The following is a 110000-nucleotide window of genomic DNA, read 5'->3' as shown; positions in this document are numbered from 1 at the left end:
GAACCTACAGTAACCTACAGAGTGAGTCTATTGTGTTAGCTCCGCCCACCCTGTGAACCTACAGTAACCTACAGAGTGAGTCTGTTGTGTTAGCTCCGCCCACCCTGTGAACCTACAGTAACCTACAGAGTGAGTCTGTTGTGTTAGCTCCGCCCACCCTGTGAACCTACAGTAACCTACAGAGTGAGTCTGTTGTGTTAGCTCCGCCCACCCTGTGAACCTACAGTAACCTACAGAGTGAGTCTGTTGTGTTAGCTCCGCCCACCCTGTGAACCTACAGTAACCTACAGAGTGAGTCTATTGTGTTAGCTCCGCCCACCCTGTGAACCTACAGTAACCTGCAGAGTGAGTCTATTGTGTTAGCTCCGCCCACCCTGTGAACCTACAGTAACCTGCAGAGTGTGAGTCTATTGTGTTAGCTCCGCCCATCCTGTGTCACCACAGTAACCTACAGAGTGAGTCTGTTGTGTTAGCTCCGCCCACCCTGTGAGCCTACAGTAACCTACAGAGTGAGTCTGTTGTGTTAGCTCCACCCACCCTGTGAACCTACAGTAACCTACAGAGTGAGTCTGTTGTGTTAGCTCCGCCCACCCTGTGAGCCTACAGTAACCTACAGAGTGAGTCTGTTGTGTTAGCTCCGCCCACCCTGTGAACCTACAGTAACCTACAGAGTGAGTCTATTGTGTTAGCTCCGCCCACCCTGTGAACCTACAGTAACCTACAGAGTGAGTCTGTTGTGTTAGCTCCGCCCACCCTGTGAACCTACAGTAACCTACAGAGTGAGTCTATTGTGTTAGCTCCGCCCACCCTGTGAACCTACAGTAACCTACAGAGTGAGTCTATTGTGTTAGCTCCGCCCACCCCGTGTCACCACAGACACCAAGTTCATAAATGTTGCAATACTGAAAATGCAAAGCCTTTCATCAATGGGCCATATAGGCTTACAATGGTAACTCAGACTGCGATAGATAGTGACTAACAGACATTTACATTTTTACATGAAAACCTTTGAGATGATCACTTTAATATAGGTATAAACATCTTATGCAAAATGAATAGGGCCTATTAGAAAATAAAAATATATATTGATCAATTACTGTAACAAGTCCGAAGTCCTCATCTTCAACTCCCGAGTTCAAATGCATGAATCCTGAGAATGAGTACTCGACACGAGTACTGTTGTGCAGTACAGTACTGTTGTACAGTACACTACTGTTGTGTAAGTCACTGATAGTGAGCCCATTGACACTGTTTGGATCTCACATGCAATTAGCACTCATGGCCATAGGTGTCACCCAAGAGAACAAAACTGAAATCTTAAGCTTGTTTTATGGTCGCCGACTATAATGAGACCTTTAGAGATTATCATTTTCACTTTAAACTCAGAACGGGAAAAAACGAGAGAGAGAAAAAACTAAACGCAAGTGACCCTAATCATCTTTGCTAGTTTTAAAATGTGTGTGGTGTAATTAACCCTATTTGAATTTCAGGCCACCCCACTTAGGGTCGCGACCTTAAGGTTGGGAACCAGTGCCACTGATGTAGGGCGTTGTATGTGATAAGTAAATAGTTCCTTGAAATCTATTCTCTAATATGGGATATGAAGGGATGTGGTGTGATGTGGGAGTACGGTTGGTTTTAGTTATCAGCCTCAGCGTTTTGCACGAGCTGCTTTGCTGAGACAGAAGACACGACTTGCAGGTCTGCTTCACTGAGACAGAAGACATGACTTGCAGGTCTGCTTCGCTGAGACAGAAGACACGACTTGCAGGTCTGCACGTCTAAAGTATGCACATGACATGTGCACCTATGTGCAGTGAATATGCCACTGTCTCTGACTTGTCTTATCACTCTACTGCCTTATTGCTTGTTGTGTCTCTTGTTGTTTTTGCACTCATATGCCCTGTTATATTTGTACTATGTTGTAAACGGAGTCCACAGCACAAGAATTTCACACGTGATACTTGTACCACGGAGTGACAATAAAAATCTTGAATCTTGAATCTTGAATCTTGCTTGGCTGAGACAGAAGACATGACTTGCAGGTCTGCTTCGCTGAGACAGAAGACACGACTTGCAGGTCTGCTTGGCTGAGACAGAAGACACGACTTGCAGGTCTGCTTGGCTGAGACAGAAGACACGACTTGCAGGTCTGCTTGGCTGAGACAGAAGACACGACTTGCAGGTCTGCTTGGCTGAGACAGAAGACATGAGCTGCAGGTCTGCTTTGCTGAGACAGAAGACACGACTTGCAGGTCTGCTTGGCTGAGACAGAAGACATGACTTGCAGGTTTGCTTGGCTGAGACAGAAGACACGACTTGCAGGTCTGCTTTGCTGAGAGAGAAGACACAACTTGCAGGTCTGCTTGGCTGAGACAGAAGACACGACTTGCAGGTCTGCTTGGCTGAGACAGAAGACACGAGCATTGCAGTCGTATAAGCGTGACAACAGGGCATGGATTAGTAATTCTAGATCTGGTTGATAGTATTTGATTTTAGTGATATTCCGGAGTTGGAAAAAGCAGGTTTACACCATTGTGTGTGTGTGTGTGTGTGTGTGTGTGTGTGTGTGTGTGTGTGTGTGTGTGTGTGTGTGTGTGTGTGTGTGTGTGTGCGTGTGCGTGCGTGTGTGTGTGTGGGCGTGTGTGTGTGTGTGTGTCTGTGTGTGTGTGTGTGTGTGGGCGTGTGTGTGTGTGTGTGTGTGTGTGTGTGTGTGTTTGCCTGCATATGTGTGCTGAAGGAGCCACTTTCCACACCCCAAGCCCCGCCCACCGCAGGGCAAACATGTCAGTCAAACTCTCAGCACTGCAAGACTATTGGTTCCTGTCAAGGCTTCAGCTACACCCTGTGTGTAGCTGAAGCTAAGCTCTGTGTAAGAGCTTAGCTCGTCATCCATGTCCCAGTAGTAGGAGACACTGTGCTATGATTAGACCTGCACAAACATCAGCCACCTCATTCCACAGATATATTAGCTGCTTAATCCAACCGCAGGTCAAAGGTCACACACAACCTGCTGTGTATAGACGCGACGCGACACGCACACACACACACACACACACACACACACACAATAATGTGTGTATACGTGAACGCACGCTATCTACTTCAAATCTACACAGCACTTTGTAACTTTGTGAACTGAACGGGCGACGAAAATAGTCAAATTTCTAACGGCCCATGCAGTCGCGAATTTCCGAAATGCAGGGTGGCATGACCCTACTCGATTGGCTTAACGTCATATTGCAGCATGTTTGTTGCAAAAAGATGGCGCCCACTGCCTTAACGTCACCTATTCTGTAGCAACGTTTGTCACGCTATTTCTTTGGGTAGCCTATAAAGAAAAGCCCAAATATCAGGCCGATTGGGCCAGTGCCCAGGTGCACTGACCTCTAGGGGGCTCCAAAACCCCACCAACTGTGGTCTCGTCCTGTTTTGATGTCTTTTTTTTTTTTTTTGCTGTAGCGGGCTATATTTAACCACGTGCTAGCTTGTCAGGAAGTGGCTAAATAAGGCTCAAAATTTGGGCTAAATTTTTGCGAGGGCATGGCCATTTTCAAAGGGTATAGAGTAAGATATCTGAATGAGAACAGGTTATATCGGTACCCACGAGTCTCCCCTTTATATTACAGACATGCCAGTTTATGCTAATTCCATGCAGTTTTTGGCAAAAACCTACGAGTATAAATGTTATTTCCCCCTATTCTATTTGAATATTTCTGCATACTGGGGTTCGCTAAACACTCTGGCAATTGCATGAATTGCGTACGACTGGAAAGCTGAGACTTTTGTGGATTCAATGAGCCCAATTGTACCTACTGATGTTAGACTCCATAGTAGCCATGTATTTGGAGCAAGACTATTTTCCCAAACTTGACCTCACTGAATAAAATGAGCTATTGATGACCTCTAGGATCATCACAGCCTCATGAAACTTTACAGCCACAAACTAGAGACCTGGGGCATTCAGGGGCTGTAAGGCTTTAGGTATATCGACAATAAGGGGGTTTCTGAGCAATTTCTAGAACAGAGCTGCTCACTATACCCAATCATCGAAAAATGCAATTCTTACAGAAATCTCCAACTTTCAAAAGTTATTGATACCAAAACACAGCACACATTTTTCTATGGCATTCCTTTTGAGGGGGGATTTTTTTTTTTTTTTTTTTTTTTTTTTTATACTTTATTGCAAGATTTCAGTTTGTTTTTCACATAGATTTACCTTAACTGTTTATACTTATACGTAACATTCATACAATATTTTATGTATTTTTTTATGTGAGAAAAGAAAAAGGACAGTAATATACAACATCCATGATAATTGTATTCAAGAAAAACAACAACAATACTTTAAATAAAAGAAAGAGAGAAAAAATGGGGGGGATTTTTGAACTTTTTTAATCGATTCTCTTTGAATTAAGTTAAATCTTGCACCAAGTTTATGCACAAATTGTTTCAACCCAAAAATTGCTGCAACAATTTATGAGTAGAGCGGCCTCCAAGTGTTTGTGACCGGGGGCCTCTGATTTTAGTTTTATTTGTTTGTTCTTTTTGGAGCATTTTTTGCCTTTATTTGAGAGGACAATATGCAGACAAGGTGGGATAGACAGAGGATGACATGCAGCAAAGGACCACGGGTCGGATTCTAACCCCTTCCAAATTTACTTGTAATGTCATCAAAGTCACTCTGGTATGGGCAGTGGCGGACTACATAATCGGGCACGCCGGGCAAATGCCCGGTGGCCTGGCCTGGCCTGGCCTGCAAAAAAAAAAAAAAAAAAAAATTGGCAGGCCAGGCCAGGCCACTCACTGAACAGCAGGCCAGGCGCCGCCTACTGGTTTACTAGTGGTTTTATTACTTTATTCAGGTTTAAAGTGGGTGCATCTCATTGTAAAATTGGACTTGGCCCAAATTGGGCTTCAAACGGCCCAAATTGGGCTTCAAACGGCCCAAATCGGGCTTCAAACAGCCCAAATCTGGCTTTAAACGACCCAAATCTGGCTTCAAACGGCCCAAATTGAGCTTCAAACGCCCCAAATTTTTCGCCGGCGCCCTTCGGACGCCGGCACGCACGTCGGCCCGTATCGGCCTGGCCTGCTTGGTATCTAATGCCCGGCCTGAATTATGATCCCAGTCCGCCCCTGGGTATGGGTATGAGAGAGAGAGTAGTGGAGTGGAGCAGCCAGCCTTGATCAATCAATCAATCAATCAATCAATCAATCAATCAATCAATCAATCAGTTTAATACATGTCCCAGAAGGGCACTTTGGTTCAGATCAGGCAGTAGTGGTTATTACAACCCTGATTGATGCATCGTAGGGCCACTTTTAATAATAAATAATAATGATTGGATTTATATAGCGCCTTTCCAAGTGCTCAAAGCGCTTCACAGAATCATTATTCGTTCACACCATTCGTACCGGTGGTTCGAAGGCGTGGCAGCCACACATCGGCGCTCAACGGCCCCTCCGACCACCATCATTCATGTCTACATTCATACCAATCATACGAGGCAGGGAGGGTTAAGTGTCTTGCCCAAGCACACAGCGCCGCCAACCCTTGCGTCATTGGCCGACCCGCTCTACCTCCTGAGCTAAAGCCGCCCCTTTTAAAGCAAGAAAGTTGGGACCGATGGAAGCTCCACCAACCAGACTGGTTATAGTTGAGGGGAGGCCTTGTTGGATTTGCAGAGGGGTACAAAAAAATCGTGACACCGCCCACGCCCCTTGCGGCCCTGTTTGGTGCCCCCTAAGTATAAAATTCAAAATCCGCCCATGGTGCCTATTCGTGGTGAGAGACACACACACACACAGTGGGCATGATACACACAAACACACACACACACACACACACACACACACACACACACACACACACACACACACACACACACACTAATGGATTGGCAGATGGAGGGCTGCCAGTATCATTACATGTCTCTGATGACTAATTACATGGCCACAACACGCTCATTAGCACTGGGCTAGCTGGATTAGCTGGACTGAGTTACAGCATCAGGTTCAGCTCAGAGGAAACTCAAGCCCACAACACTTGACACTACAGGTACTGTCACGCACACGCACACATACACGCGCGCGCACCCATGCACCGTGTGCGCGCGCACAAACACATACACACACACACACACACGCACAGTGCACATCTAAACTTGAACAAGCACACGCATGCACCCATACGCATGCGCGCACACATGCACACCCACACACACATGCACCCATACACACGTACATCTACACTTGAACAAGCACACACTGAACACTGTCTCACACAGACACACACAGACAGACACACACACACACACACACACACACACACACAATGTACACACACACACAAGTGCACATCTAAACTTGAACAAGCGCACACAGGCACCCATACGCATGCGCGCACACACGCACACCCACACACACATACACACACACACAAGTGCACATCTAAACTTGAACAAGCACACACAGGCACCCATACGCATGCGCGCGCACACACACACACACACACACACACACACACACACACACACATACACACATGCATCTACACTTGAACAAGCACACACTGAACACAGTCTCACACAGACACACAGACACACACACACACACACACACAAGGTACACACACAGGCACAGAGCGGTGCGTTCAGATCAAGTGGAACTTGTCTGTCGACACAAGAGTCTTTTCATGTCGACTGAGAGGAAACTGAAGATCCATGAGCTCCTTTTCTCCCTGTGAAAAACATCTGAAGGGTTTCAAGCCTGAACACCAGGTCCAAGTTAGCCTAGTTTACAGTAACTCAACACCAAACACAAAAGAGATGTAGACGAGCTTTCTCCAGATATCCCTCATTTGAAAAAAACGGATAGCTCTTCTTATAAAGTGAATAGAAACATTTTAAATTTGGGTTATTTTTTTTGTATCGTTTCAGGATAGAACACCTTTTACACTTGATCCTCTATATTTTAACATTAATGATGAACTTAGGCAATTATTTGTTTCTCTAAAATTATATCATTTTGAAATATAAGTCTCGTATTATCGCTTTCCCCCCAAAAGTGGTTTTATTTTGAAATAAAAAGAAGAGGCAAATATCCAAAGATGGGTTATATGTCTTGGACTAGTCACACATTTGATGAGCTAGTCGGATATGATCTAAATTAAATCCCCCGGAAATCATATAGTCATATGGGTGTATATATATATATATATATATATATATATATATATATATATATATATATATATATATATATATATATATATATACTGTATATATATATATGTGTGTGTGTGTGTGTGTGTGTGTGTGTGTGTGTGTGTGTGTGTGTGTGTGTGTGTGTGTGTGTGTACTTTTCATGTTCATTTTTAAAGGTCTACTCTTTATAAGCCAGTAATCTAGGCTACTTTTTGCTTCACATCCTCTGGCCTGTGACATTTGCACTGTCCTGCACATACTAAAATATTGAAATGGAAAGTAGGCTAACTTGTACTTTGAGTAATTAACTTATTATTATTTTTTATTTTACTTTTACTTGAGTATAGGCCTATTTGTTCAGCCTCCACCACTGCGGGAGTAACTGCATGGACTTCGCCATGGGGTTTTGGTAAACTGAGGCCCCGAATGGTCAGACGACCCTCTGAGATTGAAAGTGAAAGCTATTGGCACGAACCTTCCCTGGGCTGCCTGGGACGCGTGGTAATAAACAACCTCCCACCACCGGCCTGCCCTGCTGTCATCCCGGGGGCGTAAGGATGACAAACTCCGTTGGGGGAGCAGCAGCGGTGCAGGGGGCCCTTGACCCGCCTGGTCCGGAGCTTCCCCAGCTGCAGTGAGCCCCTGCCCGGCCCCGGGGCCCCGGTGGTCGGGCGTGATGTATTACCGGTGTGTCCGTCCGGCCAAAGGCGGCCGCGTCCCGCCTCGGCTCAGCGCGGCGCTCCGGAGGCCCGTGTTTAGCTGGCTACAGGAAACAGGCCCTTCCTCCGCCTAAACACGAAGAGCCGCTCGGGGACCTGCAGCACCACGCCACGGGCAGCAATGGGCTCTCCATCTTCCATCGGGGCTGGGGGGTAAATGGCAGGTCATCGCGGACGCGCACGCCACGAAGCACGCCTGCGCGTATCCAACACTGGCTGTGCGTAAAAGCGCACAAAGTGAGCCAAATTGAATAGTTAAGTGAATTGTGCCTTCGCCGAAAACATTGGCTATCAGTTCATCAATAGCCTGTCTTTTGTATGTAAAGGCATTTCATATATTGGATTTCACTTAGACACAGACCACCTCACCCTAATTAATTTCATACAAAACAGGAATCCAGTGCCAAGGTGTGAATTATTTCTCTTTCGAATTTAAATTTCGCTTGTTATTGTTGTCGAGAACAGCTGATAGGCCTGTTATATACGTCAAGCCAGGACGGATGTTGCAGATACAGAAAGCGCTGTGGAGAAGCCGCGGGAAAGCGGCCTGTCGCTGCGCTCTCTGCCTGTTTCAATCAGACTGAATTCATCACGGCTGACAGAGGTCGTGTGAGTGGGAACTTTCTCTGCATCTCCTGAACAAGTGAGTTCCTGGGGGCCGGGGGGGGGGGGGGGGGGGGGGCGCTTGCCTTAATGGATTGGTTTTAAAGGAGATGTCTGATGAGGAAATCTCTATCTATCGACACAACTAGCTGTGGGAAGGTTATGTGTAACGAGCAGAGAGGAGGATGTCTTGGAGAGATGCATGGGATATACTGAACATATAGCATGAATAAAAGGGAAAAGCCATGAGGCATATCCCGGAAGAAGTTTAAAAGCCTTTATTTAATGTCTGATGTAAAGATTAAAAGGACAAACGCATTATAGCAGCCTGTGTTTTTTGCTTTTTACAAGGGAGTGTTCCCTGACCTTTTTTTATAAAGGTAATAATAATAATAATAATAATAATAATAATAATAATAATAATAATAATTATTATTATTATTATTATTATTATTATTATTATTATTATTATTATTATTATTATTATTATTATTATTGGTATTAATGTTAGTATTGGTATTAATATTAGTATTTGTATTAGTATTGTTATTATTATTATTATTGATGTTGTTGTTGTTGTTGTTATTAGTAGTAGTATTAGTATTATATAAGTAAACACTCAGATCCTCTTGAATATTATTTATTTCGGATAAAATGCATTCAAATTTATTTCTGTGATCTGTAACCTAAAATATTGATGATGACGACGACGACGACGACAACAACAACAATTGCACTTAGGAAATAGTTACACAGTGATTTTCCAAAGAAACGACTACAAATACACCAAATACAACACAGAATAGCACAAAACGCATACAACAAAAATGTGGATGTCAAAGTTAGTTATAGGCCTCCCTATATTCAAGTACAAGTTCAAGTTTTCATGGTGGGGTGGGTGGGGTGAGGGGCGAGGGCCCTCTCGGATCTTCCCTGGCACCCATGGAGACACCCGCGGGCCGCGGGACCCAGAGAGGAGAGAGACCCCGGCCCGGCAGCCGGACTGCTTGCGAGCTCGGAGTGATTGATGGTTGAAAACCATCGGCAGGTTGTGAAGCAGCCAGGCTGGACGCTGTTTGGGAGATAGAGAGCTGATAAAGGAGACGCTCGCTGAAAAAAGGCCACTGGGCGCTAATGGTGCAGGAGGGGAATCCGGCTGTCTGCGCTGTGATGGAGTGGTCTGCCTCAGGCACTAATGTCCTCCAGTTTATACACACACAGAGAGAGAGAGAGAGAGAGAGAGAGAGAGAGAGAGAGAGAGAGAGAGAGAGAGAGAGAGAGAGAGAACAGAGCACAGACTCCAGAGAAATGTCACAGGAGAGATGGGAGGAACCATCACATGCATGCCCCAGAGTTTATCTGGAGAAATTATTCATCATAAAAACACCCTCCTTCCACTCGTCGAAAAGCGCTGAGAAAATTAACCCTTGGCGTGATCAGATTGGAAGATAAGGCGCGCTGGATGGGGGCGTGGCCATCTCCAGCTCATCTATCCATGTTTTTCTCGCGCTGAACGGACAGGTCAGGTGAGGCGGCCGCTAGCTTTTCTCCTCAAATGAACAAACCCGCTCTGCACATTTCTACGTATCCAACAACATGGTCATTAATCAGAGGTGAGGTGTAACGACTTGTTTCCTCCGCAGTAATAACAATGGAAGTGGAGGCTTATAGGCTATAGTGGGTGGCAGGCCTCCCAGTGCAGTGCAGCCAGTTAAAGTTGATATAGGACGAATCAGCCTGACGTCACTTGCCACCCAGAAATGCGGAACCCCGCGGCAGTTATTTGTATGCGAGTTGTGCCAAACAAACGTTAATATCTCAAAAACTATACATCACATCGCTTATATTTTGACATTCTGAGTGAGAGCAGAAGTAGCTCAAGAGTTTGATGTATAATATATGCATGTCGTGTTAAACTTGTGTGAACTGTGCAGTTTTTTTTTTATGTAAACAGAGTTGGCCGGCTAGAGTCTGACACTCAAGCCTCTCGCCACTCCGCCTCCATAGGGTTCCATTGCCGTTGCCACCCAGTGATGCGGTTTGTTTACCAAAATGCTTCTCGGCTGATCCCTAGTATAGCTATAGGCTACAACAAAATTAGGGGGAAAAAGAAAAAATATATATCAATTTGGATTTGGATTTGGAAGACATTGCCTCCTGTTTGTCGCGTACGTGCGTAACGTACGTGCGTAACGTGCGTAATGGTTTCTGGGTGGAGAGATAATTAACTTTATTTGTGTCGTAAAAAAAAAATCATTTCCCACATAAATCAGGAATTCCTCTGCCGGTAAAAGTTGGTCGTTTGTCAGCGCGCTCTGGCGTGCCGGGTGACAGAAAACGAGAAACAGAAGTCCCATTAGGTAAACCATTCAACGCCGCAATTTATACAGCAGGCTGCCCCGGCCGGGCGGGTTCATAAACAGAGGCGGTTGCGTCATGCTGCAGTGTATTTGGGGTTGTGTGAGAGATATAGAGCCTTGTCCAGAACTTTAACGACTCACAACTCAGAATGAGAGGTGAATAAATATATCAGCCGCCGCGGAGCCCGGGGAAATCTGACAGTGTCGGTGAAATTAAGTCACAATAGCCATGATGTTCAAATTATTTTGCCCCATTTGGCGATAAAAGGGCATGTTTTCTTAAAAATGTATTCATGCTCCAGACGTGATTTCAGCTATTAATCCGCCAGGAGAGTGGAAGTTATTTTCGTTGCTGGTTCAGGCCAGCTCTGTTTCGGACAGTGCAGAAATGGAAGCCTTTTGGAGAGGCGGGTCAGGGCGTGTGGTCGGCCGGGCGGAGATAGACGTTACGGATCACTGAGATAGCCGTCTTCCCACTCTGCTTAATGGAGCTATTACTGGCTGTAGGCCTCTGCTATCTAAACACACACACACACACACACACACACACACACACACACACACACACACACACACACACACACACACACACACACACACACACACACACACACACACACACACACGTGCACGAATGCAGCACCCAGGCGCGCAAACTTTTACGCGCGTCTGTTGGACATAGTCACAAGAGGCTCGAATTAAATATTTATGCAATGTTTAAAAAAAATTCTCATGGTTTACAGTCCTGCTGCCGGTTAAAATAGCCTACTTTATTCATACCTTATTCATACTTTATTTATCATTTATTCACTTTATTAGTTTTGTATAGGCTTAATGAGGTTTTAGTTTCCATATTAATGTTTTGTATTAATCGGTTGAGATTTTGTGCTTTGGTCCGGTTTGATCCACAAGTCAGTCCGACGAGTGATTTCCTATCATATAAAATATCACAACATGGAGGCAATGAGCAATTTGTTTTCTCTATAACGTTTTCCATGAAATGTGAATTTTCAGAAATTGTTATATTTCATGTCAGAACGCAGAGGAATAAGCTAAACAGTTATAATAAAAGCAGTGTAAAAAAAAGTGAACGGGCCAAAAGACGAATGATACAAACTGCACTGTGGTAGGCCTACTATTATTGTAGCCTGAATTAGATTGGTATAGGATTTTGGCTAAATTAGACAATTCATGTTTATCTCGTTGCAACGCTCGAATGATGCCGAATAAATGTTTATTCGTGGTGACAAAAGTAAAGAAATGTGATTATGACATTTAAGAGGAAAACTAAATCTAACTGACAAATCCATTATCTTCTTATACTGTCAGTTTATAGAACGAGAGTGGACACGCAGCGGAAAACTGCTGCACAAATATCATCATGCATAAATGTTCAAGAATAGAATAGAATAGAATAGAATAGAATAGAATAGAATAGAATAGAATAGAATAGAATAGAAAGCCTAATCGGCTTATAGCTTAATGACCGCTGTAGACTTGTTTCTGTAAACATGAAGCAGCACATCCTGTTTATGCATGTACATTTTTTTGTTTTCTTCATTTCCTAAACTGATATTTCATGATGTTTCACGGTCACCGCATTCAGACAAGGCTAACTCATATTTTCGGTGTATCCTCATGCTATCCTCCTCTTATAAATAGCTAAATATAATTATTATATATTTATGTATGCATAATAACATTTAGAGTATAGCCTACTGATAGACGTATTCTGCATTGTCATGCTGTCTTTTCCCGGACTTTTCATTCGTTCGTTATTACTAAAATGTCTAATTAAACCCTATTTTGTCAATATGTCATTTTCTGCTTACAAAACATATAACATTAAACCCATCCCCCCCACCCCAATTTGTATAGGGCCTACAACCTAGCCTACAACCTTCACAAAGTGATTCAGAGTGCAGGTCCAACACAACATCACATCTTACCTGATCATCGCGCCCTCAGTCCACACACACACACACACACACACACACACACACACACACACACACACACACACACACACACACACACACACACACACACACACACACACACACTGTTGATCTCTCCCCCCCCCCCCCTCTCTCTCCATCCGAGCCGCCTGGCGCCTCTGCAGGGCCGCGAATGACAGCAGACAAGAGGTGTAGCATTTCCTATTGTTAGCCCCATCTAAAACACACACACACACACACACACACACACACACACACACACACACGCACACGCACACGCACACGCGCGGCGCACACACACACACACACACACACACACACACACACACACACACACACACACACACGCACGCACACACACGCACAAATGTGGGTAAATGCCAGCATCCATATGGGAATAATGCATGCGTTCTTTATAGTAATCCTATAATAGGCTACTATGACATAGGCTATCCTATAATGGCTTAGATTTTAAAATAGAAGAGGAACTATAGCCTACAGCAAAACTGCAAAAAGAAAAAAAGTCCCTATGGAAATGCTATACTGATGTGCAGGAATATTCACTGGGAATATTCATATGTCCTGTGTAGCCCCATGGTCCGTATACACTCCTCGTAGCATCACACCGACTTCCATAAGGCAATATGGGGGGAACGGCTGTTCACAACGCTCTCCTTACCCGTCTCCAACGTCTGATTGCAGATCCGAAGATAATATTAGTCCTCGAGTGACATCACTCATGACATGACTGATGACATCACCTCTGTCACAAATTGTGACACCACACCATCCATCCATCAGGACAGACAGACAGACAGACACCACTTAAGCAATTTTAATTAAGAAGAAGACAATTGCTCGAGTAACATCACTGAAGACATCACAACCAGGCTGGCGCCACTCTCTGATCATAACTGCCTGATGACATCACAGTCGAGCAATTGCCTGACATTACTTCCAGTTGGGTGACATCACTTCACACACACACACACACACACACACACACACACACACACACACACACACACACACACACACACACACACACACATACATACATACATACATACATACATATTTGTGTGGGTTTTCTCCGGGTGCTCCGGTTTCCTCCCACCATCAAAGACATGTATGTTAGGGTTAATACTCCTGTCAGTGCCCCTGACCAAGGCAATGGCAAAAGAACTGGAGTTGGTCCCCGGGCGCTGCACTGTGGCTGCCCACTGCTCCTAGTTCTACGAAGGTTCCTAGGATCGGTCAAATGCAGAGGATGAATTTCCCAAAGGATAACTTAAACTTAAACTTAAACTTAAACTATACACACACACACACACACACACACACACACACACACACACACACCCTCTTCCTTGTTGCCTCGATCCATACCCTAATCCAGACACAAAGGTTGGGGAGTAACACACAGGTGACTACACACGGGTAGTAACACACAGGTGTGTACACATGGGTAGTAACACACAGGTGACTACACACGGTATAGTAACACACAGGTGTGTGGACATGGGTAGTAACACACACGGGTAGTTACACACGGGTAGTAACACAGAGGACTACACATAGGTAGTAACACACAGGTGACTACACATGGTAACACACAGGTGATGACTACACACGGTAGGTAGTAACACACAGGTGACTACACACGGGTAGTAAGACACAGGTGACTACACACGGTATAAGGTGACTACACACGGTAGTAACACACAGGTGACTACACACGGGTAGTAACACACAGGTGACTGACTACACACGGGTAGTAACACACAGGTGACTACACACTGGTAGTAACACACAGGTGTCTACACACTGGTAGTAACACACAGGTGACACAGGTAGTAACACACAGGTGTCTACACACGGGTAAAGACACAGGTGACTACACACGGGTAGTAAGACACAGGTGACTACACACTGGTAGTAAGACACAGGTGACTACACATGGGTAGTAAGACACAGGTGACTACACACTGGTAGTAAGACACAGGTGACTACACACTGGTAGTAACACACAGGAGACTACACACGGGTAGTAACACACAGATGACTACACACAAAGGCTGGGTTTCCCAAAAGCTTCTTAGCGCTAAGAAGCTTCTTAGACCCTTCTTAAGGCTCTCCCATAAGAAGCAAACACGTTTCCCGATTGCTTTTTAGCCTAAGATGATCTTTCGTTAAGAAGGTTTTGTAAGAAGGTTCTGGGGTGTTCTTAACACCTTCTTAACAACGAAACACTCACAGATCCAGCCGCGTCAGGCAAAAGGAGATATTAATACAGTGTCCACTGTTCCTCTTATTGTGTTTTTCCCTTTTTCCTTTCTTTCATGCACCCTTTAGTGTTTAAAATTGGGGAACACTTGAAATCTCTCCTCTATGTAATATGGTTACTTGTGTTTTAAATGTTTTGCCATAGGCTATATTCCTCTAATCAGAATGGATTCCTTTTATAATAAGAATGTTATGGATATATATAGCACCTATAGCATATAGGGGCTATATATAGCATATATAGCACCTTTCACAGAACCCAAGTTCGCTTAAATTTTCATTTTAATTGAGATGCTGCTCTGTAGTGTTTTTCGGAATTTTTCTCGCTCCTACTTACCCTTTGTTGTATGCTGTGTATATAAAGCAATTTGAACTGCAGTTCATGTCTGAAATAAATAACATTTAACAAAGTTTAACATGACCACGATTAGGTTATTCTACAACCATCCCACATCTGCATGCACAGACAGTATGAGATGCAGTACACAAACAATGCCGCGGGGCGCATCAACAAATATAGCCACTCTCCAACTCAGGGACACTTTTATCCAGGTCATTGGTCATTATTTGCGTCAGTTAGTCAGTCAGATATTCTTCTGCGTGTGTATGCTACTTTTGTGGGGGAACCTGGTGTTTCATATTTGTAATGGGCAATGCGAGCAAGGCTATTTAATTTGTTTAGCACATTACATACACATTGCAAATTAATGGTAGCCTACATAACGTTATCCTACTTGGAATAGGTATAGGCAGAACAGCAGGGAAATGGGATTCAGCCCGCAGTTAGTATTATAATCGCGTTCAGGCACCTCGTTTCTCTTGTTCATTTTTAGCGTTATTTATTGATGGGGGTGAGTAGGACGCCACTTGTTACATCAAAACATATAATAATTATGTGGAACAATTGATTACTCTGGCATCGATTGATTTATTTTCAGCACCGAGATGGCGGACAGCTCCAGTTAAGATGCTTCTTAAGAGCCTTCTTTAGCGATGTGTTAAGAAGGCCGATAAGAACGCGTTTGGGAAACACTCTTTTCTTAAGGCTCCGTCTTATGACCTCTTCTTTGGTGTCTTCTCCTTAAGAAGGTTCTTATTTGGGCAAGTCAAGTCCCGCGAGACTTTCCTGACGAGAGTTGTGTCTCACTGACCCACGACAGGCGAAAATGGGATGCCTGTAACTACCGGTGAAGCGAGCACGGGGGAGAATTGCAGTCTGATCGTTCCTTAGGGAACAGTTTATGACGATATGCGTCAAAAACGGGAATAAAACTGTCTATTTAGATGGAGGAAAAGCACGCTGCCACTTGGCCCCCACGGAGCTCCGTTCTAGGACTCGCTTGGACACTATTGAGCTCAAAACAACGCATAGGACGGACAAAAACGCTGCGGAGAACACTGGGTGAGTCGTCAGATCATAATTAATGTGAGGAGAAGGCTGCAGGTAAAAAAAAAAAACGAAATTCTCCTTTAAGGAGTTAAGAAGGCTCCAAAGAAGTGTTTCCCAAACGCCTTCTTAACAGCCTTCTTAACACATCGCCAAAGAAGGCTCTTAAGAAGCATCTTAACTGGAGCTGTCCGCCATCTCGGTGCTGAAAATAAATAAATCGATGCCAGAGTAATGGATTGTTCCACATAATGACATGCTCCCAAATTAAGTTTTGATGTAACAAGTGGCGTCCTCCTCACCCCCATCAATAAATAACACTAAAAATGAACAAGCAGGGAAACGAGGCGCCTGAACACGATTATAATACTAACTGGGGGCTGAATTCCCCTGCTGTTCTGCCTACCTATTCCAAGTAGGATAACGTTATGTAGGCTACCATTCATTTGCAATGTGTATGTAATGTGCTAAACAAATTAAATAGCCTTGCTCGCATTGCCCATTACAAATATTAAACACCAGGTTCCCCCACAAAAGTAGCATTACACACGCAGAAGAATATCTGAAAAGGTCAACTAACTGACGCAAATAATGACCAATGACCTGGATAAAAGAATCCCTGCGTTGGAGAGTGGCTATATTTGTTGATGTGCCCCGCGGCATTGTTTGTGTGTGTGCATTTGATGGGGATGAACTACTGTATCTCATAGTGTTTGTGCATGCAAATGTGGGATGGTTGTAGAACAGGAGATCTGAACCTTTTTTTAATTCAAGGCTGATTGTTAAAACATTTCTGAGGACCACCTTCCCAAATAAATGATAGGTTATCATTGCGATATCTCGATGTGAGACGTCCTCTGCGGCCCACTAGATGGCACTCTGAGGCCCACCAGTGGGCCACGACCCAGTGGTTGAGAAACACTGTTGTAGAATAACCTAATGGTGGTCAGGTTAAACTTTATTAAACATTATTTATTTCAGACATGGACTGCAGTTCAAATTGCTTTATATACACAGCATACAACAAAGGGTAAAGTAGGAGCGAGAAAAATTGCGAGAAACACCACAGAGCAGCATCACAATTAAAATTAAAATTTAAGCGACCTTGGGTTCTGTGAAAGGTGCTATATAAATCCACAACATTCTTATTATGAAAGGAATCCATTCTGATTAGAGGAATATAGCCTACGGTAAAACATTTAAAACACAAGTAACCATATTACATAGAGGGGAGATTTTCAAGTGTTCCCCAATTTTAAACACTAAAGGGTGCATGAAAGAAAGGAAAAAGGGAAAAACACAAGAGGAACAGTGGACACAAGTATCTCCTTTTTCCTGACGCGGCCGGATCTGCCAGTGTTTCGTCATAAAGAAGGTGTTAAGAATGCCCCAGATCCTTCTTACAAAACCTTCTTAACGAAAGATCATCTTAGCGCTAAGAAGCTTTTGGGAAACGCAGCCTTCTTAACGAAAGATCATTTTAGGCTAAGAAGCAATCGGGAAACGCATTGGCTTCTTACGGGAGCCTTAAGAAGGGCCAAAGAAGCTTCTTAACGCTAAGAAGCTTTTGGGAAACGCATGCCTTCTTAACGAAAGATCATCTTAGGCTTAAGAAGCAATTGGGAAACGCATTTGCTTCTTAAGGGGGTCTTAAGAAGGGTTAAAGAAGCTTCTTAGCCCTAAGAAGCTTTTGGGAAACGCAGCCAAAAGTAATTTATGGAAGCAGCTGCACCGCTTAAAAACAAAAGCAGATAGCAACTGTCTTATCACTTATCAACGGCGTTACCAAAGATATATGATCAAGCAGAAACTCATATCTTCCCTTTAGCTGCTCTGTCAACACCATGTTTAACTAGAGTCAAACAGTTTCTCCTTCCTCACTCATCTTGATGGAAATAAATGTGGAGGCCACTGTGAGTTTGATAGAACTCACACAGTTCTCCACGAACCTTCCTGCATAGCTCCATGCAGAACAACACTGCTACTCACATAACCACAAAACCAAACAAGTCCCCAGACAGGATCCCTGAGGTTTATCTTTCTCTCTCTCTCTCTCTCTCTCTCTCTGTTTGTCTCTCTCTCTCTCTCTCTCCCCAAGGACAAGCGTATAGTGTTGGAACTGAAGACGCAACACTCATGTCTCACACCGTAACATCCTAAAGTGGGCAATTAGAAATCTAATTTGCAATCTAATTCAATATTAGTGCTGGGCCAAACATATTCATGAATGATGCATTATCTTAATTAAATGATGAAATGATGTGTAAGTGCAGTGCCCACATTCACTCACACAACTGTGTCAGACTTTCACTCAGCGAGTGTGAAACTACCGGTCGTACTTATATAGCCTCTGTAGGCAAAGGGTTTATGACATCACTGATGATGTAAAAAAAAAAAAAAAATAATAATAGAAAAAAGGAGCTTCTTAGATAGAGTATTAGGATCACGTTTTAATATATAAGTAATGTACAGGTGTACTACCTTTTACACAAGTTTACTGAACAATGTACATCCTCACTGATGATGTCACATCGTCACAATGTCTATGACAGAAGTCCTGTAGTGTTCTGAACATGCTCAGTTGGGATGGTTTTGACTTTAGGCGCAAACCCATGTTCTGAGCATGCTCAGTTGTCAATCAGTTGTCAGTTGTCAGTCAATCGTCGATTGTAAGGGTCGCAAGGTATCATGGGATATCCTAATCAAACAAAGGTACCATGGAATGGTTCCTCGAAAATGATCCATAACCACGTACCTATGAAAGGTTGCAAATTCAGTGAACTTATGTATCAAACTGGTTTCAGACAGCCTAATTACAACTTCTTACTTAGAAATGCCACCTATAATTGCTCGTTCACTCGAGAATCAGACAGGCCCATAATGTTCCCACTATGCGGTCAGTTTATCAAAATGATGCCTGAGCGGTGCCTCTCTGTGGCTAGCAAGGCTGTCTACAGGGTTAGTTTTTCTCTTCTGTTACAGAAGAGAAAAACTGTTGTTGTAACGATAAATACAGAAGTTCTGTAGCTTATCGTGCATTCCTTTATAACTGGGGACTGGTAATCTTACGACTTCAAAGGTCATGAGCTGGTATTTCCCATTCCAAACTCGTAGGAGCCTCAGCAGCCCCGACCTAAAAAAATCCAAGATGGCTGCGCCGCGCAACAACAGTAATCGTAGTAATGTTGTTTAGCACTTCTGTTTTGTTTGTGTCTCATTAAATCAGCTGTACACACAGCACTGCCTAACTTCTATCTGTGTGGACATGAGGCTGCAGTGTTTGTATGCGCAAAATGCCACGAAATGCCATGTTGTCAATTGTTATTGCTAACAATGGCCAGCCTGGCTAGCGACTGGATCTGACCAATGAACAGTGAACTTCCCAGCTCAAGTTTTCTGCAAATGGAATCCTAACAAAACGGATGTGATGTAATTTAGCCTCCACATCCCAGTTATTTTGCGATAAAGGAACGCACGATAACTTGGGCCATGTGTGCCCCATCTACATTATGAAACACATCTCCTGACATATAGGCAGGCAGTTGGACTACCTGCTAAGTTCTGAAAATATGTCTCCATTATGTTATTCCAGTTAGCATTAACGTTATCAGTTGTTCGTAATATTATGCCGACCGAGAAAGGCTTAGCGCTTGTGCAAGCTAACAGCCTGTTCACAGCATTATTACTTTGAACAGGCTGTGTTAGCTTGCACAAGCGCTATCCTTACAACCTTACAGCCATCACAACCGAGAATGCGGAAGTAAAACATATTTTTCTGAACTACCATTTCAGTCGTAACGTTACTTCCTTGCACACTTTTCTCCAAGCCCTCTCCTTGTTATTGCGGTCTCGATCACACCGCAAATTGTAGCAGAAACTGTAGTAAAAGTAACGTTAGCTTGACCGTCCTAACCATACGGTGTACACGTATACAGTGGTCCTGACATTCTGCAACTTTACTTTACTTTATTTTATTTGTTTATTTGTTTGGGACAGTACACATTAATGAACAGTTACCTATACAGAGTCATCTGATAACAGTAAATATGTCGGATTTAGCTAAAAGCTCATTTGCATCCGTAATTGTTGCTACTCCTCAACACAAGTGTGCAGGGCTGTCATGAGAGGAACTGCCAGTGATGACTTGAGACTGGCTGACGGCTGTCACATCTGTCAATCACCCCTTTTTATATTGTCAATTAACTACTTAAAAACAAATGTATCAGAAAAATAAACAGTTGAACATACATTAGCATGATAACTACCTAAAATAATATCAACCATCTTGGGGGGGGGGGGGGGGGGGGGGGGCATTTTACCTGTATTGTTTAATTTGGCTCATGTGCCATCCACTAACATGATGGAGGCGGGACTTGTGACCTACTGGCACCGGCCACCAGGGCGGCGATCTAGATGTTTTGGCTTCACTTTTAGAGAGCTGATATCATGTCCATATACAATCAATGAGGTGCGCTGCTGGGAACGTGACAGAGTGGCAACACAAGAAATGGTGTATCTCCACAACCATTCGTCCAATTGACTTCACACTTTGCAAGCGAGTGTGTTAAGGGAACCCGAAGTGCACTGTCGAATTTGGTGAAATGTGGACATGCGCATATTTATAGTGCCACTTACTGGCACTATATGGACGTTACACTTGTTAAATGTGTTGTTGGGAACCAGAGGAACTGCTAAACTTTGAAAAGGCTAAACTAATTGAACAACGCTCTGTGCAGCATGCAGGTGGGGCAAAAACAGCACTCTGCGCCGCAATGGGCCGAATGGGTACTGCACTCTTTGATGAAGGCACCTTCACTTTCAGATATCTTTCACTTGCCAAAATTGCCAAATAGAGTTTGCAAAAGATTCCCAAATGTGAGTGTTCATTATGAAAACCCAACATAATAGGCTACTAGATGCACGCGCCCCATTTGATTCTGATCAAGTTCTGTCCTTTGTATAGCAGCCTATCTATCCACTTTTTCCTGTGGGACCCCGAACCCTTCAGGAATCCCCTGTCTTTTAACCAAACCAAACGTCTGCACTTCACTTGTATTTCCTTTCCAATATTGCCACCTCCCCCATTTGAGAGAGAGAGAGAGAGAGAGAGAGAGAGAGAGAGAGAGAGAGAGAGAGAGAGAGAGAGAGAGAGAGAGAGAGAGAGAGAGAGAGAGAGAGAGAGAGAGAGAACGCACTGCTTAAGCTGGCGTCGTTGGATTTAATGCTTATTTAAAGGCGGCCTGAGTGCCGCGTGCCAGTCTAAACACTGTCCCGCCTTGTTTAGCGCGTGTTTGGCACATTTTACGACCGGGAGGACGCGCGCAGCGGTGATGATGGCACGATGGGAGCGGTTTGCGCCTCTCTCTTTTTTTGACCGAATTCGCTTTGTGATATGGAAACTCCATGAAGGCCTATGGCCTGGTATAGCCATACTATCATGATGGAACTAAACCGACTTTATAGCGGAGTAGATTTTGATATAGGCCTCTATTATATTTGTGAGCTGCTTCACCATTGTCAGCGCAGACACAGATCAGGATATGAAATGCCAGATTTTATACCGATGCCATCGGTATCAAATCTGGCATTGGAGTCTAAAAGTCCAAACGCAGTTTACCCTATAGGCCTACTCGTCTTTTTATGCGTGACATGCGAGTGATAATATTGACAGCAACTGTTGATTTAGTTTTAGGCTTTTGACAAAAATGCCATTTAGTTTTAGTCGTATTTCAGTCATCTGAATTAAATGTTTTAGTTTTAGTTACTTTTCACATTAACATTTTGCAATGTAAAATAAAGGCATTCTTTTCACAAATCCTATAGTGAGTGTGCCTGGATCGTTTTTGAAGGAGACATGCATTTTATGTTTGATTGGGACACTCCACTCATGCAAGATGGAATAATTAAGCACAAAACACTGGAAGAATGCATTATGACCCATATGACCCAGCGCTTCCACACTGTAGGCTATCAGTTGTTTTATAGTTCTTTTATCAAGTGTCAGATATTCCCACCGTATATTTTATTGTCAATAATGGGGGTTCCTTCCTGACCACATTGGCTAAAACAGTCTGAATAAGTTACATGAAGACGGGCATGGGAAATTGCATAATGTTTTTTTGTTTTATTTATTTATTTATTTGTTTATTTATTTATTTATTTATTTATTTATTTATTTATTTATTTATTTATTTATTTGGTGGTTGTGGATGTCTTATCACGGAATGCAAATCAAAGTTTAGCCGTTTTACTCGCCTCTTATGGAAACGCAACGTTTCCAATCGGCTAACCAGGAACACTCACGCTTTCTGTGCACTCACAGAGTCATGCAATTGATCAGATCAAATATTGTACCGTATATATTACAGTAGGCTATAGGCTATTTTTTTATTATATTATTACATTTTCTGACCTACTTTTTATCAAACAAAATTAGCAAACAGGAAGATAATGTGGGCTGTGGCGCCATGTATTATCCAAACAGATCATGTATCTCTATAAACGAATTATGTAATGTAAGTTAAATAATAGGGCAGGCATTTAAAAAAATTGGTTTTAAAGCATTGTTGTCATTTTTGAAAATGATTAAATGCCTGTGAAAATTAGATGTACATATTATTATTTATTTATTTATTTATTTATTTATTTATTTATTTATTTATTTATTATTATTATTATTATTATTATTATTATTATTATTATTATTATTATTATTATTATTATTATTATTATTATTATTATTTCCATCCTCTGCCCCGGAGCCAGCAGCAACGGTCCTGCATCTGCCTTGTGTCCGGAGAGGAAAAACCCGCATGGAGCAGAGGGAGCGGGCGGAGGTGCAGAGAGAGAGGCAGGGGTCCCTCTGAAACGGAAAGGGGAGCTGATAGGAGCAGATTAGGCCCGGCTAAAAACGTCAGTTAGTTTTCCTGGAGGAATTTTAATTACCCCGGGGGGCCCCGCTTATCGGCCCGGTGCGGTTATTAATACAACACCCCAGATAAAGAGGAGAGACACCGACCGCAGAGCCATGGGCGGGCAGAGCGAATATGCTGCTGCCAGGCGAGGGGGTTAATGTGGAGGTAAACCTGAAGTCATTGTATTTGTAGAATACAGACGCATAGGGTGAGAGAAATCCCACCCACCCCCACCCACCATCATGCGGGGGCTTGGTGGAAAACAAGTTAGCATGCTGCTCTATCTGGTGCTGTGGTTTCATCAACATGGACTTTGGAGGTGCTTACACTTTGATAATAACAGGCTAAATACTAATACTTTGATATGCATATAAAGCTTCTATAATGTTCAAAATTGTGTGCTAATAGCCTATTGAAGTTTCTCCTTGAACCCTTTTGTTGAAATCGCATGCAGGGTTCGCCATTTTCATGCAATAATAATAATGAAATGAAATTAAATTAAAAAAAAGTCCAGTTATGGTTCCCCCTAATGGTCAGCTTGTCAGGGTGGAAAAGTCCATGAGATTTATCATTTGAGATTCATCATCATCATTTATCGGGTGATTTATCAGCTGCAGGCAGAGTGAGGCAGGTTTTACGCAGGAGTCTGATATCGAGTGACTGAAGGCTGACTGGTCAATATCCGATCCGATGTTTAGGTCTAAGCGAGGTCATAACGTTGTATTTAGTTTGAGCTTCCAGTCCCTTGCCCCGAAGCTTGACCCCTTGGCAACGCGGTTGTGCACTTTCCAGTGACGTTTACGCACGAGGCAGAGAGATCCCAATGCACCGACACATTTTGACAACTTGATAAAAATCTACATTTAAACGTATATAGAGGTATAGCCTATTTCACAAAGTATAGGGCTACAAAGCGCCAATGCAGGCCTTTGATTTCTGCAGTAGCGCTGTGCGTAAACCTCGTATCCAAGGAGCATCAGTAGGCTAAACCTCGTATCCAAGGAGCGTCAGTAAACCAAGCAAAAGGAAAGAGTGCAGGAGACTGCTGTACAAATAAGACATAAAGGATTAACAATCAGTGCCATAGTAATCAGTACACGCCCTGTCCACTCACAGACGGGACATCAAACTCACCCCGCCCACCTTCTCTCTCTCTCTCTCCCTCTCTCTCTCTCCCTCTCTGCGTGGTCCATCCCAGACCAACACCGACTTTCCATTTCACACACACCCCTCCCCCTGACATCAGAGCAGGCACAGGCGCTCCCTTCGCCCCGGCGCAAACTCCACTCCACAAAGCCTATAGAGACATAGCTGCCAGAGAGGAGACCTGCATGGACAAACGCGGGACTACCCATGTTTTCGTGCGTCTTATGGCGATGAGGGATTTCAGAGGCTTAACGCACCTCCGAGCACCAAACAAGGAGCTATTAGGGTCAATTATTTGTTAGAGAGAAGGGGGAACAGAGGAGGAGTAGTGCATGTTACTCGGCGGCCTTCATTTCCTCGATGCTGCAGAGTTGGACGGCATGATGCTGCAGAGCCCGCTCACCTCCACGCCGTTCTCCGTGAAGGACATCTTGAAGCTGGAGCAGCAGCAGCAGCGCTCCCTGGAGCTCCAGCAGCACCGGGCCCACAGCCAGGCCCAGGCCCAGCAGCAGCACTTACACTCCGGCTCCCCATCTTTCCAAACTCCGCCGTCCTGCATGCTCGCCCGGGACAGCCCCTCCTTCTCGGACGGCGAGGACAACTTGGTCTACCTCAGCGCGCTGGCGGTGCGGGAGGAGGACCGCGGGGAGACCAGCTTGTCCCCGGACCTGTACGGCGGCCACACGGGCCTGCACGGAGCCAAGCTGGAGGCCGGGGAGCTTGTCGAGCAGGAGAGCAGTAAGTCGAGCCAAGCTTTTAGCTTACTGCTTTCATGTCAGACAAAGACCAAGATAGGAGAGGAAGGATAATAATAATTCTAATAATGCCAATAATAATAATAATAACAACAACAACATCAACAACAACAACAACAACAACAACAATAATTATTATTATTAATAATAATAATAATAATAATAATAATAATAACAACAACAATAACTTTTATAGAGAAAGCAGAGTGATGAAGTGATTTACAAGATTAATTAATAAAATAAATGTAAGCCGTTGTTTTGAACGTCAAATCTCCCATTGGCCCATTGTCAATGGCTAAAATAATTTGCATATACAGGTATAGCCAACCGAGAAATAACTGTAGGCTAACAACATGGATAGGCTATATTGACATAATCAACTGGGCCATTGAGCATACTCCAAACAAGGCTGTTGTGATTACGATGGCCTAGTTTACTTTGAAATGATAATTATTTATATTAGCGAACAGGCATTATTATGTAGGCTATAACATTAAACATTTTGAAACGATGTGAGTCAACTATGTAAAACAAAATGTTTGTTTAGCCTTTTCAAATTAATCCTTTAGCTCCGTTGTGGCCTCATTTTTCCAGGATCCTTTCCAAAAGTTTGAATTCCTCTCTCCAAACACAAAGGCGCGTTGAGATCAAAACGCATCATCATCATCCTCTTTTAATAAACTGGAAACAGAAGCAAGTTGCAAAAATAATGTCTCCTGAACAAGACGTAGGCTAGGCTAGAGGCCTCTTCTCGGCCGCCACAGTAATACAGACAGCAGACATATTATCCCAATAAAGAGCTATCAAATGGAGGAAGTCAGTATCATGGCGGCGAGCTGAGACGAATCTAGTAAAGTCTGGACATGTCAAACACTTTCTAGTGGCTCGGGCAGCTGTGCGTCTGCAGAGCCATGTTATGATGTGTGGACCATAAACCAGCAATTAGTTTAAAGAGCCTTGTAAAAGAAATGACACCGTAAAGTAGCTAATAAACACAATCACATCAGGGCGGCCCGCATGCGCTGGGAGAGACGCAGATTCTTCACAGGCTCAATTCGTATACAACAAACAGAATTATGTTTTCCAGCTGCGTCATTTTAAAAGTTGGGGAGGTCACGGTTCGGTAAATTGCTGCTGGACCAAAATGGCTGTATAGTATAGGCCTGTATATTATTTTGTGGATCAGTCTCCCATACCCTGTTTGCTATATCTTAGGTTCTCTCTCTCTCTCTCTCTCTCTCTCTCTCTCTCTCTCTCTCTCTCTCTCTCTCTCTCATTTTTAATGCTATTTTCACGTCTTCTCTTTTGTTATGGAATACATTCACACATGGCATAATGTTGATGTATTATTATTATTATTATTATTATTATTATTATTATTATTATTATTATTATTATTATTATTATTATTATTATTATTGTTATCATCATCATCATCATCTATCTTTTTTACACATAGGGCCTAGTGAGAAATCTGAATCCCTCTTCCTTTCTTCCCCACCCCGCCCAGAGAGCTGCAGCGTGGCCCGGGATGAGGCGGTGGAGGGCGGGCAGACCTCCTCGGAGCGGCCGGTGCAGAAGCAGCGCTCCCGGCGGAGACCCCGCGTGCTGTTCTCGCAGGCGCAGGTGTTCGAGCTCGAGCGGCGCTTCAAACAGCAGCGCTACCTGTCCGCCCCGGAGCGCGAACACCTGGCCAGCACGCTCAAGCTCACCTCCACCCAGGTGAAGATCTGGTTCCAGAACCGGCGCTACAAGTGCAAGCGGCAGCGGCAGGACAAGTCTCTGGAGGCGGCGGGACAGGGGCAGCATCACCCTCCGCCGCCTCGGCGCGTCGCGGTGCCGGTGCTGGTCCGGGATGGGAAACCGTGTCTGGGCGGCGCACAGCCCTACGCCGCTGCCGCGCCCTACGGATCCAACCCCTACAGTTATAACGGATACCCATCGGCCTACTCCTACAGCAGCCCGGCGTATAACACAAACTACAGCTGCACCTACACCAGCCTCCCCGCCCTGCCTCCGTCCAGCACCCCCAACGCCTTCATGAACATGAACTTGGGCACCGTCAGCGGCCTGGGTGGCTCTCCACAGACCCAAACGCACCAAGGGACAGCGGTCACTGCCTGCCAGGGCTCCCTGCAGGGGATCCGCGCCTGGTAGCCTCCCCACAAGAGGGGCCTCGATCTCTTTTATGGAGCTCTTTCATTTTGGTCAACTCACAACCTTTTAAGTGCGTGTTATTTGGTCGAAACGCCACAGAAAACAGTATTGCATAGGAATGGACGTGAATTGAAATGTCAGGTGCTCGTAGGCTAATGTTTCGGACTACTCCAGGAGGTCGTGTTTGATGCTTAAATGATATAGCGGGATTGTTGTAAAGGTTTGACTGGACATCACAGCGTAAAACGGCGGCATTGAACATGCAGATGGAGTTTGGTATCAAGTTCATCCAATAATATTGGTGCTCTGGTAGTGAAGCACACATGGAGGGACATTTACGCATTATGTTTGCGCAACTCTCCCTATTTCAGCTGAAAAGACAAGTGATTTTTTTTAACGTTTGTTTTTAACATGTTCTATTTTTTGCCTATGGAGAGAATTGATTGCTTTTAAAGTGCTTTTGGTCCAACAGAGAATTGTTTTAGTCTATTTCACATCTATTCAAATAAATCCAAGAAACGGGACAAGGTGCACTTGATTCTGTTGAAAAAAAACCTCATCATTGGGATACAAATCTCCTGTCAGTCTCTTTTCATTTAGGCAATTTGTGTGCTGTTGAGAGAGAGAGAGAGAGAGAGAGAGAGAGAGAGATAGGGAGGGGGGGAGAGAGGGAGAGAGAGAGAGAGAGAGAGAGAGAGAGATAGGGAGGGGGGGAGAGAGGGAGAGAGAGAGAGGGGTTGAAATATTATTCGAATTTGAATGGCAAAGCACAGTCATTCAGTCCATATCACCAACAGAGAACCGCAACAGTGATTTGATTTTTGAATAATTAACTATATAGCGCAAAGCAAGTAATAACCTGCACCTTATTTCTGAATCAGATGCATGCATAGTGGCAAATTCTCCTCATGTGGCGGGCGGCTGGAGGAGGCCAGGCCACAGGAACTCATTGTCCCGGTGCCAGGCGACGTGAAAGGAGGAAGTTATTCTCCAATTGGGGGCCTTTAAAGGACGTGATTAAGCACCTAAAATACCCCGAGAAGCGAGCATGGAGCAGGGCTGGGGACTGCGAATAATGGCTCTTATTGGATTCTCGGACAAAAGGTGTGTGGTAGGCAGGGCCGGCCACTCAGCAAAGACAAAGGCGCACAGGGGCGTGAGATTGACGTCCTAATATTCCCATTTGAGGGCCAGGCAGCGGGTTATTCTGCACAGGAGAAGGGACACGGAGGAAAAATGTGCTCACTTTTGTTCGCTTTTGGGGTCTGTTTTTTGTTCCCGGAGAATGGCGCTCCAAGGTGCCCAGCCGCGAGGCTTCAGGGGCCGTCGGGCTGGAGGTGATGGCAGCGGGGAGGCATTCGTGTGAAAGACGAGGGTATTATTGCTACAAGTTTCACCATTTATCCTGATACAGAAAATGGAAGGGGAAATTTGAGGGTGAGACTGGGGAGGTGGGGGGTGGGTGTGTGTGTGTGTGTGTGGGGGGGGGGGGGTAGTGCGGTGTCGGTTAGGCTATTATTGGGATGTTATTTTTGCACAAACCTGTGTTATAGCCAACAGCGGTGTTGCAGCATGTGTCTCGACGTTTTTTATGTAGCCTAATCCTTTATGGAAAGCAGCCATAAATCTAAACTTTACATAGGCAGGGGGGGGGGGGGGACTATATAGAATAATAGCACATGATCACTAGCGGTGTAAGAATATGCTACTGTGCATATTATGCAGAAAATCAGGTGCAGCCCTAAGATGATATATGAGCAAATAAATAAATAAAACAGTGTATCCGGCAGGATAGCAAGGTTGTGATGCTATAAGTCGTCAGATTGTCGTCATCCTTCGAAAGTAAAGCACAAAGTGTTTCAGGAGTGGACCAGCAGCTATATAAGGTGTCGTTAGGGACAGGGAGGGACCTGATACTGGGGCAGAGGACATATTAGTATAGCTACTGTCCCAAATACGATCCATTAGGCTATGGGAATGGGCTTTTTAATGGGGTGATGATTGCTGGAGACATATAGGATTTAAAATGCTTATTAGGCTATTCTGTATTTTTCTGTAGCCTCTTTTTTTTTTTAGGTCGAGCAAACTAATTGGCGACCCGCCAGGGCACCTGACACGTGATGGTATAGCAGCCTATACCTGGCGGGTCTATTACACATTGGCGTGATATCGGGTTGAAATGTTGAAGTAGCATTGTAAAGGGTTGACTTCAACACTGGACTGGAGGCTATACAAACATCAAAATCTGTTTTTAATTCATTTGTATAATCGATATTATACAAACTATCTATTAGTTTGCCCAGCTTTAAATCAATTCGTGTTTCACGCTAATATAATATGTATTGTCTCTTTGAAGCAAAGCAAACCATGCATGCTTATAATTGATCTTTGTTTATTGGTGATCGGGTGTCAGTTGTATGGAGACTTATTTATTGATCATTAGTAGCTAGGAGCGTCAATTCCGATCACTAAACAACAAATAGGCTATAAGCTGTCAAATTCTCTATCATTTTCCACCAAAACTTCCAAACCTCATGCAGCAGCATGCACGGCATGCACGGTGTAATTCGATACATTATTATAAATCATCACCAGCCATCACGGATGGGGCGGGGGGGGGGGGACATGGGCCCCGAAATGTTTCCTATGTAAAAGAAATTCTCCCTGATGTAATTAAAAACATTTTTTTTAACACATACAGGCAGGATATCTCTCTGAGAACGTGTTAAAAAGTATAGGCCCCTACACGTTGTCCCATGAGCTGATGCAGCACACGTGTCAAATTAAAAAAGATAATGTAACACATTTACATGTGTTGTTTTAACACATACTTGCCAATATTAAAACAGATGTGTTAAAAAACATAATGTGTCAATTTAAACACGTCATCAGCTCAGGGACAAGCGCAGCAGTTAATGACTTGTGCCAAACAAACAAACATTTATCTCAAAAACTATACAATGACATCGCTTATATTTTTGACATTCTGAGTGAGAGCAATAGCTCAAGAGTTTGATGTATAATATAGGCATGTCGTGTTAAAGTTGTGTGAACTGTCGCAGATTTTAAAATGTAGCCACACACAGCGCACAGCTAGTGCGCACTCAAGGATGGCTCATAGGGTCCCATGCATTGTCGTTTCCCCCCGGAAATACGAGTTGTTTACCAAAATGCTGCTCGGCTGAATCCCTCCTATAATCATGAACAGATCCAATAAAATCCATAATAGCCTTCTATCAGTGGAATTATCGGCAGTCCCTAATCCGTCTGTCTCTTGTTGGCAGACTGTCTGTCGGGCGGGCTGGGTGTGAGATAGAGATCTGACAGTCTGCATTAACCTGTTGATCTCCTGTTTGGGACCAAACAACAGGTCGGCCTAATGCCGTCTCCTTACTAATGGGGATTAATTGAGATGTAAACAGCAGGCTCAGGCTGATGAGCCCTGCAGGCTGCAGGACACCGCGTGATGGATGGAAGTGAAGCCGGAGACAGAGCGGCGTCTGCCGGGAAAGCATCACAGCTACCTGGGCGAACAGGCCCTGCAGCGGCAGTTGAATGAAGTGATAACAATAACGTTATGGCCAACTAATCAACAGCAATAATAATAGGCGAATATACGAAGCAGTCATCAGCATAGCAGACCTGCATTATAGGCCGCCATTAATATTTAATTAGCTAATAATAATAATAATAATAATAATAATAATAATAATAATAATAATAATAATAATAATAATATATAATATATAATAATAATAATAATAATAATAATAATAATAATAAGTATAATAATAATAAGTATAAGTATAATTACAACAACAGCAAATAATAATAATAGTAGTAGTAATAATAATAGTTAGTAATTGTAATAATAATCATCAATAGGGTACTTTATGCTATAGCTACTATTACCAATGCTAATACACTAATAGTCTAATAATAAGATGAATAAGCCTGCGTGTCAATTTAATGGGACAGATCACTAAAAGCAATGCTGGTTTATTATGGACATGCACATCCCCAAACTGAACATGCACAGATGCAGGAGAAAATTATGATTATTTTGTGGATGTGTTATCACATATACATCTCATCAATGCTGTCCTTATGTGAAATAAAGCAGAGTGAAGCTAGTGTCCTTCATTAAAGTCTTCAGTCAATATTTAGAAAAATACAGATGATCATCGAAAACAAACATGTTGTAAGCAAAGGCCCCCCTCAGGCCTGATTGATTCACTAGCTAATGGCCTCTAATCATTAGTTAATCATTAATTAATGATTAGTTAATGTCAGTTCTGAGTTAATCATTAAAGTCACTTATATAGCCTAGTAGTTAGTCATTAGTTAATGATTAGTTGTCAGTTCCTTAGTAGAGTAATTACTCATTAGTTAAGGTTAGTTAATGGTCAGTTTGTGAGTATAGTAGTTAATCGTTAGTTAATCATTACTTGATTATTACCTGCCCATTAGTTACTCTTTTTGTTGACCCTATTGTAAAGTGATGCGTTATACTGAGTTGATGAGTACTGATTCAGTACTACTGAATCATTACTTAATTATTAACTGTGCATTAGTTACTCTTTTCGTGTACCCTAATGTAAAGTGTTGCATCATACTCAGTAGCTCATGAGTACTGAATCATTTACCGCTGTAAAGTGAAACATCATACAAATAAATTCAAGACTTGTTCCGGGTGAGATTTGAACCCACTGAGCTAGACTGTTGAATCAGGTCAGTCGGTAGAGCCATACTATGGATCTGTATGCCGGAGACCAAGTTTGAATATATTCCACCCAAATACTACCTTCTGTCCAAGTACTTACAAGTAGGCCTACACAAGTACTTCGACAGAAGTAGTATTTGGCAGAAACATACCTAGTACTTGGACATGAAGTAATATTTGGATGGAATATACCTTTAAAACTATAAGTATTTTGAGGGAAGGTAGTATTTGGGTGGAATATATCTTCAAAACTCTAAGTACTTGAACAGAAAGTAGTATGTGGGTAGAACATACCAAACAATAAGTAGACAGAATTGTATTTGGCTGAAACATACCTAAGTACTTGGACATGAAGTAGTATTTGGATCATGGAATATTTAAAACTATAATTATTTGGAGAGAAAGTAATATTTGGGTGGCCTATATCTTCAAACATATTAAAACTATAATCCCCAGCTCTACAGGATATAGGCTCTACCGACTGAACTATTCAGTCTATTAGCTCAGTTGGTAGAGAACCTGACTAACAACCATGGGCTGTGGGTTGGAATCTCACCTGCAACAAGTATTGGATTTATTTGTTAGGATGTTTCACTTTACATAAGGCTACACAAAAAGTTAAGTTAGTTAAGTAATGATTCAGTACTCATGAACTATACTGAATATGATGCATCACTTTACAAAAGGGTACAAAAAAAAGAGTAACCAATGAACAGATAATAATTAAGTAATGATTCAGTACTCATCAACCCAGTATAATGCATCACTTTACAATAGGGTACACAAAAAGAGTAACTAATGGACAGGTATGATTAACTAACGATTAACTACTACGGTAGTCTACTATACTCACAAACTGACCATTGACTAACCATTAACTAATGAGTATATACTCTACTAAGGAACTGACAACAAATCGTTAACTAATCATTAACTAATGATTAACTCACAAAGTGACTTTAACTAATGATTAACTAATGATTAACTACTAATACTCAGAACTGATTTGAACTAATCATTCATTAATGATGAACTATAATGATTAAAGGCCATTAGCTAATAATTAACTATTCATTAAATAATAGTTTCTCCTTACTTTACTAGTAACTATTATACAATTGGTGTACCTTATTGTGAAGTGTTACCGGAAGGCATTTCATTAAGGCCAAGTTTTCTGTGGAGAGCAAACTGACAGCAGTGTGTGTGTGTGTGTGTGTGTGTGTGTGTGTGTGTGTGTGTGTGTGTGTGTGTGTGTGTGTGTGTGTGTGTGTGTGTGTGTGTGTGTGAGTGTGGCATGCACGCATGGTGCCACCTCGTGTGTGTGCCACCTGTTGGATGCTGTGGGTAGTGCTGCCATGAATTGCTGATACCCGCTTGGAGCATGCATCACTGTCTGCCTGTGTGTACCCTGTTGGTTGCTGTGGGTAGTGCTATCCCGTGTTAGTGTGTGTGTGTGTGTGTGTGTGTGTGTGTGTGTGTGTGTGCGCGTGTGTGTGTGTGTGTGTGTGTGTGTGTGTGCGTGCGTGTGTGTGTGTGTGTGTGTGTGTGTGTGTGTGTGTGTGTGTGTGCATGTGTGTGTGTGTGTGTGTGTGTGTGTGTGTGTGTGTGTGTGTGTGTGTGTGTGTGTGTGTGTGTGTGTGGCATGCACGCATGGTGCCACCTCGTGTGTGTGCCACCTGTTGGATGCTGTGGGTAGAGCTGTCACAAACTGCTGATACCCGCTTGGAGCATGCGATCACTGTCTGTGTGTACCCTGTTGGTTGCTGTGGTGCTATCACTTATTAGTGTGTGCCAGGAGTGAGTGTGTGTGTGTGTGCGTGCGTGCGTGTGTGTGTGTGTGTGTGTGTGTGTGGGGCATGCACGCATGGTGCCACCTCGTGTGTGTGCCACCTGTTGGATGCTGTGGGTAGTGCTCTCATGAATTGCTGATACCCGCTTGGAGCATGCGATCACTGTCTGCCTGTGTGTACCCTGTTGGTTGCTGTGGGTAGTGCTATCACGTGTTAGTGAGTGTGTGTGTGTGTGTGTGTGTGTGCGTGCGTGCGTGCGTGTGTGTGTGTGTGTGTGTGTGTGTGTGTGTGTGTGTGTGTGTGTGTGTGTGTGTTAAAAACAATCTGGCTCGTCTCTGTAGGCTACCCCTTGCCAAATATGAATGCTATCAGGCCCATGGTGTCTGAGGAGAATGCAACAGAAAGACAAACATGATATAGGTTTGCACTTTTATGTGTTCAATGCGCTGCCTAATGGTTTTTCCAACATTTAAAAACTGCAACTAATTACCGGTATATCTTCTCAAATGTGACTATTTGTATTAAGGCTCCAGATAGCCATATGCCATCCCATTTAGGAATGGTAAATGGTAAATGGCCTGCATTTATATAGCGCTTTTATCCAAAGCGCTTTACAGTCAGTAGTTACATTCACCCATTCACACACCGATGGCGGCAGCTACCACACAGGGTGCTTGCACACCAACGGGAGCAATTTGGGGTTCAGTGTCTTGCCCAAGGACACTTCGACATGCAGACTGGAGGAGCCGGGAATCGAACCACCGACCTCTTTTATCCAAAGCGATTAGTGGACGACCCGCTCTACCTCCTGAGCTACAGCCGCCCCAAGGAATCACGCCCCCAGGAATCACGCCCCCAGGAATCATGAATATGAAATAGCGTTGTAGGCAGAAGGGGACATATACAGTCAATGGTGGCATGTGACCTTACAATTGGTGACCAATTTTCAGTAAACTCTTCAGTGATTGCCCCTGCAGTGTTCTGAGTAACAAACAACACACGCAATCAGTTCCCCCAGAGGCCTCAGGGATTCTCTCCCCTGCCCCACTGTCTCCACTATCCGACCCGTCTCCACTGTCCCACAATCTTAGTCAAATAGAGGTAGCCTACTGCTACTTCATTTGACTGTAATTGTACTAAGAGTATTTGCCTTGAAAATTACTCAGAGATGGGAAGTAACTAAGTACAAATACTTTGTTAATGTACTTAAAGCAGCTACGAGCAAGATTTTGGATTGTTATTAAACAGTCTAAATGTAATATTGATGCGTCACATCTTACCTATAATAGTAGCTGAGACCAAAGCCGTGTGAATCGGAGATTGCTCTCTTGATGATTATAGAGTCTGTGTCTGTCTTCCGGCGGGCCGGATAGACCAGGAAGTGAAACTAAACGGTTTACGGCAGCTGGCTGCCTTCGACCGTTTCGCTCTGCCTAGCAACATACCATAAACAAGGAGAATGCCATGCTCGCTATACATCCAGGGGCTTGCTACTCTCGCGAACATCTCTCGTTATATTCTAACAGTTTGTTTGGAAGTAATTTTGTTATTTTGGGGTTATGGCCGAAGTGGCTGCCGCAAACCGTTTCATTTCACTTCCTGATCTGCCCAGCCGCAGACAGACTAATCATCAAGACAACACTGGTCGATTCACTCGGGGTTCAAGCGACACTACTCGGCGTTGGTCTCGTCTACTATTAGAGGTAAGATGTGATGCATCGATATTAAATTTAGACTGTTTAATAACAATCGAAAATCTTGCTCGTAGCTGCTTTAAGTAGCATTTCAGGTATGTGTACTTTTTCTGAGGTTGTACTTTTACTCCCTACATTTTAACACAAATATAGCCTACTTTCTACTCCTCACATTTTCAAAACAGGCTAGTTTTTCTTTTCTAAGTATATATCACTCTGAGCATATAGTTGAGCATTGTGCATCGATGATGTCACAATGTCAAGACTGATGACATCATCCCCAATGGTATCTCCACAGATTACCTCACATTGCTCGAGCGACATCACTGATGACATTATTACTGATATCATCACCAAGGACATCACAATGATGACATCACTCGGCCTGAGCATGCTCAGTTGAGCAATTGGTTGCTCCACAAAATCAATGTCAATGGAGTGGACGACATCACAACGGGGTGGATATATATTATATTAGTGAGGGCCAACATTTTTTGGTGGACCGACCAACCAACCAACAGAGTGACTTATAGAGCGCTATCTGCTGCCCAGCTAAGTGAATCTTGTGTGACATCATCCACTCCATTGTGACATCATCCACCCCATTGTGATGTCGTCCACTCCATTGACATTGATTTTGTGGACCAACCAATTGCTCAACTGAGCATGCTCAGGCCGAGTTATGTCATCATAGTGATGTATAAACTATAGCACCAGTGGTTCTGTAACATTTAAGGAACAAGAGCACAAAGAATAGAAGGCTGTCATCATATATATATATATATATATATATATATGCATTATATATACTATATATATATATATTGATTGATTGATTGATTGATTGATTGATTGATTGAAATGATTTATTTCAACAGTTAAAACAATACATAAAGTGAAAAAAACAGTAAACATAAGTCTAATAGACTTCATCAAAAGGAAAATACGTAAACTCAAACATAAAAAAGGCGAACTGTTTGAAAAGGGGCAGGAAGAAGCCTAGGCTTATCGAGTCCTGCCCCCAAATCATTCATAAACAAATTCATACATCTCTATATATGCATATCCCAACTCTCCCGCTCCTCCACACACGCTCATGTATACATGTATACACATAGATACATACATATATATGTATGTATATACACAAACGTACACAAACGTACCCATACACACACAATGTCATAAATTCACCCACATATATATATATATATATATATATATATATATATATATATATATATATATATATATATATATATATATATATTTATTATTATTATTATTATTATTATTTTTTGATGACAGCCTTCTATTCTTTGTGCTCTTGTTCTTTAAATGTTACAGAACCACTGGTGCTTTATACCCCTAGAGGGAAGCTGGATTATTGTTATTGATCAAACTGAGCACCGTGTCTGATCTTGTGTAAAACAAGATGTCCATGCTTCTTTGCTTCTAAAGGTCTTGGGCGTGCTATCTAAAAATCAAGGAAGCCTCAAAACACATGGTAAAGCCACACCAGCCATGTAAGGAAAAAGTGCCCTCGAAAAAACGAGCCGTTTGGACTTGTGTGATTTTGTGACATCACAAAGTAACACTCATTTAATTTGCTCGCCTACAGCGCCGCCCTGCTGACTGAACGTGGAAGAGCAAACCTTGTTGTCAGTAGCATAGCTGTGTAGAATGGAAGCAATTACAGAAAACAATCAACTGCTCCAAATATGGATCTATCCCAACAGATCATCTTATCATCTTATCTTATCAAAACAGCGCATAGTCACCGCCCGGGTGGGGTCGTCAAAAGGGCCTTTCTGTGTGGAGTTTGCATGTTCTCCCCGTGCCTCCCGGGGGTTTCCTTCATATAGGAACCCCCTTCACAAAAACATGCAATATCCTGGTTGCTAGTGTGGTTCCTCCTCTGGTCGTTAAGGGCGCCTGTTCAGAGGGAGGGGAACTGGTTGGAATAGCGTGAACCTCCCACGTGCTATGTCCTACCAGTGAAGCTTCCCCTGTCAGGTGAAAAGAAGCGGCTGACTGACTGCCCATGTCTCGGAGGAAGCATGGAGCCAGTCTCGGCTCTCCCCAGATCGGCAGAGGATGGAGTAGCAACCAGGATTGAGAAATCAAATGAGCACTAATGGGGGATAAAATGGGATAAAAAAATCGGGGGGAAAAAAAACAAAAAACAGCGCATAGTTAAATGAGGGGGGAGAGAGAGAGCACATAGAGAAGTCCCACAGAGGCTGGATTTGAGGTTGTTTTGTTTTGTTTCTGAAACAGAATTCATAACCTTCTTTTAAAGACCCATGAGACATGTGTTAAAAATAACATGATGTGGGACCTTTAAACACTCCTATCTCACATGAAAATTCTTAAAGTACTGAGTTACTTTTTGAAGAGAAATCTCTCCTAAGCTCCCATGCACGTGTTGAAGTGTCTCCCCTGTCTAAGCCGCCACATGTTGCTGCAGGATCGCGGGGTCATGCTTTCCAGCACTCACACAGCTCTCCTGATTGGTCATTAAGGAGCAGCACTCCACCCATCAGCAGTGAGGCTCCGTTTGCCTGACAGGTCCAGACAGAGCCAAGCAGGAGGAGAGATCAGCCAATGCATTGCACACTGTCATCTTTTCCTTAGATGCAACTACACTATAACTACTGCTGCTGCTACTACTACTACTACTACTACTACTGCTACTACTGCGACTAGGAGAGTGGGCTGAGTTCAGCCAGTTTTTACTCAAGGTGTCTTTAAAGTGAGGGCATGACAGTAATGTCTCCAACTAAAGTATGTGCATCTATTTCAGGACTTGGTGAATCTGTGGGAATCAAAATATGAATTTCTAAAGAGCGGTGGACAGTTGGCTCAACCTGCCTCGGATGAGGGGTAAGTTGAGCCTATATAGGGAGAGGCGTGTCATGGCGGTTTTTGGCCTATAAATGTCACATCATTTTGGTGATAAAATGTATTAATGCAATTTACAGTAAAATAATAGTTAAGTGGGGACAAGGCTTTTTGGCTAAAATTCCCCACCCGCCCCCCATCATCCAGCAGTTTGGAGCTAACATAATGACAACATAGCCTCATATTGTAATAACTTCCTAAAGTAGCCTATACTAACACCTGATGTGTGAGAGCCCCTAGTGGCCACACGATATAAATAGTGCGCCCGTCTAACTGGAGTAGTCACCCACTGTGATAACTGGCCAGTCATCGAGTGCTCTCTGAGATGCTCATGTGAGCCGTACAGGGCTCTGAGCGCTGTCTAGGGTGCTGAAGACAGCAGCGTTGCCGGACAAGTGGACAAGTTGCCCCCAAAATAGTATTTCCAACGGGTGGAAATCATCGTGGCCATGCATCTTGGAAAAATCTTGTTTTTTTTGCGTGGCTAAAGGGTTTTATCAAAAGAACAATCCCTAAGGAGTATTACTGTGGACATTTTGGTATACTGATTTCAACTTTTGAACGATTTTACATTAAAAGTGTATTTAATCTGCTCTACCAAGAATCCGCGCCAAGATTTCCCAAGCGCCCTGGCGGATTTCAAGGCGGGTCGCTGGTTTGCCGGCAGCGGGAGGTGGCGGCCTATGAGAGGATGGTAGCTATCAGCCTGTAAAAGCCCCCCCAGAAAAAAAAAAGTACATGGTCCATCGTCTCCAGAGTCCTAGAAATGAGCACATGACATTTCTACTTGATCTCTCCTCTTTTGATGTGATTTACTGAAGTAAAAGCGAAGTACTTGGCTAAGTGGGTGACGATTTGTGTCACAAAAGTGACGGAAGCAGACGCGGACTGCAGCAAGGGGCGCTTCGGGCCGATGGCCCGGTGGCCCTGGTCTGGCCTGGCATGGCATGGCCTACAAAAGAAGAAAGAAAAAAATGGTGCAGGCCAGGCCAAGGCCACTCACTGAACAGCAAGCAGGCCAGGCAGGCCAGTATAAGTGTTCCTAGTTGCGCAGCTACTGTAGCAGGCAGGCAGGCAGGCAGGCTGCAGGCAGCCAGGCAGGGAGGAATGAGTTAACTTTTCAGTCAGAAGCTGCTGAGACCCCAGCGCGGGTGGGCGGGGCTTGCTGTTCAATGGTGCCAAAATGGAGAAGAAAAGAGGTGCAGAGAGGTGGAAAGCGAGGAGCCATGTTGTGTCTTGGCCTAAAAAAATCAGTGGTAGACAATTGTCTATTGAAAAGAAAAAAGTCTGCACTCTGGAGCATACTTAAGACTTGGAGTCTTAAGTATGCTCCAGAGTGCAGACTTTTTTCTTTTCAACGTATAGCTTTGTTAGTCTAGCACCTGGTTTGCATAGTGGATGTGCAGACGCTTCTCTCTACTATAGACAATTGTCTATTGCCTCTAGAATATTCGAAAGAAATTAAATTAATAACACTAATTTGTATTTATTTATTGAATTATTGAATTATTGAATTATTGAATTATTTATTTATATTAGGCTATATAAAAAATCCCATTGGTCAAATGTAAACAGTAGTGGCTAAAGTGAAAGTATGGGTTGGATTGTTTTTGGGGTTTTCTTCACAAAAGTGGAGAAGGAGGCAGAAGCAGCACTAGCACTGCAGCAGGTGCTCCTGCAGAGCTGGAGGCTGTGTTGAACATATCAGAATCAGGAACCTTCAGGTAGGCTACAATTTCAGAGCATAAAGTGAAACATGTAGGCTATACGCTTATTGCTTTCACATTAATGTGCTTTATGAGATTATCAGTAGGACTGCACAATACAGTTTAAAGTGAAGATGAAGCAGTTTGATTTTATTATTTTTGTATTTGCATTTAACCTCAGACAAGACAAGACAGGTCACTGCCTTAAATACATGAGTAATATAAATCCACTATTTATTTTACAGAAAAGAGCAGTAAGAATTATTCATAATGTGGACTCAAGAGAACACACCAACAGACTGTTTATCAAATCCGGAATAATCAAACTTAGAGATTTAGTTGAATCACAAACATTATTCGTTTTGTTTAGAGCAAAGAATCGAGCTTTGCCAGTTAACTTGCAGAAATTGTTTGTTTTTGTTTCTCTAGAGGAGGACCACAGAAGGAAATATAATTTTAGACATAAATTTGCACGGACCACCTTAAAACAGATGTGTGTTTCAGTTACAGGTATTAAACTTTGGAACTCTCTACCGAATGATTTAAAGAGTTGTAGGGGTATTCTCCAGTTTAAAAAAATGTATAGGAAAAGAATAATTAACCAGTATAGTATCTGGATGATTTTCTTATTTTGTTTGTTCTCATGTGACATGATTGTGTCATAGTCACAAGATTGCTAATTATTAATTAGAATTTTGTTTCTCCGAGGCCATGATGTAGCGTCTATTTCAAATGACTGCTATCAAATTAGGCAGACCATCTATGTTTGTTTTTTTACAATTTTTTTGAGAAAGGGGCAGGTATAATAAGTTTTCTTCATCCTGCTCCTTTCTGGCCAAACCTGTAACCTGTTAAAGATATATTGTATGTATGTTTCTTGTATTGTGTTTGGTCAGAACAAATAAAAATGAAATGAAATTAAATGAAATGAAATGAAGTTTGCTGTGAAGCTTTTGTACAGAGGCATGTTTTTGTTTTTACATCCTCATATTATACTTGCAGTTATCTAGGCAACGTTGAATTCTATTAGTGAACAAATAGGTAACTCAACTGTGATGTCACTCAGGCTGGCAGTTGTGATGTCATCATCAGTGATGTCACTCGAGCAACTGTGATGTAGTATGAGCCGATGGCTCACAGTTGCACGATGGCACACAGTTGCACGGGGACACAGTTGGCCAACTGTGACCCTGTTTACAATTTAAAAACTGCGACAGTTCACACAGCTTTAACACGACATGCATATATTACACATCAAACTCTTGAGCTGCTTCTGCCCTCGCTCAGAATGTCAAAATATAAGCGATGTGATGTATAGTTTTTGAGATATTAACGTTTGTTTGGAACGGCGTTAACTGCTGCGGGGTCCCGCCTTTCTGGGTGGCTGTGACGTCACGCTGATTCGTCCTATAATTGGAGAGCCGATGGCACACAGTCGCATGATGGTGGATAGGCGCACAGTTGCCCAACTGTGATGTCACTCGAGCGGTTATGATGTCATCGGTGATGTCACTTGAGCACAGTTGTGATGTCATTAGTGATGTCACTAATAAAAAGCGGCTTACATCAATGTCAGTAAAAGTAATAAATCAGTAGCCCACTTCCAGGCTGGATCACGCCTAACTTCCACTGTGTTGACCTATGTGAGAGCCGCCTTTCCACAGGAGCATCATCTGAAGAGTCTGGCTCTAAAAGGAAATATCCGCCAATTTGCAAAAGTGACACCGACAACACTAAGTGTATAAAGTGCACACTTTTAGCACTACATGTATTGATTGTCTTCAGATAACACGTTAAAGGTTATTGGTTTCAGGGTGATGGATTTTGCAACAGGCGTGGATGTTTGGAAATGTCTTTTTAACGGTTTTCCCGAGTCGCGGGGGTTGGAGATTGGGAGGAAGGCGAGCCAAGAGAGCGGCCCTGGCTCGTCCATCAGCCACGCATATCTAAATATTTATTCTGCGATCCACATTTATCCGTCCACTGGCGCGGCTTTCTGGGTCCAAAACATGCTGTTTGTGGGAAGCTAGCAAGGGGTGTACACCGTTTGTCCAGGGCTAACCCAAAACCATTTATCCCAAACTGTCAGGCTTTACAATAACAAGCATAAATCGCGGTGTGTGTCTCACTTAAAAATCATTAGAGTTTCATTTGAATCCCAGACCGGCTGGGAAAATCTGTGCAGGGAATGTGGATGAGTAACGTTTTCTCCTCGTATTTGCAACTGCCACCCAGGAGCCCTTGAGCAAGGCACGGAAGCCCCGGCCCAAATAAGGCCTATACTGCAGTGCCTGCAGAAAACTGTGGCTGAACTGGGCAGCTGCCACTGCCAGTGTGAAGCAGGCAGGGAGTTTCTGAAAAACAGCCTGGCGTGTTTCCGGTACGTAAGTAACACATAAAAACAGCCTGGCGTGTTCCGGTAACACGTAACACGTACGTTTTAGCTAATTTTATTTTTTAAATAACCAAAACCCAACCACTGGGCCATGGCCCACTGGTGGGCCTCAGAGCATTGTGTAGTGGGCAGTGGTATTGCCAAATAGATTAATACAAAATCAAATAAAAACATGTGATTACAGCTATTACATTTATTTTTATATCTAAATGTGCTCAAGAATTAAATAGATCAAAAACCTCCAATTAAAATGCATAATTTCAATGACTTATTTTCTCTCTCTCTCTCTCATTTATCTGGGAAGGTGGTCCTTGGAACTGTTTTAACAATCGGGAGTGGGCCTTAAGTTACAAAAGTTTGAGAACCCCTGCGCTACACTATTCCAACACAAAACTGTTTATAAACTAAAGATCCTGGTCATCTATCCACAATGGTGCACCTTTAAAGTCGAACTGAACCCGTTCGTCACGTGCATATGAGTTCGTTTCAGACTGAAAACATAGTTTGTCTAAGATGACAGGTTGAGAGGCGGGTCATAGTATCATGTCGATGATTTTATTTGATCATTCTGGGGACTGGATTGGGCTTTGGCCAATCCTTGCGCGTTCCGCCTCCAAATCGAGTGGGATTCAGTGTGTTGTGGCGCTCCCCTCGGGAAGAGCCTTTTGACGGGAGGTTAGTGGCTGAGTGGAGCTCAGCGAGCCGCAGGCAGCCAGCTGCCTTCGTGTTGCCGAGCGGAGAGTGCAGCACGTCGGCCTGGAATCGCCGAAGTGCGACCCCTGACAACCAAGCTCTCGGATGCGCGCGCCATTATCGCTGCTGTAAATACGATATCCCTGGAATGCGGGTTTTAACGAGCCAGTTACATTTCTTTGCATTCTTAGAGATTATAGTTTTTGTTTTTTGTTCATGTTTCTAACAATTGGCCAAGTTAGTAGTTAGTTTATGGGATAGGAATTCTGCCAGATGACAAGCGCTAGGCGCCATTTTCTACTTAATTTGGAAGAGAAAATTATCCTGAAATGAAGATTTGATTGACAGCTGCATGTTGATATGATATGATTGGTTGAAATGGGGTAGAAATTTGATAGTACTAGGTGACGTCAGCAAACTGTACATTACTGTTATCAATGAAATCTTGAAAAATCAACTTTTGATGTGAAAAAGTGTGAAAAACTAAAGAAATTAGACTTTTGTGATTTTTTTGCATACATTATTAAATAGGTGCACTGCATACCCAGGTATTTGAACTAAAAGAAAAGAAAAGTCATTTTTGGGTTCAGCTCGACTAAGAATGCAGACATATTTAGCTTATAGCTGTTAGTGCTCACATACAGATGCAACACCTGATCCCACATCAACTGCCATGTGTTTATCTACTGAACACTGCTGTATACATGCTTTATTAGCAGCCTCCTAACTGCTTTACCACCGCACCACATGTTCTCTGCAGCTGCTCAGTATACAGGATACAGCTTTTACAATGAAAAAAGACTGTAATGCATACTTATAGTTACTTCGAGTGATGTAATGTAACAAAGTAATAATACTTTGTTACTGTACTTAAATTACTTTTCTGTTCTATTTGAGATCACATCCCTGGTTATAGATCGAGCAGTCTCTGTGGGAATGTCACGCCACTTGAAGCCATGGGGGGAGAACGGCAGAAAGAGGTGGTGACAGGTGGTCCCCCCCCCCCCCCCCATTCTATGACGAGACATCACCTGAATGTATACAGTGCACCTAGCTATTTAACAATGTATGCAAAAAAAATCCAATTGGGGGGCACGGTGGCGCAGTGGTAGCGCTTATAATGGTACATCAAGAAGGTCGTGGGTTCGATCCCCACCTGGGACGCTGTGGGCGCTGAGGTGCTGTGTATCCCCGCCTCCCCATTCCCATATTTCCCAGGTGGGCTATCTTTGCATATTCTCCCTGTGCTCCCCTGGGGTTTCCTCCATGCAGATAAGAACTAGCCTGGGTAAACCCATCCCCCACGTGACCTGCTCTCAGACCTGTTCTCAGTCACTAGTGACTGGGAACTGAGAGAGCAGGTCACGTGGGGGCTGGGTTTACCTAGGCTAGATAAGAACCCCCCACTAACAAAACATGCAAAAAAAAACAAATTTCTTTCGTTTTTCACTTTTTTTACATCAAAACTGCGTTCATCAAGAGTCCATTCATAACAGTCATCTACAGTTTGCTGACTTCAGGTAGGACTATCAAATTCATTGTATGGACTGTTATTGAAAGCGACTGGTATGTTTCAGATTTGTCCCGTAAAATACATTATTTTGCGGTGCGGAGCGGGCTTGTTCTGCCCCAAATCAAGCAAATCAAGTGGGATCCATCCCACTGGATTTGGGGGCAGAACAAGCCCCATACAGCATTCAAGCGCCAGAATTGGCCAACGTCAACTCCAGTCCATAACCCCAGTGTCGGCCACTTTCCAATGGTCAAATCAAACTCCTCCGGCATGCTATGTCCCGCCTCTCTACCCTGTTTCAGTCGGAATACGTCACATAGACCCTCTCAGACCCATTTCAGCTTGACTTGAGGTATTTTTTGAGAGTATCTACTTTACTTGAGTATTTATTTCCGTCAAGTTTTACTCCACTACACGTAAACCTACTACTACTACTACTATTAGGTCTACTACATACTACTGTACTAACTACTACACCTGTACTACTAGCCTACGACTACTTGTGTAAAAAAATGCAAACAACAAAAGGCCTGCGCATGTAGAGAGAGGATGGGCTTATACTGGAAAATCACATAGTACTGAGTGATATACCTTCTTAGTTTGTCGTGTCACTTTAAATTTGAAGCGGGAGAAAGCTCCGCCCCTTAATGTGAGGCAAACCAGGAAACAGTGGCTGGTATTTTTCCCATTCCTCTCTCTCTCTCCCTCTCTCTCTCTCTCACACACACACACACACACACACACACTCCGAGACCGTCACTTTCAGACCAAACCCACGACTTCCCCTGAGTGAGGGCAGCTACGAGGAGATACTGGAAATCTTCAACTTGCTGCCGACTGCAACAAACTGAGCAAACCGAGTTTTTAGAGGAACCGAGACGACTCCACGTGAAAGTAACTTCCTGTGAGATTTCTAGAGGTGGTGGTGGGAGCGCTGCCACAACCGGCTGACTCACATCCTGTTTGAGCCGTCTGGTGGAGTTTTCATCTTCACTGAGAGAGAAAAGGATGTCCTCCACCACGCCAGAGGAGGATCTCTCCTGTCCCGTCTGCCACCACGCCATCTGTAAAGATCCTGTCCTCCTGGCATGCGGTCACAGCTTCTGCAGAGCCTGTCTGCAGAGCTGTTGGACAGAGAAACAAACACACGACGACTGTCCACTTTGTGAGAGAGGACCGCCGAGGAGCGAACCGTCTGCTAGTTTGGCGTTGAAGAACCCGTCTGACGCTTTCTTACTGGAGAGAGATCAGAGAGCTTCGGCGGGATCTGAGCCTCTCTGCGGTCTGCACTCTGAGGAGCTCAAGCTCTTCTGTCTGGACCACCAGCAGCCAGTGTGCGTCATCTGTCGAGGTTCAGAAACACACGCCGACCACAGATTCAGACCCATCGACGAAGCTGCACTGGATCACAAAAGAAGACTTCAGAAATCAATGAAGCCCTTGAGGGAGAAACTGAGGCACTTGAGTCGAGTTAAAAGAAAATGTGATGAAACGGCGGAACACATTCATGTCCGGGCCAGACACGCCGAGAGGCAGATTAAGGCGGAGTTTAAGAAGCTTCGCCAGTTTCTCCACGAGGAAGAGGAGGCCAGGATCGCTGCACTGAGGGAGGACGAGGGGCAGAAGAGGCAGACGATGAAGGAGAAGATTGAAGGTCTGAGGAGAGAGATGGCAGCTCTCGCCGACACAATCGGAGCTATGGATTATGAGCTGAGAGCGGAAGATGTCTCCTTCCTGCTGAACTACAAGGCTACAGTGGAAAGAGTGCAGCGCCCGCTGCCGGAGGATCCACAGCTGGGGTCAGGAGCTCTGATAGACGAGGCCAAACACCTGGGCAACCTGAGCTTCACGGTCTGGGACAAGATGAAGGAGGTGGTCTCCTACACTCCTGTGATTCTGGACCCCAACACTGCCCATCCCCTACTCATCCTGTCTGAAGATCTGACCGGAGTGAGGTGGGGAGAAGAGCAGCGGCTTCCTGAAAACCCAGAGAGGATGTACTGTCCCTCGGTGCTGGGCTCTGAGGGCTTTCACTCAGGAACCCACACCTGGGATGTTGAGGTCGGAGACAGTACAGACGGGGGACTGGGTGTGTTAGCAGAGTCTGTCCACCAGAGGCAGGGAGACATGTGGTCTGGATCATGGGGAATAACTTTATACAATGGTAAATACAGAGCACACTCCCCATCGTCCCTGGCACTCACTGATCTCCCAGTGAAGAAGAAGCTGCAGAGGGTCAGACTGCATCTGGACTGGGACCGAGGAAAGCTGTCCTTGTCTGATCCTGATACGAACACGCGCATACACACCTTCACACACACCTTCACCGATAGGCTGTTCCCATACGTTTCCACTGCAGATGAACTCCCTCTGAAGATCTCACCAGTGAAGATCTCTGTAACAGTGGAACAGCACAGTTAGAGATGAAGATGATGGTTTTGGATTAGTAAAGATTCTTATCTATCTATCTATCTATCTATCTATCTATCTATCTATCTATCTATCTATCTATCTATCTATCTATCTATCTATCTATCTATCTATCTATCCATCTATCTATCTATATATATCTATCTATCTATCTCTCTCTCTCTCTCTCTCTCTCTCTCTATCTCTCTCTCCCCCTCTCTCTATCTATCTATCTATCTGTCTATCTATCTATCATTTTATTAATTTGCCGAGTTGATTGTACAAAAAAATGCTGAAAACTGCATGGGATTAGTATAAAGCGGGTATGTCTGAAAATAAAGTGAAGACTCGTGGGCACCCATTAGAACCCATTCTCATTCAGATATCTTGAGGTGAGAGGTCATGGGACCCCTTTGAAAATGATTAGTGCGCTAACGCTAATTCTGCTAGCTTTGCCATTTTCCCATGGGATTTCCCATTGCATGTTTACATTAACATAATTCAGTATTCAAATTTAGCTCCATGTAAAGTGAACAAACATGATGTTTCCCAATGAATGCTCATCTGCCTTTAACGACGTCGTTTACACATTTTGCTGCTTCAGCAACATTCTTGTTATGATTTTGTATTAGAAAATGTCTGTGCTTTCAGTTTTGTTCTTTGTATTCTGAAAAACACTGAAAAAAAAAATATATATTGGAAATAGAATAAAAGGACTGCTGCTGCTGTGACGCGTTGTGACGCTGACATCGAGGCGGGCCTTTTTCTAAGAGTGAGTCATTAACACGTTTGTCATGTATTTTTGTGTTGAAGTTTGGGTTGTTAAGCATCATAATAAGGTGTTTTTGTGTTGACGTTTGGGTTGTTAAGCATCATAATGAGGGCTTCTCTTGCCTATTTGACATTTTTACACTGTCAAAGTAAAACCCACCCGAAGAGGAGAGTGTCTCTGTCTCAGTTCATAGCATCAGATATTCATTCATCACGCTGGCGGTTTCAGGGTGTCTTCCTCTGGAGTAGTGTCACTGTAAAACAGACCACCTCACAGGGCGGCGGGCGCGCGGGCCGCCGATTGGACGGCATGCCATGCTGCCAAACTCAATTATGATAAATGCTGTTTATATAGAGGTCTTTCCACCTGTGTGCAGGGTGCTATCTGCTGTCCCTGTGTGCAGGGTGCTATCTGCTGTCTCTGTGTGTGTGCAGGGTGCTATCTGCTGTCTCTGTGTGTGCAGGGTGCTATCTGCTGTCTGTGTGTGTGCAGGGTGCTATCTGCTGTCTGTGTGTGTGCAGGGTGCTATCTGCTGTCTCTGTGTGTGTGCAGGGTGCTATCTGCTGTCTGTGTGTGTGCAGGGTGCTATCTGCTGTCTGTGTGTGTGTGCAGGGTGCTATCTGCTGTCTGTGTGTGCAGGGTGCTATCTGCTGTCTGTGTGTGTGTGCAGGGTGCTATCTGCTGTCTCTGTGTGTGCAGGGTGCTATCTGCTGTCTCTGTGTGCAGGGTGCTATCTGCTGTCTGTGTGTGTGCAGGGTGCTATCTGCTGTCTGTGTGTGTGTGTGTGCAGGGTGCTATCTGCTGTCTGTGTGTGTGCAGGGTGCTATCTGCTGTCTGTGTGTGTGCAGGGTGCTATCTGCTGTCTGTGTGTGTGCAGGGTGCTATCTGCTGTCTGTGTGTGTGCAGGGTGCTATCTGCTGTCTGTGTGTGCAGGGTGCTATCTGCTGTCTGTGTGTGCAGGGTGATATCTGCTGTCTGTGTGCAGGGTGCTATCTGCTGTCTCTGTGTGTGCAGGGTGCTATCTGCTGTCTATGTGTGTGCAGGGTGCTATCTGCTGTCTGTGTGTGCAGGGTGCTATCTGCTGTCTATGTGTGCAGGGTGCTATCTGCTGTCTATGTGTGCAGGGTGCTATCTGCTGTCTATGTGTGCAGGGTGCTATCTGCTGTCTCTGTGTGTGCAGGGTGCTATCTGCTGTCTGTGTGTGCAGGGTGCTATCTGCTGTGTCTGTGTGCAGGGTGCTATCTGCTGTCTGTGTGTGCAGGGTGCTATCTGCTGTCTGTGTGTGTGTGTGTGTGTGTGTGTGTGTGTGCAGGGTGCTATCTGCTGTCTGTGTGTGCAGGGTGCTATCTGTTGTCTGTGTGTGTGTGCAGGGTGCTATCTGCTGTCTGTGTGTGCAGGGTGCTATCTGCTGTCTGTGTGTGTGCAGGGTGCTATCTGCTGTCTGTGTGTGCAGGGTGCTATCTGCTGTCTGTGTGTGTGCAGGGTGCTATCTGCTGTCTGTGTGTGTGCAGGGTGCTATCTGCTGTCTGTGTGTGTGCAGGGTGCTATCTACTGTCTCTGTGTGCAGGGTGCTATCTGCTGTCTGTCTGTGTGTGTGTGTGTGTGCAGGGTGCTATCTGCTGTCTCTGTGTGTGCAGGGTGCTATCTGCTGTCTCTGTGTGTGCAGGGTGCTATCTGCTGTCTCTGTGTGCAGGGTGCTATCTGCTGTCTCTGTGTGCGGGGTGCTATCTGCTGTCTGTGTGTGTGTGTGTGCAGGGTGCTATCTGCTGTCTGTGTGTGCAGGGTGCTATCTGCTGTCTGTGTGTGTGCAGGGTGCTATCTGCTGTCCCTGTGTGCAGGGTGCTATCTGCTGTCTCTGTGTGTGTGCAGGGTGCTATCTGCTGTCTGTGTGTGTGCAGGGTGCTATCTGCTGTCTGTGTGTGCAGGGTGCTATCTGCTGTCTGTGTGCAGGGTGCTATCTGCTGTCTCTGTGTGTGCAGGGTGCTATCTGCTGTCTGTGTGTGCAGGGTGCTATCTGCTGTCTTTCTGTGTGCAGGGTGCTATCTGCTGTCTCTGTGTGTGCAGGGTGCTATCTGCTGTCTCTGTGTGTGCAGGGTGCTATCTGCTGTCTCTGTGTGTGCAGGGTGCTATCTACTGTCTCTGTGTGTGCAGGGTGCTATCTGCTGTCTCTGTGTGTGTGCAGGGTGCTATCTGCTGTCTGTGTGTGTGCAGGGTGCTATCTGCTGTCTGTGTGTGCAGGGTGCTATCTGCTGTCTGTGTGTGCAGGGTGCTATCTGCTGTCTGTGTGTGTGCAGGGTGCTATCTGCTGTCTGTGTGTGTGCAGGGTGCTATCTGCTGTCTGTGTGTGCAGGGTGCTATCTGCTGTCTGTGTGTGTGCAGGGTGCTATCTGCTGTCTCTGTGTGCAGGGTGCTATCTGCTGTCTGTGTGTGCAGGGTGCTATCTGCTGTTTGTGTGCAGGGTGCTATCTGCTGTCTCTGTGTGTGCAGGGTGCTATCTGCTGTCTCTGTGTGTGTGCAGGGTGCTATCTGCTGTCTCTGTGTGTGCAGGGTGCTATCTGCTGTCTGTGTGTGTGTGCAGGGTGCTATCTGCTGTCTGTGTGTGTGCAGGGTGCTATCTGCTGTCTGTGTGTGCAGGGTGCTATCTGCTGTCTGTGTGTGTGCAGGGTGCTATCTGCTGTCTGTGTGTGCAGGGTGCTATCTGCTGTCTGTGTGTGTGCAGGGTGCTATCTGCTGTCTGTGTGTGTGCAGGGTGCTATCTGCGGTCTCTGTGCAGGGTGCTATCTGCTGTCTCTGTGTGACTTGCAGGTGGAGCAGCACCGATGGAGAGATTAGAGACTCGGCCCACATTTAAACACCCAAGACGCTCCATTTAACACTCGAAGAGGATGGCAGACTTCTAAGGGAGCGGGTTGTCTCTCTCTCACACACACACACACACACACACACACACACGTGCGCGCGCGCGCGCACACACACGCGCACGCACGCACGCACACACACACACACACACACAGGGGCGTTGTAGGGGAGACAGGTGGGACTGTACCCAGGGCCCCAATGCGGGGAGGGCCCTCGGATTTCAAAAGATGCATGAGAGACATGGATGAAGAGAGGAAGGGGTCCGACAGAGACTACTTACTGGCAGGCTATGTATGTATTCACCTTATGTTCAGACCTTACAGTGGGCCAAATTCTTCCGGGTGCTTTTAACACTTCCGGCGGTCACGCTGCAAAATAAGAGAGTTGTTTTTGGAGCGGACATTGAAGGGGTAAAATAAAGAACGTAGCCTACTACTTTGAGTCGGTACACAGCAAGCAAGCGAGTATCCACTGTTAGCCAGGTCAGATAACGTTATGGTCGACAATGACGAGCACTTTCTTGTAAAACATACCTGGACTCCAACAAAGAAAGCTTCAGATAGTTTTCTCTCCTCCGAGGCAGCGCGAGCCACTAACGTCAATAAGACCCGCAGACGTTAACGTAATTCCCTGGAATGCGAGACTTAACGAGCCAGTTACATGGCGTTGCATTCTTAGACATTGCCGTTTGCTTTTATTTGGTATGTTACTGTAGCGAATCAGCATTACACATACAGTGGTGAGCATTGGTAGTGTCTCAACTACAGATAGGAACTGATGTGTGGGAGTGTTGTATTGGAGAGGGGCAAAAAACCAGCACTCAAAATAAATCCTTTTGGGTTGTTTTATTTACCTTCAAGCAGATTGACAATGAACGTTTCGGCGTGAGCCTTCTTCAGCATTGCTGAAGAAGGCTCACGCCGAAACGTTCATGGCGAAATGGCGGGGCCCTGCATCCTGGGGGAAGACTACTTAACACTGAACAAATGCACAGTAGACCTAGGAAAAAGCACATTGACATTTGCAGGGGGGCCAGTAGTCCAGATGGGCCACCCTCCCACCGTTCCAGGGGAGCGGCCTAACGTTAACAACATCACTGTATACCGCGTCACAGTTGAGCACGGGCCCCACGCGGAGCCACAGGGGAGACTGTGTTGGACATGTGGGAGACCGGGACACCTGGCCAGAGAGTGTCGAGGGGCTGTCGGGGACCGGGGGACGGCGGGAGAAGAGAAACGTGCGGGCGGTGGGCAGGTGAGACTCTGCTGGACGTGCCGTTCGCCTGAGCACTTGGCCAGAAACTGCACTGCGGGCCCCACGATTGCTGGGCGGAAAGCCGAGGTGGAGATCGAGGCCGGTTGTGTTCCCCCTGCTGTCCTGAACACGCCGCCCCCTGGGGGAGGGGGACGGGAGGACGAGCGAGGGCAAGACGAGGGGGGCTGTGCAGATGTGGACCTGGAGGACGACGACATGACCATCATGGATGTTGACGCGGGGGAGTTTAAACGCAGGCAGGCGGAGGACGCGGAGATCGGTCCGGTGCTTGCGTGGGTGGCGGCCGGACGCCGGCCCCCCGTGGGGGAAACTCACATGTTTTCCGGTGCCAAGAAAGAACTGTGGAACATGTTTTCCGACCTGCGGCTGGATGAAGATGGGCTGTTGGGGAGAACAGGGCATGGGTTTGAGGGGAGGCAGACGATTGTGCCCAGATACTTGCGGGGGTTGGTTGTGCGGTGGGCGCACAGGGGCCGTACGGGACATGACGAGCCTGAGAAGATGCTCCGCAATGTTAGTGCACTTTTCTACTGGGCCGGACACGAGGAGGACATGTGGAGATACCACAGGGAGTGTGAGGACTGTGTTTAATGGGACACTTAGGGGACTTTGAGTAAAAAAAAAAAAAAAAAAAAAAACAGGAGATGGTGGTTGGAAATGTTGTAACCGAAAGTAAATGATGTGCATGGCATGAGATATTGTGGGGGAGGAGATGTGGGAGAAGCATGAGAGTGAAACATAAAATGTGGTGACATAAAAGGTGGTTAAAAAACAAAGAAGCTGTTAAAAAGAAAGAAAAGATGTTGGGTGTGTTTTGGTACAGGGGGGTGTGTGATGTGGTATCAACGTGGGCGTTGACCTTATTGTTGGGCGGGGAGTATGTAGCGAATCAGCATTACACATACAGTGGTGAGCATTGGTAGTGTCTCAACTACAGATAGGAACTGATGTGTGGGAGTGTTGTATTGGGGAACACTATGCTGTGGGGATACTTCCGGGGGAGACTGAGCATGCGCGTCAGTCTCCAGACACTGCCTAGAGGGAAGGCTGCTAGCTATGAGCGTGACAACCGCTGAGAGTTGTAATATAACTAACGGAGAATAAAGAACCTTGTACCAACAAGAAGCCTCTGCCTCATGAGTTACCAGGAACGTTACATTACATACAATTGGCTAAATTATTAGTTAATTCAGAGTTAGATGATATTGGAGCAGCGCAGCCATTTTTTATTTTCAAGGTTCAAGGTTCAAGGTTCAAGGTGATACGGCCACACAACCGGGTCAAATGGGCGTGGCTACATAAGGTGAATATAGGGCTCACCTATGGGCTGATTCATGTGCCACCTCAAATTGAATTCGAATTGCTCAACTTGAATTCAAAATTTTTCATTTTGAATTTCAATTGCTCTTTTTGAATTCGAATTTTTTCATTTTGAAATTGAATTGCTCTATTTGAATTCAAATTTTTTCATTTTGAAATTGAATTGCTCTATTTGAATTTGAATTGCTCTATTTGAATTCGAATTTTTTCATTTTGAAATTGAATTGCTTTTTTATTTTGAAATTTTTAAACTGAATCTGAATAGCATAATTTTAAACTGAATTTATTTGCTTTGAAATTATTCAGTTTCCACATTCCTATTTCAAAATTCAATTCAAAATTTTCAGAATCTTGTGTTCAAAAATTTCAACATGTGTGTGCGCCATCCGGGTCCTCAAGGAGGAAGAGGAGGAACAGGGCCGGCCCTAGCCATCTGGGGGCCCTAAGCAGGATATAGATCAGGGGCCCCCTCCCAGGGGCGGGGGTTTGGGGGCATCCGCGCTGGAAGTACTTTTAAGTAATGGGTGCTGTAAGGAAGGGACTCTCGGTGCTGCCCGCTAGGGCAGCGCCGAAGAAAATCTTACGTTTTTGGACTTTTAGCCATATTTAGAAGAATATTTAAAACAAACAAACATGACAATGACGCTCGTTTGTAGCCCTATCAGTGTCAAGCAAGCGTGTAGAACCCAGCAGCCATAGGGGTTGCCAGGTCAGTTAAACCAGGGGTTCCCAACCTTTTTTGTGCCAAGGACCGGTAGATACATGCAGGACCGGTTGTCAATTTTAATGGTTTTAGTTACATATATATTTACTCACCAGGTGGCGACAAAAGGTAAATAACAGCCTTTTGTGTTGTATGTAGCCTACAGTATTTATGTTTTTGTTTAAACTACAAACATAAATAAACATCAACCTACCAACTCCCGGGGCTCTAGGCAGCCGCTTGGTTCGCATATAGGGCGGGCCGGCCCTGAGGAGGAAGGAGGAAGAGCAATCGAGCGCTGATTGACCTAACTCCTTTTTAGGTGAGGGGCCGAAGGCTGCTATCTGCTTTAGTTTACGAGATGATCGATCCCCATTTTGAGGTTAGATGCTTTTTTCATATGAACTAAATAAAATTCTTCTGAACACGATTCCGTTTGTTGGCAGCCTCAAATCGAACGCAGTTTAATGAAAACGTAACTTATTAGATCAGGGAAACGTTATGGCAGTGCTATCGCAAAAACCAATCAAATGCTCGTTTTAGCGTCACATGACTTGAATCAGCCAATGATATTTCCGCAAACAGGACGTATAGGAAGTGTGAACAAACCATAACAAACGCATCACAGAACGAAGCCGCTGGTAAGTCTGTTCAGATAATGTTTAGCGAATATAATTCATAATCGTTTTAATAGTAATAGTAATACTACTTTGCTACATCTTTGATGCAGTCAATATTGGCAACCGGCTAGTGTTAAATGAATTGTCATCACACAAGTTGTCTCTTTGCTGGTGTTAGGCTACAGCTAACACCATGTTGGATGTTACCAGAGTGGGAAATTAATTATTTTGCGTCTTAAATCTACCAGCCACTTTAGTATTTCACCAGCATTTAGCTGCAGTGCTAGATTCTCACCCTGCACATAAGGCTGCTGTTGCAGCCTTGTGTCCATTCTAGACAAGGAAGACAAACCCCAAGACTGTGTTACAGTAGGCTAAGTGTATCTTGTAATTGACCAGACTAGACAGAGGTTGAAGTAGAAGAGATAACATTTATTACAAACGTTTACATCATCTGCAGCTCCCCAGTTACTTGTGTCAATATTTTAACCTAAAATGTTTTAGCATTGATTTTTAAAAGAATTGCAAAGAATAACAGTTTTATGTTCTCCTGTAGGATGTGTTTTGGAGAGCATTGATAAAGGACTACCAGTACATCCATCTCCAGAGCCTGAACAATGTTTTCTGTCAAGCTGCGAATGAGGGCTAGGTGTGACAGGAAACATGTCATCACAGATTGTCTTTTGAAATGTAGCATATGAAATATAGCCCAATTAATTATAGTATATAGTAATCTTATTTTTTCCAACTAGAAAATGTTCAGTTTGTAGCAGCAAGGTGCATACCTCTGACACTAACACTGTGTTAAACTGTAAAGGTGGAGGTTACAGGTGTAGCCTCAGCAAGTGAGACATCCAGGTGGAATGAGGAGGATTCAGAGGAACTAATGCCAAGGGTTTTTATTTACAAACCAAATCCCTTGATTAATGATGGAAAATCATGTGGACAGATGATTTGGCCTAAAAGACAAACAAGGTATTAACAAAGGATTTGATCAAACAAGGGAAAACAAATGTAAAGTAATATAATAAATCTTATTCAAATCAAATACTCAATCAATATTCAAAGGAACTAACTATAATAAACTAACACTTCAAACGATGCATCTGCACATGGACAATCAATTGGGAAGAACAGAGCAGAGCAGCCTCCTCTCAACAGCATACATGGCAAACTGAGCCTGGCCTACTGGGCTTCACCCAATCAACCACCCTTTTTTTAGCCCAGGTGCAGCTCAATCAGGGCCCCAGGTGTGGCTGGTTAGGTGCGGCTGAACTGGTGGGGGGATTTTGTACAACTAACATTTTAAAAAGTCTAACATTGAAGTCTTTTTGACTCTGAAGAAGACTAGAAGAAGATTATCTGTCGAAATGTCACTCAGCCCCTATTAATAAACGTGCAGACAGAAAATAGTGCTCCATATGTCTTTACTTCAGGCAGTCTGTGAAGTGCCCAGGTAAAACTTTTTTCTATGTAGGTTACACTATAACATTTCTAAATGAAATGCTGCCGGTCACTAACACTAACCCATCTTTGCAGGCCACATCATCAGTGCACACTCATATTCATGCAACTCCATTATTCAGCACTGTAAATGTTACTGTTGCAAACAGTATGAATAGTTAATTGATTGTGTCCCACATCTGTTATTTTGGAATAAAAAAAGATTCTATGCCACATGTCCTGAAATGTAATGTCATGCATAATTACTTAGATTTTCTGACATCACATTAGGAGGGGTTATGCAGTCATTTATGCTGTGATGGTAAATAAAAGGCACAGATAGAAATGTCCTTATTTCTTACAGGTAAAACCAAACATGAAACTACTAACAAGTACTGTACATGTTTTATAAAATTTAAAGGTAGCCTGCATATCACTGTATAGATTAAGACTGTTCTTCACAGCCACAAATATCAATATGCAAGATGATTGGCAGGGTTCCTACATGCTTTCCATTTTTAAATTACATATTTTCCCAGGCAGACCCTAAGTTCTTGACTGGATTTGATTTATGTAGGTATTTGATAATGCATAGTGACAGCATCTAGATAGTAAATAGCATCCCTCTATCTGAACATTACTCACATCAACAAAAACTGGACTCAAAGTGGCTACAACATAAAAGCTGTCTTCCCCAACGTCAACGACGGGTCTTCATCCCATACAAGGAGCAAAATGATGTGTACTAGCATGGAGACACAAGAGTATGGTGGTTGCAGAACATCTCTCCAAATCTGCGGGTATCTGCTGCAGTCTGCAGGTTTGGGTCCGTGATAGACACAGCTAGCAGTTGTCCTGTTCCCCATCCCACCGTCACAGTTAGTCATCGCCAGAGGCAATGTTCTCTCTTCTTGGAATCTCTAATAATAGAAAACATAGTAGTTACTGTATGTTACATGTGTGGCCAGCGTTGCTAACCTAGCTTCTGAAATGTTTACGGCTAGAATTCATTAGATCGATAATGCTACCGTAGCCTAATCTAGCTAACGTTAACGTTACCTCCACCTCGCTAGCTATAGCAACATACTGTTCTAGCTACAGCCTACAAGGAAAATTCATTCATTTATCAAATGTCTTTATCTTACCAAACACAATTACGCTAGTTTCTGAGATAATATATAGTGTGGCATATACCTGTGAATAACATGTAATGTTAAATGCTCAACATTGTGCGTTTATTCTTACCTGGAAATCACACATCGATCCGTAGCTTGTTTCTGTGGCAGTTAGCCTAGTTGGCTAGCTAGCAGTTAGCCTAGTTGGCTAGCTAAGTGCCACAGAAGCAAGCTCAGCTGGTGTAGCTACGTTACGTTATGCCGGTGAAAATACATGGTAACCAGTTGGTATTTACCGTGGTTGGTGTCCTCTCGTCCATGATGATGAGCAGACAATGGAATGACTGGCGGGCGGCTACTTTAATACATCCGCGGGAGCAAAGACCTGTGGTGTAATCTCAGTACATGATGTTGACCTGTTGATGATGTCACAGGGTCGGGGGAGGATCAGTTCCGGGTTCACGAGATTCGCTGTCATGTACTGTTCAATGATATATACTGTATAAACATCCTTGTTCAACTCAAAGTGGTCTTCTATGATTGTAGCGAACCTGAATACAACAAGACCAAATAGTTCTAGCGGGAGTGGGTGGGTTTCTGGTGCCTCGGCCAAAAAGGAGTTCGGTCAATCTGCGCTCGATTGCTCTTCCTCCTTCCTCCTCTTCCTCCTTGAGGACCCGGATGGCGCACACACATGTTGAAATTTTTGAACACAAGATTCTGAAAATTTTTAATTGAATTTTGAAATAGGAATGTGGAAACTGAATAATTTCAAAGCAAATAAATTCAGTTTAAAATTATGCTATTCAGATTCAGTTTAAAAATTTCAAAATAAAAAAGCAATTCAATTTCAAAATGAAAAAATTCGAATTCAAATAGAGCAATTCAAATTCAAATAGAACAATTCAATTTCAAAATGAAAAAATTTGAATTCAAATAAAGTAATTCAATTTCAAAATGAAAAAATTCGAATTCAAAAAGAGCAATTCAAATTCAAAATGAAAAATTTCGAATTCAAGTTGAGCAATTCAAATTCAATTTGAGGTGGCACATATATCAGCCCATACTCACCTCCCTGTACACATACCCATGTTGTGTAGTCTCCCCGCAGCAGGGAATCAAACTCGGAACACATGCACACGCACGCACGCACGCACGCACGCACGCACGCACGCACGCACGCACGCACGCACACACACACACACACACACACACACACACACACACACACACACACACACGTAGGCTGAGTCTTTTGGAGACTGTGAGTTTCAAGGAAATTCTATTTGGGTTTCTTCCTCTCTTAGGTTGGCCCAGAGCAATTTAGAGAGAGAGTGGTGTCAGCGATGCCTGACTCATTAGCCAATGAACAGCCAGGAAGGGGTCTCGCGCTACTTTTGAATGCTAAAATAAAGCTGATAATGTACAATTCGATGCTAAAAATAAATAAATAATACAAAATCAAAGTAGCCTACAACACAAACTTTTGATGCAACTCGACAGTGCTGCTTAATCCAGGACCTTACTTCCTGGAACTCTTGAGAGTACAAAAAACTGCTCCATTGGAGTGACTGGAGATGTCGTGACTCTTCTATATAAACGGCTCTGGGTTGGCCTATTTCTATTTGGACTTTCCACACTGTCACACACACCCTCTCTCTCTCCTTCTCACACACTCTCTCTCTCTCTCTCTCTCTCCCTCTCTCACACACACACACACACACGCCTGATGTTGACCTTGGCTCCGACCAAAGCTGTTGCCATGCGCCATCCAGAGGAGGGCCTGACCTCACGCGCCAAGATCGCCCTGCCCCCCCCCACCCCCCAGACAAAATGGATCGCCTAACATCTCGCAGCACGGGTGTGTCATGTGTGTGTGTGTGTGTCTATGTGTGTGTGTGTGCAGGGGGGGGGGGGGGGGGAGGGGGGGGGCAGAGCGGGATGAAGGATGGCAGGGGGTAAAGTGAGACGACAGACATGAAAGACAGCATTTGAGCTTGTAGGCCGCGGGGAATGACAACAAACACGGGACCTGGAGTGAAACGCGATCCAGAGACGAGGTTCTCCGTAGTGGGGGAGGGGTGTGCGTGTGTGTGTGTGTGTGGGGTGTGTGTGTGTGTGTGTGTGTGTGTGTGTGTTTCAGTGTTTGTCAGTTTACTTATGTCTCGGTGGTAGCCTTCCAGCTTCCAAGCGTCCCTAGAGAGACTGTCCTGTAACCAGAAGGTCAGATGTTCAATGCCTGCAATCCCTTATTCACAGGTAGCATTACTTATACACATACATTAGGACAAGACAAGGCCGTAACCACCGATTCAACATCGGGGCGGACGGTTGCCGGCGCACAGCAAAAAATTGGCCACTTTGTCGCCAGATTAGAGGAATATTAACATTAACATTAGACTGTTGTGATGTCATTATTCACCTTTTCTCACTCACCTCCATGTCACCTCTCCCTCCCTGCCCGGGTTGTAGTAGCGGGCTCATTTTTAAAGCATAGAGCGAAGCTACTGATATCATATGAAACTAGAAGATCTAAGGCAGTGATATTCAACTGGCGGCCCGCGGGCGCCCCCTGTGTAGCCTGTGATGTAATTGCATTTTTTTTTACAGTGCACCTGAACGCAACATGCAAGATACCCGCTGAATAAGGCCATGTTCAGACTAGGAGGCCAAATCTGATTTGTGAACTTTAGTGACCTATTAATGACTTTATCCAGATTGGTTTTATGAGTCTGGACGCTCCAAGTCTGATTTGTGTCACTTGTCCCAAACCACATATGGAGGTAGTTTCCAATCTGCTTTCGACTGATGTGACTTGAGTGCGGACGCGCAGATCCACCAAATCTGATTTGAACGTCACTCGCAACTCGTCATCAAATGCTTCTGCGCAGGAAAACCACGTCACCAACGTACGTATTTACTGACGCCCACGTCGTTACCATAGCAACCCATGCAGATAGGCTGTTTTAGGTCTGGCCACACAGATCCGACTTGAGAATCAGATTTGTGGCAGTGCGGACACACTCCCAAATCAGATTTGGGAAACCAATCAAGATAATGATGATTAATGACTTTATCAGCAAATCGGATTTGCCTGTAATGTGAACATGGCCTAAGTGTCCAAATGTTCATGTCATTCTGGCCAATACTCCACTTCTGTTATAGCATTTCAGTCTGGAATATGGAATATCTTTCAATAATCTATGATTTAGCTGCTAAATTGTCAAATACCTCCGTCTGCTCGCTACCCAGGCACTTATGTATGTACTTAACCTAACTAACTATCCGGTGTGCACAACATTGTCAGACTAAACTCCGGCTGACACCCCAAAAACCTACAATCCGGTACAGAAAAATGTATATTGATTGTTTATTAACTGGCCCCTGGCCTTCTATCATTTCACGAAAGTGGCCCCCGGGGCAAAGCAAGTTGAGTATCCCTGATCTAAGGCATCCATTGATACCAACCAGGACATGCTACCTTGTCAGCAAGGGGGGTAAATACTGCTCCAAACTTAGACAACATTTTGGAAAGGGAAAAACGGACATGGCCATATTCAAAGGGGTCCCTTGACCTGTCACCTCAAGATATCTGAATAATAATGGGTTCTATTGGTACCCCAGTCTCCCTTTACAGACATGCCCACTTTATGCTAATCCATTTTATTCTTCCCAAAAAATGCATGCATTATAAATGTGTTATTTTTGCCTATTCTGAATATTTCTGCATATAGGACCCTAAACAATATTGGAATTGCAGAAATTGAGTGTGACTGGAAAGCTGAGAGTCTTGTAAATTAAATTAGCCCAATTGTATTAATGTGTGATGATGTTAGTCCACATCATCTACATTAGCCGTTTTCACACATGCATACAGGAAAATTACCTGTAAATCAATATCGGCCATTTCCCGGAATTTCCCTTCACACCTGAGCGCTCGCATGTGTGAATATAGTCGTCAAATAGCCTGTATGTTGGGGGGCGGGGCGGCGGGAGTGATTGGAGTTTATGTAAGAGATCATTTGAGGTTAGGAATCTATTGAGTTGTAGGTAAACAACCTTTTCAATTATTTTGCCTATAAAGGGGAGATTAGATATTGGTCTGTAGTTACTGATTACCGATGTATCAAGGCTACGCTTTTTTAGTAGGGGTTTAATAACTGCAGTTTTCAGGGACTCAGGAAAAGTGCAGAAGGGAGCTATTAACTATTTGCAATAGGTCAGACGACAAGCAGTTATAAACGCTTTAAAAATAGCTTGTTGGAAGGGTGTTGAGACAGCACGAAGATGATTTAAGGCCTTGCACAGTTTCCTCTTAAGATGTCGTGGTCGATAGCGCTGAACTGGGACAAATTTATCAAGTAAGGGTTCTGTGGGTAGGGTGATGTCATATAATTTCTCAGTGTGGAGCCACTAATAGCTTGCCTGATATTAATAATTTTGTCTGTAAAAAAGGCAGCAAACTCATTACATTTGACAGTGGAGAGAAACTCAGGTGCTACCCGAAGTGGCGGGTTAGTCAGTCTATCAACTGTGGCAAATAGAATGCATGCATTGTTCACATTTTTGTTAATGATATCGGAAAAGAACGATTGTCTCGACCTTTTCAGTTCGAGGTTGTAGGAGTGAAGGCTTTCTTTGTATATATCATAGTGAATATGAAGATTAGTTTTCCGCCATTTACGCTCAGCTTTCCTGCAATCTTTCTTTTTACGCCTAACGGATGCAGAATTCCTCCAGGGTGCTTTAATCTTGCCAGACAGCATTTTTAACCTAATAGGCGCCACGCTATCTATAACATTTAGGATTGTTGAATTGAAGTTATCGAGAATGTCATTGACAGAGGCTGATGTGGGAGGAGATAAAGAAAATGTCTCCATAAACAGCGCGCTGGTGCTTGCATTAATGTATCGTCTTTTAACGGTTTGTGACCTAGTAATGATCTCAGGGGAGATTTCCATTTAAAAAAAGATGCATAGATGGTCAGACAACGCAACATCAATAGTCGACACAAAAGAGGACTTAAAGTCGAGGTGAACCCGTTCGTCACGTGCATCTGAGTCCGTTTCAGACTGAAAACAAATTGAGAGGCGGACTATACGTGTCGATGATTTGATTTGACAATTCTGTGGACTGGCTTTGGCATTGGCCAATCCTGGCGTGTTCCACCCCCAAATCCCGGTGGGATTCAGCGTGTTGTCGTGCTACGCGAGTGGGATCCGCGGAGTACCAGGCAGCCAGGCTGCTTCGTGTGGAGCAAGCGGACAATCCGATGCATGGGTGCTCCCCGCCCGCCTGGAATCTCAGAGAGACGACCCCTGACAGCCAGGGAGGCTGTCAGGCTCGGAGGCGCGCGCCATTATCGTTATAAATGTAAATAATATTCCTGGAATGCGTGTTTTAACGAGCCAGTTACATTTCTTTGCATTCTTAGACATTACCGTTTGATTTAGTTTGCATAATTGCTCAAGTTAGTAGTTAGTTTATGGGCTAGAAACTCTGCCAAATGACAGGCACTAGGCGCCATTTTCCCCTTCATTTGGAAGAGAAAATGATCCTGAAATGAAGATTTGATTGACAGCTGCATGTCGTGAAATGATTGGTTGAAATGGGGTAGAAATGTGATCGTACTAGGTGACGTCAGCAAACTGTAAATTACTGTTATCAATGAAATCTTGAAAAATGAACTTTTGATGTGAAAAAGTGTGAAAAACAAAAGAAATTAGATTTTTGTGATTTGTATTGCATACATTATTAAATACGTGTACTGCATACCCAGGTATTTGAACTAAAAGAAAAGAAAAGTCATTTTGGGTTCAGCTCGACTTTAAAGCCCCTAGTAATAACGAAATCCAGGGTATGGCCTCGGTTGTGGGTGGGCCCTGAGACATGGTGAGACAGATCAACAGTGTCAAATAAGATACTATATCTATATAGTGCCGCGCACTGACATGGTTGATGTCACTGTGGAGGTGGAGTTTGGTGGTGATGCTCCCCGGATATAGAGAGCGCGGTGGTACGCATGTGTCACACGGTTGCTGGTTCTATAATAAACACAGAGCGTAGCTCATTGGAGTTAAAAGTATAGTCTCATGCAAATTCTTATTAGTCATCAATCATGTACAACGGTCATAAGAAACACTAACTAAATTAAATTAGCCTACGTCATTTGGCAGACGCTTTTATCCAAAGCGATTTACAATAATCACATTTTGTCAACAGTAGATACATCAACTATGCAACACAATCTATGGCAGCCTTTATGAAGGAATAGAGCAGCACTTAGTTTTTCCCACGTAGTTTGAGAAGGAATATGATTTTTTTTTTTAGAAGAGTGTGAAAGATGTTACTTCAAGATGCAAACTTCCAGAATCAAGCATGTGGCTTACAGTATCCCATTAGTTTCACAGTTATGGTCAAAAAACAACTATCATCTAATATGGCAGTGATACTCAACCCGAGGCTGTAGAGCCACATGCGGCTCCTTTATGGGTATAGCTGTGGCTCTTTTAAGTCCTACTTAAAATAAATACAAATCTAAAAAGAATAAAGGGAAGGGACTTTTTTTGTATTGTGGCTCTTGCAAAGATATATATATATATTTGCAAGAGCCACAATACAAAAAAAGTCCCTTATAAAAGTCCCTATATATATACACACACACACACAGTATATATATATATATATATATACACTATATATGAAGAGTTAATTTGCAAAAACAGGTACAGTATCTCCGTTTGGATTTGTTGTTTGTTCATTTTAAGAATGGCGTTTACCTGTTTTTGCAAATGAACTCTTCATATATATATATATATATACAGTATATATACACTGTATATATATAGTCAATGTGGCTCCTGATTGCGTACCACTGGTCTAAGACAGTGATACTCAACCCGAGGCTCTAGAGCAGACCTGGGGCCAGACCCGGCCCTCATGATAGTTCTGCCTGGCCCGGGAGGTCTAAGACAATTACCACACTAATGAAGCTGGACAAATCGAATGAGATCACCTAAATTGGCTGTTTTGAGTGATTTTCAATATAATAAATGCTGAAAGTGCACAGTACGCTTACTATAATTGAATTATTAATAGTGATAAAATTGGGGTCATGGTGGCTCAGTGGTAGAGCTGTCGCTTCACAGCTAAAAGGTCCTGGGTTCGATTCTCACCTGGGACGCTGTGAGCGCTGAAGGAATGCGTGCCCGTCCGCACGTCCTCGAGTGTCCACCGCCCGGGTGGGGTCATCAAAAGGGCCTTTCTGTGTGGATTTTGCATGTTCTTCCCGTGCCTCCCGGGGGTTTCCTTCATATAGGAACCCCCTTCACCAAAACATGCAATATTCCTGGTTGCTAATGTGGTGCCTCCTCTGGTCGTTAGGGGCGCCTGTTCGGAGGGAGGGGAACTGGTTGGAATAGCATGAACCTCCCACGTGCTATGTCCTACCGGTGAAGCTTCCCCTGTCAGGTGAAAAGAAGCGGCTGGCTAAGTGCCCATGTCTCGGAGGAAGCATGGAGCCAGTTTTGGCTCTCCCCAGATCGGCAGAGGGTGGAGTAGCAACCAGGATAAATATAAATTAAATTAGCACTATTGGGGGGTAGAAAAAATCGGGGGGGGGGGGGGGGTGGTGATAAAATTGGAGGTTGGGGCATGAGAATATTTTGTTGGGCCCCCGGCAACAATCTGAGTTTCTTATGTGCCTTAATGGAGGAATCACTACAATCAAATGAATTGGCCCGTGGCCCAAGTCCCATCTGTCCAGCCCATTGGCATGTTGATTCCGGATGTTGATTGAGATGTCCTGCTGACGGACAACACACCTTTCTCTGTTGGAGGTCAAACAAAGAATAAAAAGACACGGACACCAATGTTCTGAAGTTCTCTCAGCGCCTGGGACAGCCAGTGCCAAGAGAAGACCCTGCTTCTGCGAGGAGCTGCCCGAGCGACTTTATTTACAATTCACAAAATACAGGTTTCTCTGTCAAACAGTGTTCAAGCATTTCCCATTTGTCCATCGTCGTCAGAGCATTGGCCCTCTTTCTATTTTGCTTTCAGTCTTTGGTTCCCAATCTGGAAAACTTGGCCTAGTTTGAAGAACATTTCTACAATCCTTTTTTTTTTATATATATATATCTGAGCCACCACATAGGACCTGTCTTAATTTAAAAAATAATGCAAGTTTTCCTTTTGCTACCTTCCAGGTGAGGATTTGTGCGTTTCCTACAAAAACCTGCATTTCTACTTGCACAGTATTTGTATATTTCAAAATACAAGTTTGAACATAGTTGGCTTGGAGCGTTGGGGTTTATCTGTATATATTTACCCATATTTAGATATATTCTGGACACCTGTATTCCTGTTATGGCTTCAAAACACAAGATTATGTCAATCTGAGGAACTGTTCGTAGTTGTGCGTTTCGATGCATGGCGGCTAATGAAAGGCCAATGTGTAGTAGTTATAATAATAATAATAATCATATTTTATTCTCTGTACAAGTTACTTTTTCACTGTTCAAGTTACTTTTTCACCGTAAAGATCATAAGTGTAAGTGCTAGAAAGCTGTGCGTATTATAAACAGAAAACCAAAGAAGGGTATTTGTGTAAGGCAGGTAATTTTGCCTTTTAGGATCTATCCATTAATGAAGATTGCAGTTCCAAAATGCTATAGAGAGCCAAAGTGGAACGTCACTTCCTGCTTCAGCACCGCACCAGAGATTTTCACCCGCCATTTATTTTCCCATGGACATTTCGTAAAATGCTTAGAAAAATAGTTTTACTTGTTCAAACCAAACGGTTCAGATATATTTAGAAACAGGAGAGACAGCATAACATTTCACTCAGACCAAAACGTTGAAAAATCGCGGATTTAAAGAAAATATTTGTTCCGTGTTGTTTTTTTTAGTTTTGGTCGGAGTGAAGTGTTCTATGGTCTCTCCCGATTCCAAATATAATTGAACCATTTGGTTTGACCATGTAAAACTATTTGTATAAGCATTCTACAAAATGTCCATGAGAAAATAAATGGCGGATGAAAATCTCTGGTACAGTGCTGAAGCAGGAAGTAGGCGGTCACTTTGCCTCTCTATATATCTATCATGGGAGAGGGGGGGATCAAGTTTTAAAAAAAACAGCGTTTCAAATCTATGAAAGTGTTCAGTTTGTTAACCATGATCTCAAGTTACCTGCTAATTTACCAAAAACAAACAAACAAAAGACAATTTACTTCGTAAATAGCGTATGGGTCACTTTTTCCTCATGGTGGGCACCTCATTTTGGAACTCAACTCTTTTGTGTATGCTAGCATCTATCAGGAAGTGTGAAGCCACTCTGTGTCCAGAAACGACCTCCAGCCTCCGCAGACCACTGGGGATTTAAAGGCCTTGGACTGGTGCAAAGAAAGCACTGTCTGGACAATCACAAGTTTGTTACATCAAGCAGATCCCTTCATACGGCCCCACAGAACTATAACTACTGGGATGCAGGTCGTTAGTTAAGGGGGCTTCCAGCCGGTCACTGCTGTGCACAATACCACTGAATTCTCCCTCACCCAACCGCTTCAACACACACACACACCTCACGCACGCACGCGCGCACACGACACACACACGTTAAATATTTCAGTGTTTAGAATCAAAAGCTGATTATGTGATTCCTCGACAGATTGAGGAAATGTCTTTACGTCGGTATGGCCAAGATGACTGGGCTTTTGGGACCGTATTTGCACATTTTCAATTCCTGATTTCATCCGAGACAAAATGTCCCAGCATGCTTTTCTCTCTCGGGTAACACTTTTCTCTCTTTCCACAAATTCCACAATTTCCAAATAATTTCCTAGAACTGCTAAATCTCTCAGGAAGTTTCCTGGAAACAGCCAGGAAATTTGGCCGTTTACATACAGAAATGTCAGAATTGCGAAATCGTCAATCAGAAACGTGTTGCCCCGCAGGAGTGAGCATTTCCTCTTTTCTGGGGAGGTGGGAGGGGCTTGGAAAGATTCACCCGCCACGTTCCAACTCGGGGCAGGGGGATTATGAAAATTAACACCAGAGCTTAACCCAAAATAGGTCAAGAATTGGAATTTAGCGGGGGCGGAGTCAGGGAACCGGGATTTCCTGTTGGCCATTTTAAGGCCGATCATCTCTCTTGCTGTGTATAGCTGGGCCTTTTTTCTATTTGACCAATACTGAAGTTTGCAAGAGAGCAAGTTATTTTGTAACATCTGGACATAGGGTTAGTGTTAGGGGGCCGTCCCTCCTCTAAACCAATCAGACCGTACTCAGCTGATATTTTCAGTACAAATTCCCATGACCAATGAAAACGTGAATTTTCATTTCAAGAATATCTCCGATACCGTCTGATGGATTGAAATCGATACCGATAGCAATGATCGGTACGGTACTGACACTCTTTTTTTTCTTTTTTTGATACCCAACCCTACTGCTGGGTGTTGACTTCGCCGCGGAGCCGTCTCTCGTGCTGCCGCTTGGTGAGGACGTACTTGAAGAACTCGTAGACGGACCAGCAGATGGCGGTGGAGGGCATCTGGTAGATGACGCGGGCCTGGACGCCCTTGAAGAAGGCGGGCACGCCTCCCACCCGGTACACCGTCCGAAAGGCCTCGCCCAGCCCGGAGATGTGGCGGCTCCCGGCGGCGGCCGCCGGGGCCTGGAGCAGGTGCACGGCCTGCGCCTCCTGGGTGTTGATGAGCGTCTTGCAGACGTCCAGCGGCGTGGTGACGGCGGCGGCCAGCGCGCCGGCCAGCGCCCCGGACGCCATGTGGGAGGCGGGGTCGTAGTGTCTGTGGGGGTTGAGCAGCTCCTGCAGGTACTCGTAGGTCATGAAGTGGAGCGCCTGGAAGGGCACGTTCATGGTGAGCTGGGTGCTGTAGCTGCGGTAGAAGGCGGCCGGGCCCTCGCGCCGCAGCAACGAGCGCATGCAGTCCAGCACGCCGCCGTACGGCGACTTGTACATCTGCATACGCTGCTTCACCACTACGGAGAACAGACAGGGGGTCAGGGGTCATACGCTGCTTCACCACTACAGAGAACAGACAGGGGGTCAGGGGGTCATACGCTGCTTCACCACTAAGGAGAAAAGACAGGGGGGTCAGGGGGTCATACGCTGTTTCACCACTAAGGAGAACAGACAGGGGGGTCAGGGGTCATACGCTGTTTCACCACTACAGAGAACAGACAGGGGGTCAGGGGTCATACGCTGTTTCACCACTACAGAGAACAGACAGGGGGTCAGGGGGTCATACGCTGTTTCACCACTAAGGAGAACAGACAGGGGGGTCAGGGGTCATACGCTGTTTCACCACTAAGGAGAACAGACAGGGGGGTCAGGGGGTCATACGCTGTTTCACCACTACAGAGAACAGACAGGGGGTCAGGGGGTCATACGCTGTTTCACCACTACAGAGAACAGACAGGGGGGTCAGGGGTCATACGCTGTTTCACCACTAAGGAGAACAGACAGGGGGGTCAGGGGTCATACGCTGCTTCACCACTACAGAGAACAGACAGGGGGGTCAGGGGGTCATACGCTGTTTCACCACTACGGAGAACAGACAGGGGGGTCAGGGGGTCATATGCTGCTTCACCACTACAGAGAACAGACAGGGGGGTCAGGGGGTCATACGCTGTTTCACCACTAAGGAGAACAGACAGGGGGGTCAGGGGGTCATACGCTGTTTCACCACTACAGAGAACAGACAGGGGGTCAGGGGTCATACGCTGTTTCACCACTACAGAGAACAGACAGGGGGGTCAGGGGTCATACGCTGTTTCACCACTAAGGAGAACAGACAGGGGGGTCAGGGGTCATACGCTGTTTCACCACTACAGAGAACAGACAGGGGGTCAGGGGGTCATACGCTGTTTCACCACTACAGAGAACAGACAGGGGGTCAGGGGGTCATACGCTGTTTCACCACTAAGGAGAACAGACAGGGGGGTCAGGGGTCATACGCTGTTTCACCACTACAGAGAACAGACAGGGGGTCAGGGGGTCATACGCTGTTTCACCACTACAGAGAACAGACAGGGGGTCAGGGGTCATACGCTGTTTCACCACTAAGGAGAACAGACAGGGGGTCAGGGGTCATACACTGCTTCACCACTACAGAGAACAGACAGGGGGGTCATACACTGCTTCACCACTACAGAGAACAGACAGGGGGTCAGGGGTCATACGCTGTTTCACCACTAAGGAGAACAGACAGGGGGTCAGGGGTCATACACTGCTTCACCACTACGGAGAACAGACAGGGGGGTCAGGGGTCATATGCTGCTTCACCACTACAGAGAACAGATAGGGGGGTCAGGGGTCATACGCTGTTTCACCACTACAGAGAACAGACAGGGGGTCAGGGGTCATACGCTGTTTCACCACTATGGAGAACAGACAGGGGGTCAGGGGTCATACGCTGCTTCACCACTACAGAGAACAGATAGGGGGGTCAGGGGTCATACGCTGTTTCACTACTACGGAGAACAGATAGGGGGGTCAGGGGTCATACGCTGCTTCACCACTACAGAGAACAGACAGGGGGGTCAGGGGTCATACGCTGCTTCACCACTACAGAGAACAGACAGGGGGTCATATGCTGCTTCACCACTATGGAGAACAGACAGGGGGTCAGGGGTCATATGCTGCTTCACCACTACGGAGAACAGACAGGGGGTCATATGCTGCTTCACCACTATGGAGAACAGACAGGGGGTCAGGGGTCATACGCTGTTTCACCACTACAGAGAACAGACAGGGGGGTCAGGGGTCATACGCTGTTTCACCACTACGGAGAACAGACAGGGGGTCAGGGTTCATACGCTGTTTCACCACTACAGAGAACAGACAGGGGGTCAGGGGTCATACGCTGCTTCACCACTAAGGAGAACAGACAGGGGGTCAGGGGTCATACGCTGCTTCACCACTACAGAGAACAGACAGGGGGTCAGGGGTCATACGCTGCTTCACCACTACAGAGAACAGACAGGGGGTCAGGGGTCATACGCTGCTTCACCACTAAGGAGAACAGACAGGGGGTCAGGGGTCATATGCTGCTTCACCACTACAGAGAACAGACAGGGGGGTCAGGGGTCATATGCTGCTTCACCACTACAGAGAACAGACAGGGGGTCAGGGGTCATACACTGCTTCACCACTAAGGAGAACAGACAGGGGGTCAGGGGTCATACGCTGCTTCACCACTACAGAGAACAGACAGGGGGGTCAGGGGTCATACACTGCTTCACCACTACAGAGAACAGACAGGGGGTTCAGGGGTCATACACTGCTTCACCACTACAGAGAACAGACAAGGGGTCAGGGGTCATACACTGTTTCACCACTATGGAGAACAGACAGGGGGGTCAGGGGTCATACGCTGCTTCACCACTACAGAGAACAGACAAGGGGTCAGGGGTCATACGCTGTTTCACCACTACGGAGAACACAGGGGGTCAGGGGTCATACGCTGCTTCACCACTACAGAGAACAGACAGGGGGTCAGGGGTCATACGCTGCTTCACCACTACAGAGAACAGACAGGGGGTCAGGGGTCATACGCTGCTTCACCACTACAGAGAACAGACAAGGGGTCAGGGGTCATACGCTGCTTCACCACTACAGAGAACAGACAAGGGGTCAGGGGTCATACGCTGCTTCACCACTACAGAGAACAGACAGGGGGGTCAGGGGTCATACGCTGCTTCACCACTACAGAGAACAGACAAGGGGTCAGGGGTCATACGCTGCTTCACCACTATGGAGAACAGACAGGGGGGTCAGGGGTCATACGCTGCTTCACCACTATGGAGAACAGACAGGGGGTCAGGGGTCATACGCTGCTTCACCACTACAGAGAACAGACAGGGGGGTCAGGGGTCATACGCTGTTTCACCACTACAGAGAACAGACAGGGGGTCAGGGGTCATACGCTGCTTCACCACTAAGGAGAACAGACAGGGGGTCAGGGGTCATACGCTGTTTCACCACTAAGGAGAACAGACAGGGGGTCAGGGGTCATACGCTGTTTCACCACTACAGAGAACAGACAGGGGGGTCAGGGGTCATACGCTGTTTCACCACTACAGAGAACAGACAGGGGGTCAGGGGTCATACGCTGCTTCACCACTACAGAGAACAGACAGGGGGGTCAGGGGTCATACGCTGCTTCACCACTACAGAGAACAGACAGGGGGGTCAGGGGGTCATACGCTGTTTCACCACTAAGGAGAACAGACAGGGGGGTCAGGGGGTCATACGCTGCTTCACCACTACAGAGAACAGACAGGGGGGTCAGGGGGTCATACGCTGTTTCACCACTACAGAGAACAGACAGGGGGTCAGGGGTCATACGCTGTTTCACCACTAAGGAGAACAGACAGGGGGTCAGGGGTCATACGCTGCTTCACCACTACAGAGAACAGACAGGGGGGTCAGGGGTCATACACTGCTTCACCACTACAGAGAACAGACAGGGGGGTCAGGGGTCATATGCTGCTTCACCACTACAGAGAACAGACAGGGGGGTCAGGGGTCATACACTGCTTCACCACTACAGAGAACAGACAGGGGGTCAGGGGTCATACGCTGCTTCACCACTACAGAGAACAGACAGGGGGGTCAGGGGTCATATGCTGCTTCACCACTACAGAGAACAGACAGGGGGGTCAGGGGTCATACGCTGCTTCACCACTACAGAGAACAGACAGGGGGTCAGGGGTCATATGCTGCTTCACCACTATGGAGAACAGACAGGGGGGTCAGGGGTCATACGCTGTTTCACCACTACAGAGAACAGACAGGGGGGTCAGGGGTCATACACTGTTTCACCACTACAGAGAACAGACAGGGGGTCAGGGGGTCATACGCTGCTTCACCACTACAGAGAACAGACAGGGGGTCAGGGGTCATACGCTGTTTCACCACTACAGAGAACAGACAGGGGGTCAGGGGTCATACACTGTTTCACCACTACAGAGAACAGACAGGGGGGTCAGGGGTCATACACTGTTTCACCACTACAGAGAACAGACAGGGGGGTCAGGGGTCATACGCTGCTTCACCACTACAGAGAACAGACAGGGGGGTCAGGGGTCATACGCTGCTTCACCACTACAGAGAACAGACAGGGGGGTCAGGGGGTCATACGCTGCTTCACCACTACAGAGAACAGACAGGGGGGTCAGGGGTCATACACTGCTTCACCACTACAGAGAACAGACAGGGGGTCAGGGGGTCATACGCTGCTTCACCACTACAGAGAACAGACAGGGGGGTCAGGGGTCATACGCTGTTTCACCACTACAGAGAACAGACAGGGGGGTCAGGGGTCATACGCTGTTTCACCACTACAGAGAACAGACAGGGGGTCAGGGGTCATACGCTGTTTCACCACTACAGAGAACAGACAGGGGGTCAGGGGGGACAGGGCGAGCATGCGCGAGCACGTAAAGCTGGCGAGGCACACTGAAATAGATAGTATAATAACTGTACGAGCCACTGCACTAGGAAGCTAACAAAATCAAACTGTTTGTCTATACGTTGTCTGTTAGGATCTATCTGTTATTACCAATGGGTGGCTGTTATGTTATTAAAAAGTTGAAAATGGGGGAAAGTTAGCCTTAAGTAGTAGCATTGAGATGAAAATAGTTCAAGGACCAGAGAACTCCTGTATTATTATAAAATTAAATGTAATCACATTAGTGTGACAATGCTTAATATATAGCAATAGCACAATGTCATAATGATGGTTTGGGTATTATATTGTTTAAAACCAAGGAAAAGAAAACAATTCCTTAACTTATCTATATATATATTCATATTGTATTTTGTATCAACTATATTTTGTATCAAATTATTTCACAGATTGATGCCATTTGGTGACATCGCCTTTAGTCCTCCAAATCATATTCCTCACAGCAGTGATAGTATAGAATTGATATATTAGTCAACAGCTCCACCTAGTGCCCAAATGATAGAACTGCACTTCACATGACTTTCCATAACCGACATGAGCCAAGAAGGGGATTGACAATCATTTATATAAATAGTCCCGAGTCTTGACTGTACATAACATAGTGTGTGTGTGTGTGTGTGTGTGTGTGTGTGTGTGTGTGTGTGTGTGTGTGTGTGTGACAGAAAAGGAGGAGGGGCAGGTTCACCTTCGGCTGGGTTCATGACGGCGTCATGGAGCACGGTGGCCATGCAGCCCGCCGCACCTGCAGACACAAGAGGGGAAGTCAGTTCATTTTAGGGGTGTCACGATACACTCATTTCACGATACGATACACGATATTGGGTTCACGATAACGATACGATATTTTAACAATTTTTTTTTTTTACAAAAGTAAATAATTTTTATGTATTTATTTATCATTTATTTAACCATGTGAGTCCCGTTGAAATCGAAACGTCTTTTCAAGGGAGCCCTGGGAAAATACTGGAAAAATAGTCTTTCATTTGAAATACACAAAATACAAAACAAATGCTGTTTTTGGAAATTGTTATTATAATAACTAGAAAACAACATGGAAGATAATGCTTCTCTTGCAATAGAATGTGTCACACTGTCACAAACTAAACGTTTGTTGCATGGTGAAAGAAAAATAAAGTATACAATCTATTTCTTAAATAACTCATGCTCAATGGTCCCTAAACTTATGTAATCTTATGTACCCCTTGAGCTGTTTTGACATGCCAGTAGGAGTCTACCCCCTCACTCATGCGTGTTGATTCTGCTAAATTTGTTCTATTATTATTCAGGAGCATTTTTTTTTTTTTTTAACAATATAATTTTTTTCTGACGATATTGTGACGTTTCAATATCGCGATATATCGTGCGACGAAATATCATGACACCCCTAGTTCATTTGGTTTGATATGGACATCACATCACACAGAAGCATTAGAACTGTGACCATGTATGCACAAGGAACAGATGCACTGTTTAGTGTTTGTAGCAGAACGCTAATTTACAACACCTGTCCACAGTGGGCTTTACATTAAAATACATCCACAAATAGCAGCATGGCAGACCTTCAAGTGTAAGTGGAGTTCGTTTTAACTGTGCTTTATTAAATGACAAGCTGTCATTGCTTAACTAACGTTACCAATTTGTCTGTCAAATGCAACGTTCCAAGTTAGCTTGGTTTCACGCTTTTAATTTGAAGGCCGAAACGGGAAATGGTTTGAGTAGATTGAATTGACACTGGTCTGTCAATTCTATCATTTCACACGTACCATTTCCCTTTTTCGCCTTCAAATTAAAAGTGTAAGAACAACGAAACGTTCGCCTGTGAAGCCTCGACCTGTTTGGATTATAGTTAGAGAAAACAGCCATCAGCCATGCAGTTTTATACTAATTTATTGCCAAATGCTTTGGGAAACAACTTCAACAAGCTTGGTCAGAAAAGGTCCTTCTATTCAATGGAAACAGCACCAGTGCGACCTGTTGCGTGCGGTGCTACCTTCAAGAATGAGGACGTTTGAAACAAGTTATTTTATAAATCACCTATAATACAAGAATAAACTCCCGCACACTGTCTCCACATGCAATTCAAAGTTTAATAAGTCAAAGAAAAAGAAAAACGTTTCGGTCGTAAGTAGGGCTGTCAGCGTTAACGCGTGCCGATCATAACGCGTTTTTTTTTTTTTTATCGCGTTAATCGCATGCCGCTATTTTGTCCCTTCGTCGCACCCGTACTTGTAGTCAAGCCGTTCGGTTTCCTGTCTCCTGCTTGTGCATGCAGGCATGGAAGAGAACGACAGCAATACGCTTTTAAATGGCTCGTTTTACTTCCCAAATGGCACAGTGGATAAGTCAAGAGCCGTAGTTTGCACCTTGTGTAAAACGGAATTAAAATATCACCGAAGTACGTCGAGTTTGAGGCGAGCCATCACCTAAAAGTAGCTAGCGGCCAGCTAGCAGCCAGCTAGCTAGCGCGAGACTCATCACTCATTCTTCCTTCAGAGTCTCAGATGCGCGGGTCCTCTAACCACTGGGAGGTCGGCTCCAATGGCTTAACGCGATATACACTTTATCAATATACACAGTTTCCAATACCGAGCCATTATTCACATGGAAGTGCCAAAGTTTTTAGCTCAGACACAGCCTTCTTCGGCTGTGTCATTTTGGGTTTTGACTGCTCCACAGCGCCGCCGCCGGAAGTATCGGTTCTAGATGTATTTTGTAGACATCGTTACCTCCTGTCTACATTCCAAATCTAAAATTCAAGATCGCAAAGTACATTTATTTGCATTCATTTGATTCCCAATCACGACACACTGGTAAGAATGATTAATATCGAATAAAAAATGCTTAGAAATGCAAAATAATGGCATTTTAAACATGCGATACAAAGATGCGATTAATCACGATTAATAAAATGAATTGTTTGACAGCCCTAGTCGTAAGACCTTCATCAGATTCCTCAAGAGGACACTAGCTTTATGCGTGTGTCATACCGTTAGCAAAGTGGCTGTTGGCTCCCGGGTGCACGGCGTCGCTGAGGGACAACTTGATCTTCTCGTAGCAGGCGAAATAGAGCGCGTGGGCTGGCATCGCCCCCGCCACCATGACGTTGACGCCCCTGATGGGCCGCCACACGCCCTCCGTGCGCACCATCTGCCGCAGGGCGTCCGCCACGTTGCGGTAGCGCGCTGCCGGCTCGGGCTGCAGGCTCTGCATCCGGGTCTGAGGAGGGACAAGACACACACACACACACACGTCAATCTCAGAGGTTACACTGACTGCACCCATGTTTTTATCTAGTGGCGCCATTTTGGAAAACACTTATCGTGCATTCCTTTATAACTGGGAACTGGTAATGTTACCGGTTCAAAGTTCATGAGCTGGGACGTGACGTCACTAGAGCTGGTATTTCCCATTCCAAACTCGTAGGAGTCTCAGCAGCCCCGACCTAAAAAAAATCCAAGATGGCTGCTCCGCGCAACAACAGTAGTTATAATCGTATAAATGCTATTTAGCACTTCTGTCTTGTTTGTGTCTCGTTAAATCAGCTGTACGCACAGCACGGCCTACTTCTATCTGTGTGGACATGAGGCTGCAGTGTTTGTATGCGCAAAATGCCACGAAATGCCTTGTTATATCAACTGTTATTGCTAACAATGGCTAGCCTGGCTAGCGAGTGGATCTGACCAGTGAACAGTGAACTTCCCAGCTCAACTTTTCTGCAAATGGAACGCTAACAAAACGGATGTGACGTCATTTAGCCTCCACGTCCCAGTTCTTTTGCGATAAAGGAACGCACGATTATGACTGCAATCCTGATTATTTTGCTAGATGCGGCCATTAGGATTATTAATCACAATTCTTAATATCGGTATTTTTGGGATACATTTTGCATCGTGACTTTCAGTAACATATTTTACGATTTTTAAGACAAATAAAACTGTGGCAAACATGCTTGGGTCAACGAGAAGAGAGGTAACCGTTATACCACTTTGTGTTTAGCTATTAAAGTAGTAGCAGACAGTAGTGCTTCACGATTAATCTAATCGCAATCGCGATGTCAGCATGTGCGATTACATAACCGCAAAAGTGTGCGATTATTATTGTTTTTTCACGTCTTTTTGAGTGTGTGTGTGTGTGTGTGCCTCCTCTAAACACGCGACGCAGCAAACACACGTTTCTCTGCCATCACACTGGGCATCAATCAACACTAGCGGGAGACTTCTCCCATGCACTCCCGCTAAATAAGTAATGTTATGCGCAGCACGGTTACATAATATCTTACCGAGAGGCAGAGAGAGAACATCCATGATCGCTAACAGCGAGCTATGCTAATAACTAGCTAGCCGTTCCGAAACGCATGTAAACAGCCGTGTGATTAGTGAGAACGTCAGTAAAATAAGGAGAGAGCTGCAGGTGCTTATGCAGAACTAGTGCACGTTTAAGTGCACAGTGGGTAATGACCTGCTGTGATGAAGAATATAGCGAGATTAACAAGGTTGATAGCAGCAAAACACTGTCGCAGCTGCCAACAGCAGCACCTCCAGGCTTCAACTAGCCTGTCACATGATGCCTTCATGGTCCCTCGATAAAGTCTGCAGATACACGTTACCTCACCTCTCTCTCAAGAAGCGTCACGTGAGTGTGGCGTTTAAGGCCATCTGTCGCTACAAAAGAAATAAACGGGATGTATCAATGTATTACTGGACACAGACATGTAACTAACTTTACAGTCTGAGCCATCTTCTATGTGCTGTAACACACTGCAGTTTCTATTTGTCTGGTGTTTCTTTTTTACATGCTTGGGACAGGCAAATGTCTCAAAAACATTTTATTTTTAAGATCATTTTATTTCAAATTGTTTTATTTATTTAGTTTTAATATATTTTAAATTGTAACATACTTCATGTATTTTAGTCTGTGATAAGTGAAACCGTGGTATTTTTGTCCAAGGTTATCATACCGTCAAATACTCATGCCGGCACATCCCTAGATACCATTTGTTTATTAATATCGCAATCGAAATATTGTCCACCATAATCGCTAATCGCTCCCTTTCCCCCAAATCGTGCAGCACTAGCAGACAGCACATCGGTCTACAAGCTCGATCCGGAAGACTCTCGTTAAACAGACAGAAATCAGACCACCACCAACCCCAGCCTGGGTTCACTACTTGAAGGTCATAATGTTTACAAGTGTGTGGTACAAGTTGTACCACCTAGGGATGTTCATTTTGAAAATTTTCCAAAATCGATAATTGGTGAAAATTAACGATCAATTATCGATTATCGATCATATTAATACTTAGAAAATTTTCAATATATATATATATATTTTTTACAAAATGAATGCCTATGGCAGAAAATACGAAAGACAACGTGTTCTCCTCAATGAACTCTTTATTTCAATGTGTCTCCTCTCCAACACTGCTGTCCCCGGCGCATGCCGGTGTGAATTTCCCATGTTTAAAACAGTTTTGTTGGCACAAAGGCCCGTGCCCAGCCAGAAAACTAGAGACTATATGAAGCTCCACCTCACGTTAGTCGGCTGTGCAATGGAGTGGGGCGAGGAGGAACGAATTCCACCCAAACCTAGTCAAAAAAAAAGAAAAAAAAAGAAAATCTTTTTTTAATAATTAAAAAATCGATCCAAATGCCACAGGATCGATTCCAATCCTTAACGATCAATTATCTATTTTCGATAATTGATGAACATCCCTAGTACAACCTCAACCTGAGACCAAAGGGACTGCGTGCTGCAAACCCCCTCAAGCACAAAGCACAAAGCATGAGCACTGCATGCAGCCAGGATGTGGTGGCTCTCACACACAAACATCTGCTCATGCACAGAAGCCTCAGTGAATCTGGGGCCTGGGTGACAGACTTCACAAAACCTTCAAAGTCGAGCTGAACCCAAAAATTACTTCTCTTTTAGTTCAAATACCTGGGTATGCAGCAGTGCACCTATTTAATAATGTATGCAAAACAAATCACAACAATATAATTTCTTTAGTTTTTCACACTTTTTTTTTCTTCCAAGATTTCATTGATAACAGTAATTTACAGTTTGCTGACGTCACCTAGTACGATCACATTTCTACCCCGTTTCAACCAATCATTTCACGACATGCAGCTGTCAATCAAATCTTCATTTCAGGATCATTTTCTCTTCCAAATGAAGGGGGAAATGGCGCCTAGTGCCTGTCATCTGGCAGAGTTTCTAGCCCATAAACTAACTACTAACTTGAGCAATTAATGCAAACTAAATCAAACGGTAATTTCTAAGAATGCAAAGAAATGTAACTGGCCCGTTCAAACACGCATTCCAGGAACATTATTTACATTTATAACGATAATGGCGTGCGCCTCCGAGCCTGACAGCCTCCCTGGCTGTCAGGGGTCGTCTCTCGGAGATTCCAGGCGGGCGGGGAGCACCCTTGCATCGGATTGTCCGCTCGCTCCGCACGAAGCAGCCTGGCTGCCTGGTACTCCGCGGATCCCACTCGCGTAGCACGACAACACGCTGAATCCCACCGGGATTTGGGGGTGGAACACGCCAGGATTGGCCAATGCCAAAGCCAGTCCACAGAATTGTCAAATCAAATCATCGACACGTATATGGTCCGCCTCTCTCATTTGTTTTCAGTCTGAAACGGACTCGGACGCACGTGACGAACGGGTTCACCTCGACTTAAAGGAAAGAAACTCAAGTGCAAATTTGATCTTACGTTATGTTAAGGGAAAAGAAAACAAAAAAATATATACTCTCAAATACAGCGCTACCACTGCGCCACCACGACCCTCAAATATATATATTATATATTTTCTCAACTTTCTTCTTGTTCCCAAGAAAAAACAGCCCCATACAAATAAATGGTATTCTTGAAATCAAAGCTCTGAAATGTGTTGTTGATTTTTGTCTTGACTGTAAGACAACTGTCACCTGTCTGTCCTACAGTGATCATCATATACTCTATTTAAATACATTTTAGACAAGTAGGGTATAGTTCAAAGTCTTCATAGGTTCCCCCTCCGTCCAACATCAAGATTAACATGTATTGTAAAGCTTGATTTGGTGTAGGTAGGGCCAAGTAGGCATCTGTCTCATGTTTATTGAAAAAAAGATGGCCAATTTTACAGTTACCAACAGCAGCTAATGTTTAAATCTTTGCTCTGGTTGCCTTACATAGGTTTATTATCAATTGTTTTGTAGACGGAAGCACTTGGGGTTGGCATTTTGGCAATAAGCCTGAAGTGGATTAATCGGAATTTTGAGAAGTTCTTAAGTAGGAAAATGAAAGAAATGAAAATGAAAGAAATGAAAATGAAAGAAATGAAAGAAATTCATAAGAAATGAAACTGTGTCACTACAGACAACATTGAGGGAATAGCACTTACGAGCCTTCTTAAGGACAGAACATCCTAAAATGTCCTCTTATGTCATTTCTTAAGATGCATGTTATTGGTGAATCTGGCCCCAGAGCTCCAGTGTCACATGACCCGCCACAGACACAGAGCTCCAGTGTCACATGCAATGAGGCAGTTTGCCCATTCCTCAAACTTTTTAGAATGATGCAATGAGCTCCTGCCCTCCCCTCAGGGCAGAGCGGCGCTGCCTCCTGCAGGCCCAACATGGAAATTCCCAGTCCGCTTCTGGGAAATGACGGCTTTTAGGTGGAATGTGCCAAGTCATCCACAGCCGCTTTCAATATGAGCTGCCCATTTTGTTCCAGGTCTTTGGCGCGTTGGGAGGGTGAGACTGAGACAAGCAGCTCAGGCAAAACAGCACGGCACCAATCAGAGCTGTACAGTGCTACATACTAGGGATGTTCATCAATTATCGAAAATCGATAATTGATCGTTAAGGAATTGATTCGATCATGTGGAATTTTGATCGATCATTTTTTTTTTTTTTTTGCGGACTAGGTTTGGGTGGAATTCGTTCCTCCTCGCCCCACTCCATGGCACAGCCGACTAACGTGAGGTGGAGCTTCATCTAGTCTCGAGTTTTCTGGCTGGGCACGGGCCTTTGTGCCAACAAAACTGTTTGAAACATGGGGAATTCACACCGGCATGCGCCGGGGACACAAACAAACGCACCCAGCGGTCTGCGGACCTCAGTGAGGCTCAGGCCTGTTGATTTGACTCTTGCGCTGTCAGCTAAGCTGGAAGACGCCGATTGCCTGACATCATGTAACCTGACATGTAACATGTTTGTTTACCTGGCCACAGCGCTAGTGTCTGATATTCTCTTACTACACAGCGGCACATAGCTACATAGCTGGCCGAGAACGCGCAACGTTATTACCAGACCAGAGTAAAAAAAAATATATATATATATATATATATTATTATTACGCTATCGATAATCGATCGTTAATTTTCCCGATTTTCGATTATGGAAATTGTTCAAAATGAACATCCCTACTACATACTGTATATGTTAGCAGGTGCTACGAAAAACATCTTATCAAATGGGGGGGGGGGGGGGGTCTGTGTTGTAATTTGTGTCAGTTTAGGGGTCCTCCTTGACGTGAGCTGTAATTTCAGCCTGCTGATATATAAGTTATAACATGGTTGGCTATTATAGTCAAGAAAGCACAACTCAAGTGTGCTTGCGCCCATACACATGAAAGGCAAGCTCTGCCCCTGCAGCAGACTCTAGGGCAGGGGTGGGCAACTGCTGCGTTCAGGTGCACTGTAAAGAAGAAAAGAAATTACAGTGCACCTGAACGCAACATGCAAGATACCCGCTGAATAAGTGTCCAAATGTTCATGTCATTCTGGCAAATACTCACACTTCTGTTATAACATTTCAGTCTGGAATATGGAATATCTTTCAATAATCTTTATATGACTAAAAGCAGGCTAAAAGTAATCTCAGGTGTAAGAAATGACTGTTCTACATTGAAGTAAAAATGTAAATACCGTAAATTCCGGACTATAAGACGCACCGGTCTATAAGCCGCACCTTCAAAGGTGACTATTTTTTTCTTCTATAAGCCGCACCGGACTATAAGCCGCGGGTGTTTTGATGTTTAATTACCATATGTAAGGCTTCGTGCACAGAGGGGATTGTCGGGAATGGATGGCTGTTTGGGGAAGCTCCCATTTATTAACATTTCAACAAAACAAAAGTCAGGTCACTAATCCCCAGACAAAATCACACATTGTGGTATTTTTTGTTTTTTTTACAGTGCACACAGTGTCCGCGGTGTGGTGAAAAGAGGGCAAGAGAGGAAATTAAAACAGAAGTGGATTTATAGTTAGAAAGAGTGCTAAAGAAGAGAGAATTCCGTTTTTTATTTTTTTATTTTAGTTACCCACAGTACTATTGACCAGTCCAACTCAAAAGATATTCGGCAGTTTCACTTTGAGCTCTTGTTCCGCCGCTGTCCATCAATGGTTATGACGAGTCTCGCTGGGTACAGTACGCCAAAGCGATATCCATTGACTCGATGCTGCTGTTGTATGTTGCGCGTTTCTGTTGCACCAACGCGGAGGTCCTGCCGGGACGAAAAAGCGCGTACCCTCCCAGGTGAGGGGCTTCTTCCCCGCAGCCTGGAGGATGAGTTGACGGTCGGGCCAGCGGAGTAGGCAGATGAAGATGGCCCTCGGTGGCAGGCCGGAAAGAAAGAAGAAAGGAGGAGGAGGAGAAACCGCCACCTCCACAGCCAGCCACCTCACACACCCCAACTGTTTAATAGTGCCCGGCTCGCATGCCTCTCGGTCGGCTGGCCGGACAATATGCACCCCGCTGCAGCAGCACCTTCGGGAGGTTTTCTCACTGTGTTCGGGACTTCGGCTCTAACTCGGCCAGATGGCTGGACACGAGTGAAACTCTTCACGGTTGCATTATTTTCTTTAGTGAGTGAGTGGATGGACTTCTGCACGTTTTCAAACTTGTTTTCAAGCTGCTCAAAACCTCTGAGCGATGTCGGACTTAATCGATAGTGTTTCACGGAGTAAAAGTTTAGCCCAAGCGGTGTATCTCCAGCCTCCAGCAGGTGAGTCATTTCCTCATTCATGGCGTGATTGCTTGTCTTTTTCTTTCTGCTTACCTGTGTTGTGTTATGTTATGTTATGTTATGTTGTTAAAAGAGGGCAAGAGAGGAAATTAAAACAGAAGTGGATTTATAGTTAGAAAGAGTGCTAAAAAAGAGAGATTTTTTTTTTTTTTTGGAAAAAATCCATAGATAAGACGCACCGTTATATAAGCCGCAGGGGGCAAAAAAGGCCAAAAAACGGGAAAAAAGCCGCGGCTTATAGTCCGGAATTTACGGTAATTAACTTGTTGATTTTGGATTCATTTAGCTTCAAGAGTGCATTTTTGTTCTTGTGTGACCCTCAACACAGGCTTTGAGAATCCCGGGCCACTTACTGATACTTATGCTTAAATTAACCCACTCATATTCTGGTTTATTTCTAGAAAAACATTTCGGCTAGTGGAAATTCTAATTGGCTGGTAACTTTAAAATCTAGGAGCCATATTGGCAGGTGGTCAAAAAAGTTCATTTCAATCCCTGCAGGGAGAGCAGGTGGTGACATAGGAGTGAGTGAGAAAAGGATCAAATATTGGTGGTTAAGACTGAATAATGACATCACAACTGTTGATTTAAAATGTGTTATTCCTCTAAACCTGGCTTCAAATGCCCCAAATTTTTCGCGCTGGCGCCGTTCGGCCCCCAGCCCTCAGCAAAATCGGGCCCTCTGGTAGCGGGGACATTTTTTGTGGCCCTCTCTCTATCATCAAAGTTGCCCGTCCCTGCTCTAGGGTTTCTGTGCCTCGCATGCGTTCAAAATGTACCCGATTTTGTCAACCTGTTATCTTGTCTACTAGCTGTTTCAGTATGTCCCATTGCATATTGTACAGAAGTTCCATGTCTCTCTCTGGTTTGCCTTTTGGCCACTAGGAAGTCAGACAGCAATACTCCGTCATCATGGAAACAGTGATCTCCGTAGCGCCAGTCTTCCACATGGTATCTCATCACATGGTATCTCACCTTCTGTCTGATCACTGGACTGGACCTTGCCTGGCGACAAATGCTCCTTGATTTGATCATCACAAGAGAGATACTACTAATCATTCATAGCTACATTTGAGTGGCTGTTTCTCTGCAGACAGCTAACAGTGTATCTAATAACTGAGATTACAGTTTTCAACCTGCATTTAAAGGAACACTGCCCATTTTCAACCAGCTTTGCATCATTAGAACATCAGTAGTATATCAGAAAACTGTAAACTGTTTTGAAGTCTGTCATTTAATTTGAGTAATTGAGTGTTAAAGTGTGGACCAGTGACTGGTCCACACTAACTCAAATTAATAACTCATTAACTCAAATCAACTCTCAATAACTGTCAAACTAGATGAATGATGAATAGTTTGACAGTTATTGAGAGTTGATTTGAGTTAATGAGTTATCAATTTGAGTTAGTGTGGACCAGTGATGTCACTGGTCCACACTTTAACACTCAATAACTGTCAAATTAAATGACGGACTTCAAAACCGTTTACAGTTTTCTGATATACTACTGATGTTCTAATGATACAAATGGCTGGTTGAAAATGGGCGGAGTGTTCCTTTAAGGATCATATTGTGTTCCTTTAAGTTTGTCCAAATCATATAAGGTTGCTCCTCCACATAACATTCTTCCTGGTGTCTGGTCTGCACACAGTCAGCATAGCTGGAGATATCAGCGCTGGTGTTCCTCGTTCAGAGCAGGAGAAGTTACTTAGCTTCCATTCATTCTTGTTCTGTATGGAAAAACAAGTTCCACAGAGCGAGAGAATCCGCACTTCATCTGGTTTGCTCAAAATTTCCATTTGCTCCTTATTTCATTGTTCCGAGTTGCTGCGTGACATTCCGCTCTGCCTCCTGTCAGTCAGCTGACATCACAGGAAGAGGAAGTCTCCTCCAGGAAATAATTCCTCAGAAAAACATGTCGCCTCCAAAAATATATATTTATGGGCATCTGGGTTAGCCGGCCTGGTACAGGAGCTTATTTCAAGCTAGGTTTGAGACCATAAAGTTTGTAAATTCAAAATGATGAAAACAAGTAATTATAAAAAAAAAAAAATCTAACTACATACAGCAAAATTATTTGGGAAATGTTTATTTGAAAATGAAAATTTGGAAATGATTGGAAATGTAAAAGAGCTATAATGGTAAATGATAGTTAAAATTAAAGAGACAAAAAAAAGTGATTAAGTGGATTTGAGCAAGGTGCGTAACCTGCAACTGCTCCAAGTGGAATGTGGAACTGTTTGAATGTGAAGCTGCAGGCCGGTACTGAAAATTCAACTAGTAAATTAACTGCTAAATGTCCGCTGATAAGTGTGAAAGTGTTAGTCAAGAACCCAGCGAACAATGAGGACGTTCACCAGGCGAAGATGTTGGCCAAGCTGCTCTGACGACAGCAGGAAACTAGGACTGGAATACAGAAACTTCACAATCGAGGAAGTTGTCCACCAAACATTACTGCAATCATGGCAACCGCACTGACTTCCTTCAGGTAAATTTGCTCTCGTAGTGATTCAACCAGATGCACTTCCTCCTACTACGTCTGAGATATTATGGCTGAACCATTTCAACTACAGGACTTGGAAACGGTCAAAAAGAGCACTGAGAAGACCCAGGCGTCTCTCTCCAGTTATTTCAGGGTATATGCAGGGATGCTGAAGTTACATTGAATACCTTTTAAGACTTTTCGAAGACCTCAACGCCACTTTCGTCACATCAACGATAGGCGTGTAAATCACAAGTTTCATCACGATACAGATACGATACGATATTTTCCGATATCACAAAGTCTGCCACGATATGATATTGATTCAATTCAGGGCTCTGTGATGGATATGGGGCGATATCATTAGGCATGGGTCGATGTGATTTTTTTTTAAACCGGTTCGATATTGCTCTTCACACCGTATCTAACCGGTATACCGAATTTTGCCACTTGGTGTCGCACTTTGAGCAGTGCTTCCCAGTTTAGGCGATAAATGACTGTAGTGGGACTCCAGTCCACTTGGTGGCGATAATGCACCTCTAAGCCGGTTTGCCAACCACCAATAACTAAAGAAGAAGAACTAGCTGTTTTGTTTATTAAATGACCATCTGTGAGATAATAGTGTAATGAATGAATGATCATAGATGACCATATGTCCGTCAGCGCAAAGTTATGGCCCTCTGAGATCAAAATTTGAACCTTGTTTTTCTCAGTTTGTCGGATGATGCTGACTTTAGAGAAATACTTTTAACCTGGTGGATTATTGGTCGATCATCAGAAGCATGGATTTAACAGACTCCTTTTGCACAGTTTTGAAGAGCGCCATACCTTTAACCAAGTGAGTGGCGGTTGCTGCACGCCTTCCTACACTGTGCGTGGCACTGTCCCGTTTAGCGTTATATTTTCATCTGACTTCACCCCAAAACTCAAGGTGCTCTGTGCCATCTCCCCCCTCCGCTAGTGAAATTTGATCTTATCTACGTTCATGTTGCTGCGATCGCCTAAACAATAGTGACTCCCTTATGAGCCTTCATTTCATTCTGTCAGGCTGGCTTGACAGAGCAAGTCTGACTTCACGTTAGTAAACACAACACAACACTGTGATAACACGTAACGTTACGTTAGCCAGAAGAACCTGTCAGTAACGCTAATAGCCACGTACCGCGGGGAGCCAATGCAAGCGTCGGATTGTGTGTATGTCAGTTTATAAACAAAGTATCTATAACTAATAAACATTAGATGAATCACGTTGCCCATTACTAATGCATTACAAGTTGGATTTAACCCTGTAGCATAGGCTGCTAAAGCTGCCTTTTAATTTGCGTTTTAATTGACCAGTTCCTGGCTTAATGAAACATGTCGGTTCAGACATTTTGCATTAAATCAAACCGGTTCCGGCTCATACACCGGACTGTCAAACCGGAAATCGACCCAATGCATAGATATAATATACTCATTTAACACGATCAGCACAATAGCTACAAAATTGAATACCTCCGAAATGTCAATTAAGACTTTTTAAGGGTTTCAATTTTCCCTAAATTGATTTGATCAACTTTGAATACTTTTCAAGACCCCGCGGATACCCTGTATTTGGTGCCATCTGAGCTCACATGGCATTGTTTTCATGTGCTCGAACAAACTAAGAGAGCAAACTTTCCAGATTTCAAATAAACCGCTCTGCAGATACTCGGTGTATACTTACTAGTATCTGTTGGCAACAAAAACTATGGCACTGGGGTTAAGTAGCCGAGTCAAAGATGAGGTCTAAGGAGGGAAACATTATATGGGTCTGAGCGAGAAGGCAGTTGGCTCACTTCTTCTTCTGGGCCTATAAATCTGTCCTGTGTTCAGTACAGCGGGTAGAGGGAGAACATGGTGAGCAAGCAGCTGCCAAATCCCAACCAAACTTCAGAGATCTGGCTGAGAGTGGCTGAAGGGACAACGTTGACTGTGATGTCACAGATTTAAACCGACTGCTCTAAAAAATCTTCTGACCGATTTTCCAGCTGTGGGGAAGACACTGTTTTTTGTAACCTGAGCATTACTCAACAACACTACCTGATCTGATCACCACCTTGATTACGACTAAGTTAGACCTTAGTTCACTGAGGTAACTAATATAATTAACACAGACAAAATGTTGGTCAATTCTGTCTAATAATGAATCCATTTGAATTCAGTGCATAATTCGGCAATGGTGCATACTATGCATGCAGGCACCATTGCCAAAAAGGTGACTTCTTTTATGCTCTGACCTTGGATGTGATTAATCACTTATCTCAGGTCATTTACATGGAGGGTAAATTCACAAACCTCCAGGATTAGTGATTGTTAAACACAATGATGCAACACACGTCCTTCTGTAACTGATATCTAACGTTACAGCAAGGTGTGTTTCACTTCCCAAAACAATATAACTGGGGTGTTTCCTGATGGTCCACTGACTGATGACACATCTGTGTTAATCAATCATCAACTGGTCTGTTCACAATTAACTTCTTGCATTATTTGCTGTGATGCTGTGACATCAGTGTCACAGCAGTTGCTAAACTGCATGCATTTTTTTTTTTTGCTTATGTCCAACAAAGTATTCTTGCCTTGATCACCTTGACTATGACTATGACTATACCTTTTTCTCTCTATATGTGTACTTGTGTACTCTGTGTGTACTTGAGAGCAAAGCTAACCGGAGCCCAATTCCTTGTATGTGTTTGCATACTTGGCCAATAAAGCTGATTCTGATTCTGAGTAGTAACATTACTATTCATATGATGTTATAACAACAAATCCTCCTTATTATTATATAAAAAGGGAGCAAGTGGAAAATATCTGTCTGTTTCAATTGTTGTCCCACTGATGATGTGACATCATTATTATTGACAAAATCGTCTTATGACATGTCATAGGCACTGATGTCATAGGCATTGTAGATACTCTAGTACTGTGAAATTCCCAGCAAGTAACCGCTCCGTTGCCAATTATGACAAATTGGTTTTGTACTGCAAAATCGGTATATAAATAATTACAAGGAATTAGCATATGCATTGGTAAACCTGTTTAAATACTGTCATGTGACTGTGCAATTGTTTTGTCAAAACAATGTTGAGAGAAAAAGAAAGAAGCGCGTCAGAAGGAACGTGTCCGATAATGGACTCAGTGCGACGAGCGCTAGCACAGGGCAACTGCTAACTGTTGCTAGCTGGCTAGTTTAGCTAGCAGGCTAGCTGGAGAGGAGCCACATTAACTGTCAAACACAACACCACTCGTCTGTTTTCTAGTTTGTTATTGCAGTTATTTGGATAGGACGATACGACTAAATGTAAACAGATCCACAAGTTATACATTCCTCAGTGGATACTATTTTCACTTGACCTCTTGCTGGTGCAGCCGCAGTGCTTTCTGTAAATGATGGTGACTGACCTCGGTTAGCATGCTAAAGCTAGTTTGTTATCAACTCGAGCTCAGGCTTGGTCGTTGGGCCTAGCTCGAGTCGAGGTTTACGCAATCCGCGTCAGCCTATGTTGAGTAACGTTGACGTTAGCGAAACTGGACCCAAAACACGTTTTTAAAACGAGCAGAATGATTTCGCGTCAACTAATGCTAGTGTTTGTCTTTGTTGTGATACCTTGACACAGTCGATGGGGTACATGAGGCAGTGCTCCATGATGCCAGCCACGGATCCTGCCAGCATGTGTGTGCTGGTGGCTGCTCCGTGAGGCAGTCCCTCATACTCCATCTCTGGCTCCGTAGCCTGGGCACAAGCGTCCGCAGCTGCTCGATGACAGACCGGGGCAATAAAGTCCTGTTCCCCGGCTCCCGTCCTCGGCGAAAGACCCCCGACAAATCCCCCCGTGGCGTCCAGTAGCCGGTCGCCCAGCCATCGGATGTCTGCCCCGGCTGCTGCAGCACCGCTCACCCCGGTGACGGTGTCGACACTCCCCGGTGTCTCCACAGACATTGAATCGCCGGGACGCGAAACCGCCCGCTTCCATCCAAAGAGAGACCAGGCCGTCGGGTCTGTTCAGTGTACAGCGGATATCGCGGCTCGTCTGCCCGGGTACCGAGCACGAGAGATCCCGGTCGGTGGTGCCTGACTGTCAGCCGGGAGCGAAGATGGGCTGTTCGCGCCGGGTCGCAACTGCGCGGCAGGCAGCCGGGCGAAGAGAGTCCAGTGCCGAGGAGGAGGAGGAGGCGGAACGGACACGTGAGTCACACAGGAAGTACTTACCTTATTTGATAGGATAACTGTCAATCATTAACAACTCTGCGATAAGTCAATGCAATTGGTCAATTCTGGCTTAAGATATTCATAAAATATGGCGGGCACGTTGTTCACTGTTACAAAATGTTACAAAAGATAACTTTTGTAACATTTTTTTGTAAGAGTCAAGTCACATGTCGGAGAACTATGTCATGTATTGTAGGCAATAGGAATGATTTGTGTGGCTGACTGTCATAAAAAAGAAAATAATGATGTGGACAATGACCTGCCAAGGTCACACAGGTTGACCAATTGATTGTAGTGGGATCGATGAGTCCAAAGTCAGATTCATATTTGCTCTGCTGATATTCACACAGATGAAACCCTCCACGTATTTTGGCAATAGATTTAGTAAAGTGTTGATGGAATTTCCCCCCCTCCTCTCCTCTCCTCTCCTCTCCTCTCCTCTCCACCACCTCCTTTGATAAAGTTGAACAGAAGAATTCACCATCGCCTGAAATGAAGCGTGTTTGAGTTAGTTTTTCCTCCTATGGCGGTAATGCAACATTTTGGATGCCAACCGCCGTAAAACCAAACAGAAGAAGAAGAATAAGAAGAAGAAGTTTTTCCTCCTTGTCCTGCGGGCGGCAGTAATACGCCTAGTGTCTACACTACCGGAAATTGATAGAAGAAGAAGACGACGACGACGACGACGACGGACAAGATGGCGGCCAGTGTGCGTTAAATATTCTTGAGCGGAGGTCTACCTTACAAAAGTGTAAATAGTTTACAACTGTAATTGACCAACAGAAGACTCTGTATGTATGGATGATATTATCACGAATATATCAACTGGAGCCGAGCACTAAGAGGAGGAAGAAGCTCCTCTCCTCTGAATGGTTCATTTAGCTGTGAAGCTAATGGGGCTAACGTTTATTGGAGCTTTGAAGAACAACGTTGCTCAGTAAAACGTTCAGGAGGAAAAGTTCCCATGTCACTGAGTCTATGGAAATGTCTAATGTCCAAAACCTGACAGCCGTTGAAGAGCTATTCGGGCTGTTTGAAAGAAGACAGCAGAGTACGAGGCGGAAGCTTCTTTGCCGGAGTCCAGACCTTCAGATCATCTGTCCACTCCACTGAGTTGACTGCTTCTGAAGAAGGAAATGGAGTGCAACGAGGTAGTAACCATTCAGTCTCATATCATATCTCGTTCCAAAAAGAACGAGGAACAACAAAAGCTGCTGGACACTGTTAATTTAAATCCTGTAGAGCGGGTACACAGAGCAGCGGTGTCTCCAGACTTCCAGCAGCTGTTGGTCAGTAAAGAAGAAGTTCCACCTGAGCTGCAGTGGAGCCCCAGTCTGGACCAGGAGGACCCAGAGCCCCCACACATTAAAGAGGAGCAGGAGGAACTCTGGATCAGTCAGGTCAAGTCTGATATCACCCAGTTCCAATTCACCTCTCCTGTCCCTGTGAAGAGAGAAGATGAAGAAGAGAAACCTCAGTCCTCACAGCTTCATCAAAGCCAAACTGAGGAGAAGAGAGAGGCAGAGCCTCTAGCCAGCAGCTCAACTGAACAGATGAAAACAGAAGCTGATGGAGAGGACTGTGGAGCATCAGAACCAGCCGGTGCTGGTAAGACTGCAGACTCTTCTGAGACTGAAGACAGTGATGATTGGCCAGAAACGAGTGAACCTCAGTCACGTTTAGACTCACAGAAAAACAGTGAAGTTGTTGGGAATAAACACTATAGTTGGTCAGTTTGTGGTGAAACAAACAGAAACTTGACCAGACACATGACAGTCCACAGAGGAGATAAGCCATTGAATTGCTCAGTCTGTGGGAAATGTTTTGGTCATAAAGCAACCTTGAAACAACACATGAGACTCCACACAGGAGAACCATTTAAATGCTCCGTCTGTGGTAAAAGTTTTGGTCAGAAAGGAATCTTGAATCACATGAGAGTCCACACAGGAGATCAACCAATTAAATGCTCAGTCTGTGGGAAATGTTTTAGATATAAAGGAAACCTGAAGAAACACATGATAGTCCACACAAGAGATAAACCAATAAAATGCTTAGTCTGTGGGAAATGTTTTGGTCATAAAGGAACCTTGAAACAACACATGCGAGGCCACACAGGAGAGAAACCATTTAAATGCTCAGTCTGTGGTAAAAGTTTTAGTCTGAAAGCAATCTTGAAGAGACACACGAGAGTCCACACAGGAGAGAAACCAATTAAATGCTCAGTCTGTGGTAACAGTTTTGGTCGTAAGGAAACCTTGCGACGACACATGAGAGTCCACACAGGAGAGAAGCCATTTAGATGCTCAGTCTGTGGTAACAGTTTTAGGGGAAAAGGAAACTTGAAACAACACATGAGAGTCCACACAGGAGAGAAGCCATTTCGATGCTCAGTCTGCGGTAACAGTTTTGGGGGGAAAGGAACCTTGAAACGACACATGAGAGTCCACACAGGAGATACACCATTTCAATGCTCAGTCTGACTGTGGTACATGTTTTGGTCATAACCGAAAGCTGAAGAGACACATGATACTCCACACAGCAGTGGGCTGCCTGCACAATAATTCAATATTATAATTGTCTATTCATAGCTTTCAAGGGGCGTTACGTGCTGCCGGGAACGCCCACCTGACGGTCAAAAAGAAAACTTGTTCATTCCGCTGCCGAGTCGACTAGTTTCTCACGCTGTGTTTGTTCAGCCATTTGTACACACGTCATTGCGGCCAACATTTCATCAAAGGTAAGCTCAAGTAACGTTACAATAATGATTAAAATACCCCATTAACGTTACTTGAGCTCACCTTTGATGGAATGTTGGCCGCAAAGACGTGTGTACTTTGATGGTAGAATAAAAGCCATTTGCCCTCCCCAGCGACTGAACCACGTCTAATCGCACAAATCCACAACCTCCTCCTTTGAGTTTTCTTTCTCCGACGGGATTCTGTAAAAGCACAAGCCAGGCGTGTCTCCTCGTCGGTTAGGGCAACCGATAGCACAACAGGTAATCGGCATTTTGGCTGAACAAACACAGCGTGAGAAACTAGTCGACTCGGCGGGCAGCGGAATGAACAAGTTTTTTTTTGACCGCCAGGTGGGCGTTCCCGGCAGCACGTAACGCCCCTTGAAAGCTATGAATTGATGGAAATATATTGTCAGACCATCGATTGAGTGATTTTCATAACAATTGTGTTCTAAATGAATGGTCACATGGAAATATTTAGTATCTCAACATGAGATGAATAAATGAGGGATTATTTGAAAATGACATGTCTGTATCTTAAGTAAAGTGATCCTTTATGTATCCCCATGGGGAAATTCATCCTCTGCATTTGACCCATCCTCTACTACAGGGGGGGTCCACACTTTTTTGAATGGGGGCCAGATTGGATAATGTGAAATTACTGGGGGGCCGGCCAGCTCATCATATGGGTTATATATAAAAAATAAAAACAAACAAACAAAATGTAAGAGCCATTTTTTGCTGTTCTTTTATTGTGGATTTCCTCCCACCACTTGGGGGAGCAGTGCCGCTGTCAATTTGGGCAAAGCAGCCATGGTGATATAATCAACCCATTACCTGGTACAGCTGTTGCTATTTTGGGAGAAGCAAACAAGTTTTTGACCGTGCGTCTATGATCGAATGAATTAACCTGCTTTGTATTTTGGTCTATGATTGGACTTAGACTTATCACAAAGGAATTGCTATACGTTTTGTTTGTTATTGGAGCATACGGACTGTGAGTAAATAAATCACTTTGTTTTGAACCATTGGACATTTCCTCATTTTTGCACGCATCTAAACATAGCCTATACTAGTATTATAGTATATTAGTATACACTAGTATATATATACTAGTATATTAGTTCTGCCTGCCTGTGTTGTTCCTACTTGGTGCATGTCTACAAACTGTATGATAGTGCTGTCATCATGAACAGAAAAAATGCAAAGTGAACTTGCTTGATTAACCAATTTTTTTTTCTTCTTTTTTTCGTTTATTTGTCAGGGACAATGCAAGACAACATTGTAAAAAGTTACAGTAACATGAAACATAATGCGATGCATATAGGATATCTAGCCAAGGCTAATTTGCAATCCCTGTCCCTGGGTAGGATTTTCTAATAAAAGACATAATCTAAACAAAGTGCAAACATAAAAATTGTGACACAATCATACAAAATTTACAGTAGAATTATGCTACTACATCATACAAAATGTACAGTAAAATTACGCAACTACATCAGTGATCAATGGTCGCAGGTTTGATTTAGCTTCAGCCAGTGTTTCACCTTTTCATTAAAGCTTTTTAGATTAGTTTGCATTTTTATTTCTGTTGTTAGGGAATTCCACATGTGTATCCCTTTTACTGAAAAGGATGACTGACCGAAGGTAGTTTTGCGGCCGCTCTACAATTGCCATTCGCTGATCCCCTTGTGGCAATTCTGTTGCTCTTTATTTTTGTGACATATGGTGAAAGTACGGCTGGGACGAGATTATTCACACATTTAAAAATCAATTTGACAAACGGAAGCTGTCAAAACTGAGCAGTTTGTACTTGTGTAGAATTATACAGTGGTGCCATTTCATTTGTTTTCGATCCATTATTTTCAGTGCCTGTTTGTACAGTGATGTGACAGGTTTGACAGTTGCCTGTGAAGCCTGGGCCCATACAGTTACACAGTAGGATAAGTGAGAAAATATCATGGCCTGCATGAACAGTTGAGCTGCCTTGAGAGGTATGTAATGTCTTATCATTCTAAAGCAGTTCAAATTTATCTTGACTGTTTTGCATATTTTTTTCACATGTTTGTCAAATTTAAGTTGGGAATCCAAGATGACACCTAAAAAAAATTAAATCGTTCACCTCTTTTATTTCCTCTCGATCTATTACTGTGTGGAGGGCCACATATAGTATATTTTGAGAGACAAGCTGAGGGCCACTTAAGATCGGTCAAAGGGCCACATCTGGCCCCCGGGCCGGACTCTGGACATGCCTGCTCTCTACTAGGAACCTTCCTGGAACTCGGAGCAGTGGGCAGCCGCAGTGCAGCGCCCGGCGACCAACTCCAGTTCTTTTTTCCATTGCCTTGGTTAAACCTAACATGCCTGTCTTTTGGTGGTGGGAGGAAACTGGAGGAAACCCACACGAACACGGGGAGAACAGGCAAACTCCACACAGAAAGGATCTTATATTATCCTGCATTTCAATTGTTCAACTGAGATGATCAGTATTGTCATATAATTGCTATTGAAAAGTTGCATCAGGCATTGATGCCTCATGAAGGTCCTTGAGATTTAGGAGAAGTGGAGGCTGTTCAGGATGGTTGCAAGACCATCAGTTTACGTGAAAGAAACCGAGTATTTCAAAATCCATTATCAGTCAAGACTTTCACTGATAAGAGGGCAAAGTTCTTACTCAACATATCAATTGGCTAATCTTTCAGAAAAGGGTTGCTGGACTTTCGATATCCTTTTCATTAGTTGTCCACATTTAAATACAATCAGCAATGAACAATTGATTTTATTATTTGAAATTGAATCCTTGTCTGGTTCAATTTCAGTGTAGCCTTGAGGTCTATTTTAGTCATATAGATTGCTATTTCACTATTAAAACAGATGGCCGCTCAGTTTGCTGAGACAGTATGGGTCACAGGAGGGTCAGAGAGGGTGTAGGAGCCTCTGTGTTGTTTATATAAACAATGGCGGCATCTTCTTGCCCGTCTAAAGCAGTTAGCCATCTGTTCGACCAGGGTTGACCAGGGCAAACGTAATGCGTTTGATTTTTGGACACTATGATAGTCAACTCCTAAACACGTGTTCTTTAGATTTAAGATAGTAAACCTCGCTGATGTATATGGTTTCACAAATGGACATGTTTTCCTCAGTCTCGAAGTTAGTGTGAGATATATGACAATAATAGACAACCAGTGATGGGCAAGCTACTTGGAAAATGTAGTTAAGCTAAGCTATCAGTTACTCTTGATTAAATATAGCTAAACTACATTGAAGCTATCCCCAGAGAAATGTAGCAAGCTAAGCTACGAGCAACATGGCAAAAGCAGCTTGCTACATCAAAGCTACTTTTTTTCTCTCACATTGAATCAACTTCATGTCAAAGAACAACTTTCCACCAAACAAATAGGCAGGCAAAAAATAAAACACACTGAAACTCTCACTATTAAAAAACAGACAATAAAACCTGAACGTCTTCTTCATCACTGCCAGTGGCTCCCTATGGCTCTGCCATCTTTCAAAGTTCGTTGCTGATTTGACTTCGGGTCTTGCTGCAAGAGAGGCAAGGATGCTAAAAAGCAAGGATGAGACAACAACACTTGTTGTCCATCATAATAGAACTGGAAGTGCTTTATTGGCTACACACAGGTACACTTGACATATGCAATCTCTCCTCCTGCTTAATCCAAACCGCAGCAGAAATCTCCACTGGTGCTTTGCTCATGGATCTTCTCTGGCGAGTAGCTTGTAGCTTTTACTTTAAGCTACAAGCTACTTGGGTCTATAAATAGTGTAACGAAGTGGGTATTCGTCCAAGGAACTGGAGACTTGAAGTTGGTACAGGCTCTTTATTCTTGTCTTCACAATACACGCTCCTAGCAGCTAGCTTCGCTGCTAGCTCTAAACCACCCGGTCAGCTCGCCCACCCTGGCCTGACTGGCCTCCGCCCCGGCCGCTGGTCACATATATCCCCTTCCCCCTAGGAACACACCCACACACCTTAGTTCCTAGCTACAATCCAGACACTTATGTTGCACATCACATTACAGGTAATACTTGGATTACCTGAAACGCTACACACTCCTCACCCAACATTTGTTAACGCCCACGTTAACACCCACAACCCACACATATCCCCCTGTACCAAAACACACCCAACACCATATTTTTCCCATCACCACATCAAAATCTAATTCCCACAAACCCCACAACATTTCAATTCCCCACAATTAGTCCCTTCTTTTTTTCCAACACCCCCGTCATAATGTCCAGTTTGCATCAGGTACTCCGTAATGTCTAGTTTTCCATTAGGTACCCCCATAATGTCTAGTTTCCCATTAGGCACTCCATAATGTCTAGTTTTTCATTATTTCCTTCTTTTTCACACATTTTCCTTCACTTTTCTTTAAAACCCCATTTCCATCCCCCCTTTTCCCAGCTTCACCAATTCCCCTGAAGCACTCTTTTCGGTCCCCCCTTTTTGTTTGTTCCAGTAGCAAATGCACGAACGAGCACCGGATCGACATCCTCGTCCTCCGGTCTCCACTCGCGCCCGTCGACTCTCCAGCTGACCCTGGCGTCGTCCTCCCGGCCTCGCACTCGCTCATTTTTCCGTCCCCCTCCTCCAGGGTTGAGGACAGCAGAGCGAACACCACCGGCGTCGATCTTCCCCTCGGCTCTCTGCTCGTTTTTCCGTCCCCCTCCTCCAGGGTTGAGGACAGCAGAGCGAACACCACCAGCGTCGATCTTCCCCTCGGCTCTCCGCAGTGCAACGTTAGGGGGTGTATAGCGGTTAGGCTGGGCCGGTTCCCCCGGCGGTAACCCCTCTCGCTCACTCGGAGACACGAGCGTCGCTCTCCCGACTGTAACAATGCTGCAGACGATGTCCCTCTCTTCCCTCTGGCTGTTCACGCTCTTCCCAGCCTGCGTCTCACCTCCGGCCTCCACACTCTCAGTGCAGTCCCTGGCCAAGTGCTCCGGTGACTGGCAAGTCCAGCAGAGTCTCACCTGTCTGCCGCCTGCACGTCTCTCTTCTCCCGCTGTCCCCCGATCTCCGACAGCCTTTGGACACTCTCTGGCTAGATGTCCAATCTCGCTACATGTCCAGCAGGCTCCCTGCTGTCCATGTCGTTGTCCCGCATACCCGGTCCGTCTCCCGGAACCGCATCGGCACCACCTCGCCACGTGGCCCGGCTCTCTGCAGGTCCAACACAGTCTCTTTCGTGGCTCTTCCGGCCGCTCTCCCCGCTGCATTACCTCCGCGCTCATCAAGTCCACCCGCTGCATGACTTCTCGCAGCGCCCGCATCACCTCTACTGCCCAGGCAGGAGTCTCTTGCACCAGCCGTCCGACCTCTCTCAACACACGCGCCTCCATGCCCGCCAGCATCGAGCTGATCCCCGCCGTCAGCTCTCTTTTCCTCCCGTTCACCGATGGCCATTCTCCGGAGATACTTGATTCTCCGCGCACCATCGCACGTGGTTTTAGCAGCTAGCAGTTAGCAGTTAGCACCCCTGGTAGCTAACTTACTAGCGCCAGTTTCTAGAGCCAAAAAGCCGCACCACCCGTCTCTTTTGCCGTTCCTTCTCACCCTCTCCCCTCTCGGCCGAATCAGAGGCGTTACCGCTTTACTGTCTGGCACCAATGTAACGAAGTGGGTATTCGTCCAAGGAACTGGAGACTTGAAGTTGGTACAGGCTCTTTATTCTTGTCTTCACAATACACGCTCCTAGCAGCTAGCTTCGCTGCTAGCTCTAAACCACCCGGTCAGCTCGCCCACCCTGGCCTGACTGGCCTCCGCCCCGGCCGCTGGTCACATATATCCCCTTCCCCCTAGGAACACACCCACACACCTTAGTTCCTAGCTACAATCCAGACACTTATGTTGCACATCACATTACAGGTAATACTTGGATTACCTGAAACGCTACAATAGCTTAGCTACTGAAAAAGCTACTTGGTTCAAAAGTAGTGAAGCTACCACCAAGCTACTGAGGAATGTAGGTATGTAGCAAGCTACTGCCCAACACTGTAGACAACTGTACGAGTGACTGGTAATAAAGTTGGTGGGAAAGAATGTGAGAAAGGGAATTAGTTTGGGCTATTTAGGGTATAAAACAGAGGCCCCTACACTGTCTCAGCAGAGAGCAAATCCTGGCCGCACTCTCCGCATGAAACTGCAGTTCGTGTGTCTATGATGCAAGCTTGTTCAAATCTCAAGTTCTATCTGATCAAGTTCTTGTCTCAAGCGCTTCTTTGGACCACTCCTCTTTTTACCCTGTTGATAAGAAGACTGGCTTTTGACACTTCAGCCTCATTCATTCATTGTGAATTCACACTAATTTGACTTGCTGAGTTATAGAGTTGTTAGTACTCTTCGCAGACACTTCTATTCTATCAGTCTTCTTAAAGCAGGTAGAATAATTGTAATAATTGAATCTGTCACTATATAGCTGTTCTATAGGCTAATACTGGGCACAAAAACACATTTTCCTTAAGAATGTATTATACTTGGTCCGGGCTCCCTTGTTTCAGCTTTAATGGGAGATGGTGTTTACCTGTAACAGCTTTGGCTTCTGAAACTGCTGATAAATGTGTTTTGTGTTAAGGAAAGTTGTGTTAAGTTTTCAACTTTCTAAGTTTTATTTTTAAACTATTATTATGATTATGATTATGATTATGATGATTATTATTACTACTACTACTACTACTACTAATTAGTCCCTGCTTGCGCAGAGAGAAGAATGAATTTACATCAAAATGATTTGTATCTTGAGACTCCTATTTTCAGGTGGATGGGTGGGTTATTTAGTTATTTACAATGCAATACTAATACTAATAATAAATACTACTGCTATTGAAACTAATGCTGCTAGTGCTTACACAATGCAATACTAATACTAAATACTGCAATGGAAACTAATACTTATAGTGCTTGCTTACAGTAGTAACAATTACTATAACTTTGGCATTACACCCTTTGAGATCTAACATTCACAATCTCTGACGGCACTTGAACGCAGCAGCTGTCGGTGACGTCGTTCACGTGTGCCTACCGGAAATACGTAGCCTGGTGCGTTTCAAATGCACTTTTTGTCATTTCCCCCTTCGCCTCGTCTTGTGAAATAATCCCCAATCAAGCAGCCAGACAGAGACAGAGAGAGATATACTGTAGATAGATCCATATCAAATACATTTCACCGTCGTCCTGCCACGGGGACATCACGTTTCACCGACTGTCATGGCGCGGGCCAGGCGGCTCTAGGTAACTTTGTATCAGACTAGTGGAACAACAAAGCTAGCATATGGATACACTGTAACCACGGTTGACGACAACAGCAGCGGAAGCCGGCTGGTAAATGAAAAATTACGTCTTTTAAACGAGAATCCTCTCCTTTAGTCAGGTGGGTAGAGTGTGTTCTGTGTGTGTGTGTGTGTGTGTGTGTATATCCTATTCCTATTCGTCGCCTTTCTTATTTTATTACACACCGCCCGGCATTGGCAGCAGCGACTGTGAGCTTATGTAACGTTAATTATTAACGTTAGATAAGCCAGATGCTCGTAAACTCGTCTCGTCTGTCCAGTGGCGCTTACGGAAGAGAGATATACTGTGGTAGTACTGGTGTAATACACTTTTAGAAGGATACTGTAAGGATAATTTAAAAATACTGTAATGTATCATGCTGGACTGAATGGCACATGATTAGTAATGCTAGGAGATCATCGAGAGAGAAAAAACAAGCTAATAATTAAAGAATATGTAATGTTAATACAAGCAGTACTGAGCTGTCTCTCCCTCTCCTCCCCTCCAGGCGGCACAAATCACCCACTCTCCGGATCAGAAGGGCTCTGGCACCATGAGGTGACGTCTGTGCTGCGTCATATTTTGTACCTGGACATATGGCAAGGTAATAATACACTAATAACAACAGCCTCAATGAAAGAGAATTTGGGGGGAATGTTAGTGTTGCAGGTAAATGAGAAAATAGGGACCGCACTCGAGGAATATCGTTTTAATTTTCTTTAGCAACAAAACGTTTTCGGCAAAACTGCACTGTTAGTGTTGACTTAGTACAACAGCATCCAGTTCTCTATGACAGCAGTCACCAAAGAAGGAGACCTGGTTATATATCCAGCATCAATAGCACATTAAATATATCCGATTTATTTTACCTACCCATGATAATTCGGGACCACACGCGACCAAAGAAAACACAGTCGGGAGAGAGGAGAGGCGCTTGTAGGTTCAGCGTGGAAGAGGCATGCAGTGTGATCGCAAAAGCATGTGATAGGTTCACGCGCAGCTCAAGGTCTGTAGGCGTAGGCGACGTGGGTTGAGGCAAGGCGTAGGTGCCCTGTGTGAACGTAGCGTTAGGTTTTGTTAGCGGTTACTTTTGGAAGTGTGTTTTTACAGAGACGTACATTTGAGTAAGTCTTGGTGAACTGAAGTGCTGGGTTACGTCCTCAGAGATGCAGGGGAAACTCCTCCCTCGCTTCCTCCTACCCCTTTAGTTTAGTGCATCCTCCTACCACATTCCATATGATCTCCTCTCCTCAACATCATCTCCTTATCACCCCATTCATATCGGCCGGTAGGGCCCTACTTACCTGCTAGTAGGCGCAGAAGGTCGTTATCAGCGATTCGTTATCAGCAGCCATAGGTTTACATTTCACGTGTACATCTTATTTGAACGCTTTTTGTTATTTAATGCTAAACCTGATCCTAACCCTAAACCTAACCCTAAAATTGCTTTATTTGCCTAAATATGAAGTTGTTTTATAACAGCCATTGAAAGCTTTTTCAGAGATATCAGAGATAGGAAGGGAGGAACCTACAGAAATCTAGGGGTGACAACAGTTCCGATCGGGGCTCTCCCTAACCCCCACCTCACCCCAATCTCTCTCTCTCTCTCTCTCTCGCTCCCTCTCAAATTCAAATTCAACAAATTCAAAAGGGGTTTATTGGTATGATAAGGTGCATCTTACATTGCCAAAGCATACACATAGCAGCACTTGGTAATCACGAAAACAAACAAAAAACAAGACATTTTGTTACTCAGTCAGTAACATAAGTCACACAAGCCGAAGATGGAATATGATCAAATGGAAGACTATTGTTGACCAAAGTCCATTCAGAATAACAACAAAACGGTAATAAAAAGACAATTAAACAGGGTGGTAGTGCCAATAGTGGGCATTTACAGTATATTAACCAAAAACAAATCACAGAATCTGTAAATAACAATTGTTATCTTTGAAATATTCGTAAGAAGAAGAAAATAGAATAAAGTAAGATCAAACAAACATTTGTGTTGACCAAAAAAACCTATTTAGAACAACAAATTAAACAAGAAAACCAATAAACATGATGCTCGGGTCATTTCTCCTCTCCTTTAAGGTCTCATTATAGTCGAGCAAGGCTCAGATCGCACGCGCGCGCTCCACGCTGGGGCTCAGAACGCGCGCGCTCCACGCTGGGGCTCAGATCACACGCGCGCGCTCCACGCTGGGGCTCAGATCACACGCGCGCGCTCCACGCTGGGGCTCAGATCACACGCGCGCGCTCCACGCTGGGGCTCAGATCACACGCGCGCGCTCCACGCTGGGGCTCAGATCACACGCGCGCGCTCCACGCTGGGGCCGATGCTTTCATAGGCAGAGCGGCAGCTAACTGATGATCATCATGTTACATTGTACAGTGATAATAGTGAGAACGGCCCATAAAAAGTCACAATGAAACGTCATTATGTGCAGTACTGATTATGTGCAGTTCACTCTCAAACCACCGTATATATCAGCACATGAGTAGAATCACCAAACTTGTTTTTTAATGAATAGGCGTTTCAGTTCTCAGCCCTGATAGCCGCGCTGGAGCGATCGTTCAGGATTCAGTCCTACTTTCCAGGCGTGACGCGTGAAGCTTGAAGCTGCCAGGCATGAATTCAATGGGAGTTGTGGGCGGGTTCAAGGTGGCGCTGAGAGGAAAAGGGAAGGCTTCTTGTGTGAACGGTTAGGCGTCAGTTCAGCTTGTGCCTGCTTCAAGCTTCAGTTCTGCTTACGTTCGGCGTCCTGTGTGAACGAGGGCTTAAGGTGTCATTATAGTCGAGTGAGGCTCCGCGAGGCGGGAGCTCCGCGAGTCACGTGCGGACTCCGCGCTGGGGCAGATGCTTTTATACTCAGAAAGTGATCCGCCAAGTGATCAGCATGTTATTGTACAACGGTAATAGTGAGAACAGCCCGTGAAAAGTCGCAATGAAACGCTATTATGTGCAGCACTGAGTGCGCTGTCACTCTCAAACGACCGTACATCAGCACATGAAGGAATCACCAAACGTGTTTTTACTGAATAGCCGTTTCAGTTCTCAGCCCTGATAGCCTACTCTGTGCTGCTTTTAATCTCTCTCAACACAACACATTTACTTGTTGTTGAAATAACTAAAAACGAACAGTTGCAAATCAAAGTTTAGCCTACCACATGGGTCAAGAAATGTGGTGAAAACACAGCTCAGTGTTACATTTACATTACATTACATTTCGTCATTTGGCAGACGCTTTTATCCAAAGCGACCTACAATAACACACTTTTTGTCAGCAATAGAGCAATCAACTATGGAGCACAGTCTATGACAACTACAAATCCTGAAGGAACAGTGGTACGAGTTTAGTTTAGGATTTTTTTTTCTTTTTTTTTTTCTTTTCTCAGCGCCATGTGTGCTTGTCACCTCGCAAGTTCATTCTTCCAAGAACGACTAGCAAGAACGTTCTCCCCAAGAACACAAGAACAAGAATGCATTCTTGGTATTGAGAAACGGCCCAAGATGCCCTACTCATTTCAGGAAGTAGTGGAGTTGTGCAACTAGTCTATAGACCGGTGGTTTTCAAACCTTTTGTGTCCAAGGCACACCAAAGAGCGAGCCAAAATCTCAAGGCACACCCGCATGCATTCATATCCATGCAAAATAGTCTGTAAATGCTTTTTGTTTACTTCTCAAACGTATTTACTTGACAAAATAATCCAATAATTCATTTGAAACTTTGTAAAATGTGCCTCAAAGCATCAACGTACCATTTCAATCCAATGAATTGTTGAAGCAGAACATCAGAGCAATTTACATTCTGTTATTAAACCTTTAAACCTGTTTCTGTTTCTGACCTATTTTCCTCACTAGTACCTTTATTGTTACTCTGCCATCTGTGCTGTCTGAGCGACTGACAACAGGCTGCTAACTGACACTCTTCATCCAATGCACTTCTTATATCATCATCATATATCATCCTCTTTGTTTTCATGGGTGTTTGGGGAGAGAGAGTCCATGTAAAGGGGAAATTTAGGAAACTAACAAAACTGAAAGTAAAATGATTGCTTTAATTTTCATCTTTTTTCCATTTGTGTCCCTGCTCATGTCTCTGTCCCCTCTGCTCGCTCAGGATCAGCCTGTGTCGTGTGTCCCTGCTCATGTCTCTGTCCCCTCTGCTCGCTCAGGATCAGCCTGTGTCGTGTGTCCCTGCTCATGTCTCTGTCCCCTCTGCTCGCTCAGGATCAGCCTGTGTCGTGTGTCCCTGCTCATGTCTCTGTCCCCTCTGCTCGCTCAGGATCAGCCTGTGCCGTGTGTCCCTGCTCATGTGTCTGTCCCCTCTGCTCAGTCAGGATCAGCCTGTGTCGTGTGTCCCTGCTCATGTGTCTGTCCCCTCTGCTCGCTCAGGATCAGCCTGTGTCGTGTGTCCCTGCTCATGTCTCTGTCCCCTCTGCTCGCTCAGGATCAGCCTGTGTCGTGTGTCCCTGCTCATGTCTCTGTCCCCTCTGCTCGCTCAGGATCAGCCTGTCGTGTGTCCCTGCTCATGTCTCTGTCCCCTCTGCTCGCTCAGGATCAGCCTGTGTCGTGTGTCCCTGCTCATGTCTCTGTCCCCTCTGCTCGCTCAGGATCAGCCTGTCGTGTGTCCCTGCTCATGTGTCTGTCCCCTCTGCTCGCTCAGGATCAGCCTGTGCCGTGTGTCCCTGCTCATGTGTCTGTCCCCTCTGCTCGCTCAGGATCAGCCTGTGTCGTGTGTCCCTGCTCATGTCTCTGTCCCCTCTGCTCGCTCAGGATCAGCCTGTGTCGTGTGTCCCTGCTCATGTGTCTGTCCCCTCTGCTCGCTCAGGATCAGCCTGTGTCGTGTGTCCCTGCTCATGTCTCTGTCCCCTCTGCTCGCTCAGGATCAGCCTGTGTCGTGTGTCCCTGCTCATGTCTCTGTCCCCTCTGCTCGCTCAGGATCAGCCTGTCGTGTGTCCCTGCTCATGTCTCTGTCCCCTCTGCTCGCTCAGGATCAGCCTGTGTCGTGTGTCCCTGCTCATGTCTCTGTCCCCTCTGCTCGCTCAGGATCAGCCTGTCGTGTGTCCCTGCTCATGTCTCTGTCCCCTCTGCTCGCTCAGGATCAGCCTGTCGTGTGTGCCAGCCTCCTGGTACTGCAGTGTGTCCCTGCTGTCTCTGGGCTGCCCCACCAGGCAGAGGCTGCTCCTGCTGCTGCTGCTCACCTGCTCCGCCCTGCTGCTGCTGCTGGGCGTCTACCAGGGCCAGCTGTGGGGCCCCCAGCGCCGCGCCCACAGCCGCTTCAACAAGTGAGTGAACAGATTGGTGTCAGATTTTCTTAAAATTTTAATTTATTTGAATAGGGACAATGCACATTAATGAACATTAGTATCAGGGCTACACATTATCACGGTATCCGCGGGGTCTTGAAAAGTATTAAAAGTTGGGAAATCAATTTAGGTCAAAATCAAGACCCTTGAAAAGTATTAAAAATTGTTAGGTCGATTTCAAATTCAAGACCTTTTAAATGTGTTATTTTTTCGATGTGAACATTTGTGTTTTCTTGACGGTCATTTACGCTGAGTTCAAAATAATTTGCGTGCTTAAATAATGTAACATTGTGACCCAGATTAAAACCGGTCCTTTCAGAGAGGCAGTGTGACCCAGATTAAAACCGGTCCTTTCAGAGAGGCAGTGTGACCCAGATTAAAACCGGTCCTTTCAGAGAGGCAGTGTGACCCAGATTAAAACCGGTCCTTTCAGAGAGGCAGTGTGACCCAGATTAAAACAGGTCCTTTCAGAGAGGCAGTGTGACCCAGATTAAAACAGGTCCTTTCAGAGAGGCAGTGTGACCCAGATTAAAACGGGTCCTTTCAGAGAGGCAGTGTGACCCAGATTAAAACAGGTCCTTTCAGAGAGGCAGTGTGACCCAGATTAAAACAGGTCCTTTCAGAGAGGCAGTGTGACCCAGATTAAAACCGGTCCTTTCAGAGAGGCAGTGTGACCCAGATTAAAACGGGTCCTTTCAGAGAGGCAGTGTGACCCAGATTAAAACGGGTCCTTTCAGAGAGGCAGTGTGACCCAGATTAAAACAGGTCCTTTCAGAGAGGCAGTGTGACCCAGATTAAAACAGGTCCTTTCAGAGAGGCAGTGTGACCCAGATTAAAACAGGTCCTTTCAGAGAGGCAGTGTGACCCAGATTAAAACGGGTCCTTTCAGAGAGGCAGCGTGACCCAGATTAAAACGGGTCCTTTCAGAGAGGCAGTGTGACCCAGATTAAAACAGGTCCTTTCAGAGAGGCAGTGTGACCCAGATTAAAACAGGTCCTTTCAGAGAGGCAGTGTGACCCAGATTAAAACAGGTCCTTTCAGAGAGGCAGTGTGACCCAGATTAAAACGGGTCCTTTCAGAGAGGCAGCGTGACCCAGATTAAAACGGGTCCTTTCAGAGAGGCAGTGTGACCCAGATTAAAACCGGTCCTTTCAGAGAGGCAGTGTGACCCAGATTAAAACAGGTCCTTTCAGAGAGGCAGTGTGACCCAGATTAAAACAGGTCCTTTCAGAGAGGCAGTGTGACCCAGATTAAAACCGGTCCTTTCAGAGAGGCAGTGTGACCCAGATTAAAACGGGTCCTTTCAGAGAGGCAGTGTGACCCAGATTAAAACGGGTCCTTTCAGAGAGGCAGTGGGATCCAGATTAAAACGGGTCCTTTCAGAGAGGCAGTGTGACCCAGATTAAAACAGGTCCTTTCAGAGAGGCAGTGTGATCCAGATTAAAACGGGTCCTTTCAGAGAGGCAGTGGGATCCAGATTAAAACAGGTCCTTTCAGAGAGGCAGTGTGACCCAGATTAAAACAGGTCCTTTCAGAGAGGCAGCGTGGCCCAGATTAAAACGGGTCCTTTCAGAGAGGCAGTGTGACCCAGATTAAAACCGGTCCTTTCAGAGAGGCAGTGTGACCCAGATTAAAACGGGTCCTTTCAGAGAGGCAGTGGGACCCAGATTAAAACGGGTCCTTTCAGAGAGGCAGTGTGACCCAGATTAAAACGGGTCCTTTCAGATAGGCAGGTTTTCCAACATGTTTAAGGTTGTCTTCAGCCCCCTTATAGTCGCTCATCAGCAATATGAACATTAAAAAAACTGACTTCATCATTTGGGATTTATATTTTACCTCCAACTCTCTGCAGAACAGAAGCCCCAATCATTTCCCTCCAAATTCAAAGTCTAGTCCTTTTATTTATTTATTTATTTTTAGACACAAATGAGTTTACGACTGAATCACTGAACGCACAATCAGAGCTGTGAGCCGCTCTGTCTTCTCCATTTTAGCACAATCAGGTGAAAAACTGTCCAGTCAAAAATCCCTCATATCACAAGCAACTCAAAGTAAAGATTTTGTCCATGTGTGATCTCCCACATGGTTCAGTATGCGCAGCCCCACATCAGCCAGATAAATCACAGGAAAGAGAGTGATCTCCCACATGGTTCAGTATGCGCAGCCCCACATCAGCCAGATAAATCACAGGAAAGAGAGCGATTGAATGTGAGCGGTTACAGAGGTCTTCTTAGAGATGTGTTTTTCTTTTCTTTACCATTAGATGTCAGGCTTGACACAGTTTTGGGTTTGGCTTAGTTGCTTCTTAAAGATAGACAAAGTTGTTTATTGCAGTGGACCCATGATCCTACTGCTCTTTAGAAAGTAGCATCATTTAAATGTTGAGATAATCTGTTATTTTGTGGGAGCAGGTGTCACTCAGATGGTGGATCTGTCATTTTTAGGGCTTATTTCCCCCTAAAAAATTGTCTAAATGATTAATCAATTATAAAAATAGTTGCAGATTAATTTTCTGTCCATCGGTTAATCGACTAATTGTTCTAATCAGCTCTAGTCATTTTCTAACAGAACTCCTCAATCGCGGGCAATAGACCCTTCTCACGGGGGCCATTTTGATGTGTTGTCTGTCTTGCCATACTGTTGTTGTCTCTGTTGATGTCATGGATGCTGCTGTTTTTGTTATGTCCTCTGTGTACACTGGTGTAAGAATTTTTTCTTTGTAATGTACAGGACAGTGAAAATGAATTTCCCTTCCGGGACAAATAAATGAACTAAGTCTAAGTCTAAGTCTAAAAGGCAGGGTAAACACAGGTGCAAGCAAAACACTAATGAGGTTTTCCAAATTCCAATCATGGAAGTTGGAAACCCTCATTAGTGTTTTGCTTGCACCTGTGTTTACCCTGCCTTTTCGACACAAAATGGCCCCCGTGAAAAGGGTCTATAGTTTGAATGTAAATGTAGGCACTCTTACTCCGCTGGGATAAATCCGTGACCGCATGTTTCTTCTCAGATACCTCTCCATCGCAGACACCATGGAGGCCACTGACGTCCTCAACGCTGCTCTGAATTATGGGATAGTGGTGGACTGTGGCAGCAGTGGCTCCCGGGTGTTTGTGTACTACTGGCCCCCCCACAACGGCAACCCCCACACTCTGCTGGACATCAGGCAGATGAGTGACCGCGACCGCAAACCTGTGGTGAAGAAGATCAAACCTGGTGAGGAGTCCTGGTTCAAGTCAGCTTCCCCCTCTTACCTCATCCCTCTCTCTCTCTTTCTCCAATCAATCAATCAATCAGTCAGTCAGTCAATCAATTTTATATTTAGTGCCAAATCGTAACAAGTTATCTCCCACCCCTTGCATAAAGTGTTATGCACAAATTAACAGAAATTAACAAATTCTGGTTATTATAAAAGGGCTTCTTGACCAAGCACCTAATAAACAATAAAGCTAAAATGCAAAAAAGTAGTAGCAGTACAATGGCAGTCTTCCTCAAATGGACTAAATGCAGGTTACGTGCTACTTATACATTGATGGCATGTGTTTTTATTTTGTTTTATTTTATTTTATTTTATTTTATTTTATTTTATTTTATTTAACCAGGTTTGGCCCATTGAGATCAAAGATCTCTTTTACAAGGGAGACCTGGCCAAGGACAGCAGAAACACAAAGTTTTCAAGGCACGATCGGCGATTTAACCGCCGCAGTAAACGCACATCTGAGCAGACGTCTTGTGTTCTGCTCTAGAACCCCCAAACCTGTAGTTTAGAGCCGCAGCACCGTCTTTTGGTGAGTCAGCCCGTGAGATATATGGGCGGTTTTACCCCACTCGCGCGCCAGCCGTTTAACATTTTGTCGGCGTTCCCAGACATGCCGACTGTCTCTCGTTGTGTGTGTCGGCATTTGTGCCGAAACAGAAGAAAGGAAGACGGCTAGACAGACACGTACGTTCGGAGGTCCGAACGGGAGATGAGGGCAGCGTGGCTTGAATGTTCTGCACAGTTCGGTTTGATGATGTTTCCTCACAAGCCCTCGTTGGCTCAAAACCTGCCCTCGCATGTCTCACACTCAAAGAAGGTTGTAGATTCTGTGCTGAACCAAGTCAGATGTGTTTGAAGAAAGCCTTCGATGTGTTTGTCACAGACTGAAACTCTCAGCCCCTCAAACTGAATGAGCTGCAGTGATGATGGCCACGCTCATCGAGTTGGTCCTGACACGAGGAATTTAGATCTCAAAAGCGTGTCTAGGTTCCGCTAAATCGGACCTTAAGTCTAATCTAGTCTAGTGTGTCAACCCTTCATAGCTACGCGCGCCGCGCGCTCAATTCCCAGGGTGGAGACTCTGGGGATGATGTGCCACTTGTCCTCTTCTCCCTACTTATACTCCCACCACTTATGTAGGTTGAGTGTATGTCTCATCATAAACGCTGGGATAGCTGGCTGGGGGTCAGTGTGGGGTAAATCCCCCCGTAGCTAGCATTTAGCTGCTATCCCAGCCCAGGGAGACACAATTGGGGATTTAACCACTCCAGTAAATGCACATCTGACGTATATGTGTCTGCTCTAGAATCCCCAATCCTGTAGTGTAGAGCCGCAGCACCGTCCTTTGGTGAGTCAGCCCATTGAGAGATATGGGGGGTTTTACCCCGCCCGCGCGCCAGCCGCAATAACATTCACACATATTAGATCCAAAATGCAAAAGTTCAGTGCACATTTCCCAGTTCAGGATATTCCCTTTCAACCTCAGATGAGCTGTCTGCAGATGAGCTGGCTTCATTGAATTATTTGCCAGGGCTTCGCCACAGAAAAAACACTGTGGCTGCGGTGGATCCGCTGTGAGCTACAGGTAAATCCATACAAAATGTATTTTTCATTGAACAGCCGGGGTTTAGACCTGGCCTCCCTTTTCCTTTTTTTCGCTTGGCTCGCCTGAAACCGAAATCCGGATCAGCCGGGCGTTTGAGCCACTTACGCATAGTGAGAGCTATTGTTTTGACCTGCAGCCAGCGTG

The 110000-nt window shown here is 44.6% G+C and overlaps 4 protein-coding genes across 4 annotated transcripts in view; 3 read left to right on the top strand and 1 right to left on the bottom strand.

Moving 5' to 3' along the window:
• Positions 1–24742: 24742 nt before the first annotated feature.
• On the top strand, positions 24743–27570 carry LOC310774554 (homeobox protein Nkx-2.5-like). Its single transcript, XM_083634645.1, has 2 exons — positions 24743–25319; positions 26847–27570. Exons 1-2 carry the CDS (start codon positions 24914–24916, stop codon positions 27491–27493), a joined length of 1053 nt encoding a protein of 350 aa, XP_083490771.1. The 5' UTR covers positions 24743–24913; the 3' UTR covers positions 27494–27570.
• Positions 27571–45686: 18116 nt separating this feature from the next.
• On the top strand, positions 45687–47892 carry LOC310775322 (nuclear factor 7, ovary-like). Its single transcript, XM_083635464.1, has one exon. It carries the CDS (start codon positions 45920–45922, stop codon positions 47330–47332), a length of 1413 nt encoding a protein of 470 aa, XP_083491590.1. The 5' UTR covers positions 45687–45919; the 3' UTR covers positions 47333–47892.
• A 17417-nt stretch (positions 47893–65309) lies between these two features.
• On the bottom strand, positions 65310–89491 carry LOC310775098 (mitoferrin-2-like). Its single transcript, XM_083635187.1, has 4 exons — positions 89045–89491; positions 75903–76131; positions 73601–73657; positions 65310–68422 (listed from the first exon to the last, which is right to left on the bottom strand). Exons 1-4 carry the CDS (start codon positions 89375–89377, stop codon positions 67866–67868), a joined length of 1176 nt encoding a protein of 391 aa, XP_083491313.1. The 5' UTR covers positions 89378–89491; the 3' UTR covers positions 65310–67865.
• Positions 89492–100184: 10693 nt separating this feature from the next.
• The window catches only part of LOC310774783 (ectonucleoside triphosphate diphosphohydrolase 7-like), a gene marked incomplete at its 3' end in the record, with an annotated part of 25140 nt that continues 15324 nt past the window's right edge, over positions 100185–110000 (top strand). Inside the window, exons 1-3 of the mRNA XM_083634922.1 lie at positions 100185–100282; positions 104785–104970; positions 108002–108207. Of these exons, the coding sequence (XP_083491048.1) occupies positions 100275–100282; positions 104785–104970; positions 108002–108207 (400 nt within the window). The 5' untranslated portion in view covers positions 100185–100274. The remainder of the gene's footprint in view (positions 100283–104784; positions 104971–108001; positions 108208–110000) is intronic.

The sequence above is a fragment of the Poromitra crassiceps genome (genome assembly GCF_964638095.1).
Source record: "Poromitra crassiceps genome assembly, chromosome: 4".
NCBI classification, from domain to species: Eukaryota; Metazoa; Chordata; class Actinopteri; order Beryciformes; family Melamphaidae; genus Poromitra; species Poromitra crassiceps.
The sequence above is the reverse complement of the archived record's forward strand: the minus strand, read 5'-3'. Positions and strand labels throughout refer to the sequence as shown.

Bases quoted from the DNA above. Each gene is read 5' to 3' on its own strand.
- LOC310774554 (XM_083634645.1), top strand. From the start codon at position 24,914: ATGTTACTCGGCGGCCTTCATTTCCTCGATGCTGCAGAGTTGGACGGC. The intron at 25,320-26,846 runs GTAAGTCGAGCC...CACCCCGCCCAG, and splicing joins GCTTGTCGAGCAGGAGAGCA to AGAGCTGCAGCGTGGCCCGG.
- LOC310775322 (XM_083635464.1), top strand. From the start codon at position 45,920: ATGTCCTCCACCACGCCAGAGGAGGATCTCTCCTGTCCCGTCTGCCAC.
- LOC310775098 (XM_083635187.1), bottom strand. From the start codon at position 89,377: ATGTCTGTGGAGACACCGGGGAGTGTCGACACCGTCACCGGGGTGAGC. The intron at 76,132-89,044 runs GTATCACAACAA...GTCCCTCCTCAG, and splicing joins ACCCCATCGACTGTGTCAAG to ACCCGGATGCAGAGCCTGCA. The intron at 73,658-75,902 runs GTATGACACACG...TTGTGTCTGCAG, and splicing joins CAACAGCCACTTTGCTAACG to GTGCGGCGGGCTGCATGGCC.